We start from the raw sequence: 144,179 nt of genomic DNA, 5'->3' as shown, positions 1-144,179 counted from the left end.
GTGGTTGATCATTTTTGCTCCACAATTTTCATTTTCACGGAAAACAAATGATTAAAATCACTTGAACTTAACTGACCTAAACTCTCCACCTCACTTCATTCATTGTATTCATGTCCACATCTTTTTTATCTCCGCTGACTTGAACTGGGCATCGATCAAACTGCTCCAGCAATTTCATATCATCATGTTTTTGATAAGCATGTGAGCTGCTGTTTATCACTGCTGCCAGTGATAGTGGCTGAGTGGTGTCGAAGACATTAAAGAGCTGATACAGATCAAAATATCTCTGTCTGTAGTTTGGTTGGTGCATTAAAGCTGTGCTTATAAATAGACGAGAGGCTCATAAAGGGAATTTGTCTGTCTGCACTGGATGGACTGAGACTGTGTTCCTGGCTTTAGGCCCAGATTATCAGACAAATTGCGTTGCTTCCACGAAGAAAGGTCAGTGCCTCTTTTAACTCCACCTGAGACGCACTGGGCTTCACCTTCTCAGTCTCTTTTCATGTCTGTGCTCATATTCAGGTTGAGATATTCTCCATTACAAGATCATATCTTGCTTGTGAATATCCCATTGTTAAAACAGCAGCCTGTGAGTTATTGATACTTCATCATCACTAAATGAGTGATCCAAGGACAATAAAGACATTTTTTAGCTCCTGCTCTGGCTGCTGGACATTGACCAGTATGCTGTCTTTGCAAAGTAGATCTATAGCTGTTGTCAAGCAAAGGTTGTAAGGTCAAAGGTAATAAAGATTATAGCATTATCTAACACATCGTCAATAAACTACAGGAGAAACAAGTATTAGCTGTGATCACGTGATGGTACACATGTATGGGTGTAAGTGAACAATTAGTTGTTTGTATAGGGGCATCTGAAACAACATGCATGTATGGAGCAGACTTTTTAAAAAATCTATTTAGAGCGTTTACTCATTTTATGTGGTTTTTCCCAGCTGAGACAACCGTCATTGTTTACTCACAGATATCCCTGGAAATGTGAGTCTCAGTATGACTCCGGGTTTATTCTGAGGGGGAAGTGACCCCGAAACGTCATAATTTATGGAGACTGTGAAGGGATGATGCGTGACATTTGAGAGCCAGTAAATCCACATACGTAGGAAGCCAGGCATTTAAACACAAACCGCAGTCTGGACTTCAGCTGACACAGATTCTGTGCAATAAACACGCTTCTTCTGAGTCCAGGTCACATTTGTTTCCAAGTGTTCACTGTGGGGCTAAACAGATATAAGACAGGTAGAAGGCGTAGGTGCATGTATTTGGCAGCGGGTTTGGGGAAGAACGTATTTTTCTGACATCCGACAACATACATGCCAATATCAGTATATCTGCAATAGACCAATAGTGGGGTTCCTCTCCAAGAAAATGTTTACCTTTTCCAATTAAAACAAAATGCAAATTCACATCATTTTAGACCATTTTTATTAACATATCTTTGTATGAAATGTTAGAAAAGCTAGATCAGATTATAAGTAATAAACACCCAAAAAGCTAAATGATAAAACTGGATAAAGTTCGATCTGTTATACAGATTTGCGGAAAATGTAGGTGCACATGCTTGGCAGGAAAATATAATGTTTTTCAATAAAAATATGCAATTTTACGTCATTTTAGACCATGAGTATGTCTGTGTATAAACAATTGGAAAAGCTAGAGCAATACACAAAAAGCTTAATGATGAACCTTTCTATAGAAGTCCTGTGGGGACTAACTCGACCATTAGTCTAGGAAAAGTCTTTCAGTTAGTTAAGTTAGCTTAGGCGGTGCCCAAAACAGCGTGGGTGCTGTGCTTAAGCCATAAGAATGTAATTTGAAATAAAGTAAACATTCTCACAATGGACCTGGGTTCAGACTTGTACACAGCTCTCACTTTTGATAAAACAATGCACATTTTACATCAGATCCAATATATTGTTAGATGTTAACATAATAACTTCAAGACAACTGTAGCTGAGGACACAAGTCACAAATAATCTGTCCTCACTCAACCTCGTTAGCTGCAAAGAAGTGGCTCCAGGCCTGTTTGCTGATACTCCGCTCACACTCCCACAGTGAATGAGGAAGTGTTATTAGACTGCCGGTTTAGCACTTCACAGTCAGACAGCTGCAGGCTGTGGGTCACACATGAGTTGGCTGTTGCACGTGAAAGCTTGATGACCTAGTCGTGACCTTCCAGGGCCAGACCTAGTTTAGTTTGAGGTCAAGACCAAACCTAGGCAATAAACACAGTCACACAGACCTATTACTTTACACATGCGACAGTAATGCTTCAGAAATGAACATGTTTCTGTGGAGGCCCCATGTTGTAGTCAGGAGGTCCATGCTTCATAAGATACAAGAGATTTCTTGTTTTAACTAATGCTAATTATTAACTTGGTATTCTTTCCCACATTCATGAAAACACAAACAAACCCCTCAGAGCTATAATCACAACATTTGTCCGTCAACACTGATCTGGTTTGGATCAACATGTTAGCGATGCAGCATTTGATTTACGTTCTCAGGATGATATATCCTAAAAAGTTTATCCTAACTGAGGTTAAGTCAACGTACTTGGTGCCATATTTCTGTGGTAAGTCGACAGAATCGGTGCATTTACTGGAATCATTTTGAGTTTGACTCTTGTTTGAATGAGGTTTTGTGTGTGAGTCATGATCTCCTCTGTATTCTGCAGCTTTGTGCCAACACAGCAAGTAATGACCACATTGTCAGGGAAACAGAAAATGTAACTGTGTAAGAAATGAAATCTCCTCTGTACATGTATCTGAAGCATCTAGGAATAGATACTGGGCATGATATGCTGAACAGATTGTGAAGCCCTGAGGGGCAAATTTGTGATTTTGAGCTTCATAAATAAAACTGACTTGATTAGAAAATTCACTCAGGGTTTAGTACAAGACATAGGTCATTTTAGTGTCCATCTGTAAACACAACATGTTATAGAAACATCATGCGAGGACTAGTGTTTTCAAGAATATCAAGCAAGGTGACGTGTGTAAATTATCTTGGATGCTGTTGCTGTTCTTTGTACTTTGTTGAATTAATCTTTAAATAAAAATCCCAAATTTTATGTTGTGATAGTTTTTCCCCATGGTATCGAATACTATCAATAAATCTGCTGATTACTTCCACAATTAGCCGATTAATCTCTGTGAAATGTAAAAAACAGTATAAAAAAATGCTCATCAGAGTTTCCCTGATCACAAAGTGACGTCTTCAAACAGTCCAAAACCTAAAAACTCATACGAGAAGAAGAAGAAGCTGAAGCTGAAACCAGCAAATGTTTGGCATTTTTTGCTTGAAAAATAACATCACAGCTTTAATCTACATTATGATAAAGAAATACTTGTATCCACCATTATGTTATTTGAAGATAAGCATGTTGTAACATACTAATTTCCCCTCAGGGATCATAAAAATGTTTCTGATTCTGATTTCTGACAAGAAAGTGAACAAATGCATTAAATACATTATCCATGTGTTAATAAATATAAGCGGTACAACGAGAATGTCATATTTATCTATGTTGGGGCGTGAATGTGAAACCAAAATTGTAAAAACCCCGGGGAAATAAAACCACAGAGGAAACCCAGCAGCAGCAGAGTGTATCTGCATGTTCAGCCCAGGTGAATGGTGGAGGGTGAGGTTAGATTATCTACTGCATTTCCAGGGTTTTCTGTCTGTGCTACAGTTGCTGGCTGTTGAGCCACAAAGGTGACACCGTTCCAGTAAACTCTGCGTCCTCTCCTGGCCGCCCGCCACAGCCCGTCATGTTCAACCAGGCCTTACTGGATTCACTCCAGCCGGCCATGTGAGAGCCAGAGGAAGGGCGGGGCTAGGCCATGTGCTGCGACGTGATTGGTTTAAAGTGTCTCACCACTCCGCCCCCTCTCTCTGCATGTACATAGCACATCACAGTGGCACAGGGCCTCTGGGGGTTTGGGAGCCCCTCTGTGGGCCTCACGGAGGGTGTGAATATCCCGACCTTCAAGATACTACCAGAAGAATAATGCACCTCATGTGTTTGGCAGAGATCTTCACAGATAACACACACTACGAAATATATTAAAAGATGTTTAAGACGGTCTCTGAAATGAGTTGTAGACTACAAGAGAGAATAACTCGATCTAAAGGACATTTTGGATAACAGAATTCATGCTATCTTCATCCAGGCCTGATTAAAGCCTGATAAAACAGTGAAAAGCCCTCTCCAAGATTGCAGAATACTTTCGTAATAGACGTCATGTTATATCATTATATTACATAATCAGTTAAAAGCCCCTGTGTTTCTGCCGGTGTCACTGCCGGGTCAGTGAATTCAGAAATACTGCATGAGACTCGCCGGAGCCTACAGATTGCTGCGGATGTGTGATGGTCATGAGTATCCTCTGTGTGTCCCTCTCTGTCTAATGGCTCATTATCAGAACAGCTGCTCATGTTTTTTTTTTTTCTTCTTCCTTTCAGGGAAACTACAAGATGGTGCCTGTTTCAACTGCACAGCGCTCAGACTCTCCAGTCAGAAGTAAGCCAGTTAAATGTGTCTGCCGTTTCCTGAAAACATCAGACAAGAGCTTAAATAATATGAAAAAACTGGTTTCTTGGTTTTTAGGAGCTCTGTGCCTCACATTTTGTCTTTAACCTGTAACATTTGAGCCATTTTTTATGGATACAGATACCTTATACTTGGTCATTTGCCAGTTATAACTGGGATGTGACTTGCGTGTAGCGGCTGATGCGTGCTAACACAACACCAGGCACACCTTTATTTATCCGAGCGCTAACATCATATCAAAAGATTAAGTCTCGAAAGCTTTCTTGGATGCTGTTTCTATGTTAGAAACCACCCACTTTTCTGAAAAGGTTTTGTATTTCATTCCAGTGAAAGTCTTTTTCCACCCAATGAAACCAGATATTTCCTCTTTGTAAGCAAGTATTTGCAAGAATTTTGTTAATGAATATCCTGACAGTCAAATAGCTTTCATTTAGTGAACCAGTGATTTTAAATCCGGTTGCTTTCTGGAAAAAACGTACCAGTAAGAGTTTATTTCTGAGTAGTGTTTCCCCTGGGATCGTACAGTTCAATCATCAGTTCAGAGACACAGAAAACAGTCCATGGTGTTCGGCATCTTTCAATTGTCCTTATTGAATTTCCACCATTCTCAGAGGAAAATACCCTGAAAATAAAGATAGTGAGAGTCGTCCACAGACACAGAGAAAACCAATAAGTGTACATTATAAAATATATGAAAAATGAATAAATAATTACTCTTAAATTCTCTTAAATCACATCAGTGATAAAGTATGAAGTAATTTAGTCAGAAATACATCTGTTTTTAATTGTAGTCTTGCAGTTTTTCATATAGAAAAACATCGTTCCTTTTCATGGGAACCAATTTTCTGTTTACATTCAGTGTCACTTACCAAAACACAACATGCTTTTCCTTTTAGAGTGTATTCCCCCTCCTCATAAAACACTTGCAAAGCCTGTTTTGTTGTTTGGAAAACTTTGAATGTTCGGGTATTGATGCGTTTGTTAAGCAGTTTTCTAACTGTCAGTGATTTGTGGCAATAACTGCCACAAGTAGGTCAATGACATTGAGTGAAACCATAGCAAGGAAGGTGTATTGTGTCAGTCATGCACAGGAGCAAACCAAACTCATAGCTTCATCAGTGGTCAGAAACTCCACAGGGTACCTTTAAATTTTAAAACAGTACTTTTCAGTCTGAGGATTTTATTCTGAAGTTCTTCATCCTGTTGTCTCCTCAGACTCGATGGGCTCCGACTCGGCAGCTTGTCCCAGGTCTCTTCCTCCAGTCCTTCCCTCCCCCTGTCAGATGTCAACGTGGGCCCCTGCCAGAGCCCGGACTCACAGCGGCTCTACTGCGCCTTTGTATTGGGGGGCTCCTCTTCACCGTACCCTGCAATCACAACGGGGCCCCAGTGGACGATAGCACGACCGCAGGACATCTCCCGTGTTCGGTGGATACACACCTCCAGGAGGAGATGGGACGACTCGAAGGTGGAGAAGTCGCTGCGTTCGTTAAAGGACAAGAAGAAGAAGCTGGAGGAGGGAGGGCCGGTGTACAGCCCCGCGCTGGACGCAGAACCTATGAGAAGGACGATCCGACAGCGGGTTTTAGATGAAATCAAACACTACTATCACGGCTTCAGGCTGCTGTGGATTGATACCACCATCGCGGGCAGAATGCTGTGGAGGGTGCTGAACGGACACCCCCTGTCCCGCCGCGAGAGGAGACAGGTGAGGTCTGCAGGGAAGGATATAGAGGGTTTTTATTCTTTGGAGAGCAAATCTGTTTAAAAAAGGAGATCCCTCAACCGTCAGTCAGTGTTTCCAGAGAAGGAAAGCTTTCCTGAGCAGATAATCAGCATGAGTTTAGAGATCAGAGATGACTGAGCATGGTTTAAGTCTGACAGCACAGACATCTTGTTCTGTAATGTTTAATCCACAGCTTCCCACACCTAATGGGATCAATTATAGAAATTGGCTGCACGCTGAGTGTTTACTCACCAGGCGCTCTGCAGATTGTGCCGCCTGATTAAAGCTCTTTAGGAAGAAGCTTTACATGTTGCTTCTTTGATACTGAAACTCCTTGTTTAACTTCAGCTTCACTCATTGTTCTCATTATTCTTTCTTGGTTTCCACAGAATATTTCAATGCAGTAGAAAAAAAGAAAAACTGCAAAAGAATCTTAACTTTAGTGACTAAAAGTCAGTTTTCTAAAAGATCTGCTGCAACTGATGATGATTTAACCGCTACATGATGGATTATATGTTGTTAAAATGAACTTTAAAACAAAAAAAAGTTAGATGTCGCTCGGCTGAAACATGTAGGCCTGTCACAACAATTATCATACATGCATCTTGACTTTTTGATGTATGTACATGACCTCGATCATACTGCCCATTGTGTTTACAAGCGTTTTTTTTTTACATAAATTTGTCAACAGCATTTTAGCCAGCACAAGGCCATAAAAACTTAGCACCTCAGCTTTTTCTTTCACCTTTTATTTATACTCACTAATTCAAAGTGGATGCAGTAAAAAACGTTTTTTCTTCAAATTAACAGTGAAGTACTGTGGAAACAGATGTTAAAATTCATTATTTTGCAGGTAGTGAAGCAGTGAAAATAATTTGAAAGGTCAGATTCATCTGTTTCTTTTTGTGACATGATTCTGAATCCACCTGCAGTCTGGATTGAAGCCACAGCACTGCAGTTATCTGCTGCAGTTGCTGGTGCACAGTTGCCATTTCAGGGAAGATGAGCAGGTCACCTCAGGTCTCTTACTCTTACATGTCCCTCAACAGTCCAGGATGGTACAGACTTAGTGGCCTGGTTTGGCAACTGGCAAGTCGTGAATGCTCCTCTGCTGCTCTTGTGCTGAGATAAGAGCCACAGATTCAAAATTCACCTACTACTTTTAGACTGAGTTAAAACAAAACCATTACCATTTAAATTCTGCTTGTTTATCTGCCAGAGTGTCCGGCGGAAACAATTCTTGAAAGTCCACATTCAAGAAGTTACCATGACGCATTTCAAGCAAGGTAGATGAGTAGATCCTGACATAATCATCATGCTCAAAATCTTCTGCACAGTATCTGGCATTGGTGAGAGCATTATTCATCCAGCTTTACATCTTCTGCAACATTTAAATATCCAAGATGATGATGATGAAATACCTGCTCAAATGTATTTCGAGTGCAGGATCTTCAGAGGAATGTACAGGTGTTACTCTTCCAGACGTAAGGCATGTTTACAATGTAGTTTCACGAGTCACACTGACACATGACAATGGGACCAGTCATTGGTTTGCAAAGGGATGTTGCACAGTACAGTGTAGAGCTGAAATGTGCCCGGTTCACCATTGACCTCCTTTTGACTTTCAAGAAGATCGTTATAAAAATCCACTTGGCTGCAAGAAGAGTTACAGCATTCATGTTTATTACTCATTTATAACATGTGCCGTGCTCAGTGTGGAAATACAGGCTCACTGCTGGTCAGTGCTGACGATGACCACAGCCCCCCGCCACATTAAACCCGCTTCCACCAGCACATCTGCACCTTTTCAAATGCAGCTGACTCCCTCGGAGCGCATGTCCCGAGCCCATCTACACCCCATTCATCTAACCTGCACTGGTTTTGCCTCCTTAATCTCCCCTTTTCATATTCACTTACAATACTCAGGCCTCCGTTTAAGGCTTCTTCTATTTTAATCTGTCACCCCCTCCTCCCTCCTTTGATGTGAAGCTCTGGGAGATGATATACATGTCAATGGGCCTGCGGACAAAGGCCCTTTCACTCAGGCTGGCCTAATTCCTTCACCCTACTTTTCCACTGACATGCAGGTGGAAAGGCCGTAGAAAAGAGGGACTCGTGTTTTGGCCTTCTCTCCTCAGGGCCATTTTTCTGTAGATGGATGCTTGGGATTGTGTTCCTGGGGCCGGTCAGTAAGCCACAGTCGGACAGCTGTACAATAAAGCAGACCAGTGTTGGCCTGGTGCTTCTATACTCTGAGGATTGTTCAGGTCGGTGCTGAACAAATGTGCTTCCTGTTGGCTCAAGTGGGCAGTTTCTGAGGCAGAATGTTCACTTTGGTCCGCGGCTCCATGCAAATGTCGCACCGATGAATTAGGAGGTTTCTGTTGCTCTGGGGATGTATGGGCTCAGGGTGAGAAGTGCTGACTGTTGAAACTGTTATAAGAGGGATTGAGCAGGGTGATTGTACCAAGGGACAAAGGAAGATGAGGTAAACATTTTCACATTGGTCCCTGTTGGCTTTCCCGCTCGCTGCTGCTCTCTGCTGGAGGCTCGCACGAACTTCAGCCTGGTGGAAATGAATGGTACTGTGGGGCCCATGGTCCACATGTTAGGGAAAGCCATGTTCATTGTTGACAATCCAAACACAAGCAGAGACCAGGACAATAAAAAGCATAAAAAGAGTCGGATCTAATTCCAGTTTTTCCAAATCTTCTCCGCAGTTTCTCAGAACATGTGCCGACGTCTTCAGACTTCTTCCCTTCCTGGTGTTCATCATCGTCCCCTTCATGGAGTTCCTGCTTCCTGTGGCTTTGAAACTCTTCCCCAACATGCTGCCGTCCACCTTCGAGACACAGTCAAAGAAGGTAATCGCAGGTGCCTGAGATGGAGAAAATGCTGGTGTGCTTCTAGACACATAAGCTCAACTAAGACTGCAACTAAAAATGATTTTTCCATTTTATTGGTTGACTCAAGTTGACAAAAGATATGGCCTTTGTTTAATTTAGTCTGAATAAACCCAAAAATATTCAGTTTGCAGTCATATATGACAGAAAAGCATGTAATCCTTTTATGTGAGAAGCAGGAACCAGAGAATATTTGGCTTTTTTAGTGATTAACTGATTATAATTGACGAAACAATGAATCAGTTATTTGCTGTGGCTTCGAGCTCATCACCAGTCATATAATCTAATTATCTGCAAATTGATGTTTCTGAACAAGTCAAGTAAAATCAATATTGCAGTCTCCATTCAGATTTGAATAAACTAATAAAATCTGAATGGTCACCAATGACGTGAACTTTCACGCAGGATCCTGCTGAGGTGATCAGGCTGTTGTCTCATCCTGACAAGGGTTAATCCTGCTTAGAGTCTGAACCACAGCGTAACACGATCCCTGACCTGTTGTTCTATACTGTTTATCCTGGCAGTGATTTAATTATGCAAATGTCCTTGATTTAAAACAAAAATCACTTTCTTTTTATTGTCACGTTATATTCTTTTTTCTTTCTGTTATCACTTTCACCACAGTTTCATCCTATTTCACCACATAGTCTATCAAATTTAACGGCACACTCAACAAATTGTCGTTTATTATATTAATAATGAAATTGGGGATTTATTTTCACATCACATTAAATTAAATTAGGATTTTCTGTTTTTTTAGGAGGAGAGGTTAAAAACGGAGCTGAGAGTCAAACTGGAGATGGCCAAGTTCTTGCAGGACACCATCGAGGAGATCGCTCTGAGGAACAAGGCTGCCCAGGGAAATGTGACGGAGGAGTTCTCCACCTTCTTCCAGAAGGTTGGTGTCCGTGTTCAATGAGTCAGGGAGTCATTAAATGATCGCTCAGTACTGCCCTCTGGTGGTGGAAACAATGAAATGTCTGTGCTTGGTGTAATGTGCAGCTGAAGTAAGTAAAATGGTTGAAAAATAAGGTCATCACAAGAGGTCACTATCTCGTCAACTTAAATACTTTGTGTAAGAAGTTTTAAGTTATAATTTTTTCATCTTCACAGATTCGGGACTCTGGTGAGCGTCCCAGTAATGAGCAGATCCTGAAGTTCTCCAAACTGTTCGAGGACGAGCTGACTCTGGACAACCTGACCCGACCTCAGCTGGTGGCTCTCTGCCGTCTCCTGGAGCTGCAGTCCATCGGGACCAACAACTTCCTCCGCTTCCAGCTCATCATGAAGCTGAGGGCCATCCGTGCAGATGACAAGGTAAAATCAGAAAATGGTCAGAGGTAATAGATACAATACTCTTGTAGTTGCTTTCAAATCTTTCTTTCTTCTTCCTTTCTTGACACTATTCAGACGGAAGGTCATTATATGCTTTGTGTGAACTGTGTTTATCCAGCTTATAGCGGAGGAAGGGGTGGCGAGTCTGAACGTGAACGAGGTGCAGGCGGCCTGTCGTGTCAGAGGGATGAGATCACTCGGAGTCACTGAGGAACGACTGAGAGAGCAACTCGTCCAGGTAACGACAGCAAACAGAGATGGAGGATATTTTCAGAATCAGTGACGGGAAGGCTACTTTCAAAATGTCACACTGAAATTAAAACATATTGAATATATTCAGGTGCTTTGACTTATCAGAAGTTTAATGAGATTTGAAGTTGTCTTTCTGTTGGTATAACCTCTGTCGTGTTATATTCGGCTCTTGTAGTGGCTGGAGCTGCACCTGAAACAGCAGATCCCCACGTCTCTGCTGCTGCTGTCCCGAGCCATGTACCTCCCCGACACACTTTCCCCAGCCGACCAGCTGAAGACGACCCTGCAGACGCTGCCTGAGATGGTGGTACGTTAAGAGGCCTGAGCTGGGATGTGTAACTCTTAGTAGAGTAGTAGAAGTAGAAACACCTCTGGGCTCAGCTATTGAAATGTATGAATTACTTTGTGGTTTATACAAGTAAAAATGTTTTAATCTGCTCTCTCGTCTCCAGACAAAGGAGGCCCAGTTGATGGTGGCAGAGATGGAGCTCTCCAAAGTCGACAATAAGACCAAGGTGGAGGCTACACTACAGGAGGAGTGGGCGATACGCCAGGACAACAAGGACAGGGAGATGGAGAGGTTGGCGGATGCTGCGGAGAAGGCTGCCAGGGTAACAACTCGGATCATGCGTTTTTATTGTTCAGAAACATATTTGACTACCTTCTGGTACCGATACATAAGTCTATGTTAACCTACAGATAATGAAGAGGACTTCTTTGACTTCATCACTTTATTAATCCATGTTGTTCATTGTGTTTTTGCCCCGTCACTGTCGTCTACAGGAGGGAGAGTTGGAGCTCGAAGCAGAGCCAACTAAAGCTGACACAGCTGCTCACTCAGAGACACTGAGGGATACAGCACCTGTCATCGAGGGAATCAAGGTAACGTCTCTGAAAATACAATCTGTGTCACATGTTTTTTTACATTTAGTCGCTAAATTAGACAATAAAGTCTTAAAAAAAACTTCAGAGAATTCGACATGCTTCTAGAGAGGTTTTTAAATACTTCTAAACATACGATTTCCTCAACATCTTTCTACTGCTGTTGGTATTAAAGTAATGACCTTGACTACAGATACGTAAAACAATCCTTTTCTTTTAACTTTTATAACAACTTTACTATGAAGAAATAGAGTTAAAATAGATTTTCTTTTTGTGGTTATATAAATCTAAATAATAAAAGGTGCTTAACTCTCTTCTCTTCACAACACCCTCGAGTTAGTGGAAATATTATATCTTAATATTGATTAAGGATTTAAATGTAACATTATTAACTATTCAGAGCAGCACTAGCTGCAATGTGTACATTAAAGTTGAACTAGAAATCAGAAACTTCCAAGAACTCTACATTCATTTTTTATCTACCAGTAATCAAACTAAATATAATATAAATAAAAACAACAAATAATATCCTCTTTAAAGCTGTTGGTATCCAAGATACATATATATTTGACACTTTGCATATCAATTAATGTATGTACGATACAATATGTCCTCATATCTTTGAAATATGCTGTTATTTCTTTTCCTAATCACGGAGGATTTTATTATAACTCTTATAACCTCCATGGCACAACTTACCTTTGACGAGCACAACACATGAATGTGTGATATTACTTTATAACTGTAATTTATGTGTCATTCACTTGTTGCCACCTTCTGTCACACAGTTTGGACAGTGGCAGACATTCCTGCGCTTCCAGGTTAGGTTTATAACGATGTCTCCTCCCAGTCAACCCTCACATCCACACCAGTTTATCCCTGCACGCACAGTTTCTGGTCTTTTCCTCTGAGCGAACCCAGATGAGGGTTAAAACAGTACTTGCATGTAATTCTGGCATTTCTTTGAGCTATTTCAGGCTGCGCCATTTGATCTCAGATTCGGTAGCAGTAATAACATAATGACAGGAAATAACCCTCAAATGCAAGGCTTTATGGGTATGATAAGATGAATGCTGACATGCTTTCTTATTTTTACTAGAATCTGATATTTGAAACCATTTAAGCGTAAAATCCTGGCAGCCAAGGTCAACATATACCAGCATTGCCTTACTTATTATAGAAAATCCGACTTATGGTGCTAAGTTGCAAGTTCTGTTTGGCCCACATCTATACAGACTTCTCCTTCTCTTCTCCTTGTTGATCCTTCCAGGTTGACCGAGTTGAACCTTTCCTTCCCTCACTAACAGCCTTTGTAGTTTCCACAGAGTTTCTCTTCATCATGTGTTTTTAGGGTTTTGGGGAGTATCCCAGCATCCTCCACAGCTTCCCTCTTTTACCCATTTTCTGTGTTTGGGTCGGTCTCTTATGTGGGTTTATATTAAATGAACATGCGGTGCTTGTTAAGCGGTGCACTTTTTGGAGTGCAAAGCAGTTTTTAGAGGGAAAATATGACCTTAAGTGGCTGTTTTTATCATTCAGTATCTAAAAAGTAGTCCTTAAAGCAGTTTTAATGTAGTCTGCTTCACAGGACGCATTGTCTCAATATGTAGGAGCAAATTTCTTCAATCGTGTGTTTGTGTTCCAGGGTGAGGAGATCACCAAAGAGGAGATCGACATGTTGAGTGATGCGTGCTCAAAGCTGAAGGAGCAGAAGAGGCTGTTGACTCTGGAGAAAGAAGAGCTGGAAGAACTGAAGGATGATGTTCAGGAATACAACGAGGTGCCTGTTTTAGACTTGTAATCATTGCAGAATATCAAAAGTTTTAGAGGTTTTAAGAGTATTTTGTTCAATTGTGTATTCATGTGTGTTTTCAAAGGATCTGGAGGAGATAAAGAAGGAGCTTTCCAAGACCGGCCAAGAAAAGGCGATAGAGGAGTCGAAGGCGAGCCAGCGTCTGTCGAAGAGGGTGAATCGCATGATCGGTCGCATCGACAAGATCATCCTGGAGCTGGAGAAGGACAAGGTGATCCTGGACGGACAGATGGACAGTGGTACCACCCCACCTGTCGGGTAAGAGCTGAATATATTACTTTAACCGCTATGCTTCTGTATGTAGAGCTTCAGAATAGTTAATGCTGCTGCTGGTCAAACATTTTCTAATTGATGTTTAAAATATAGGGCTGACAATGTTTTATATTTAAGATATTGTCAACTTTTGCTTCCTTTAAAAGACCAAAAGAGATTTTTAGTCCGTCTTGGACACAGATATATGGTAAAAAAGACTGTAGTTGCCGAAAATTAACCTCATGTCTGCGAGTTAAGTTTAGAGTCGTAGTCAGGAGGTGTTTAGCCTGGCAGGGAGAAAATGGCTAACCTGGCTCTGTTCAGCAGTTAAAAAACCTGCCTACCAATGATTGTTATTAATCCTCTCATCTCACTCTCAGAAATCAAAGAAATAATCCTAATGCATCATCAAAATGGTAACTATTACGTCAAGACAAAAGCTCTGTCGTGGCTGCGCACCATCTCACAGGCTGTAGTTTGTGTGTCTGTCGTGAAGGATGCAAAGCTTTTGAAAGTTATTAATGCAAAGACAACTTTATCTTTATTTTGCATCATTTTCTTTAACTCTCATGGCATACAGTATATTATGATGGTGTCTTTATTACATTTTAGATTTGAAATAGGGCTGCTACTGCAACTATTTCTTGATTAACCAATTTGTCATTTGGTCTTTAAAATGTCAGAATTAGTTTTGTAGTTGACAACTAATTGACTTATTGTTGCAGCTCTGTTTTAAAGCAGTGATCAGTGTTTATGCTATATTTTTGTTGTTGTCATCATCATCCTCATCATCTTCATGGTCATCTTCATCATCATTACTCTCATCTGTAAAATGGTGGTGGAGATAAAAAAAAAAAACAGGGAACAAAAGGTTTTCCCAGAAAAAAAGACAACAAAATGTTATTTAACTATGCCAGTTATTACTTTACAATTATAAGACCACATCCTAATTGATTCAAAATTTTACAGATTATTCTTTACTAAACATAGTGATGCCACAAGGTAAGCTGAAACTGTGGTAAACCGCCATTTGCTTGCTTGCCAAACGCTAACATTGCATCGTTGTTGTCAACCGTCATCTGCTGTAGAGGATCACCAGTGTGCTGCCCACCGGTTGCTGTGGATCCATTTTTAATAAACAGTTTATGCTCCTGAATTAATTGAATCACATTTAATACGAAGATCTAACTCAAACTGCTTGATTTGGAAGATTCAAGACTGCCCAAACTTTTATTTGTTTAGTTTTTTGTCAGAGATGTTTGACCTCTACTGAGGCTGATTAGAAATTGTTTACAAATTTCCAAATTCTTTGTGCTTTTAAAACAAATCAGTGGAAAAAAAACACCTATTAATTTTAAAGCTGCATTTTCAGCATGAAAATAACAAAAATTGAAAAAAGTTGGAAATCCATTTTGATTGGTGTGATCTGGGAACCTTGAATGCAGCATGTTGAGCTCAGACTTTTCTCCACCACTTCTCCATGACATCTGGTTACAAACCGTTCCCTGTATGCAGTCTGTTCTACACCTTCAGGGAGAACCTCATCAGCATCGACGAGCTGATCAACGTCATGCGGCAGATCCAGAACATTCCAGAGCACAAGCTGCAGAGCATCGCCGACGCTCTCGACGACAACAAGGACGGGAAGATCGACATCGACGACGTCATCAAAGTACGTTGGACAGTACGATACAAAATGAGGAACACTTGATTCCTCAAGTACCGTTTGTCTTAAAATGAGGTGTGGTCAGGTGCATCTTAAGGCAACAAAAAGTGTACACAGTATTTTTTCAGCTAATTAAAGGGTGCATTATTGAAAAATTAAGATTCACAGAGTCCGTACACTCTGCTTTAATGATTATAGAGGCTGTGTTCAGTGAAATTTAAACATTTCATGCAGCAAAACGTAAAGCTTTAGTTATAAACATGACAGGACAGAGGAAACTCTGCAGAGCAAACAGGATTTATCTTCTGTAAATATTTTTTGAGCAGCTCTGATGGAGCTCGGGATTTATCAGGAGGACGACTTTCTTTACCGTTTCACTTTTGTCTTGCGTCATCTCAGGTGGTGGAACTGATCGACAAGGAGGACTTGGACATCTCCACCTCTCAGGTGGCTGACATCATGGTGATGCTGCAGAAGGAGGAGAAGCTGATGGAGAAGGAAAAGGCCAAAGAGAAGGCGGAGAAGGAAAAGGCAGCCACACTCAACAGCTAACTCCTTTTCCACAAAGACACAAAAAAAAATGACCGCTGAGAAGTTTGTGACTGGTACCCGGTCACAGAATATTCTGGACTCGGACCGAGGGAGAGTCACAAGGTAACAGCTGCCTTCTCAGAAAGTCGCAACAAATTTAGCTCTTAAAAAGATAGTTAAAATAATGTAAAAAAAAAAAAAAAGGGGCATATTGCCTTTAAAACGCACAAAATTAGAAAGAAACTTAAATTGTAATTATGTTAAACTCTTCTGGACTGATCATGTATTATATGTTAATATTTGGTTTTGTGTAATTTTACTCAATAATTTATTAACAGAGGGAACACAATGGCATGAGACAATGAGTTGAGAGTTGGCAAAGGAGGAAATTGATCAAGAATTATGTTTGGAAAATCTATTTATCAGGAGATTTATTGTTTAAAGTTTGAGGTGAACCGTCTTTGCCTTTTCATTTCATTCATGTCATCATCTCGAGAAATGAGAGATCATTTCTGGACTTTGCACAGTAAAAAAAAAAAAATCATTTCATCACCATCATTTCTTTTCCTCTTACATTTTGTTTATCCATCATGCTCCCATATTGTAAAGTTATTTTCTTGAATTGTACTTGGGCAGGGTAGCTTATTGCCGGCTTTAGGATGTTAAATGGTGGCTGCAACCAAATATAAAATTACTCACAACTTAAAAATGAATTAAAAACCATCGAATTATGTGTACAAGTTGTATTAAAGATCATAGCTTTTCAATCATTCCCACTAAAACAAGTAAACAGAGGATTCATGCTGAAGAAGTGTTGGATATTTGTCCAAAAAGCCAAGAACTGAAGCTAGCAACATTTACATCAATATTAAAACTGACTGTACTGTCATTTCTTTTTATTTTGTACTTACTACATAATAATTTCTTGTCTGGTTTTAGCACAGCTCTTCATATCTGTTCCTGTCGTGTTCATTAGATTTCTGTAAAAATGCCAAAGTTGCACTGTGGCACATTTAATAAAGCAACAAGATTCTGATTTTTCCTGAAAATGACAAATCAGAAAAGACTCCAGTGAGGATCATAATCAGTATAATGAATATCTGTCAGCTGACAGCTGGTAGCGTAATAAGTCGTCATTAGTTTGGAGGTCGTCTAATGAATGTTATGTAGTTTATCTTGTAGACATGAGTAGTTTAATGACCGTGGTAATCTTGAGCTCCATAGTTGGAGATGCAAAGTGGCCTTCTCTTGACGCAGATGTTATGGATCATAAACTGTTGTGTATTTATTTTGGAGTGTTTTCAGAAGGTGGTAGAGTTTTGATATTCTTCTCACTGTGGATTAACTTGATGTAATTTAGTGTTTGGGCTGAAGACGTCTGACGGATGAATTCTAGTTTTTTGTGCTGTAGCAACGAATGTGTGTGGACGAGGTGATGATTTCTGTTAATATTTGAGTCGACTACTGACGATACATTCATCTCACTGCCTGGTGGCCTCCTCTACTGTGTTCACGTTGCAAGCAGCTCGGTGTTCTCTGACAACTAGAGCCGACATGATATCGATATATTGGCTGATATTCTTTTACATATATTGATATTTGCCTACGTACGTAATGGTTGTTTTGTAAGTAAGTTTAACAATATCTTCATTTTTTAAAATGATTTTACAGTTTAACTAACCTCAGAAATCGCTTCCTGCTCCATGCTTTGGTTTTTAGGACATTTACTTCCATAGTCAATCAAATAAAAGGCTGAGTCGGGAAATTTGGGAAGCTCTGAGTGTTTGTAATCAGTTTCTCATTAATTCTGCTCTGCAAGGCACAGCAATTGATCATATTGAAATCTGAATTTCTCAGCTGACAGGACTCTCAAACGTCCATTATTTTCAGCTCTGAATGAATGAACAAACTTCTGCTGAGCTGTTTGTCATGTCGCTTGCAGTGTGAATTCAGTCGAAGGCTGATTCTTCTTTACTGTCCGATTAAATTGAATACCTGGTAGTTTGTGGTCATAGAAGAGCTCGGGTGTGACCGTAGAAGACAAAGTGGTACTTGAGATAACGCTGAGTGGATGACGCTCCGTTTAATCCGTTCCCGGAATCTGCTGTCAGACGTGTGGATGATTAGGAGCTCGTTGGTCCTCCGTCAGACACTTACCCAGTTCAGACCCAGCTCTGCCTGACAGGCCGAGGGCTCTGCTTCGCCTGGGACCAGTCAGACTGATGGGTGCAGGGTAAACACTCGGCCCATACATGGGCCACAGCCAGCTCCGCTGGAGGGTTGTGTTTAGGTTAGAGACGATCTGGTGGGACATGGCACGCTCTCTGCAGCATTAATCATCAGTCAGTGTAAACACGTCACGGGAACGTTGTGACAACATCTCGATTACACTTGGCAGGAACGAGAGGTGTTTGTGTCCCCGCGCCTGACAGGTCGGGGTCCGGGGAGCGCTGTGTACATTAGCAGCACTGCCACTGTTTGTAGGCATGGAGGGGTCAAAGGTCAGATCGGGGGGGGATTCATGACAGGGACGTATACCAGGAAGGCATGTGAGGCTGAAGAGATCAATACTTAAAGTTCAGAGTTTGAATGTAAAGGCCACCATGTTGAGATAGACGACGTCGGCCAATCAAATCAGTGAAGTCGCTCAATTCCGGTAGATTAATTTGTAAAATCTACTTTTTACCGGATGATTTTGGCAGCTGAGGATAAAAAATGATTGTTTCTGTGATCACAAAAATAAAAATGGCAACTGTATGATAATTGATTAGTTGTTGAGATGATCATTAATGACAGGCCCTCATTTACAGTGATGTCAAGTAACAGTTTAAAATATGATAAAAGTTACGAAATATTAAAAAGATTTAGAAAGAGAACCGTTAATCAAAGCAAGTATATAAATACAGTTCATGAAAGATGCACGATTCACAAACAATCACGTTAAAACCGGCTCAAACTGAAGCTGAATGGTTTATGATTATGGATTTAAAGTCACCAAATGGTATCAGTGTTCAACACTTACTCCGGGGGCTCAAGGGAGATTAATCAATTAATGGAAATATTGGATTTCATTGTCTCAGCGGCCTGAAACAGCACGAGAGTGCTGTGTTTGTTCTGAACGCCTGAAAGAAATCTGGAAAATATAAAAAAGCTGATTAGGCCTGCAGTTGTTTTCACTTCTGATTATTTTTTACATGAATCTGTTAATAATTTTAGAAAATTGTTAAAAATGCCCTTTAAAACCTCTCGGGCGCACAAGACGACGTCATTAAAATGTTTGGTTTTGGGTCATAAAACCCCTAAAATTTAGTTTACAGTGATATAAAACAAGTAAAACAGCATTTTAAAATAGCGAATGTTGCTTATTTTGTCCGACAAAGCCCAAAATCTAAAAGATATTCATTATACAAACAAACTTCTTCATAAGTTACTTTAATAATTTACCAATTATAAGAATATTTCTATCCTCACGCAGTTTATGCTCCTGCAGGCCTTTACTTTCATTAAGAGAGATGTATTTCAGCCGTACAGTCGGTGATCTGACATGACAGTCATATTTCCCCACATGCTACCAAGACGTGATTATGATTTATGAAAACCTGTCAAACCATCAAGAAATCCTGGAAAAAATAATTAGATTTTGAAATGGAGAAAATGTTTAAACTCTCATGTGAAGATCAGTCGAAATACCACACGCCAGTCACTGAACACAGACAAAGACAAAGAATATGTTTGCTTTTTACTTCCACAAACCGCAGACGTCTTATTTACAAGAACTTCTGCAGCCGTGAATGTTTAGTTTGTGTGTTTGTGCGTCCTCGTCGTCTTTGGCTGCGGCGTGAGGAGCCGAGCTGCGTTCACGGCTCACCGCTGGCAGCAGTGTTGCACTGTGTTGTTGAAGCTGCTTCTTTAAACAGAGCCTACCTAAGGGAGGGGAGGAGGAGGGTGAGAGGAGAGATGCAGTTGGCAGCAGAAGCATTTTGACAGCGAGCTTAAATCAGTCGTTTGTCACTGTCGAGTCGAGCCAGGAGTCGTTCTCCGCCTCGCTTTTTTCCTTAAGCGACTTTAATTTGATATTTTCGAAGAGGAAACGTCTGATTGTAGCTCGCTGTTGTGATTCTCTGCCCGCTCTCTGTCGAGTGTTGCCACTGTGTAAATGCACTATTCATGTTTGATGCAGTCGGTGTGAGTTAATGTTCGGACTCAGGGTGTGAATGTGGTGCGAGCAGCTTCGGTGTTGCGATATACAAAACCGTCCTATAAAGATTCCTGTTTGAGTTTGAGGAGACGAGTCGTAGCTCTCGTGATACTAGAAGAACAAATATTTAAAGCAATAAGTCATTTATGCATCATGTAACTTTTTGAATTTCTCTCATTTTTGAGGTGTGTATAAATTGTTAAAACTATATTGTAACACATAATTTAGTAAAAAAGGATGCTATGATTTAAAAAAAAAAACAAAGAAAGTGATGTTTGGATTCTGCTTCTCTTCTTGATATCAGGCTGATTATTTGGGAGTTGATGCACTTGTAGTTGACTGTTTGAACACAGATGTACCCACGTGTTTTTCCTTTTTTTAAAAAGTATTTTGCACTAGCCCTTTTTATCACTAGAGGAATGCTATTTTTTGTAGAATATATACGAATATATGATTTTTCTCTTGAGGTGGAGGTGAGGAGACTGAAAGTAGGACCAGCAGTGTTGTTAAAGTCTGCTTGTACAGATACAGAGCAGCTCAGACCTCTCAGGTTCAAACTGAAAATTAAACTAAACTTTAACTGCATTTTAAATAATAGTGCAGCCACCATCTTTTTACACAAGAAACTTGTTCAGACAGAAAACAAAGCCAATTTCTACCATTAAATTCTGGTTCTATTTGTTATTTCCAGCCTGTCCTCATCAGAGAAACAACCAAGAAGATCGCCTGTGAAAGCAGCTTATTACGACCCATATTTATGGTTCTTGTAAGGTGGCGTCCTCTAGTGGCCGTAGTTGTTATTACTGCAGCAAAGGAGGAAGTCAGCTGAAGTAGTTTCTAGAGTAGGCTTGAGCTAATAATGCAGTTTTGGCCATCATATGCAATATTTTTCACAATATTGAATATTGAACAGCTGTCATGGCAGCTTCAGGCTTTTATTTTGAAAAGAAAATGCAGGCTGAGCTGTAGTGGCGGAGGCAACATGCATCGATACTTGGGCGGTTACTTCAGGTTAATTGGCCTGATGTAGCTGCATGCATGTAGAGCTTTAATATACAGACATGAGGACTTAGTTTATAAGAAGAACGCCAGCTCACCAATTTTGGCAATATTTTGGGTTTAAAGAGGGAGAAAAAGGCGAGCCGAGGGATTTGAATGAGGCTCCATGTCGTCTGTGCCGTAAGACGATAATATCGTCAATCGCGATATTTGACCAGGACAAAAACTTTGGATATTGCTGTAGTTATTTCACTCAACTGGAAATGAAAAGACATGACTTGACACAAATTCTCCAGGCTGGTGGCAAATCAAATGTGCTTTCCTTTTCTGTCTGAACACACATAAAGATTCAAAAATGTTTAAAAGCCTTGTGTTTTGCAGCCACAAGCAGTAAAAATGATATTAATTCCCAAACAAAGTTCTCAAATCTACTCGAGGTTTTAAAAGAAAGAAAACAACAGAAACAGAAATCAGGAAAAATCGACTGGTTACATCATCTGGATCATATTGGAATGAAAATAATCTTAATAAAAGTGTATTTATTTATTTATTTAATCAAGTTTTCCAAAGTTTTTTTTTTTTATATTCATCCAAACGTGGAGACGTTCTTCAGGAAACGACCAGAACTGGATTTCAGTTGAACTTGAATCTCAAATGTATAAAAAAGCTTCAGGTTTTTTTTTGTTTTTTGTTTTTTTTAACACAAATCAAGTGTTCATGTAAAGAAACATAATTCACTAAATGAATCAGAAGTGTTGAATAAATCATGGATGATCCTGGATCCTTCTTTGTTTTTTCTGTTTTGCATCGCTTCATACGTCACTCATCACTTCCACACAGCCATTTACGGTTGTGTGTGTGTGTGTGTGTCATCTCTAAATCCTTCCTCCTTCCATGCAGCCATTTTTTTTTTTGGTATTATTTCTCATCCCAAGCCCTCATTCCTGAGTCCTTACCAGGCTCACCACAGAGCCTCCGTCCCCTGCCGCTGGAATGCACCCAGACTTATTTATCCAGCGACAGTTTTACCGTCTGTGTGTAAGTGGTTCTTTTAACAGACTGAAGCAGGATACAAAACACATAAAAGACATAAAAGAGGCTGGTGTTTAACCCTTTATGTGCACTGAGGTTAACTGGCAGAGAGCTTGTAACCAGGAGATCTGATCTGGTTGTCAAATGTGATGGTATGAAGGCTGAAAGGTTTACAAGATTGTTTTGGTTGTTAACGGCGGGGATGTGATGTTCAGGGTTGGAGTATTTAAGATTTAACCACAAGTTCTTCTGTAGGTCTTTACTGGAATATGACCTTTAAGGCTGCACTAAAAATACAGTTCATCTATGTCATTGTTCAAGTAGGAAGCAGACTTCACCTGACCTCTAAAATCTCTGACATTTCAGTAAATGGAGCTAAGAGTCCCTAAAACAGTAGCTTGCATCTTGCTGATGATCTCCAGGATGTTTGGCCTCTACCATGAAATATAAATGTTTCCAGAGTGAGGCAAACCACATGGTCAACCTAGACCATCAATCAGCAGATAATTTGGTTGAACAGGGTCTCAAATCTATTGGACAATGAATCCAAGAGTGGGAGTTGCCGAAGTCTTTGTCCAAGTGCCACACCCCGAAAACATCGACTTTTCTTTAGGCCACAAAGACAAAAGCACCAAAAGTTAAAGGAACAAATGTGACATGTTAGAGGAAACGTGATACATTCAGCAATTCATTTATGCCGTAGAGACAACACTACTTTAAAAATAAGTACAAGTACTACAAGTACAAACATCCATTGGGTCTAATTTAGAGGAAACATGACAAATACAGCAATTCATCCATCCCAGAGGGCCAACACCACGACAGAAACACATACTCTTGTGCTGCTACTCATTTCCTTCTGTACTGCTGTGTTACCTGCAAATTTTTTCCCAAGAGGGATCAATAAAGGCACATCTTATCTTATCTTACAAGAAAAACTCCAGAGGAACACCTCTTTTAAAGTTACAAAGTACAAACATCCATCACGTTTACAAAAACCCTGTGTATGGGTTCATTTCAAAATGTTCATTTCACACAAACATCCTGCAGACGTTGCGTCCTCTATTTAGGTTAGTTATGCACGTTATTATTTGTTCAGGACTGTTATAGTTATGCATCAAATGTAGTGTGAAATATCCCAAAATTTAGGGTTAGGGTTAAATATTGCAGAGATTTGAGGTCTTGTAGATTCTGCATGTTTGTGAGATGTCATTTTGGTCATTTAAGAGTAAAATCCAAACTCTTGGATTTCTGAAAGTCACAAAACTAGCTGTTAAAATGTCAAAATGAACCTCTCACCGCCATTTTGAGGTCACAAATCTCCATATGTTTCTTAGTGCAGCCTTAAAACAGTACAAACCTTGAAAATGTGCTGATTTCTCTCAGTCACGGAGAGTTTTTGTGGCTGAATTTCAGCGTGCAGCTCCAGATGTCTGAACACATGTAGAGCTGAACCCTGAACAGACAGCTAAATGTTTCCCCGCTTGTTTTCCATCCTTCATCACGCCTCTGCAGAGCATCAAAGATATTTACCCGTCAGTCAGTTCAGTAGTCGGCTGCCGGGGAGTTTGTCTGGGCTGCCTGTCAAGGACGCTGAAGTGTGTCTGTAACCCGCTCACAGTGACGGCGTTTTGAGGCCCGCAGCCTCTAAACCAAAGAGGCACATTGATCTCAGGAAGTGTGAGACGAGTCTGCTGCAGGGAGTTTCTGAGGTGACGCTGGCCTGATGAGGAGGTGTTGATTACAGAGACTTGCACAAGTCTCGGAGGCTTCAGAAACACGAAGCAGTGATGCTTTTGTATGTGCAGGTTGTAATTGGGTTCATGTAAACAGAGGTATTTAGAGGTAATTGATATTTAAAAGGAATTCAGGGTCAAAAGGTTCAGAACTCCATAGGAAAAATGACCTATTTAAGAGCAGCACGTCACTGTAGGACTCTAAAAGGCACCGGTGTCTAAAAATGGTTCTCAGAAATGTTCAATGTTTGCACATGACATGTTCTGTACATAGGTAGCATACAGATATGACTGTATATAAGATGAAAAATGGGATATTTTTTGAAGTAAGTGTAACCCATGAGGAGTTCAGGGTTTTTCCCCGGTTTGGAAAATGTGCACAACTTTTGAAAATCTGGGCTGTCGGATCACTGAGGTCATGAAGTCCGGAGGTCCTTTTGTCCCAGAGTTTCCCTTCACGACTTCATTTTCAATATTAAATCAAAAGCCCACAATCTTTCTCTAATCTTAACTCAGTTTTGTGAGCAGCTAAACATAACCACAAAAAGTTAAATAATGCGTTGGTTGCTACGAGCGGATATTGTTGGGAAAACAAATGAAATGCTGTGTGTAGTCGAGTTTAGCGCCAATATTTTGCGACTTGGCGGGTACTTTAATGATTGTTTCCTCGTTATGTAACAGAAAACATGGTCCAGATGCGTATTGGTGATGCAAATGATATGCATATAAATGTAAATTTGAGGGAACAGATGTGGTTGTAAATAAAACATGTGAAACTTTGAATTGTTTAAAGTAAACGCAGGACACATGACCTCAGTGAGAGCGTTTACATGCACACTAGTATTCTGGTTTGGACTGTTTACCTGGTGTTGTGTCCAGGTTTGATTCAGCGGTCTGCTGGATTTGGCTCCTATGTCTGATCACCAGTGAATGAAAACAACAGTGACAGTAAAGTTTATCTTCTGCATCACTGCTATGAGCCGTTATATTCTGTTTTACTGATAGTTGTGAAGTTGACAACTTACACATGTCAGAGGATGATCAGAAACCTATAAAATCAAGTCCTTCAGTTCACTTTGTCATTGAAAACGGCTATTTTTCACATTTTTACTGACCTAAAAATGCTCTTTTACAGTTTATTATTGTAGGAAATCTGAAACAAAAGGTCCAGTTTGAAGAATTTAGGAGGATCTATTGGCAGAAAATGATGTTTTCATTAGTGAAAAATCACCCGAAACAAGGAATCGCTGTGTTTTCGTTCCTTTAGAACGAGACTTGTTTCTACAGAAGCCCCGAACGGACAAACTGAACACTAGTTCTGTTATTTTATTGTGTTTTTGTTGTTCTGTGTCTTTAGTGGCCACCGTAGATGAGGGTGAAATGAGGGGTATTCTCCGATAGATGCCTTTAAAGATTAACTTCTTCTAAAGATGTAAACGATAAATCTCCTCTTTGGAGCATTTTTCAGTGCAGCTCGTTGAAGCTGGCCTGGATGAGATGTTTACATGAGCAACACATAACAGAGGTACTCCAAAAAACTATAGCTGGAGATACTTGTGTGCACGTAAACACACTCTGCAGTGGGTACAGCCGAAACTTTCCAACTCATTCTGTCTGTTGAAGAGATTTTCCACCCAGATGATTAGACGTTTTAAAAAACAAGTGGCTGAAGAAGCTGAGTTTCACCCTTGGACTCCATGAAGTGGACACTTGAAGCAGCAGATGGATCTGACTTCTGTATTTTCTTTTAAAGTTTTAATGTAAATACGTCAAGCGGCTCACTTGAAGTCTTGTGCAGCAGTAGGTACGATGCATGCCGGTTTACAGATCCAGATGTTCTGTCAGTGTAACTTTGACTGTGATAACTGAAGCTGTAACGTCAGATGTTGGAGGATTTCTTCCTGCCCTGATGGATCTTCACAGACTGTCATCCTGTATATCTCAGCGTGGAGACTCTGCTCACAGCTCAGATATGTAAACTGACTGGACGATTCACACGCAGAGACTCTGAGGACGAAACAGTCGGGCATGTGTTGCACGCACTGCCTCTTCACGTACTGTTAAAACCGAAGACGAAGAGGAAGAGTGACTTGTTTCTCCATCTCATCACAGGTGCTCATGTACAAGAACGTTTCCTTTAAGTTTTCTTCTGTAACATCAGTGCCTGAGGATCGTTTTTAATTCTGGCTCCACATCCGCCCCCGTTTTTTTGGTTCCCAGTTACGGTCACTGTGCTTTAAAACAAGTTTGGAGCTTTTATTGTTGTAAACACATTAATTGTTAACATCTTGTTTGGGTCCCCAAAAGGAAATTGTGGTTTTCAGTGAACTTTTTATGTTAATTTCTCATTTCCTACAGAGCAGCAGTGATGTTTTTGTGTGTCTCTGAGGGCCAAATGTCATTTAAGAGGTCAGGATTTCACCACAAAATAGGATTTCCTACTCAGTCATGTATCAAAGTTTTGTTTGTCAGGCCTGGAGACAAACTTTGAAGTTTCTTTATGAGGTTTAAACTGAAAAAAGAAAAAAGTGGGTTAGAATACAGAATTATGATTTCTTGAAATAATTGGGACACTTTGTAGTTCTCGCTCAACGTTCTTGGGAACAAAGCGTTTAAACAAACAACATTTTTGAAAAGAAAAATGCTGGGCAACTTTATTTATATAACACATTTCAAACACAGTGCCAGTTCAAAGTGCTTTTTATAAAGGCAAAGAAATCCATTAGAACAACACTATCGAATAAAATGACACTTTAAATAAAGATTAATAATCCAAACGTCACAATCAAACAATAGGAGTCGCCATCCGTCTGACCTTTGACCTTCAGCTATACAACTGACTGACTGACTTACTTTGTTTTTGCTGAACTTTGTGTTGAAGTCCTGCAGCGTGGAGCCAAACAAACAGCCTTACAAGTGGAAACTGTCACTCTGCTTTAAATGTCCTGAGGTCTCGTTATAAACACGCGGTTCTGTGGAGATTTTCTGACTTCCTAATCAAAAATATCTGTTTGTCGTCGCCACAAACATGTCTGAAACTTCCTGTCAAAAATATCAAAAAATAGCCGGCAATGTCCTCACCTCAAGATAAAAATAAAAAAACACCCGCTTTTGTTGCCCCAACACGGCCGGAGATGTTTAACTTCCTGTCAAAAATATCCAGCTTCTGTCTCCACAAAAACAGCTATAAATGTCCTGTCTTCAAGATAAAAATATCTGTTTTTTGATGCCACAGGAATGGCTTGAGATGTCCCGACTTCCCGTCAAAAATATCTGTATTTAGTCGTCCGAACATGTCTGGCAATTGTCCCATGGTGTTGTTTAAAACACCTGGTTTTGTCTCCCCAACGTGGCAGAAGATGTCCCAACGTCCTGCAAAATTATCCAGCTTTTGTCGCCACAGACATGTCTGGAAATGGTCTCAAGGTCTTGTTATAAACATCTGGTCTTATTGTCCCAAAATGGCTCGAGATGCCCTGACTTCCCATAAAAAATCTCTTTTCTGTCGCCACAAACATGTCTGGCAATAATCCCAAAGTCTTTGTCGCCCCAACACGGCTGTAGATGTCCCAACTTCCTGTCAGAAATATCCTGCTTTTGTCACGACTAAACTGGCTGGAGATTTCCTTCCAGTTAAAGAGTACGTGCCGATACTTTTATACCGATGCATCCTTTTGTTTTATTACATTTTCAAGGTGCTACATTATCCCGCGGGTGTCATGTCGCTTCGGGCTTCATCAGTTTAAGTTCTCTGTGATTGTCGTTCAAAGCCATATCAGAGATTAATGTTCTTCCATCGGTCACGACAGCTGAATGTTTTGTCACGTTACAGGCCTCATGCACCACGTTACGTAAGAAAAGACCTCCTGAAAGACATCGTGTTCGTATCGGATGTAGAAAAAGTCTCGAACATCAATGTAAATCTTCACAACGACGTTTATGAAACTGATCCTGTTTACCACTGATAGTGTAACTACACACACACACACGCTCGCACACACACACTGTTGTCTGCTGCTGTATAAACCACACAATGCTGTCTGTCTGCTCGGCTATAAACTGATGTAAATCTGCTCCTAAACGAAGGAGAACTGAACACATCTGAGACATCTGGATGGTTCAGAAGCTGCTGTGATCACGCTGTTGTTCATACCGCTTGAAACAAACTGCAATAAATCTCTGAACACAGCTTCCCTCTGCGCTTCTGTCTGTTCTGCTCTCTGTCTGTTTATCTGTTATTCAACGTAACCCCTTTTAAAAACTGACGCTGGTGGGCTTCTGTTGCTCTTTATTAAAATATGAGGCTGTTCTCCTCCCTGTAATCCCTGCTAATTGTATTTTCCCGTGTTTAATGTATTCATTAAGTCCCTTTAATAATGCTGTTATGTAAATTCACTCCACAAATGAAAAGCAGAATTAATTCTAGAAATTCCCTCGTCTGCTGAAAACATGGAGTTGGTTTATGTCTGGTGTTTCACTGGAGAGTTTTTTTTAACACCATAAACAGAATTTAAAAAAAAAGGATGGAAACAAGTTTAAGTGGCAGTTTAGTGGTGCAGAGCCAGAACCTTCTGGAGGAATCAACACCTGGAGTCACATCAGATTCATTTACGGACGTGTGGAAGTGGATTTATCTTCACTCCTATTAATCAACCTGACTGCAGCAGCAAATAACAAACAATAAACAATTTCATAAGCGACTGTTTATTGCAAAATCACGACAGATGTTTCTAACACTTTGCAATTAATGATTATAGATGAACTACACAGTATTTATTAACATTTACAAAGCAATCATAGCTGCAACTGATGTTTATAATCCTTTACAGTCGTTTAATAGAGGGTTTATAAAGGATATTGTTGTTTGTTAACAGTCAAATAACTATAAACTAACATTTATTAATGACAGCTATCATAAAGTCTTCTAATTTGTTGTCGTTTTTTCCTTTTCTTTGCTTTTTAACTGGCTTAATGTCATTGAGATGAGTATAAACAAAGGTTGATGAATGAGAATTGATTTTACCATCATTAATTGGTGTTTTTGCTGCTGAAGAAGCAGAATAATCATTCAGTTTTGTAGGTCTTTGCAGTCCGACCACTAGATGGCAGTGTGTGACAGTGTTTCGATGCTCTGGATGAATAAACGCTCTCTCTCTCTGCCAGACTGTGACTTCTTGTTCATGTCAGTGATGAATGAGCAGACTGAGGTCGTCACACAGCCGCTGAGAGAGGCAGAAAATGAAGGAAACAGTTTGTCCTCACACATTTTGGAGCTGCAGCTCAGCTGGGCAGGGTTTCACCGTGCCACTCAGGTACGTCTGTAGACTAATTGGCGTTCAAACACTTCCCTGTGATTGTGTAACAATCTTTTCTGGTCTCATTATTGTAGAGAAAACTCCACCTCGCTGGCATCCGAGCAGGGAAAACAAACCATAAAAAGTGTTTTCAAAGGCTTCGTGAAACTGAGCTGAAGTCAAACTGGATCTCCTAATGAGCGGTTCGCTTGTCATTTATGGGTAAACTGGCAACATTCACATTGTTTTGCTTGTTTAAAAATGTCACAATGACTCAGTATAAACTGTATTACTGGGCAGACTGGGGTTTTTACAAAGAGAGAGAGGACTATAGATGTTTTACTTGAAGTCGCCCTCCTGTCAGAAATGTGTTCTTCCATGTTTGCAGCAGTTTGTGTTTCCCCTGTTTCAACATGACAAAGCCTCCGTGCACAAAGCCAACACCATGAAGAAATGGTTTTCCCAATTTGGTGATGAAAAACTTGGACCTGTCACGCTGGAGAAGATAAGTTGGACCCAAATGCAGGAGATGGCTGGCAGGAAGTGTGACGGATGAAGTTTCATTTAGGGGAACACAAAGGAAAGTCAAGGAAACACAACAAATGACTCAACAAAGACTGAACTAAAGACTGAACTTAAATACAAACCAAACTAACGAGGGGATGAGGTGCAGGTAGAGAAACACTAGGAACATGGAAGGAGCTGAGAAGAACAATGGGAACAGGACTCGGCTAATGAAGGTGAAGCAGCGTAAACCTCAACCCTATCCAAAACCATCGGGATAAACTTGAATGCCGACTTCAAGCCGGACTTTAATGCCCAACTTTAGTGTTGCCAGCCCGTCCTCACCACAAATAATGACTATATAGGTCATCTGTGCAAGCAGCTGAGTGCGTAACATATTTACATGTATTGTTAGGTGCTGACCTCTAGTGGCCATGGAAATTATGATGAGAGCAAAGGAGGAAGTCCAAGTTTAAATCTAATATAAAGAGCGACAAAGTCTGCAGGTTGAGGCGGCAGATTTGAGGATTGGAGGTTGTTAAATCAGCTGATTAATGCCTATAGATTTGAGGTGACATGTACAACAATCACATATGGGTGTCCACATACTTTTGGCCATGTAGTGTCTTGCTGAAACAACATATGTGACAAGCTGAAGGTCTCAGAGTTTTAGAAATATCACTCACTAAAGAACCAGCATTGCAACATAATGTTAAAGTACCGTCCGTGAGTAACTGGTGAGTTTACAGCTCTGGTCTTTGTGAACTGCTCACTGAGTTTCTGTGTGAGAGTCAGTGGGCGAGCCGAGCCGCACTGAGGCCTCTCTGTAGGAGAGAGAGCGACTCCAGGCCTGTCTCCCTTCCAGACCAAACACACATCCATCTCCGTCTCCCGGGCTGCCGGTGACCTCTGCTATCTGGCGTCGACTTAACCTTCACTCTGGCGTCCGTAAACAGCCTGGCTCGTCGCAGAAGGCCACCCAGCCTCTGTGGTCACTCGCAGGAATCAGTATTAGTGGGAGATGATGATTAAACGTCTTGGAGAGCTTCAGAAACGCAGCCTCACAGTCACCGAGAGTACATACAGAAGTTTTTAAGGGGGTAATAAAACTTGCTCTGCTTGAGCTGCATGGACAGAGAGACAGAGGAGATACTCAGTGGGAACTTCTCAAACTACTGCAGCCAAAGAGACGGCTGTGCTCTCCGTTCATGTCCTTTTTCACATGTGAAAATATCACATTTACTATTTATTTTCACATGTGAAAATGTGCAAAAATGTGCAGTTCATATGTAAAGACATACGTTTCATATGTTTTCATGTATTCTCTGTTTTGTTTCCACATGTGGAAACTTTGATACACATGTGAAAATGTGCGCAAATGTGCAATTCACATGTGAAGGAGCAAATTTTCACATGATTTCATGTATTCTCTGTAAAATTTACTTCTTCACATGTGAATTGCACATTTGCGCACATTTTCACATGTGAAGAAGCAAATTTCACATGATCTTATGTGTTTTCTGTTTTGTTTCCATGTGTGGAAATTTTGGTCCACATGTGAAAATGTGCGCAAATGTGCAGTTTGCATGTAAATAAGTAAACTTCACATGTTTTCAATGTGTTCCATGTTTTGTTTCCACATGTGAAATGTATGTCTTCACTTGTGAATTGCACATTTTCGCATGTGGATCAAAATTCCCACATGTAAAAACTAAACAGAGAACGCATGAAATCATGTGAAATTTATATCCACATGTGAAAATGTGCAATTCACATGTGAAGACACTGATTTCGCATGATTTCAAGTGTTCTCTGTTCTGTTCCACATGCAAAATGTATGTCTTCACATGTGAATTGCACATTTGGGCACATTTTCACATGTGGATATAAATTTCCACATGCTTTTGAGTGTTCTCTGTTTTGTTTTTCCACATGTGGGAATTTTGGTACACGTGTTTCCAGAAATGTACCTAGCTTACATTTATTTTGGTGCCTGGACTGGAAAAGTAAGAGAGAAGTAGAAGAAGAAGAAACAACAACAACAACTGGAAACAGAAAATATAAAAAAGGACTAAAAGATTTAAGATTTTCAACATGAAAATGGTTATTTTCTAGATGATTTTCAGACTTACACTGCACAGCTCACCATGAATGCAACAAGTCAGCTAACAAAAAACTATTCACGTCCTCCTAAGACTATTTTTTATACTGAATGAGAGAACAACGGAGTGATTTCAGACACATTTGGCTGATTTAACGTTGTTGTAATGCGTCCTTAATCCGCAAGAGGATCCGAAAACATTAGTTTCTGATGACACTTGAATAAGTGTTTGGAGATATTTGCAGAGAGTTTAAGTGGGACAAGTGTCTGACACGAGTGTGACAGACTGAGACAGCTGTCAATCAGTGCAAACTTGTTTTAAAAAGCCAAACATGTCACCCCGACACACGTAAGAAATTCAACCACTAACTTCAGAAATCAGGGGAGTGTCTTGAGCTTATGTAACTGAATATTTCTGCATTTTATGTCTGCATCAACTCACGTCTCCCAGACAGAGCTGCTGCCTCTGAGACACACACATATATAAGAGGAATATAAATGTGGCTCACCGCTGCCTGTTCTGCCTTTAATCCTCATCAATACCCACACACACAAAAAAAAACCCTCCCTCTGTTTATCATGAGTCACGGCGACTGCAACATGTTTACGTCGACTCTCCTGCCGTGCAAATCCTCTTAATGAAACGTCCCGAACCTCTGGAGTAATAATGAGTCACCAAAGCCAGTTTTCAATTTAAATGCAGATGATGTTTTCAGGTGACTGGAGGCCAGGCGTTTGGCCGGCTGTTCAGGTTCACAGTTTAGTGCTGTGGAGATGGAGGGGAGGGTAGGGGAGGGGAGGGAGACTGCAGCATTGTGTGGCAGGTGGTCAGGCCTGACGCAGGTTGCAGTGCTGGCATGTCTGGAAGGGGAAGTGGGCGAGTGGAGGGGACGAAATGATAGTTTTTAAGCGGGGTTTCCTGGCCACCGCACAGCTGGCCGCTCCTCAGAGACTCATTAAGAGCTCCAGTGGGTCCTGGTGTCTGGTGGCATCACCGAGTTTAACTGACAAACTCCAGAGAAACAAAAGCAAAACCCCCCCCGACTGCTGCCGCTGCTGCTGCTTCGCTGGCAGACGAACGGCTGTGTGTCTATGTGAGGTATTGTACCGGGCACTGAGGATGATGTTTGTGCATGAATTGGCTTAAAAGGTGCATGTGGTTCCTGTTTGTGTGCTCCGTCACGTCGGTCTTTGAGAGGACCAATTTGAGCTTTTTGCCCTTGTAATTTTTGGAAAGTGAGGACATTTTTATCAAACTGGAAATTCTCCCCACGGGAATAATTCATCCGTCTATTATTTCAGATCCTTTATTACGGGATAGGGAGCAGCACTGAGGTCTAATCTCACTATAGATAATGTTATTTTTACAGTATGCTACCGATTCTGTGACTGTATATGGATGTAGCTTCCAGGTCTGACGTGAAGCCTTAAACCGGCATCCTTTCCACTGGTTTCAAGAAGAGATCTGCTTGTATGTAAGCTTATGGAAAAGGACCCTACTTCTCACTTGATTTATCACCTCAGTAAACAGTCTCCTGATGTGTTTATGGGCTCAATCAATAGTTTCAAGTCGTCTTTAACACAGCATGATGTTCATTTAGTAAATTATGGTCCCATTTAGAGTAAAATAGACCAGGTATCCTTTAGGGCGTGGCCACCTTGTGATTGATAAGTTGCTCCCACGATGTGTCCTCGGCTTCTGAGTCAGATTTAATCAGGGGCTGCATCCTATGAAGGAGGTGGTCTACGAGGGCGTGTCCTTTAAATACCGCAAACGCAAAACTTGTATACGTCACCAGCTCCAGCAAACCTCACCACTGCGTCATGAAGCTCCACTCCTGATGCCCGGCCACCTACTATACTGGGGTCCCTTGTTTTCTCAACATTTGTATCTTTAGTTGTGCCCTTCACTGTTAAATCAGCTGCTGACTTTCCATTCAAACACCTGTTCACGGCAGGTATTTTTCCAAGCAAATGCACTGGGATGCTTTAAGACTGTAAGTCGGAAATGCCACCTTGGAAATATCGACTTCCAACTTGCAATGGGGTGCAGCACAAGTTGACAAAGATGTCTGATATAAGGAAACGTCTCGCACCAATCAGAGTGAAATTTGGAAACGTAATTCTTCTTCTCGGGACCTACTTCATCCATTTTCAGTGGCAAACAGCAGTTTGAGCAGCGTGGAGGTCTCATGCAAGCGCAGAGACGAGTTACGCACAACACACAAGGTCGTTTGATCACACTCACCTTTGCCCCTGGATTGGATTGACAGGTATTACGACACACATCCCCCACAGAAACTGAGACACAACTGATCAGTATGAAATCGGGAGATCGGGAGAAATTACCAACTGCGAGCACAGCGAGAGAAATTGTTAAAAAAAGTGAAGACTCCTGCAAAAATCCAGATGGTTGGCAGGTATGATGGTTGTTGAGATATTTTAATCTGGACCACTTTGGTGGACCGACTGACACTGCGCTCCTCACATGGCTTAAACAGTGAGGACATCTATGACAGTGACGGCATTTCAGATTTATTAACAGAGGGTGTTTGAAGGCGAGGAAATCTTTGGAAAAAGTTAGTTTGTGCAGCCATAAAGTAAAAAGTTAAGGTAAGAATACAGCAGATATTTAAGTACGGGCCCTCACAAGAGTAGAAGTACAAACCTACGTGTGTGTGTGTGTGTGTGTGTGCGCGAGGCAGAGCAGATAAAGCTTTATTGTTCCCATTTAATCACCATCCTCCCTCTAATTGGCAGCTCTCTCACTGAGGGCTTTTTAAGGGCCATCATCAGCATTTTATCACCATTATGGTTAATTCACACCGCCGCGCACAACGAGACGTTTTTTCTGCCCCGGCGCAGTCGTACATCCTGAATAAAAAGAGGAAACAGAAAAGACGTCTGGGTTTATAAATAACCTCGCAGACAGCCGGCTGCAGGTGAAGTGAGAGAACTCAGGTCCTGTTCTGAAACCAACACAAACACTAATTTGAGTTTGGTCTGCAGAGCCACAAGCAAAACCGAAAACTCAACTTTTTAATTGCTTTCTGTCCCTGATGCAGACAACATTTACAGTATTTGTTATGATCCCTACATTTTTAATGGCAACCAACAAATTATCAGACTTATAGCAGTTTTCCCACATTTTGCTCACACACATGAACAGGGACGGAATAATCAAAACATTTTATATTTGCATCAGCCTGCGAATGATGAGTTAAAAATTAAGGGAAATTAAATGTTTATGTTCCTCTGGAGACTTTGAAGCCACAGCCAGTTGATTTTCCTAGCGGACTGAAATAAAAATGAAGTCGAGTGAACGGCTCAGCATCAAAAAAACTATTTGAAGTCAACTGAAGGAATATTTGCTTCTGAGTGTTTGCTTTTTCCTGAGACTCCAGTCCAATCTAGTTGAGTCTTAGGGCAGCCAAATGTGAAGAAAATCAAATCCTGCAGCAGCAGACCAGTCGCCAGAGTAAATTGTTGGCGTTTTTATGTGATGGCAAACCAAGGACTCATTCATATTTGTGTGTGTCATGAGTATCACATCAACCTATCTTTGAATGTGAGGTGATTTTCTTGCCAGGGTGCATTTTTGAGACGTTGATTCAACATTTATATGTGCGAAAAAATGTGACATTTTAGCCAGATGTTGGGAGAATTTCTAGCCGTGTTTGTGGCGCCAGAGCCAACACAAGATCTTAACCTCACCTTAACCAAACCATAAGCACAGCGTTGTTATAACATAACATAAAAATTTAACTTAAAGAAACATAAACATGCGACAAAAAGAAATGCAAAGTTTGGTTTGGCAGAAATGTACATTTGCAGGTTTATTCTGGTAAGCAGCAGCAGACACGTCAAGGTTGAGCTTCAAAAGTGCATTTTTGTGACTTAAATCAGACTTAAAAGGTGCATTACACAACTTTTTTTTTGCTTTAACTTGTCATTCTGAGGTAAACAGTAGAATGGCTGTAGAAAAATGACACCATCTGCGTATAGATTGGTTTCCTATAAGTCTCGCTTTTACTATGCTGCAGTCTGCAAAAATGAGGGTCAGATTATGGCGCAAAGGAAGAACTAAAACAGGAAGTGGCACCGTTTTTCCTCCGAGTATCCCCAAGTAACGGCGGAACAACTGGAATAACCGTAAAAGAAAAATAACCCCTCTGATGGTGATAAAACGGACGAGCGTAGACTCAATGGAGAGGGCTGCTGTGTTGTATAAGCGTCTGTTCCTCTGTTGATATGTTGCCTCTTGCCACTGGGACTTGAGTAGGTTCAACATCGCCATTCTCTCTACGAGATCAGTACGTAACAAAACCTTTTCATAGCACTGAGATCAGGGTTTTTGGGTCAAATTGGGATTGTTACGGTTGTTTTTTGCTTTGGCCAGTAGCGCTGTCCTTGTGACAGCTGCAATACCAAAGGAAAATGCTAGGAGGGGGGAAATTTGAAAAGTTGTCTCTTTCAGCGTCAGGTTCATTTCTTAAGTCTCCTACTGGCTGGAAATAAATGTAAAAATTCTTAGTAGTTCACCTGAGATTTGTAGATATTGAGTAAAAACATACAAAACCCTCAGCAAGTGGCATCCAGCAGGCCCGGAGACCCTAAAGACCAGATTCAGGCCCCCTGCAGCAGCTTCCAGGTGTGAACAAATGCTCCATATTTTCCTCGATGCTAATGAAGTTTCATCATCTTTGACAGAGCTAGCTCAGCTCTCACCTGGCGTGCATCTTGAAGCTCACTCTCGAGGTAATTAGAGGAGATGTGGTGGAGTCATAGCTGCTTTAAAAAAAAAGTTTAACTTTCTCTCCCACCACACACACTTCCACCCTCCCTCCTGAAGCCACACTACAGATGTGGCGGGAGCTCTGCTGTGGGAGGAGGAGGAGGGAGGAGGAATAAAAGTAGCTAAATAACACTGGGTTGAGAGAGGAAGAGCGCACCGATGTGCTGCCAAGATAGGATATTTCCATCTTTCTTAAAAGTGTCTCTGTTAGATGGAAAACAAATGTGCGATTGATGTGTTCGACTTTGGGCGATGACGAAAGAGTAAGCGAGGCCGTCCCCATCGCTGAGCGCTCGCTTTGAAATCAGAGACCGGGCGAGAGGACGGCGAGAGAGAGAGAAGTTATATGCAGTAACAGTTGGGATGTGGAGGAATGCGAGGTTCTGCTTTGATGGTGAAATGGGCCGATCAAAAATGCATCAGACACAAATAAAGGTGAGACAAAGACGATGCGATTAGTGCAGAAGAAGCACGTTGACCTTGATTAAATGGCTGCTTGTGACAGACGGCTTAAAATCCAACGAAAACAGAGACGCTGGAGTCTGAATCCTGCAGAAATAACTCCAGAACCCAAAACTACTAACCTTAAACAAATCATAACCTCCTGTCACAGCCAGAGGCTCCTCTGCCGTCACTCACAACCGACTTCCCTGTCATGAAAACCTCCCTCTGGATTTTTGAAATCAAGCCTTTATTTTCATTAGTTGCTTAGTTATGGCTGAGAAACGATAATCATCCCACGCTGCTAAATTCCTGATCAGCAGCCCAAACTCTTCTTTGACCCGAGTCTGTCCATCACACGTCACGGTGATGGTGCCGATCGAGTATCGAGACGTCCTGCTGGCCGGCAGACAAACGCACTAATGAGGGTGAAAAACGAGCCCTTTCTGGCAGAGCGAACCATAAATCACACACTTTTGCAAAAAGGATGAAAGGATTATCTTTTGTACAATGAATCCTTTCACTGTTCTCAAAGATGCATGAACAAGTCAGACAACTGAGTCATTTTTTCAGGAAGCGTTGTCACTTATTCAAATAGAAAGGATCTAGTTTCAAAATAAAACCCGACAAAAAAATGTGGACAGACGACCTGTGTGCACAATAGCTTGATTTAACTTCTTCTTCATCAGTGGCTCTTTGTTTTTCCTTTTTCTATCTGTACATGACATCGTTTTCTTCAGCCGTGTCCGTTTTATCATGATGATGGTGCCTGTCTCCCATATCATGTCCAACTCACACAACAGCAGTGATTGTTTGCTTGTGTCAACGGCTCCATGAGGGTTTTCTGACGAGGCCGGGACCAAGAAAGTTTTAAGAGTACTTACACTATCCCAGTTTGTCCAACAGTGTCTCTTTTAGTCGCTTGTCAATGGCTCTATGAAGTATCGTATGTGTTGCTCAGAGATTTTCACACAGATTGTCATCAATCCTTCGTTAGCAGTACTAAAAGTAGTATAACGTTCAGTACTTGAGTAAATGTACTTAGTTACATCCCATCACTGGTCAGAGTAACGTGCTTTAACATCAGGATCATTTATAATTACATTAAATTAAAATAAAACAAAATTAGCCACAGAAATCCTGATTAAATTTGGTTCCTAGTTGCTCTGACAGGCTTGTGTATTAAAGTGTGTGTTTGTGTGTGTGTGTGTGTTAAACTCCACCCGCTCCAACTGTCACCACACACACACACACACACACACACACACACACACACACACCTCCTCCTGAAGCTGCTCAGCGCCGCCCTCTGCAGGCAGGTGACCAAAGCACACAGTATTTAATATTTCACGGTGTGTTGGACGTCTGAGGGCCTGGCAGAGCTTCGGGCTGGACGGCCTGTCGCCACCTTGGCACTCAAACAGACGGGAGCTTCTGAGTGCTGAGTTTAAGGGAGGGGGAGGGGGGAGACAGAGGTGGAAACTCACCCCTTGACTCACCCCCTCTCTCCCCCACGCATAGTCTGGCAAGGTGAGGTGGAGCTGCACCGTTCCTACCCCCTCTTGAGTCGACCACCTTAACCCGACTGAAGACTCCAGGAGGCGAGGAGGGAGAGGGGAAGCAGATTGGAGGAGGAGGTGGAGGAGGCGGGGCTCACCTTGTTTTCGAAGGAGACTCCCCCCCCCCTCCATCCCTCACCCAGCACACCCACAGATGCATTCTGGGCAGGGGGGTGGGTGAGGAAGACAGGTGGAGCTCCCTCCTTCTCCCTCACCCTCCATCTCTCTCTGTGTGTGTTACTGCATTTTCATGCACGCGGCCAAGTCGAGTGTGTTTGAAGGGCGTCCACACACACACACACACACACACACACACACACACACACACACACACACACACACACACACACACACACACACACACACACACACACGCACACACGCAGAGTGGATGTGTGCCAGGTCGCTGCTGCTGCTGTTGATGAGGGGGAGAGAAGGCTTTACAGTGACTGAGCCAGCTCTCATCTCCACCCACCAACACACCAACAGCAGCGCCGCTCTTTGTTTACTTTGCCTTTAACTCAAAAGAGGCAAAACAAAATAATTCACTTTTTCAGTTTAATATTCAGATTTGAAGATTAGATTAGGTTTAATTGAAACTGTGCACAGTGACGACAGAAAACAAAGAGGCTCAGAAATACAGCTTTATTTTTATATTCCTGCTTTTTGCCTCCGTCGACTTTGAAGCACATAGTTCTGCATTTATTGTATGAATAAAATTTTAATGTTATATTTAGAAAATGTCAGTATAAAACAAACAGTGACAATAAGAGTGAAAGAAATGATAGAAATGTACGCTGATAATTTGTCCTGATGATCTTTAACAGCACAAAATATCCAATTAAAAGACATCGGTCGTTAGTCTGGTGTCGGTTTTGATTAATTAAACAAGTCAAAATGATCAGGAGGAAATTATCACTTGTTGCAAACAAGACAGAGCCAGAAGTCTGACGTCTGTAAACTTCAGCACAGCATGTTTGTGTTTACCAATTACACCCAAAAGTTGCAGCCATCATCCATCACGACACCTGAAAAAGTTCACTAATGAAGTTCAATCGCTCCACCTGGATCTGATATTACAGAAGCACGAGGTCCCTCCTGCACACATATTGTTCATCTGACTCCATTTACAGCCCGAGGAGAGCTATAAATTGCTTCATTTGCTGCTTATACTCAGGACTTTTGCCTGCTGGGGCCTTAAAATTACCAATCAACTGACTGACGGGGCTCGTCCGTGCAAAACTGAACAAAACATCGAGAAAAACAAAAAAAGATTGACTGCAGAGAGGAAGAGGAAGTTATTAGAGATTCTGGACACGGTTTCACTCGAGGTGACGCCTGAATCACAAGTTATATAAAATAACTGCATTACTATTACTTTGTTTATTCTTCCCCCTTCTTCCTCCTTCGTTCTCCTTCTTCCTTGTCTTCCTCCTTCTTCCTCGTCTTCCTCCTTGTTCCTCATCTTCCTCCTTCATTCTCCTTCTTCCTCATCTTCCTCCTTCTTCCCCCTCTTCCTCCTTCATTCTCCTTCTTCCTTGTCTTCCTCCTTCATTCTTCCTCATCTTCCTCCTTCATTCTCCTTTGTCCTCCACTTCCTCCTTCTTCCTCCTTCAACCTCCTTCTTCCTCTTCGCCCTCCTTCATCCCCCTTCTTCCCCCTTCTTCTTCCTCCTTCTTCCTCCTTCTTCTTCCTCCTTCTTCCTCGTCTTCCTCCTTCATCCTCCTTCTTCCCCCTTCTTCCTCCCCCTTCTTCTTCCTCGTCTTCCTCCTTCATTCATTCCTTCATTACTATGTTGTGTGTATGAGTGTATGATGCCACATTTACATTAAAATCCTGGTTTTACTGCTGCATTATAATATAAAATGTGTTTTAAGCATTTGAACTCTCCCTGACTGAACCCGACTCATCCTGCATCTTAAAATAAGTCATCCGGGTCGGTTCGGTGCCACTACGAGGACGAAGGTTTGGTACAAAGTTCTCATGTCAGTCGATTTAAACACATTTAGCAGGTCTGCAGGTGTAACTTGCAGCGATGGGAGCTGTGGGAGCTCTGCGTCCTCCACCTGTGAAGGCGAATAGATCTCATTCAGATGGGGATGGATGAGGCCCGCGCGTGGAGTCGCTGCAGCTGCGGCTACATCACCATTTGTTTTCATTACGCAGCCAAAACTACGACAGAGGAAGAGCAGAGTATGGATTTTTTGCGGAGTGACTCATCGTTCACGTGTGAAGAATGCAGCAAAAAGACAAGAAGACTTTGCTGACCTTCTCCCTCGACCTCTCTTTCCTGATTCATTTGAGCGTAATATTTTGAAAAGATGCAGTCGGGTTGAACTGAGGAGGACGGCCGGCTGCACACCTCACATGCAGACAGCTCGGAGTCCATTTTAACCCACCTGTCTGCGATTTTCCTCGTCTCAGGGGTCGAAGTTAGCGACAGCCCATTCTCCTCGCTGTAATGTGTTTTGTTGTCTGCGGACGGGCTTTGTGATAGAGTTATTCTCTCCGGGAATAAATCTTGTTTTCTTATCCAGGAGGCAGACAGACACTTAAATACAAGAGAAAAAAAATCATGGACCACAAACGACAATTGTTTTTTTTTTCTATTTTGGAGCACGACAACATTTCTGAAGCCTTCAGGCTGCACGTCGAGAAAAAAATCCTCCCCGAGGTGCTTCAGTGTCACGCCTATCAAAAAAACACTGAAATGGATTATATTGAAACCTCCTGTTTTTCTCTCTCGTGATAGTCAATGTGACATTGTGCAAATTGGAGGGACAGACAGTGAGAGTTCGGTGGAGTTAATATGACAACCGGCTTGAAAAAGGAGAAAGCGTGGAGTCATTCTTCACGTGGCGGGACGTGGTATGTGTCGCAGCTTCGAGCACGTGCAGAAGAAAAAGGTCTCTCGAGTGCCTCAGATGCATGAAGAAAGTTTTATTATGTAGCTAACAAGCTTACAGACACCTGAGGTAAACAAGAACATGATTTATGATTTAATACCTTGAAGTGACCCCTGAAAATCTCTCGTGTTGCACCTTAAAGACAAGAAACCTCCAGAGATGAAGACTGGGGTGGTGTGAGACGTCACATGTGACAGTTATGGGGAGTTTTTAACGACTAACCCCTCAGCTGCATCAGTGCTGCCGCTCTGTAGCCTTGGATGGAAACTCCCTCCTGAACATTTAACTCACATGACTGATCAGCTGTTTCCTCTCCCAGCATCTTCCTGTATACTCCCATAATGTGTAAAAACATGGCCGGTAGTTACAGTTGGTTTAGTTTATTGTTCTCTTCTTCCTCCATCATTCTCCTTCTTCCTCTTTTTCCTCCTTCATCCTCGTCCTTCCTCTTTCTTCCTTCTCCTTCTTCCCTTTTCTTCTTCCGTCTTCCTGAGGTTTATTGGCAAACAACTGGGTTCGTTACGGTTCACAACCTCTACATCTTCTCTTCTATATATTACAGCCATGTGAAACACATCATACCCCACCACTGCTGACATCACACTGTTTGTATCCCACAGTTTATTTGCTCCAAACCAGATGGTGGAAATGCAGCTAATCTTTTTTTGACAGTTAGATGGAAACATCTTGTGGTCACTGCCCAGTCAACACTGATGTGGTCATTTTCAAGACAAAGACGTCTTGGCATCATGTTGAAAACCTAAACCTGGTTTTAAGATAATTTAGTTTCAACACAATATTTAACACCTACAGCAGGTGAATGCAACACAAATGCCTGAAAATGCACTCAGGTTTTTTATTCCATACGTTTCAGCCGCTGTGTGACCTGCACATCAACAACTCGATGCTCACTGAGCAGCAGAGGTTAGTTTGCGGACTACCTGTGGGACGGTGTGACATGAATCTGATCATCTGGGCTCTGATTGGCAGCGACAAACTCACCTGATTGGAATCGAACAAAACCTGCCGAGTGAAGCCAAACGACGTGTTAATCCAAAAAGGCAGCAAACCTGCAGAGAGCTGCCGGTCCGCTGGTGCTGGTTTGAAACCAAGTGGAAATTTGGCGTCAGGTAGAGAAAAGAAACGGCATTTCAGACCAACAAATGAGGACAGTGGGATTTTGTTCCTTGTGTGAACATAATGCAAACACTTCTGCTGCTTTCTGACTTTTTCTTTAGGGATGCAGTTAAAAAAAAAAGCTGCAAATAAAGGGAAAGAAACATATAAAATCAAAAATTAAATAAAAAAAAGGGGTTGGGTGTGTCGTGACTTGCAGTAGCATTTTAAAAAACAAAGTCAGCTTTGTCTTAGTGCTGTTCATACACATGGTTACATGTAATCCTGCAGCTAACAGATTTGTTTTCTCTGTCGTACATATTTTGTTGAGTTTAAGTTATAAAGATTTCCTTGTATTGTTACGCCCCTAATAAGTCAACAGTAAGATCTGGCTCAGGAGATAAAGTTGAGTTGTTCTGCTGCCTACAGAGCTGCGTCTCTCTCCAGGCTGCGAGACATCCTCAGCTCTCTGCCATGAAAAAGAAGTTTTCATTTTCATAATCCAACCTGGTGGCAGTCATTAAGAAATATAACATCCGTGTAGAAATGGCGAATCCTCTCACTGATGGTCTCATTTGCGTATGTAGGTCATGCAGAGGCATCAACATTAAACTGAGACTGTTTCATAACCAGTTAAAGCTCCTTGTGGTACGTTTAAGACTCCTAAGTACTTCCTCCACCACTGTGAGCGTTTAAACCATCTCACACAGTGAATTGCCAACTACAGTAGATTAATTCTCCTGGTACACTCGACTGAAAACACTCACAAGGGCGCATGAGACTCAAAAGATTTCAGCTGAAATAAGAATTAAAGCCAGAGGCTTAACTTATTTGCCATGACATTATGCAGAACTACTGGGATAGATATGATTGATTGACTCGGGCTTACGCTTTCAAGTGCGTGGGCACTTATGAATCTCAAATATTGGTCGATTTCACGGATAACCCCCCCCCCCCTCCCGACGCTCCGGCTTCACGTCACCCTCGGCTTTATCTCCCTCTGTGGATTTGTGCTACTACAGGTCAAAAAAAACCTCAAGGAGCAGTTGATGAAATTTCATGAAAGAAGGACGAGGAGTTAGTCACACTGCTATACTGGGACACGTGGGAAAAAAGTTGATGTGGTGCCCCCCCCTCCGGTTAGCTCATACTGTCTCAGTGTGAGAGAGAGACCCCCCAGATGTCTCATTAGGTATATCATTAGGGAGACAGCTGGAAGGGGGTGCAGACAGCTGACACGGGGCTGCAGGGGCAGGATTAGCTGTGACTTTTTGGAGGGGTGTGGGGGGGTTTATGTTCAGATCTCATGTCCAGTGTTTCAGGGTCTCATATGATATCCCACAGAGAGAGTGGAGGCAGAGGAAGTGCTCAGAGCTCTTACTTCAAAACGAGCCTATCAGTGTGTCGACTACAAATCGTATATAGAGGATGTGTAGAAGATAGATCGAGGGTGGAACATCAGATATCCAAGCATCAGATACACATCTCAAAAAGCTCTCCTGCAGCGCAATCCACTTCGAAGCCTTTGATCCATCTCTCCGCAACACAACAAAACTCAGCAGTGTCATTGAAAGTAGTGATTTCTGTGTTTCCACTGTGCAAACCTTTCATATTATCATGGAAAAGGATAAAAACTCACTGTGACGTCAAACATTGGTTTGTGGACTACCGATCTGAAGCCCTCTCGGAGCCAGACGTGACCATATTTGGATGAGATGGTGGAATGGGGGGGGGGCGTGGTAGCGACTTGTCAATCATAAGATGGCCACACCTTAACCCTGCTTCATCACCTGTTTTAGTCTAAATAGCACCATTATTTACAAACTGCACATCATCTGTGTTGAAGAAGACTTGCACATAAGCTCATCAGGAAACTTACTGAGGTCATTTTCTCATAAGCTTACATACAATCTTTTTGCAACCAGTTGAGTCACCCCCTGCTGGCCATCAGAAAAAAAAACACATCCAACTTCACTTTTCAAACCCAGAAGCTCTGTTCATATCAATAATGAACACCTGGATGCCTCAACTGTCGGCCATACACACGTCTTAAAATGCTCATCGGTTAGCTGTGATGCTAAGTGATTAAGATTAAGACCAAAGTAGTGATTACAGAGGAGTAAAAAGTAAAAATACTAAATTAATAATAAGTTAAAGGTGCCCAGGGAAGAAGACTACAAGCTAGTAAACAAAAATGTGAACAATTCTGGTTTTAGAATATGTAAAAGATATAATATTTCTACATTAAAATGTCTAAAAACAGCTGGACTTGTTCGATATTTTGTTGAAATGTGTGCCGACATTATCCCAAACGTTCGTTTCCGGTCTATAACTTGAAACATCACCTCGTCCATTGAGATTTTTGCCAAAATCAAGTCAGATTTTCTTTCTTATCTGCAATCATAGTTATTCAACAACGACGACAACAACTCCTATAATCCCTTGATATCACTAAACTACATCTTTCGGTTTCATTCGGTGACATTCTGCGTGTTTAACATGTCAACTTGTCCATGTTTTGTGTGTAATGATGTCATATAAAAGGACAGCAGGAGGATATTAAAGGGGGGCTTCCACTTATTGGAGACAGGATAAACAAAAGAGTGAATATGGCTCGTAGAGGAGGATGTATGAGGTGGTCTGAAGTACGGTGTGATGAATGAAGAGGCAGCGTAAACATCTGATGTCGAGCGGCTCTCGCTCTGACAGACGCTTCAATACTTCAGCCATTAATGTGCTCTGCGCTGACTCACGGATCACTCAGGGCTAAATTATAGGTTTGCCTTTGCTTACACAGTCGATGGAGAAGTTAATGACGTAGCAAGCCGCAGTTAAGACGCTTTTTTCTTTTTTTTTTTTTACTGATGATTCGTTTACAGTGTAATATGCTTTTTACATTACGACATGAAAAGTCGCTCCATTGCATCTTTGGCTTGCAGACCACAGGGATAAAAGCCTCGCTGTGTGTATGTTATAGAGTGATGTATGCAATCTAGTGCTCAGATTTGTGTAAAAACGTCCATATTTCTCGTCATTAATCTCACCGAGACTGTACACTTGCATGAATTTACTCCACCCTAGACGCAGGAAAGGCCAGAAAAGTCGTGGAATATCAAATAATATGGAAGTGTACAGTATGAATAGACGACTTCACAGTTATATTTAAGGACAGTTAAGAAAAACCTACTTTCTTAACATACATATGCAGCCTCAGTGGCTATTATGATGCCCTGGGATGCATATGACTAAAACAAGTACACATGTACAGCTTCTTCTCTGACAGTGTGCCCTGCTTCTGAGATGCTAAAAGTAGAGAAAGAAAGAAAATGTCCAAGGTTGTACACTTAAAAAACTGAGCAACATATATTCTGAAGAATACAAATAAGTACACAGACAGTTTATTTCCAGTTTGTAGCAAAAGTTGTGGAATAAACAAATAGATTTAAAAAGGAAAAGTACGGTAGAAGTATGCAAGGACCGCTGACAGTCTGTACTTTTCTGCATCACTTCTCCGAGATGCAAGAGAAGAGTTGTACCTGATAAAAAGTAGAAGCACCTAAATGAGCCACTTCATTCAGGATCCACCCAAAGAAGATAAAGAAAGACGATTACACACCTGAATATTAACATATCATGCAAACTTTTTAGTAATTAGGACTCAACATTTCCAGAAAAGGTCGTCTTTATCTCACCGGACATGTGATGAACTTGTGAGTGTGATAATTGTAAGAACAGCACTCAGTTGGGGGGGAGGAGGAGGTCGGTGAGGGTTGTGGGGGTTTACATTCTTGGGGTATTGCATTTTGCTGCACTTATGCTCCCCTCAACAATGTCGTGCCTCATCGGGGCCACAATCCTCAGCGACCACGGGGCCGAGCGGGGGCGACAGCTGCCAAAGCCAGAAAAACAACGGACGCCATTTTACTCCATGTGAACCCCTGAGAAATTCCTGGAATGGCCGTGATTGTAATGTGGTGCTATAAGGTTACATAATGAGCGCGCTTCATAAACATAATCTCCGCTTCCTTTTTTCCCTTCCTCTTCCCCTCGATGTCACCTTCTCATCTCCTGCTCGTCCACAGGCTCGCGCTCTCATCCCACTTCCCCCCACGCTGTCTTTTACGGGTTGCACATTGTGAATTTGGATTTGCACCACCCTGCTTACACAGCTGTTGTTTGATTGCAGTTGTGATTTTTGCCGATGCACATTTTGTTTTTTTGCTCACTGTGAGCCACGAAATGGTAAATATCTGTAATCCCCGACATGTTGGTCTTGGTCAACCATATATCCGTTCATCTTGTTCCACCATAAAGGCCAAAGATGAAACAATCTTGGATATTCCTGCATTCGTTTTCTATCTGTGCTCCTCTGATGGTCGGGTCGGACAGCAGAATCAATTCATTAGGACATTTCTGCCCTGACCGGGCACACATTCCCCTTTTTCCACCACTTTAGCTCTGGTTCTTGTACCGGTTCTGTTCAAGAGTCTTGAAACCGGAGCCGATGTAAGCAAAGATTTGTCATCAACGACCTGAAGTGCTGTAAGGACAAACCTGTTTCTTTAGGTTCTGGCTGTGAAACCAACTTTTTTGGCTCCAAACCAAATTATTTTTGGTGTTATTGTTGGTGGAAAAGCCCTCACAGTGGTTTTGAAGTACGGTGGTTCTGTTGGACCAAAGCTGACATCACATATGCCACATGAGAATCCGACTGGTGTTGCCAGAACAATGCCACTGCCAACTTTCACATTCCTGAAGAGGAACTAAATTATTGTTTCCAGTTTCAGCTGAGATTGTTGCTTAATAAGTTTCAAACATTTCACGTACAAGTGAAAACAGACAACTTTCTTCCTCCTCTAGCGTCACCAAAGACAGCCAGATCACCTTCCTTCTTCTTTTACCACCAACACAGGACAAAATATGAGTTAATTTATTCCTTCAGTCTATAGTGGAGACGTAAAATCAGACAGAATATCATTATAACAACTGTGCAGTCGACATTTACTTCATGGTGATACGTTAAAGCAAAAAACTTGCCTTTTGCGAGATTCTTAAGTTTTGAAAGATGCTAAAAAAGTTCCTACTTCCCCAATAATTTGATGCCAAGTTTGGCACGACTCACTGTGTTTCTTCAACTCCTCAAACCTGAGGTCAGATTTTACAATTTCTTCTCCTCTTCGTGTGTAAACTTTTCCATCTGAGATGTAACAAACATGAAAGCCCGTTGAGGTCATTGAGCCTTAAAAAGGTCTCTGGTTTAAATTTTCTAAGAAAAACATACAAGTCATCGTGTTTTTATATCAAATCTTTGGTCTGAACTTTAACAAAAGAGTATTTAACCCAAACATCCTGTTGAGTGTAACACTGTCTGTTCCCATCCGACGTCGTATATCGTGGAGAAACCACTTGACCGACGGCGTTGACAGCATGAAATAACAATCACGAAACAGAAGAAGACCGATGGCGCAATCTTTTCCACAACAGAGCGGAGGACAGTTTACGTCTGTGTGCGCTTCATAAACAAGCGAGATCGGCCTTCGATAGTGAGATTTGTTTACGGCGCACTCGTCCTGCTCTTGGCCGAGCTCCTCTCCCTCCTCTTTGTTTCCTGGAGTACTTGGAGTGGGTGTTGTATGAAAAGGCCTATTTAAAAAGGACCTGAGGGAGCCTTGGCTCTCCCCAACAGCTGCCCAGCTGTGCCCCTTGTCGGCCACCACCACCACCACCTCCCCTCGACCCCCAGCCACTCACCAAAGCCTTGACATCACAGCAGAAATGCGCACAACAGCGCCAGCAGCTACTGTACAGCTGTAATGAAAGGAGCCTTCTTCTGGGGTTCTCAGGGTGATGTGAGGGTCAGTTTTCAAAATCTGTGTGAGGTTACCGGCTCGCTCTCATGAAAAATATAAACGCTGACACTTTCTGTCTGCAGAGAAAATGTGCAAAAAAAAAAACCCAACAACCCAAGAATGTGATGTGAAATGAATGTTAATCCGCAGATCAAAAAAAGCAGGACGATTAACATTGATTTAATACCATCCTGCATGCATTGTGTCACTCCTCCAGCCTCACCCTGGAGATCCTACCCTCCTCTTCCACCTCCTCCTCCTCCTCCTCCTCCTCCTCACCCCTCACTCCTCCATCCTCTTCCTCCTCGGGCAGGAGCGGCAGATGAAAGGGAGAGCGAGCGAGCATGAAAGGCGGTGTCTTGGCAGTCAAGTTGACCTCCAGGCTTTTCTCCTCTCCTGCGTTTCTTTTTTTTTAAATCCGTACCCTCCCCACCCATTCACCTGTAAAGCCTTCCACCTCTCCTTCCTAATGCTCCTCCAACAAACCCCCCCAAAAACATCTCCTCCCGTGTCCGTGGGTGGGATTGGAGAAGTTTCGAAGGAGGGTGATTAAGACTCCCAACATCCCCCATTATTCCCTGTTTTTACACCGGAGGGAGAGCCTTAAAATCTGCACAGAGTGGCTAATGGGCAGGTTTTGTTTTTGTTAATCACAGAGGGGATGTTAAAGTGTGATGGCTACTTTGGTCGCCTTATTTTAGCACTTATCCTTTTCTTGCTGATAAGGAAAGAGGATCAGGGTATGGAGGGGGTGGGGTGGAGGATTAGTGTTTATAAGAGGTTGGAGGGAAAAGTTGCTGATCTGAGGCGGCCGCCTTTGGACACGCCTCAGTGTGCAGTGTAAGCATGAACTGATGTACGCAGGTGTGACTGTTATCAAAAGGTGAACGATGGAAAATTGAGTTACGGATACAAGATGGGGCTTGGCAGTAGATCCGTTTCACACTATCACCGCTCATTCGTACAGAGAGGGTTTTTCAGGATATGCTGCCGACATCAAAAGCCTGTCAGATAACTAAATTCTCACCTGTTAGTCTATTAATGCAAGTGTGCACCTGCAGTAATTATATTAATTGAGTTTCTTTTACAAGAGTCACAAGATCTGAGCGCTTCTTCTCTGAGTCAGTACATCAAAAACAGCGAGGCGGAGAATAAAAGTAATATTTAAAAAAAAACAATGTTAAGAAGTAATTTTCTTTCATGTTCAGGCTTAAAAAAAAGTAATGGAAAAATACAACACTAACACAAACAGAGCTTCCTTAATTTCTATCTTGAATAGTGCAAATTAGTCAAACCCACGGGAATTTGATGTTGAAAATCCCTTTTTTATTTCATTTCATCAACGGAGGGGTCGGTGGAGGCGTGATCTGGTGTGCAAGAGACCACAGTTCAAAAGGGCATTTCAACATTTGTAAGCGTGTAACCACTAGATATTGTTCAAGAGACGTTTGGACGTTTTCCAGACGTGTTTTCCAGGTATTTTAAGCAAACACACGATCTTTTCTAAACCCTGACCGAGTGGGTTTTGTTCCTAAACCCAACCAGAGCGCAGAGTCACAACATAAGATTGAAAAATTGAGGATAAAGAAAAGTTAAAAGTTGAACATGTTTGTGGTTTGCAGAAAACAAAATTGCCAACGTTTGACGATGGCGATTGAGTTGGACAACACCAGAGAATTGACCTCAGAACATTTTGGGTCTTTCAGAGCATTGTTCTGGTTTTACAGCCCGTAACTTTATGGTTTGGGTTCGCTTTAACAGTCAGGCAGCTTTTTTTTTTGCTTAAAAGGATTTAAAGGCTCTAAAAAATCTGACTATAGGACTAAATATCAGAGTTTAACAGAGCAAACCTTAGGCTGTGAAAAAGATTTGCATTTTTCTGGGGGTATCGAGTCCACCCTCATGCAACCCTGAGTAAAATGACGTATTTGTTCTTAATTTCATACATACATAAAAATAACACACAAAATGTACAAAAAAAGGTAAAAAGCCAAAAACAAATCAAGCATGTTGGAGCATTTAGCAGCTAAAGACCCAGATATTTTCATTTGAGTTGTGGAGACTGAAACAGAAGTACAAAAGGACAAAGTAGACTTTCTATCTAACTATTATTAATAAGGTGATGTCTGTGTTTTTCCCCATGAGGGAAATTAAAAGCCGTTATATTTCATATCATCTGAAAATAAAAAAAAAAGTCGTCGCAGTCCTTGACTTTGAGACAAAGACGTTGCTGGATGTCTCAGAGCACCAAAAGGAAGTAAAGTGGGTAAAAAACAAACAAACAAACAAACAAACAACTGGATGAACTCAACATCCCATCACTACAAAGCACCTGTCAGGCTGGACGGTTGCTAGGCAACAGCTCCCCTTCGTCTCTCTCTCTCTCCTCCACTTCGCTTTTATTCAGATTTTTCTCCCCCCTCCTCCTCCTCCTCTTCTTCTTCCACACACACCCTGAAAACTAACCCGGTGTTCTGCTTAGCGAGGAGGTTTTTATTACCTCGGGGGATGGGGATCATTTTACCGCACTGAAGACAGAGAGCTGTGTTAGCGGGCTGCGGCGTGGACAGGTTTAGCGCTGGGGCTAACTGGGTTTGCGACCAGAGTGTTTCACCCTCCCCTCCCCTCCCTCCCTCGTCTCTCCTCTTTTTCTTTCCCTTTCATAGAGATGAACAGCAAGGCGCTAACAGCCATAAGAAATCAGGCATGGAATTATTCAAAAAGCAATTCAGTCCAAACAGTGGGGAAGATATGGAGCGGGCCTTTCACTGGAGCAGGCACCTACTGAAAAACACCCACAAACCCCTTCTGCATTTCACCCTCGGAGTGATTAAATGTTGGAGCAACAAGCTCGAACGCTCAGGCTGTGACTTTCAGCACATTATTCATCCCATTAACAAGCCGTCATAACTCTGTGCAGCAAACATGCAGGATTTATAAGGTTTGGACCAGTCGTATTTTTACTGTTTTTAATCTAAACTTGGAGGCATTTTTTGTCTCTTCACTTTGTGTTTTATTTATGACTTTATTTTGTCTGCTGAGCGTTGATTGCTTTGGCTTCCTGCGCTGCTTGTTTTGGACGTCACATGTCAAGTTAATCTAGATTTGTCTTTATTCTGGGTTTTGTTGATGTACGTTGTTGTTTTTTTTCCACCATGTTAACTATTATATGTGAGTACACAGCAGCCACAGACATCGAGCACTTTCACTGTTAAAACAGCAGGCTCGCAAGTCAGATAACAGATGAAGTAACTAAAGATGTCGAAGGCAATCTTGACGAGGCTCGGTGAAGAGGAGCTGCCTTTATGCCCTCTGATGAGCCAACGAGGAGCAGCTGAGCAGGCAGCCGGTCAAAGACACGATCAGCTGATGAGAGGCAGGTGTGCAGCGGCAGCAGAATCTGCTCCGACGTTTGCAAATCTGCTTTGTGCGTTTTTTAATACAGCTGCCTTTTTTCAAATTTGCCTGTTGACGCGCATAACTCAGCATGGCAGATGAAGCTTAAGCTAAATCTGGTATGATGCACAAGGGATTTACTAAATTGAGTTACAGATATGATGTTTTTTCATCTGCAGAAAGTTGCAGTTTGTCATAAAACTAATGAAATACATGAAAATATGTAATTAATGAACAATCGCGTTAGTGACGTCGTCTCGTTGAACGCTCACCAACACCGGTAACTTAAACATTGTAGAGCTGCTCCTGTAAACTGGCTTCCCTTTCACATGTTGTCAATATGATCAGATTTATTGTGATTTTCATCTTTTTTAGTACCTTTTCTGTGAGTTGGCGGCCATGACACCGAAATTAACATTAAATGTGCACGAGAAACAGGCATCCACACGACAATATGTGTGATTGTTGGCGTGGCGTGACTTCGGCACGTTATATAACCTTCAAAAACTGAAATTTAGCTGCAAATCCTTTATAAATGTGGGTATTTCTGTTTTATTTATGCATGCATTCATATCTAAATGAACTAACCTTACATTATTTGGTCATTTCAATTTAAATTCCTCTCAGTTTGCATCATTATCAGACGCTCCTGTTGACCCAGAGTCTGGATATTTCGAACAGGACATCGGGATCTTTTCTGGACCCTAACCAAGTGTTTTTTGTGCTTTAAACCTGAACCAGACCAGAATCACAAACTGAAAGTCGATCGTGGACGTGATGAAACATAAGGGTCCAACACACCCGAGGTTTGTTGAAAGGTGCGCTGCCAACATTTATTCTGTCGGTCGGGTTGACAAAGCAAACCTTTTTAGTCCAAAACAACATCACACGGAATAGTTTGTGTTGCAGTTATCAGCCTAAAGCAACTGTTAAAGATTTTCCTTTCCAATCATCATCGAACACGTCTCGTACCTTGTATTTTACACTTGTAGGTGTGTTTCTTACAAATGGCTGTGTTTCGCAGGGAGCATGAAAACTGCAGATACACTCAAATTGCTGTTTCTTTTTGCTGAAAACGTGTCCTTGTCCTTGCTTGTTTCGTGCCAAGACTCTTGTCCTCCAGAAATGTTTTTGTCTGACTTGACTGACTGTCGTCTGTAGCCTTTACTTTGTCCCAGCTGCCAGTTTTGTAATCCTTCCCACATGATTTGAAACAAGTTCAAGTGTTTGTATAGCCAGGGATAGAAAAACAATCCAGAAGTATATTATTCTCTTCCCAGACATGAATTTCAAATAAAACACAAATTGCCAAGGGAAACACATTTTGTAAGAGAAACAAATTACAGAATGATGCAACAGAGAAAAACAACATTTGGTGCGTTCACTCTTCTGTTAGAGCAGCCGCCGATAAACAAGACCAGGGAAAACAAACTCCGACTTGTTTGTACGTCTTGCACACAGATTTTCTCCATCAGTTAAGCGAAAAAAGGAGTTTAAAGTTCCAGATGCCGACGTTAATGGCGACCCCGTCGTCTCTGGTCAGATGAAAAGGTTGAGCAGGTGGTGCATGTTTGTTGATACAGGAGCGAGGACGTCAGGGAGATCGGTCCAGATGTGATAATTGTTCACAGTCGAAAGAAGAAGAAGAAGAAGAAGAAGAAGTAGAAGTGTGTGTGTGTGTGTCTGCACTGAATTTCTCAAACCCTCCAACGTCTCGTCACTTCATTTTATTCCTTTTCTCCTTCTCATCTCTTTTCCTTCTGTCTGCTTTCATCTCCTCCTCGTCCAACTTTACCTCTTTTTCCAACCAATACTTCTTCTGTCATCTTCTTCTCTTCATGCTTTTCTTCTTCTTCTTTTTCTCATTTCTGCTCCTCCTGTGTGATCCAGCACTTTGGTTCAGAGTGAAATATATCTCAACGACATGGTGTACAGATCGACTTTCAATTTGAATCCTTCTTTCCGGCCTGCACTATCATCAAAATGTCCGACACTGTGGTTTACGACTTGACTGACGTTCCCGTCAGCGTCTGTACTTTGTGTTTGGTGCTAATTTGCTGATGTTAGCATGCTAATGTGCTAAACTAATCAAGTGAACATTGCCTGCAGCATAATGTTTCTTCCTTCTTCATTTCTTCTTCCATCATTCTCGTCCTCCTTCTCTTCTCTCTCTCTTTCCTTTTTGTGTCCTCACCTAGAAATTCCTCCTTCTGTCTTGTCGTCTTTTATCTCGTCCTACCTCTTATCTTACCTCTTCTCCTCTCTTCTCCATGTCCTCCTCATCCTTCTCGCCTTAGCTCTGATCTCCTTCTTCTCCTCTTCTCCTCCAGCTTCTCCCTCTTTGTCTGCTTTGACATCCCTCTCCTCTCCCCATTCTCCACGTTCTTCCCGTCCTCTTCCTCTCCTCTCCTCCCGTCATCTTCTTCTTCTCTACTTATGTCTCTGTGCACTGCTGCCTCCAGGAAGTGCCTTGTCAATGGGAACTATTGAGCGTGCCCGGCCCCGGCCCAGTTGGGCCCCTCTGCCCCCGTCAACAGTTGTCTTGGAGAGGGACAGCGGCGGCCAGAGCTGGCGGTCCTCCCGTCGAGCTCCTTTGACTCGTCCCCGGCCCGAAGCTGCCGGGCTGCCCCGCTTCCAGCCCCAAACAAGCCGGTCCGGAGCCAGCGGTGGTGCTGCTGGTGGAGGATGTGTATGTGTGTGTGTGGGCTGCTTAGTTGGCTGGCTGAGCTCGGTGTCACAGCACAATAAACCCTCTGGCTGACGGTCGCTGTGGAGTGGAAGCTACATTTCTGTGATTTCTGTGTTTGGCTTCTTCTCTGACACGATGTGGGGGAGAAAAAAAATCACATTTTTCTTTTCTTTAGACTCAGATTCTGATACAATGTGCAGAGAAAATGTTCCACCCACATCTGACTCAGATAATATATGTAGTGAAGACTTTAATGTCAAGGTCTCGAGCGTAGTTCTTACAATAACTGAAATCGTAACTAAATAACGATTACTTGAATTGCAAAAGGAACAAGTGTCGTTACTCGTTACAACCAAAAAAGTAATCTGAGTACTCTGAGTTACCTGCCAGACTGCTCATGTGACATCCCGTCTCAGGAGAAAGGGACAGAAGGATGGAGGGTTGGGCGACGGATTCCCTGAAAGAAGTACTACTTGATATAAAACAAATATCAAGGGGCAAACATCGTTTATAAAACAATCAGTTACACATGACAAATATAAAACTCCCTGTGCTGTACAGCATGTGTTGTATAGCAAAAGAAAACAAAGCAATCGTATCACTGTCTTTCTTCTTTGTGACTCCACTGAACCATAATTACACATTAAATATACGTTCTGGCTGCAGCCTTCAGTGACCTTGAAGCGGATAAACAGATGGATGGATGCATGGATCTACTATATAATTATCCTAATCAGATGCAGCCTCTGTTTCTGAGAGAAAAAGGTCAGAAACATGAGACTCGTGTCTATCAAACAGACACAATGCATCTGTATATATATGTGTGTAACACTGCAGTTACACCATATAGAAACTGTGCTGGGAGCCACAGATGTGGCGACTCGTCTGAAAAGAAGAGAGCAGGAAGACTTCTTCTGATTTTGTTTGGCTCTTCTTTGGCGCGATGTAGGAAAACACACAGCGACTGTACAGTACGGGCTGCATGTGATACTATAATTACACAATGTACATACTACAGTGTGTAATTATACTGAAAAACCACAGCCTGCGGCTTCTTTCAACAGGGGAGGCTGCTGCTGAATAAAAAATGGGCAATGTAGGAGACGTCTGCGACGCTCGAGTGCTCGTCTTTACCACCCAGCTGTGAACTGTGTCGAAATATTGCTCCTAGGTATATGAATTTAAAAGAGGGGTCAGAGGTCACTGTGGCTTGCTCAAGGACACCCAGACCTTTACTGGTGGCAGTGCAGACGTTACTGGCCTCCCACCAGTTTCCATCTCGAACTGGAACACAGTTACTGCCTCGATTCAGCTGTATATATTACTGTACTGTATTTATGGTGTACTCTGTGTGGGTCGGGCTATAAACTACACACAGCCTTTGTTGTTAAGACACAAAGAAAACAGCAAGATTTTATTTTTCTCTGCTCTAAATACACGTAGAAAACCACGCTGTAAATGTACACATGACTGTGAGCTTATAATAACTCTGTATATACTGTGTGCTGCTGTGTAATTATATACACCGCAGTTGTTGCCGGCTCTTGTTTACAGAAAAAGAAGTATGACATTTATATGCTTTTCTTTGGGGGGGGGGGGGCTCTGATCGTACTCATGTTGTAGGAAAACAGCGAGTGCATGTAACACTAGACAGTATTTACACGATATGTAGGACGGGGGAATAAACCACAAGGTGAGTGTTGTTTTTAAGAAAAAGAAGCGAGGATTTTGGGTGCTTTTATTTTGCCGTGCGAGGATGACAGGAAGTGTGATAAACATTCCCAAAATGCAGACTATAAATGTACATATGAGAGGGTGTAATAATATGTTTACAGCGGCTGCGGCCTGCGATACTGAAGAGAAGACGTAACAAAAGAAAAACTTCTTCTTTGGTTTTGTTTGCTTTGTCACGTTGCAAGGACGAAGACGAGGACACTCGAGAATACGTCCTCACCACTTCAAACTAAGATGAGACTCCTGCAGACTGATGTCTTGATATGATATATATATAGACGACACGTTGAGTTTATTTCGCTCTTCTTTCACATGCAATGAAGGAGGTAAAGTATGTAAAACCTCCCTAAACACTCCCGATATATAATCACAATAACACTGCAGGTCTTTGAATCTACAAAACCAAGGAATGAGAGGGGCAGATTATGTGATTTATGTAATCTTTTGTATACAACGGAGCAAAAACGAGAATCAAGAGCGTACACAATATGGTCAGAAGTATGTGGACGCTCCTGTCTTAAGAGCTCTGTGAACTTTTGGTCTGGGTTTCTTATAACCGGGCCGCTTAGCTCCAATTAAGGTAGATTACTTACTGCTAAAGCAAACAATGATATTTCAGACAACATTGTGCTTCCAACTCTGTGGCAACAGTTCCCGTTTCAACATGGCAGCGCCCCATTTCACAGAACCATAACGTCCATGAACACAACCCAATCGCCAGAGTAAATATTGGCAATGTACATTTTTTTGCAAAGCCGCGGATATGTTGAAACGTTTTGTTTCCTTGTGCTGATTCTTCTCTGCTAATGGTCTGGTTAGGTTTCAACACAAAAACCACTCGGTTAGGGTTCGGAAAAAACATAATGTTTTGGCCATAATGGTTCTCTTGTACAAACACGGTTGGAAATTGTCCCGATGTCTCGTAATCCAGTGGTCTCACCGTACAAATATTTAAAACGGCAGCTCGAGCAGCAGTCTGTAGTCTGGCAGGCAGACGAGGAGCTGAATTTATTTCCAGGTTCGACCGTTGAATCATCCAGATTCTTGGTTTTCCTGGTTACGTCAGCCGTAACCAAGAGATGTTTGAAATTAGGCCGATCACTGAACTCAGCACTCACCGGAGACTCCTGTCATCTCTTCTTCTTCTTCCCCTCTCCTCTCTGCAACGTTCATGAAGTAAACACCTGACAGTGGAGGTCACCTCCGCGGATCACTGCTGCAGTCAGGTTGATAAACAGGAGTGAAGATAAATCCATTTTTAATCCCAGAAAGTAAAAAGTCATCTCTGAGCTCCGGATCAGAGCAGAATCTGATGCGACTTCCTCCAGAAGATCCAACTCTGCACCCGACTCCCTCCTCCAGAGCTGACTGGACCCTTAGTGGCAGACATTACATATTGTGCATTTAAATGCTCATATGTTGTGACACCTGTATAGGTTTACACATGATTTCACTGCCTCCTCATGTCTTCATGGCGGTATTGCATTATTTATAATATGATCACTCTACCGCGATACACTCCATCTTACCATCATTTTAATTGAGCTCCCCGAACGCTGCTTGCGGTGCTTTCTAACACTGTATCTCCGTATTGATTCCAGAGAACAATGGAGACCTGAAGGGGCTTTGTAGTGCCGGGCTCTTGACAGAGGGGCCTCGTGCCGTTTGGAGATAGAAATGCAACGTGGAGTACAGAGCCTGCCGGACTCACCTGTCACTGCACACTGAGGAGCGTTTAATCTCCCTCGCAGCTCATCCATCACACGCTGACAGCACAGGAGACAGCAGCTATGCTTACATGCACACAGTGTTCAGTCTTTAACCCGGTTACTCGAGCGTTATCAATTTTTAGTGTCGGGGACAAACAAAGGACCTTTTCTCGGTAAATAATTCTTCAGATAGACGGTAAACAAAACATCTAAACGCCGAGACGCATCCTCCGAGGGATATTTCATTCACATGCACGGAAGCAGCCCGGTTCTGATCAATGCATATAAATGTCATAACTCTGAATAACCTTGCTAAGCTCGTAATTTAATCATGGGTCGTCGGTAGATTTGGATGTCAATAAAACGGCATGGCAAAGCGAGCAGCAGCTACAATCAGCGCTGCCATGGGAATCCTCATTTATTTTCCCTGTAGGCCATTAAAGGAAGCCTCAGTCACTGAGGGGAGCAGAGCCCAACCCTTTCATATATTTTATGGAGCAGACTCGCGGAGCAGACAGGAATATTCTATTAACTTTTTTTGACAAGAGGGGAAACTCAATCCCACAGTATCAAAGGTTCATGTGAAGGTCTGGCAGCTTAACCTGAATAATACTTTAAGTATGACCAGTAGCAGGTCGGATCTGGACTTGTTTTTTTTCGCCGCCGTACGGGTCGACTGTACCAGGTCTGGGAGTGATTTCTGTTATTGTGTTTTGTTTGGTTCCTGTGCTGTTAAAATATGTGTTATGTATTCTGGTCCTGGCCACTTTTAATAATAAGCCTGCTACATTAACATGACATAATCTTGCTCTTTAGTGCTCCCTGGATGGGCGACCGCTGTGCTGCAGGAGCTGGAAATGTTTTAAATGGCTTCATTACTTAACCTGAATTCAAAGTATAAAAATCATCTCATCAGGTGGAGTATATTAGGCCTCGTTATATCGCTTTAGGAGCGAAACCTTGTGACCATTTTGCACATTAAAGTGAACAGTAAGCGCGCTGCTTTCATAACCAGTCAGGCAAGAAAAAGTGGCAAGCGACAGGCCAGTAGCACCGGAGCAGGAAACAAAGTGACACCAGAACTTCTGACTTCTGTCCAGTTCTCATTCAGACTCCCAGGGACATTTTTAACAACGCTAATAACTGAAAATGCAATTATTTTTTAGGCTATCGAACATATTTCTTCTTCTTCTTCTTCTTCTTCTTCCTTAAATGTCATAACGACCACAGCAAGCTAAGGGCATTTTTGAAGCTTATCAGGCTAAATATTGTAGCTTAGCTTCATTAATTAGGTGAATACCATAAAACCTGGCTCATATGTTTTTTGGTTAGTTTGCCCAGGGGAAGTGTCTTCCCTCAGTCTCAAGAAAGGTTATCAGTAGTTTAAGCACAATAACAACAAATTAGCATCCTAACTAGCCAGAGAGCTAATTTTAGCAACATGCAAACAGTGCTAACATTAGCAAGCTAATACTGGCCTCTACTTGTGCTTGTTAATATTGAGTAGATATATTATTTTAAGATCAGCAAACAACTTTACAAACATGAACATCAACAACAACAAAAATCTCATTTTAAGTCCCTTTGGATAAAGTATTTTTTGACATTTATCAAACTGTTAACAAATGACTTTCAGTCTTTTGAGTTTATACTCCAGTATCACCACAACAAAGCGTTTATGGAGTCATTCAGTATTGAACTGATGCAATGGAAACACTGAAAGCTCAAAGAGAGCTACTCTCAATGGCTTTGTGAAAGTCAAAGAGATAAGCTTCATGTTCTGCTCTCTGTATTAACCTAACTAACCTCAACTAGAGAAAGGACAGGGCAAGGTAAACCCCACAAAACCCTTTGAGCTCCTCTGTCTATAACTGAGCTTTTACGTTTTGTCTTTGTTTTTTTTGTTTCTTGGTATTCATGTGCACAAGGACACCCGTGATATGAATGTTATGGCTCCGACTGGAACTATGTGGGAATCTTTCTCTACTACTGTGATGGTGCTCAAACCTAATACTTTAAAGCATTTTCTTATCTTAAAATACCAAAAAGTAAATGTACTTGTGGCACAAAATGACCCACCTGAACAACATATCACTGGATATACTGCAGCTGGTAAAGGTGGAGCTGGTTTCGACTACTTTAAACTGCTCGGTTGCCTAATCGTTGTAACATAAATAATGTTTTTTACACAAAGTGTATGTGTGTAACATATGCCGAATTCACAAGAAGGCCCAAATAATTAAGAATTTTGTCTTTGACAGCGTTTCACAAAGTTTATAAAGCTTCTCTTACTCCACAACTCTCAAAGTTGAGTGATTTTATGAGGGAGTCTGGTTTTTTTCTGCCTCGTCATCTCCTTGCTGTTGTTGAGCGTACCTGCTTTAGTGCAAAACATTCTCAAATTGTTGTCAATTGTGAATAACTATTATATATGTTATCCTTGCCATTCAAATTAATATAAAAACATGACATTTGTATGCCATTTACATCATTATAAAGACTGACCTCTCAGCATCTCCAGCCGTGACCGACTTTTCTCTGGTTATATAAACTAACGGTACTCAAGTGAAGTACAGTACTGGATGAAAGCAGAATCCGATCCATTGAATGTGCATGAAAAGCAGCGACCTGGTCGGTCAAGGCTTCTGCTGCATGCTCAGCACACGACAGTAAAGTTTATAAAGTCACGAACTAGAAGGAAGAGATGCTGATTTGCAAACTTGCAAAAAAAAAGCTGGACAAATTGAGCCGAAGTGTTGAAAAATACATGAGCTGTGCTGTTATTCTGCAGCATAAATAAGTGTGTTTCATCATCCTTACAGGATACAGGCTGATGGCAGCAATGTGGGAACTGCAGGGGGTGATGTTTTCATCCGGTTCTTGTTATTGATCTGTTTGCAGGATGATATTTGATTTGGCTGAACAGATGCCCTCCGTCGAATAATCAGTCAGTTTTAATTTGGATGCGTGCGGCTCAGTATGGAGGCCGCCACCAGGAGAAGTTAAGCGTATTAAAAAATAGAAAATACTTAACAGTAAGTCACATTTTGACAGTCAAAACTTCCTCAGGAAGGAAGTTGTGAAATAGTTTTTCCTCATTTTGACTTATATGTTCTGCTCAGAGAGTCGATATCGTTGTTGGGTCGCAATTTTAGGACAGTAGGACATCTCGCCTCGAGCAGCGCCGATCCTGAGACTGTCCGTGACTTAAACTCTGACTTGCTGACATTTAACTTGCGTAATCATCTGTTTCTGCTCTGATTGATCGGTTTCTTTTACTTCATCTTCTGCCTCTTGCTTTTCTTCTATGTCTGCCTCTTGGTTTGCTTACTCTGGTAATGTCTTTCACCTACTCTGTCACAAAGAAAAGGAAACTGTGATGTCTGTCTCCTTTTCCAGTTTTCACCTTTTCATTTTGTGTCAAAAATGTATCCCACATGACAGCCAACAACGCCAAGGTCCTGCGATTTTAACCCGATGACGTCGTCGTGCGTCAGCCTTCTGCTAAAATATCTTCCGTTCCGTCCGCTGCAGCCGTGAACTTCCTGTTCACACCTTTTTGTCCGGCGCGGCGTGCCCCGACTCCTCTGTGCATGAGCACTGTCTTGACGGCAGCAGCTAAGTTTCACAGGCCCGCTTTACATTCCACATCGGTAGCATTGTGTTACCTCGGTGTCATCAGTCATGTTCATTTCTGGCTGACAAAAAAGGAGGAGGAAGTGTGTTTGAGTGTGTGTGTGTGTGTGTGCGATCAGTACACTCTGCAAGGTCAAACAAAAATGTGAAAGTGAGGGTGTGAAAGAGAGATGTATTGTCGGTGGTGTGTGTTGTTAAGTTTGTCATTGATGCGACTTTCCAGCTCAGACGTCTGGTGAAAGGGAGATTTGTACTCTCGGTGGGGCGAATGCCTCCAGGTTATAAAAATAAAAGAGCCGGGGCACGACAGAGAAAGTGAGAGGGCTGTCTTTCTGTGTTGTTTACCTTGAACGTGAGACGGACGACAGTTTTCTCGCATGTGGAACCATTTTCCCTCCCTCCTCCTTAATGACTCCTAATTTCATGGCTAATAAACTAAACAATGATGCCTTTGAGTCTCGCTCCATTTATGAAGCATTGCAACGAGACAAAATCACATTCTTTTCCAGTCAAAGTGCAGCTTAAATGTTCCTTACTTATCTCCCCATCGACCTGCCGGTGCACTCGGCTTGTTGTTTTTGTTTTGCAGATTGTCTGTTTGAAGTCCGATGCCTCATGTTGGGACATTAATACAGCCAACACTGCTTTCAGGAGGGATTTATCTGATCACTGGCACACATGTCAGTGCTGAAAGCTATTTTACCATTAACTGAATAACAAATCTTTTTCTTTAATTCACAGAAATACATCACTATAGCCGGGATGTTGTGTTTCAGGAGCAAGGAGTGATTCATTCACCGAGGCCCCTGGAGGTGAAATTAGCCCTCATTATTCTCCTTTTTGTAGTAACTACTTTAAACACCTTTTCTTTTATTGAAGCCATGGTTCCCAGAAAACAGTGGAAAATTGAGTGCTTGGCTTGGTGCAGTGTCAGCAGTAATGTAGGTTGATACAGCGGACTGTCGTGGTTAATAGGGAGCTGAGCCGGAGGGCAAAGCTTAAACAGTTGCTCTACATTACAGCCCTCATCTATGGTTACGAGCTCTGGGTGGTGACCGGTAGATTGCAGATACAAGCAGCCGAAATCAGTTTCCTCGGTCGGGTGTTGTTACGTCCTCCAAGCGTCTTCGAAACGTCCTGCAATCTTTTGTCTGACTTCCTCGTTCACCAACGAGTATCCTCTGATGAACTACTGGCAGCTACTGGTTTTTATGTGACGACCAAGAAGAAGAATAAGCAGCCACTGTTCAAATGTGTTGAATACAACAATGGCGGCTCCTTGAGGGATTAGAGTAGCTGCTCCTGCAGCATCAGTTATATCAGAACTGAAGAGTATATTTCATTGAAAGAAGGGCAAAGAAATGTCACTGAAGGCTTTTTCTTTATGGAAAATATTCTTCACCCTCCTCACGACTGGCTTTCTCCAAATCAACCAATCTTCTGCCGAGTATTTTTTGAAGTGCCTGTCCTTTTTCAAACAAGGACGACTTTTCCGACGGTTCTGTGTAAAAAACATCTGTTACCTGAAAACTCTGAAAGTCCTATTTCTTTCTGTAAACTTACATAAACGTGAATACAACAAACATTTTATGCCTTAATTAGAGACGAGGGTGTATCTACGTGAGATTGCGTCTGAGCTGAAAAGAACAAGATTCTCATTATCCAGTAATTTCCCATGGAGCTACGGTGTAGCTGCTGCACCGAGGGAAAACAAAGGGAAAAGAATACAAGATTTTATCTATTGATCTATTGTTTTGTAACAGCCCACGCTGTGTTTTGTATTAATATTAATGTATTCATATAATTGGACAGCTGATGGTTTGTTTTCTCTCGCCTCCAGTGTTTGTGTTCTATCTCGCTTCCATATCTTAAACAGCAATTTTAAATATTTGGTTATTAACAGCAACTGTATAATTCATAATTATCCCACAATTATATGAATATTCATTGTATCTGTTGCAGGGTGCTGTGCTCCAATACTGTAAGCTGTAACCAAAACATAAAGCCTCAAAACCAGTCGTCTTAACTGCAAACATGTAATTTAATGCATGAAAATAGTACATGTTGAAGCAATACTATAGATGGAAATGTCATGCACTCGTAGGAGCACAGCAGGAGTTATGATTGGTTTGCATGACCTTTTCTCTCTGTAAATCACTAAGTTAAAACGACCAGAGGGAATCGTAAACACGCCCTGCCCTCCTCTGCCTTGAATCTTCCTGCAAAATGCTATTGAACGCTGAGATACAGCACCATGACCTACACCAACATTTTTCCCTCATGATCGCACATCATGGGTGAACATGTCAAAACAGCTCAGAGACGACTCTCAACAACCAGGGCCCTCCCGTCACCCTCTAATCCAGCAATTAGAGACAAGGCCAGGGAGATGGAACAGATGTTCCATAAATGGGAATGGCAGAGGGAGTCCTGGCCGCCGATGGTATTCCTAATCTCTCCAAGGAGGACGACCAAGGAGAAAAAGGGAGCAGCCACCCTGCTGCAGCACACACTGAGGTCAAACAGGACTCTTCTAATAACTCATGGGGCTTGTTTTAGGCAACACCGGTTACGAGATGGGTGGGGTTTGCCACTCGAGGGGGGTCACGATGCTTCGAGTAAAGTGATCTGACAATCACCCAAATACCTTGGGGGGATGTGTACGTCAGTCCTTGTCATTTTCCGAAACCACACATTTGACAAGAACGACCACTTAACACCCTACACTGTAGCCTACAGTCTAGCCTGACGTGCACCTCCCCAGAAATGTAACTGCACGTCGCAGTAACGCAGGCCACAATGATCTGTAGTTGCCCCAGTAAACACATCAACCCCTTCAGCTGTTGCAGTTCCTCTTGACTGGCCGACTGCTGCTCTTCTTGGTTTTTACTGCTCCTCCGAAGCCCGTCTTTGCTACCAGAGCGTGTCTTGGCTAGAGATAGTGGACAGGCTGGATGTCCAAAGGGTGGGCTGCCCCTCCACGCCGGCTGCGACAAAGCTCGGTGTATATGAAGTGTGGACGCTTGACCTGTCCACTCTGCCTAGCCCAGAGACACAGATGTGAGCTGAAGAGGTCAGTGTGTTTACTGGGGAAATTACAGCCAGCAATCTGCTGTGTCAACACCGCCAGCGACGCAGACGCGCCAGGACATGTGTATAAATGTTCACAACGGTGTAGGCCACTTGTGTAGGTTTGGGCGTAGTCAACTGTAATTTTTTGATTTTTGGAGTTTTTATGCCCTCTAGTGGTCATAAATCACTTCATGCAGCTTTAAATAATAGATTATAATGAGTCACTTGTGATTTTATAAATGTAATTATATATTTCATAGCCTAGTGTAGTCCATACCTGCTCCACCATTGATGACTATAGATGTTGTAGGTGTCCTTGGGCTGAAATCTTATGAATATTTAATATATGTAAATATTCAAGTGTAAATGTCATATTTGCCTGTTGAATCCTCGTCCACCTGTTTTCCAAGAATAGTATTGTTGGATCCTGGTTTAAAACAGGAAACAGCCTGCACAGTACTGTTGCAGATGGTGTGAAACTGATTTTTACAGTCAGGGTTAGGTCCAAACGCTGATGTTTTGAAGATGTGTCCAGCAGTTACACAGTGTGCTGCCTTTGGCTGCAGCGTCAAACAGTTTTATGTGCTACTTGTGGTGTCCAGAAACACAAACGCTGTGAAATCAGTTGCGGTGGTAAACCGCTGTGAACACAAAGCAAGACGGGAACTCTGCCTTGAAATATGATTGCGCATTTATGTCCCTGTTATTCTGTTTTACTCGCTGGAAGTGACAGCTCAGCCCAAAATCAAAAATACAGCCTTTTCTCCTACCTGTCGTGCTTTTCATCCATCTAGAAAGTTTTTGTCTGAGCTGCTGAGTTTTGGAGATATCAGCTGTAGAGATGTCTGCCTTCTCTTTAATAAAGTGGAATTAGATGGGACTCGGCTTGTGAAGCTCAAAGCACCAAGATAATTTGAAAAACTCAACAGCAAAGTCGCTTTCCAAGGATTCAACCGCCCACCTCATCATCCCGGAGAAGGAAGCGTGCATCTGCTGGTGGAGGAGAGGCTCATGCTCAGGACATCCAACACTCATGGTGTCCTCCTCAGCTGAGCGTTAACGTTAGCTAGTTCAGGTAGTTCAGTTAGCTAGCCTTCCCTCCATTTTTGAGCTTTGGGCTGCATTTTAAGAGTAGCATTTTATTTTAAACAGTCTCAGGTCTTTTACTTCAACTTGGAATAAAACAAAAACTGTTGCGTACAATAATAACGGATGAAAGGCTTCCTTAGTTTCCTTAGTGTGGGTGGGACTGTACCGTCTTTTCTCCATAAATCAATTTCTCTTATTTCTTTTTCTTATTGTCCTCAGAAATATACAGCAGCTAAACTAAACTTATTTGCAGAACAGTACCCTGTGTTTTCCCAGTTTGTCTGCTTTGTTTTGAGTAATAGCAGTGATTAAGAATAAAAATATTGGAAACCGATTGTTGCCTCTCTGACCGACACCTGAGAAGAGACCCTGCTGTCAGAGAGGCATCCACAACCTAAGCAGCAAACAAACCTATGTTGGTCCCTAAACCATCATCGGGTCTATTCCTGCAGCTCAGTGGGACCCGAGTTCTCCAAGGAGCGCTGAAAACCGGATTGTTTTACACACACCTGTTCCTGGACGTCACTCGGCTACACGCCTGTCTCACAGGGAGCGCAGTTAATCGCTGATTTGGCACACTTACAGTGACAACATACCAAGGTCCAGTTTCAGGAACCCAACACACACACACACACACACACACACACACACACACACACACTCTCACGCGTATACACATTCTCACACACAAATAGATGCACAGTACTGACCGACACACATTAAAACACACACTTTCACTCTCACACACACACACACAGTGTTACGACCACATTAGCACAATGGCGCTGTAACTAAAGACACCGAAACCTCCTGATGAGACAAACAGTCCGGCCGCTCAGCAGCCATCTTTGATTTTTCCCCTCCGACTGTTGACTCACCAAAATAACTTCAAACTGTGCAGAACACACAAGGCTGCGCTTTTAAAAGCTGGAGCTTGCAATTATTTTCAGTTGTGTGCAGAAAAAAGGGTGATAGTTTGTGTATACTGGAACGCTTGACGCTTTGTGGCTTTCGACTGAATGGGAAACAATTAAAGTGCTTCTTGGCAGCACATGAAGCCAGACGGGGATAAAAATGGCTTTTCAGCTCGGGTGAGGCCTCTCAGCTCGGTTTGTCTGGAGTCATGAGAATCTTCAAGAGAAAACTCCTGGACTCCTGGGTCACTTTCAGCTTTGTGTTTCTTCTTTTCCTCTCCGGTTCATGAGCGCAGGATGCTCGTGCCCACAGATAACTTTCTTTTCATTGGAAGGACAGTTAATTAATACTTGTCCTGCCCACTTTCCTGTTTTACTTTCTGAAATCTATGTTGAATTTAGCTGAACTTTTAGAGTTCACTGACAAATGTTCCTGGCTAACTTATGTACCATTAGCATCTGTAATTGTGTGATTTCTTACAGGGTCTTTATGTCAGTACACAGTAGGGGTACTTAAAGAAAGTACTGGCTCCCAGAGGGCCCCTCCAACCTCAGAGGCAAAGCTCATGTAACCGGCAGCCAGGGCTCGCAGGACAACTAGCAAGCTACTCTGCGTGAATTTGTTGTCTTATTACTACAGTAAAATCCGTGAACCCACATCCTGAACAGAGTGGGTGGAGGTCTTTTGGTGGGCAACTGTCCATACTTAGCCCAGTGTCCTGTGCTGTTGTTGCATTTGTTTGATAATTGGTAGCCAGACACAAAAGGAGCGTCGTAAAGGATAATTAATGCAAGTTTTAATCGTGTTTGCATGTTCTTGAAGGGTACAATGTCATTTTGGAGGGAGGTGGCCTTAATTCAGCCATTAATTTAGTTTGTTTCTCATCATTTTACATTTAAATATCTGGCATTTTTTACATTTGTGAAAGGATAAAGAAATGCAGCAAGTTGATGATTCAGCGTCACTGTGTTTTGTCCTTTTCTACGAAGAGTTTTACAAAGTTTGCCGTCTGCGTCGTCATCACTTTTTCATAAATGCGTAGCTACACCTTCTCCAGCTCCTCCTGCTCCGGTAGGCCGGGTGAGAGGTGGTTTAAAGGTCGCACAGCAGCCTGAAGAGGCAGCGAGGGCTTGATGACCGACAGCCAATGGTTAGCAGAGAGAAGGGGAGTGGGGAGCAGGAATTGGGGGGAAGCAGAAAAAGTGGGACTGGGAAGGAGCGAGGAGGAGGAGGAGGAGGACGAGGAGGAGGGGGAGGAATGGAAAGCGTCCACCAGCGCAAACACCTCTGAAACAGAAACATCCATTTAGCAGCGAAAACAAGCCCCCCTCACAAGACCTCCGTGAATGGGCCACTTCAGCCGGCCGAGGAAGTTCCAACGAGGGGCAGGATGTTCCCCTCAGGACGCACTTGAGACGGGCTGAGGGCCAAAAGCCTGAATACATAGACCCCTCTCTCTCCCTCTGTCACTGTCCAGCTTTGCCCTCCCACCCGGGCCGAGTGGCTTCAGTACCCCCCTTCTCCAAAAAACACCCCGTTCTCCTCTGCCTGCCTGCCTGCCCGCTCCTTCCCCTCCTACCAGCCGTTTTACTGAGCCGCAGCCAGCGAGGCGGCGAGGGAGGGCGTGGAACTGTACTCAGCAAACAAAGACGGAGGGGCAAAGACTTTCCGTGATTAAAGAGCAGTTAAGATGCTATGAGAGGCTAATTTGTTCACTGTGTGACAGAATCAACAGGAACTGGGGGCAGAAATCTGTGCCGCCTGCATTTCCTGCTGCAATTTAAAGGAGAATACGGCTTTGATTTAGATTTATAGCTCGTTTGCTGACGCCTACGTTCAGTTTACTTTTCCGTCAGTGCATCCTTTATGCATGTCTTTATGTAATTGGAGTTTCAATACTCTCTCAAAAACAATCCTTAAAATGCTCACATGCACACAAGTAATCGGTTTGGATTAAGAAATCAGATTATAGTAATAAATCTGATAATGTGATTACATTTGATGCAATAACCAGTTTGCATGCAGACGGCCTGTAATGCTGCTTCTCTGTGTGCATATGCAGAGACAAATTTAATGCAGGTTGCAGGGACGTCAGCTGGCCTGGCTCCCTCCGAGTTTTACCTCCCAACACCTTGAAAGCTCATTAATTAACACGTTATATCTCGTTTATTTTGTCCGTAAATGACAAGTTGGTGGTTTTATGGAGGTGAATAGAGAATTGAGTCTCTCCTTGTTGCCAGGTAGACTCATGGTGACTTCATGACTCCGTTCACAATAAATAGTTGCAGGTTTCAACTGCACCTCAAAGACTTTATTCAGGATTTAGATCAACTTCTTAGCTAGTGTCTTTGATAGAGGGCAAACTGCAGCCACATTTTGATTTTCGTGTTATTAAATGAAGGCATCGAACATGCATTTTAGGTGAATGAGATGTAAACACTTTGAAATAACATCATGAAAAAGACAATTAAATTGTACGTAACAGCTACGTGATGCAGGGGTTTAATTCCTTCTATGACCACCTCTTATTGAGGAGGACACCTGAAACAACTCTGTTTGTTAAAGACAGTGAAATGCAGGTGAAAGCTCTGAAAGCATGTAAGTAAACCTTTGAGGTGAGGTTATTTTTAGCCATGCTCGTGTAGCGTTTGAGTGACAGTCCGTCCGACACTTTGCTCCAGACTTAAATGTCTCAACAACTATTGGATGGATTGCCGTGAAATGTTGTACAGACATTAATGGTCCCAAGAGGATGAACCGGGGGACTCGACTTCATGTCAAGTCTGAATTGTAAACGGTCTGATCCTTTAGTCCACGTCCAGAGCTTGTTTGCGCTCAGTGTAACCGAGTTTGTGCCGAAAGGAAAACAAGCCCCTGATATCTGCGACTGCACCAACAAAGAGCTCAGACAAAACAAACCGAGACACTCTGCAAACAAAGTCGCTGACGTGTGTGTGTGTGTTCCTGCCGTGTTTTGGTTTCATTTCATTTACATAAACATCTAAACTTTCTGATTTGTTCGCCATGAATCACAAAGTCCGTCTGGGTTTCTGTTTGACTTGTTTTGTAGCCACGGGACCCGTTTTTGTTTTTTTTCCTCCCCAAATATACGCTCTCGGTGACAGACACAGCGATGACAGCAGAACGCTATTATAACATGTTTATTGAAAACCTTTTTTGACAGCATAGTTTGTCAGGCACAGAGAGAGAGAGAGAGAGACAGAGAGACATAGAGAGAGAGTTGTGAAATTGTGTTTTTTTTCCCTCCCCAGTGGGAGATGTTTGCCCAGAGGGGATGTTGTGGTGGAATGTTACAGAGGATTCATCATGATCAAAACAGGTACATCGCAACAAACAAGCTATGAATTAAAAATAAAATAAAAAATCACATAATGCCAAATGGTTAGTTCCACCTTTCTATGTTAGAAACATGAGTACAGAGGGAGGAAAAATAAATTATGTGGGGGTTGAAAAACAAAAACAAACGACAAACATGATTTTGTCTCTATTGTTGTAGAAAACCTGATGTGGAATGCAAAAAACGTAACGGAAAAGAGAATAAACTGTATATGAACGTCGTTTCCTCTCCTAATATTCAGTACAAAATAGCTCACACAGCTACATAAAACTCTACTCATGTACATCAGCAAAAAAAAAAAAAGCAAACTATAAATTAATCTGGACTAACGTGGTCGGAGGTTAGAGCTGCAGGAGGAAAATGGAAAAAACAGAGGAGAAGCTGTGTGAAAAACTAAAACCATTCCAACCTGGGAAATAAAAAATGAAATAAAACAAAAAGTGAGTGGGTTGTTTTTTTGATATGTCTGGAAGGAAAGGTGAGACAACAGGCCTCTCCTCCCAGCTTCATCTTCAATCCTGATTTTTCTTTCTTTATGTCGAACATAAAAGAGAATAAATAAGTCAGTCAGAGTGGAGACGACAGGTGGTTAAAGGCCGATGTGTGACTGTACATACAGTAAGAGTCCCTCCCTGCTGAGGCCGCGGCTGTTTATCATTCATAGCAAAGAAAAACACACTGTGAGGAATTTGTTGTTTTTTTAACATCTGTCTGTTGAGCAACACACATCTGTCTCAGGCTTTTTCAAGGCCAATACTGATACTTTTTTGCATTAGAGCTGATGATATACTGCAGACACAAATACTGTTTCACATTATTATTCAGTGTTTGCCCAAAGATTTGATGGAAAAGCATTTTAAACTGATTATTTTGGGACACTGAAACTCAAGATTTACTATCTTTTGTATTGGTTTAAGCAGCGTCATAATTCAAAAGGAACATCATCATGAATACCACATTTTATCTGTGGTGTCAAATTAAATGTATTAATCTCCAGTTTTAGTGGGAATCTTGTGAATGCTAGGTAGCTAGGCTAATTAGCTTCCTCTCTCTGAGTGGGAGGTAGTTAGCCTTAAATGGACTCAAATGGGCTAAGCTAAGCAGAGTAAGCTAATTGATAGCTTGTCTGTTAGCGATGCTCGCCTCGAAGAAAACAGTTGCAACGTGAAAATGGTAGCATTAGTGCAATTAAAACCATGCCGAATCAGCTATTATTAGCTCCTGTTTGCATTGTACCCATGTATGTCCAAAAAAATATTTTGGTTTTTCTTTGATTCTGAAAAAACCTAAAATCGTGAGAATTCTAAGGCAAGTTTTGAATTGATTTTTCTCTGATTTCTTAGGTGATTTATTTTTAAAAACATATGTTTATTACATCTTTGTGCTCAGATTTGACTTTGCTATGACTCAGAGATGGAGTCCTACTTTCATGCAAATTGCAGCAATCTGGCATTAAAAGTTTTTTAAGCATCTTAATTGTTTCCATGAGCTGTGTGCCACTTCACTACTTGCTGACTGCGCTTACCAGCGGGACATTTTTTTGGTCCTATCACAGATATCGTTTCACTTTCGTTGCCATAAACAAGACAGATGTTAAAAACAACGCACACTCTTTAAAAGTGATCGAACAGACAGAGGCCGTCAGTATGAAACAGGCCAGGGAGGGCATCCGAATAAAATAAAATAAAGGATAAATTAAGCCAGGAGCAAAGCCTGATGGGGGCCATCAGTATCTAGTAAAATGACTACTCTACATCATCATCATCATCATCATCATCTTCTGGCTCTTTAATGAAAAACAACACTGAAAAGCAGATAGCTATGAATAAAAATACTCTCACCATAGGGAAAGCTTTTACCCAGCATGGAAGAATAAATAAAACAAAACACCATCCGTTTCATTAGATCCATCCAACTCTACACACAAGTGCCTTTTTGTCTGTCTTGTTCACTTGAAAAACAAAAAAAAAAAGTAATCTGGCTAATATGTACATAGCCTGCTTTTAGTGAGAACTGCTCTTCTTTATTTTTATGTATTTTTTTTTTTTGTTGCAATCATACATTCAAAACATGATCATTCAATTAATCTCCTTTTTGTTGTTTCGCTAAATTACTCCAGGCACTTCATAGATTCGGGGGCCAAAAAACTGCAAAAACTGCACTAAAAAACAGAAATAACAACAAGTGTGTGTAACCTTTCACTTTACAAAGACCTTGTTTCTGTGCATAAACCGATGACAGTAAATAATTTGGTGCTGAAAAAACACAAAAATCTCCCAGTGTAGCAACACAATTAAATACAAATTATCACTCTTTTTTAAGTACTTTAAATATTGGGGAGATTTCAGTAAGTACTGACAGTCGTGTTGGGTAAATACATCACATTTCTCTACATAAACTCCGCTCACACACTGGAATAAGGCCATTGCACAGTGAAGTGTTACCACCGTTTTCCATTTAGCAGCGAGTGAATCGTGTTTCTGAACCCTTCAATGCCACTTGAACGTCTCTTTCCCTTTTTGTGACTTTGCTAAAAACAGACTCTGTAAACATTTCAACCCTTGCCTTTTTTATTTGGGGGGGGTCGGCTGGAGGGGACGACTGCGTGAAAGGAAAATGGAGATATCCGTTTTGGCGATCCCCGTGATCCTTCGCTGCACGCGTGACCTCCCGCCCGCCTACATTCGACAGTGCAGTATTTGGTTCAGAGATCTGGTGAACTCGGTGAAATAGACTTTTAAGACTAATTTGGCACTTTTTCTTTTTTAAGCTTGCAGAAGGATCCACCACAGACTTCAGAGTCTCCTTTAACAAACCGACATATATACTGTATATATATATATATTGCTGCGTGATCCGTCAGTCTCACAGCATGCCTTCATTTCAGTATTAATACTATAGAGCAGCGATGAAATCTCAAACGACTGGGCAGGTTTTTTTAGTAACACTCGAGCACAAAAGGACATTGACAGCTTTACGTTTGTGCCTTCAAGCTGTGTCGATACACGAGTGTCTTGCGCAAGGGCACTTAGACACCGCACACAGCTTGTTAGCATCGACCCTGTGACCTTTATGTTACAATATAAGGGTTTGAAGCCTTCAGAGAGACCTTTAAAAGACAAAATCCGCTTAGAAATGCTGTAACACTGTTCAGATAATCGTCATATACTTTGTGTTTCTGTTACTTTTCTATAATTTGAGCTAGAACTAGACTAGCGCCATTGACGCTCAACAAATGTATGAAGAAACAGCCGGTCCTCATCAAAAACAACCGAGAGGTCGACTGAGAAGCAGGTTATTACGATACATATTTACGTATATTGTTCGTTGGCGACCCCTAGTGGCAGCAGTAATTATTACAGCAGCAAAGGAGGAAGTCAGGTGAGAAAACTAAGGGGAGCTCTGTTTGTCTTCAACTAAGGTTTGGTACGCCGGTCATGTTGTTTTGGGAACGGGATCCAGTGTTAAAGAGGAATATAAACGTTTTGCACTGTTACTGGACTCAAAATCCCAAAATGCAATGCAGCTAAAATGCAGAACAACCTCAGGTAAAGCAATGCAACGTCAACTTTTCTTTTTTTGTTTGTTAATTTGCTCTGCATGTTTTCACATTTTTCTCAATGCCACAAGTTCACGCACGCTACCTGATAGCTTTCATTGCATTCTGGGAAATGTAGTATCACTGCTGTTGTGTCTGAAATGGCTCTTGAAATGGATTCTAAGCTAATTTATCATTAACATCTCCGCTGACAGTTGCCGTTTTGCATGAACGCTAATTTGTAAATCTCAGGAGTAAAAGGGGAAGCACTGCATTGTGGGATTTGGGGTACAGTAGCACTATATTGGATGTAATTGAACATTGAGTTAATTGAACATGACAGACTGAACAGTGAAACCTCATCAGTCAGAGGATTCTTCCTTTAACGAGCTTTTCTGAAGGCTTCTTATGATTCACAGCTATTTTTCGTTGTTGATGTTCAATATGTCTTTAAGTACTTCAGTTCTACTAAAAAAGGCCTCTCTGATACATTTTTTCCAAGCGCTGCCTTTTTCTTGCCCAGCAAGAGTTAAATCGTTGCTTTGATATTGCAAAAACGTCAACTTTTCAAACCAGGTTTTGAACTCAGCAGTAAAAACATCCGGCTTCCTTTTTGCAGGAGCCTTCAGTTCGCATGAGTCCTCGTCTGGATGTCGAATCGGACTCGCTCTCAAAAAAAATCATCTTCCCGTCTGTCATACATTCTTAATTTTTAAAAACTGTAAACAAACAAAAAAAATAAAATAAAACGATGGATCATAAACCAGAGGAGTCTGCCAGTTGTGAAAAATAACGTCGCAGTTCTGTTTGTAAAATAAGTTACAAAAACAAAAAGAAATAAAAATCTTTGCGTACAGTACTAAAATCCTAAACTAGACCTTTCAAACTTAAGAACCACATGTTAAGTCTATAAATATCTTTACAAATATACACGTTAATTATTCAAATAAACCTTTTCTGTATCACTTTAAATGATTAAATGATTTACACTTTCATGACAGTGTCTTCTAGATTGCTTCCATCCTAAAAACAATACTTTAACAAAACGTAATTTTTTGTCTTTTAAGTACATGGCTGTGGACAGCAATATGATACATATTTGCATTTATATATTTACAATAAATCATTTTTCTAGATACATAAAAAAAAAAAAAAAGCCTCCAAACTTTAAGTGTATTAATTGCTGAATGGCCCTGAAACTTCGCCTCACATTTTCAATGAGGAATTTGTGCCATGATTATCACAAAACTTGGTTTTTCCGGGATGCTAAAACGTGTCGATGGGCGTACAAATTCATGAGAAACACTTTTTTTATGTTTGTGTAGTCCTCTCTGCGAGCTGCAACGAGTTATTGAAAGTCTACGGAAGAACAAGTCCCATCATCGAAGTTGATTCTGGCTTTGCTGGTATGTTGACGGATTTGATCGCGAAAGTTTCGTCGCGATCGACGGGCTCCGTGCAGACAAGAGGATAAAAATCTGAGGTCCTCGCCTACTGGATCGCCAACCAGTCACTGACCAATGCCCTTCATTCCCTCCTCTTATATCCTTTTTTTAGTCTTTTTCTTTCAGTCTCAGGAGGGTTTTTTTTTTTTATCCCAGTAGGCACGGAATGGTTTCACCTCCACAGATTGTCCGTAACAAAAGACTGGCCCGAGTACAAAAATATAATTTCATTTCTGAAAAGACGAACACAAACATGGTTCAACGGCAAAAAATAATCCTTCAATGTTTTCGAGAGTCTCTTGGGTAGCAGGAGGAGGAGGAGGAGGAGGAGGAGGAGGAAAACTCGGTCGAAGAGGATTTCGAGTTTTAAGACGAATCGAAGAGCTGAAGCACTGTGGAAGTATTGCATGCAGAGTTTTCATTTCCATATCTTGAGGAGCTTAAAGTCACTGAGTAGGTTGTTCGTGTTCAGTCACAAACTTGCGAGAGGAGGTTAAAGTCCAACCCCCCTCTCCTCAGCTCAGATTTTATGTCCTAATCACCCCGTTACTGGGGAGCTGTTTGGGAAGACAGGGCTCGTCAGGCAGCGGGTCGTGGGCGAAGACCGAGTCGTCTCCTGAGGAGCAGGTGCTGTTGGAGTCCTGACAGGTGGGCGAGTACTGCTCGAAGGGCACCGCCAGGTCCAGGTACTCCTGTCAGAGGAGAGGTCGGAGGTCATCGACACGTTTATCAGAGGTTAGACAGTGAAGACTGTATTTTTAGTATGTTAATTTCTGCAGAACAGGTTTAAAAAGACTGTTTTATAATCAGATTTTAAGGTTTCCTGTAAAATCATTGTGTTTTATAGTTAAATGTGATATGAGACTATATATCGCCTTAGATTTTGGATGTTGTTGTGTCTTTTCCTGGTTATAAGACTGCATTACAGTAAAGCAATGTCCTTTTCTGAATTGTTCTCCTTGTTCTGATACCTCGACAAAAGAAATGGAAATATAACTTTCCACGTTATCAGTAAGAAGCGACAGATATCCAAGGTGAAACTAAAGGTAACGTTTTGCGTTCTTCGTTGTGTTTCCGTGTTATCGGCGAGCAGCAGCTGTGCGTGGAGACTTACGTCGGTGGAGGTCATTGATAAAACCCGGTCGTGATCTTCTACCAGCTGTCTGAAGGTCGGTCTCTGCGACGGCACCGCGTGCCAGCACTCCCTCATGATCATGTACCTGAAAACAGCCACGACACGATTCAGTCACTCAGCCATCAAAACCCACGTATACATTTAGAAACACATCCTCAGATGTTAGACTGTTTCTAGTAAATCCTACTGGTCTGCTTGATCTGCAGCTGCGTGCTGACGGTCTGTAATTAAGGTTAAAGAAAAGTAAAAGGCGCAGACCAGTTTTCACTTTCTTTTTTTTTTGTGTTTCCAGCTGCAAGAAGACGCCACAGCGAACAGTAACGGAGGTCCTCGACAACCACAGACATGAGGAGAAAGTGCATAAACCTCCGGCTGTGGTGTCGTGTCCGTCTTTCCTACTCCGATACTGATCAGGTTTATCTGCACTGAGCTGCTCAAACTGAACAACGACTCATAAAAACACCTACAGTTCGTGTGTGCAGTTGGCGGGTTTGTCCATCCGATGTCCCTCCTTCAGCAGCTTAAACAGTTCCTCGACTGGGATCCCCGGGTACGGCGAGCCGCCCAGGGTGAAGATCTCCCACAACAACACCCCATAGGACCACCTGAACACACACAAACACACAGTGAATACAGATTAGAGGTCAAACAGCACTTATAGCCTGAAGGTTCAGAGAGATGCTTGTGTTCCCCAATGAATCTGGTGGGGGGAGGATATTGATCTTCAGTAATGTTTTCTGCACCCAATTTAAGAATCAATTTGACTTTCTTATTGTTCGGACAGTCGGTCAATAATTGTAAAAATCAACAACTTGGCCCTCGAGGCAAGAGAGGAGATGAGTGAAGACTCAGTGGAGATTGAGAAACGGAGGACATGTTTTTGCTTTGTTAATGGATACAGAGGTGAATAAAGATGTTTAACAGGCCGTGTGATCGGATCGAGCCTTTATAACCACATAATAGAGATTGAAAACGAGGTGATGATGTCGATCATCATGTGGGAAACGTAACAAAAAACTGCTTTGTGATATTAGCTGCTTTTACAGGATCTGGATTTGCATCTACGTGAAGAAATAACTGGATTTTTATGCATTTTATTCACCAGAACAGTAAAAAAAACATCTGATTTCTTAATTGTGTTTCAAGAAAATGAAATATATCACAAAATTACGTGAGCTGTACAAGGTTTTAATCATGTTGATCTACCCTGTGTGATAGTAAATCTTTCCTTCACGCCTGAAGGTCTTTTGTTCTGCTGGACGCTGTTCAAATAATTAATTTACTGTTGAGGTTTTCGATCCTTTAAATCATTTCTGTGAACGAATCGACGCCAGAAGCTCTCGTTTTTTGGCGAGCACCTTATCCACTTGTGCAGCTTTTAGCACGTCAGTGTGTCGCTCTCAAGGTGCACTGAGCTTTTTCCCCCTGCTGATTTTATAGAGTGACACATCTGAAGCTTTTCAAAATAAAATCCTCACCTCCACGATTATTGGCAGTGGGGGTTAAAACTCACTGGCTGGAGAATTAAGGGGGTTTGTTTCTGCACTGAATAGCCTAAGATTTTATTGTTTTTTACTGGTAGAAGCTGTCACTTTGAATCACAACGCGATGATGCAAATTCCTGTTTGTCTGTGTGAAACAACCCTGTAAAAATCCTGCAAAAAAACATGGCTCCTGGACCGTTCTCGCTGCCAGCTCTGCTTTCAGAGGCTGTAACCGTTTGGAAAGCTGCGAGAACTGTGACGCCAAATGTGCCGTGCGAGCTGCTGCACGCTAAAGTTTCCTTAAATTTGCTCCCTTTTTCTTGTTGTCTGACCGTGAAAGTGTGTGACAGATTAGTCTGAGTGTGTTTTAATTGTTCGCCGTCTGTTCCAGCGTAACATATTTCAGCAAAAAAAAAAACCATCAAGGGGTCAAAAGTCAGAGTCCCCCCGGGGTGTGTGAGAGTAAACTGGCTGCAGAGCGACTACTGTATGAAGGGAGGAGGAGGCGGAGGAGGCGGAGGAGGAGGAGGAGGTTTGGCGGGAGGATTGACTCTGTAATCCAGACCTGCTGAAATAACAGAACAGGCTGATTCTCCTCTCTGCCCGTTCCCAGTCTGGTGTAATCACACGGCGAGCCAGTGTTGACAGGGGCCCGTGTTTGGCTTGGATGGCTGTGCTGGGGACACAGCGTCTGGCTGAAGCCGACAGAAGGGGGAGGCAGTTTAGTTGGAGGGGTTCAGCAACTACAAAACAGATTGACTCTGTGACCCCCCCCCCTTCTCGCCTAAACTCGCCTTTCTTCTCCCTGATCGCAGCCAACGCGGGAGCATTTAGAGGTCGTAAAAGGCGGCGTTGGTCTGATTCCTTTGAGTTGTTGTGGAAAAGCTCCCCGACGGGAAACACCTTGTGATAAATCCACTGACCCTCTTTATCTCCTTCTGTTGGATTTACGCTGATAAAACAACAGTAAGATCTCCGTCGTGTCTCTCTCTCGCTCTGTATCTGATGGAGATTAAAGAACAAACGCGGCGAGGAATGCGGAGCCGCTGATACACAAGAAGCTCGGGATTATCGAGCCGGCGCAGATGACGGCGAGCGGGAGAGGGAACGCCATGATTCCATATTCACACGCACAAACTCCAGCTTTTGATGCTAACGCGCTCAGTCACGATATTTCAACACCCGGATTCCTCCGGTGTACAGCGGCTCCACATGAGTGGACGGTTGGCATGCGACGGTCGGTTTGTGCAAACTCACACATCGCTCTGGTGCGTGTAGACCCGGTCGAACAGAGCCTCCGGAGCCATCCATTTCACGGGCAGACGACCCTGCAACAATAGAAGACACAACAGAACCGCAGCGGTCAGCAGAACCATTCTGTACAGAGCAGACGGCGAAAACATGAACCCAAACACACAGAGATCGTCCTCGTCCCGCCATCACTGTCCTCACACCGTGAACTTCGGACTCTCACAGTACAAATTTGTATTATAATCTAATAGATATCAACATTAAACTTCCCCAGTTGATTACTTACATTAAGACATTGCATAAATCCGAAATTACTGTTCAAAAACCAGTAAAAAAAAGTTTTTATGCATAAAATGTTCTTTTAATCTGAATGTGGATGACATATGAACAACTCCCTCTGTAAAACCATTCAGAATAAAGAAGTATGGTGTGTGTAGGTGCTACTGAAGTGGAGATTTCTGGCTTTTGGTATGAGAAAAAACTAAATTCCATACATATTTATCCCAAAAATAGTGAATATGGTAATATTTTTAAAAAAATATCCCCACAAATGTACCTTTAACATTTGTCTTTGTAAGAAATTTGAACTAAAATAAAAACATTAATGTGTTTTTTGGACATTTCCTGTCCAAGTTATGGAAGTAAAACGGCCTAAAATTTCAAAATTGACCAGAGCATGAAGGATTTTATCCTGTAGTGTCTCCCCTTAATTGTTACATCTATAATATTAACTCCAAACTCCATAAATAAACCCTCTAAAGGTTTGACTACAGCCACAAACACATGTTATTATTCAAAGGGGGATTAATCATACAGGATGTTGGATATTGATCTTCCTAACTGTTGATGAAGGTTCTCAGTCATCCAGCTCATTGTTATTCTACGTGCTGTATCGTAGACAACTGGACGTGTTTCAGTTTATTGAAAACGTCTTCAAGAAACTGAAACACGTCCAGTTGTCTACGATACAGCGCTTTGTTCTCTTTGTTCTTGGCAGACTGAACTCTGCCTGCTGCAGCATCAAATCCATACGACTGAAGTTTGATTCTTTAAGTCTTTAAGCATTGTTATAAAATCTGTATCACAGTGTTCTTTCACATAGTTTCATTTTATTGCCGAGAGCAGTGTTTTTGAGTCCTGGTCTGCATGTTTTAAAGGTTTCTCTCTTCCAGCACACCTGATTCTAATGACTGGGTCGTTATCAGGCTTCAGCAGAGCTGCAGATGACGAGCTGATCATTTGAATCAGGTGTGCTGGAGCAGGGAAACATCGTAAACTGGCCTAGAAGAATCTTTTAACACACTTATCAAGAGTTTCTACTTCAAAAACAGGTAAAAAGAAGCCGTTTCTGGCTTGTAATGGAAACTGAAATTCACTAAAATCCAACTTCTTAGGTGATCGTGTCTCAAATTAAGAGTGTTTTCCTTTTAAGAGCTGTAAAATATTCAACACAAGGTGAAACGATCCTGCTAAAAAACCTAAAATGATTCACCGATACTATTCATCACGATGTAGTGAGACTCACGTTCGTGGTCTTTTTGTAGTAGTCTATATTGTGCACGTCTCTGGCGAGACCGAAGTCGGCGATCTTCATAACGTTGTCCTCCGTCACAAGGACGTTTCTGGCTGCCAGGTCTCTGTGGATGCACTGAGGGAAGAAGAACAAATGCATCAAACACACGTCGCAGAGACACGCACACGCTCTCAGTCATGCAACACAGACGCACTGTAGGCTGACAACTTTCATTTACCGCTGTCAGACTTAATTACCTGCACTAACATGGTGGATTCTCACCTTTATTTCAACCCCAGAACCTCATTTTATCATCAGCTAACCTTAAAACTGATTTAAAGTGTAGTAAGTCGAAGCTGAAGGCAACTAAATTCCTCCACAACATGCACACAGCTCAATCAAACGACACACATAATTAGTGACACGGCGTCATGGCGGCTGACCTTCTGCGAGGCGAGGTACTCCATGCCTCGGGCGACCTGGTAGGCGCAGGACACCAGGTCTTTGAAGGTGAGCTGCTCGTCTGGGATTTTACAGGTGTCGAAGGAGTAGTCCATGCCGGGCGGCCGACGTGCCCGCAGGTACTCCCTCAGGTTGCCTTTGGAGGCGTACTCCACCAGGACGTACAGAGGACCTGCGTGCAGCACACAGCTCAGAGTCACTTTCAGAACATAGTTAATTATCATGTTAATCATCGTCTCCGTAACGAGCTGCGGCCTCACCGTCCTGCGTGCACGCTCCCAGCAGGTTGATAATGTTTTTGTGTTTTCCGATCATCTTCATCATCTCCATCTCCGACACCAGGTCTGACAGATCCTTATCTGTGGCGTCGTCTGGGACGAACACAAGAGGAAGGAGCAAGATCAGAGGAAATAATGGAGGATGTTTTTGTTGCAAAGGACAAAAATATTTTCATTATTCATTAATCTGCCAATTATTTTATAAGATTCACTGATTTCAGTACAACAAGGAGCTTTTAACGGATCTCACTTTCATACTCTGGTCTCTGCATTTACTGTCATTAATGACAAAGAAAAAGCAGCAAATCTTCACATTTAAGAAGCTGGAACCAGCACGTGTGACATTTTTGCTTGTAAATTGAATTTTCTTTCAATTGGTTAATCAATTAAAGGATCCGTTCCCTCCAAAGAGTCGGGTTATTTACACTTTTGACCAATTTTACCACTTCAGACAGCTAACGCTTGTAGCTTAACGGCTACAGTGAAGATTTCAGCTTAGAAAAACGTCTTTTCAAATTAATTTGGGATCTCGTGGCTTCTCCAGAAGCTGGATGAGCTGAATGAAGTCATTTATGATAAACAAGTCTCCAGCTACGATGATGTTTTACTGTAAAACCCTAGAAATGTTTTGTGGACAACGAAACTTCACCCCACCATCGGCACGGGTGTGAGGAGATAATGGATGAGTTCCTGAAGTGGAAATACAACTATCACTCACCTTTCAGCATTTTCACAGCAACAGTGAGCGGCTTGTTGGGCTTCTCCTTGTCGATGCCGACGGCCTCGGCCATCACCACCTGCCCGAAGCAGCCCTCGCCCAAAGGTTTACCCAGAGTGAGCCTGAAACAAAAGCAACATGATCTCAGACCTTCGATTTCAAGCACTGCTGAGCGGTGCGTTTAATTTCTCTCTGCAGTGTTGAACGAGACTCATTTGACTGCCAAGCAGAATAAGCATGGAGGAAGGTGTCATGGTGGCCTTGATGTATTGACGGCTCGCATGTTTTCACAGCACGTAACGCCACAAGGACAACAACACAGTGTCTGTCAATCCTGAAATATGTTGCCTGGCAGCGTGAAAAAGGCCGCCATGTTTCCCTCCTGACAGGCGTTCAAACAGCAGTGATGAATGTGGAGCTGGAGAAGGGTTTTTTTTTCTCACCGTGTTCGAGGAAACTCCCATTTGGGGTCGGAGGGCAGCTCCAGCTCCGAGACGTTGGCGAGCATCGGTCCGTCGCTGGAGGACAGCCGGGCGATCCGGACCAGCGGGGTGTTGGAGTTCATGGAGGAGTTGGAATCCAAGGACACCTGCTTGGGTGCAAAAAACAGACTGTTATAGTCTCTGAAGACGGGGACATGAAGTGTGTTAAGACAGGAAGACAGAGGGAAGAGACAGAGAATGTCTTACTCGTGATATAGTCTATCTTTGACTGGAGTTCACCCAAAAATGAAACGCTGTTTTGCTGCGAAGCTCCAGAAACGTTTTGTGGAAACTTCACCTGACTCAAATGTGTGTTCAGCTGCTGGAGTTGCTTTAAAGAAACTAAATTAATTTCATGTCATAGCTGAAATTTAAAAGTCTATTTGATATTAAATGTAAATAACATTAAGGTCAGCAAATGAAACAGGTAAACATAATTAAAACAAATGTTTCCTGCTAAGATGCTGAGAAATCCGTATCCTGTTTGGACCGACGAGCTCTTTTCAGCAGCTCCGACTTTCTCTGAAAAACATCCTGACTTCTGACTTTTACAAACAGCCGGCCTGTGGCTGTGCACAGGAGGAAGCAGGAGGTAACAAAGACAAATGAAGGAGGACGCAGAGGTGGGCGAGCGCGTGGCGAGGCGAGATGGACGTCTCGATCCATCAGCGAGCTCCATTCCCAAGACCGGCGGACCTGCCACCGAGCCGGCGGGCTCCGACGTCCTCCCACCATTTATCTGACTGCTGGGGGGGAGCTGATGGCTCCGGCCCTGCTTTTTGATGAATCTGTTTGTGTCGGAGTCTGCCAGCTCGGCCTCCTTCAGGTGGGGTCCTCAAACAAACATGTCCACTTACCAGACTTCCCTCCTCAACTTCGTGACTGGAGGAAAATGAGAAAAACGCTGTGAAGCTTAAAAAAAAAAAGCCCCGAACACAATTTCAGAGGCATGAAAAGTAATATCTGATAGAACATGCCAGGGGTTTATGGGAGATTTACTCAGAGTTATGAAAAAGAAAGGAGAGAACCGGGAGATTAGCTTTACAGAAACTAAGCAAAGATTATAGAAAAATGCAATAAGATCTTTCCCTGCACTACCTTATAAGAGCATTTATATGAAGGTAGCCGAACAGAGAAGATTTAGAGGCTACAATTAGAGCGTCCATACCTGAAACAACCGAACAAGACCGCTTTTATGTAACAAGCACAAACAAACACATCAAAATTGGTTTTAAAAGTGTTTGCTTTCCAAGAACTTGCAAGTCAGAGTTTTCTTTTCTAAAAAAAAAAGCATCTTTTTGCATTTTGAGGAGCTCAACCCTTCAATTATGAAGCTGGAAAGCTGGAGCTCGCACAGAAACGGCACACAGCTGCTGCGTCCTGCACACAGTGGCCGTCCAGCAGAGTGAGGCGGGGCAGGATGATGACAAACTCATCTGCATTCAGATCATCCTTACATCCACAATCACAAGATCACAAGCTGGGTCACCAATACTGCAAGAAAACCTAAAGACGGAGAGCCAAACTGCACCGGCTGATGTTTTTCTTAAGATTATATGAGACAGAGAAGTAATAAGAAACGAAATAGAAGCTCAGGAGCTCAGATAGAGGATTTTTTCGTGAGGGTAAAGCAGAATAGAGCAGAAGACGAGGCTGAGGGCAAACTAATTAGCGCAGAGAGGGAAAGCCTGTACTCTGGCTGGTCTTCAGAAAGCCTTTTTCCCTTCTTGGACACGTCTGATTCTCGGCCCTGTTTTGACTCAGACTCGTCCTGGTTGTGGTTCTGATGGATGTTGACTCAACTGTATTTTCCCCCTGATGGTCTAAGAGAGCAACCCCCTCAGAAAGCTTTCCCAAAAACATGCTTACTACCACGTAAATGATCTCTTCTATGTGACAGACTTATGTTTAAGTCTATAAATGATAATCTAAGCAAATCAAGATATTTTGTTGTGTCAAACCACTCCTGTAATCCTTCAGACTCTGTAGAGTATTACCTGTTTTCAGGGCTTAACACTGAGGATTTGTCGCTTGCCCAGGGCAGGAAAATGCCACCTGATGAGCCTTTATGAGCCTCAGAGCAGGCAAACTTTTTAATTATCCTGATAACAGGACTTTAGTCGGGTGGTGGTTTTACAGGATGAGGGTGAAACTCCAACTATGCATTGCACAGTTTGCAGGACTCATCTCTTTCCGTCCGTATCCTGTTTGAACTTTACTCTTGGATTTGACTTCGGACTCGACCGAGGCATCGTCTCGAGACAGGATGACGTGAGGAGCTCTGCAGACTGCAGGCGGCGACGATGCAGCTGCTCCACTTTATGTTTCTCTCCAAACAGTTGAGGGGCGAGTGTGCGTTACACCGAGAGTGAAATCTAAAACTAACACTGACAGTCACAGGAGGGCATAAATATCCCCGAGCTGAATCGCCTCCAAGATAAATGTGAACACATGTCACCAGTGTGATGCCTTCCAGCGTCCGCAGAGCGTCATCAAAACAGCAGGACGGAAAGAGATCCGCGACAGATAGACGTACAATAACCGCCTCTATTTATTTATACTCTTAGCGTGCAGGAGTCCTGTTCGTCTTTGAGAGTAACAGTCAGATATTGCAAGAAGTAGAAGTCCTTCTGCAGGTTTCTCATCGTGGCACCGACGCTGACAAAATTACACTATTTTTCCACGTCTCTCCGTAACTACTTCAGGGTGCTTCCTTCACTTATTATTTGACTCCTTCCTTGAGGTCGTTTTTTAAAAGAGTCTGAAATTTCTGCTGGAAAAAAACGGCAAAAAAAAAAAAAATGATGCAATAAATGTGTCAAACAAGTTCCTGATATATCTTGATTTTTTTAAGATAATTTATGATTTGTCCCGTCTCTTTCTGTGTCTGGAATACAGGCTGGAAATTAAAAGGTGTTCCAGGAATACCAGGACTCACAACAACCTGTAATGTCTCTAAACGTCCTGATGAAGCCAACTTTGTGGGAAAAAAGGCCCTCATGGTGCATCACGTTGGACCAAAGTTATTATACAAATGCTACAAGCTAAGCTAAGAAGACAGGGAGAGAGAAGAAGAGGGGAAAGTGTTTATACGAATCTTGTATCTACTTTCTGTTACCTGTCTCTTGAGGGGGAACTTTGACAGCTTTTGCACGGGCGGCGTCGGCAGCGTCTTCTGCGTCGTCATCCTCATGCGGCAAAGCACGACGATGATCACGGCGAGGATGAAGAGCACGCAGCCCGTCACGTAGATGAGGATGTCGGCGTAGTAGTCCTCCTTCTCCGGGCTCACTGCTTTGGGAGGAGGACCGTCAGAAACATGTAAAGTCAGTCACTAAGACTCACCAAAAGTATATTTTCTTAACAATCAAGAAGAAATATAGCTTTGCTCAGTAGCACGTCCCATCCCAGCAGATTCTTGGAAGCAGTTTTCGATGTAATAACATCTATAAATCAAAACAGGAACAGATCAGAACATGGTTTTATCCTGCAGCAGGTAATTGCACCTGTGATCTGCTTCTCCGCAGGGAGGTAATTATTGTGTTCAACGCCTAACACGAGTGTCTTTAAATTGCCTCGTAGCCTTGAGACATTTAAACAGACGATCTGCTCTGATTAAAAAAAGCGTCTTTCAATGGAGGCGGGTCGGCACGTTCTGTTTGTTCAATTAAAGGGGCAATGACACACTTACTGCTCGTGTTAACAAGAAACGATCTGCGATAATGTACGATAATTAGGTTTGAAGATGAGCGTCGAGGATTGTGCTACAGAGCAAAACATGGAAGCGGCAATCATAGTTTATAACATTTGAAGTGGGAGAAAATCAGGACAAGAGTCCAAAGACCCAGAGAGAGAGAAGAGGAATATACCTGGAAGCACCGTCAGCCAGGCAGAGTGGTAAGCATAGCCGATAGAGTTCCCTGCCAGACAAGTGTACTCGCCCGCATCCTCAAAAGACACATTGGTCAAGAAGAGAACCTCTAGCTCCTTATCTGTAGTGTTAATACCAGCCGTCTGTGGAGGATGAGAGGGGGATAAGATGGAAAGAAAGAGAGAGAGAGAAGAGATATCGTGAGCCCAAAGCTTCTTAGAGGAAAACACCAAAAAAAACACCCTGGAGGAGAGGACAGGAGCGAGAGGATCTGAAGGAGTCAGCAGTGCTGTTTTTCTGCTGCTGACAGCACCGCCACCAACACCTGAAATCACCCAAGCAGCAGCTTCACCTTCACCACGCTGCGACTAAAGCTCGGCTGGTTTAATCTAAAAACACATAACAACCCTGAAACTTCTCACACTGCAGAATATATCCTTCTTATCAAGGATTTTTAGCCTCTTACCAAGTCTGAAAACAAGCGATAGAGTCTGAACACTTTCCTTTGAATTGTATCAAAAGCTGGTTAAAATATTCTTAGTGCAATGTCAGATTTTGTTAGATTTTTGAGAATCCAGAATTTTGGGGTTCAGTAAAACACAGAAATTACTTGATAATGTCAATTTTTGCAGTGCAGGGTTGTTTCTCTCGGTTCCTGTCGCAACGGGAGTTTAAATTAAACCAGCGTAAAGTTTACCTGACGCCAAAGCAAAGCAAATCCCTTCACCGCTGCAGGAATGATGGTGCCTCGGTGGAGTATTTCCACCAAAACATCAATGTGGACTCTTAAAACATTCTTATCAGGTGTATATTTGACAGAAAGACACTTGCATCTTTTGATCTTTTTGACGTTTTTCTTTCAGGTGTGCCTCAGGGATCTATTCTCGGTCCCTTGCTTTTTGCAAATAAATTTTAATTCATGATTTGTAAAGATGTTTTACTGTTGTTTTCTGATGACACACAAGATATAATAAGAAGATCTCCACATTTCTGACCGTCTCAGCTGAGAAAACCTACTTTGCAGTACCATTAAGATTCATAGTTACCTATAAATAACCTTGAAATCACTCATAAAAGTGAATTACCGCAGTTGTGGCTTTTCCCCCCTTTGACTAATGATTGGTGTGATGACCTGTGGAGGAGTCCGTTTCAAACCCACTGTCTGATGTGGCTTGGCAGGGGGGTTGGGGGTGTGGGATTCTCGTTCCCGAGGCCTCGGTAATGAACAGTGACATCCAGACCGAGTCATGAATCAGAGTCCTGCTGCATGCTTTCATATAAAAGCACATTAATACAGCTGGAGAGTGCACTCCGAGGGAAATCAATACCGGTGTGTGTGTGTGTGTGTGTGAGGCATGGTTTGGTCGGCGGGGGGCTTTACATGGGCTTTCATATATATGTATGTGTGTTTACGTGTTTGTGTGTAAAGGGGGTTTGTGGGGAAGCGAGGGCGAGGCGTTTGAAGTCACTGCAGTAATTAAAGGTGTGTTATTGTGTTTGTTATTGATCGGTGTAGGAAGACAAAAAAAGCACCGGGCGTTAAAATGGATGATTGCAAGTCGCTAACAGAATGTGAGCTTTCCCAGCAGACAAATGTGTTTGTGTTTGTGTGTGTGTTTTTTATGTGTTTGTCCTATTAGGAAGCCAGAGTGAACCAATCACCAAGAGGAGCCCCGCAGAAAGGAGGAGACAGCAGAGGAATCGGAGGTGGTGAATGGCGGTCCGTCGCTCAGGATTTACCTGGATCGTGCACCTTAAGCCAGAAAGCGTTTTCCGACTTGCCTACAAAGTTCGAGGCGCGACACCAATACTTCCCGGCATCTTTGTCTGTCACGTTGGACACTTTCAACTTACTGTGGGCCTCAGTGTGGTTACTGACAACACTCTGTGAAGGGAGAGTTGAGAGGCACAGTGAGGCCTGAACACATATACAGAACATACACACAGACTCAAATTTATTACAAGCAGGTGAGATACTTTCTTATTTTTATACTTTTATTAGTTTTTATGGCGTTTTGTTGTGGTGACACTTTGAAGTCGAAGCAAATTGAAGTTGAAACATTTCAGACTAGCGCTTTCTTTTGCTTTAGTCAAGCATTTCATCCAACCTGAATAAGGGCATGTCCACGGTTCGGTTCATTGGGTGTTTCCTTTGTTTTGTTTTTTGAAATTTTCGGGGGGGAAACAGGGATAAAATGTTTGTGTTTCAACAAATCAACTACTCTTCTATTTGGTCTGCCATTTGGCTGGAAAAAAATGGCAGACCGAAAGGTTAAGAGGGAGATTGATAGAAACCGAGGTAAATCAGGAGTGAACGGGCTTTCACTCAATGGAGAGTGGGCGCTTGAGTGAAAGCCAAAATCAAATTGGGGTTCTTACGGTTGTTTTTTTGCTTTGGATGGTAGCTTAACTGCTAGCTGTATGGTTTGACGTACTGTAGACGTTCAAGTACTGCTAATTTACATGGAAACCTTCACACACACACACACACACACACACACACTGCACATACGTAGTGAAGCAGGCTGTCTGTTTTGTGAGATTAAAAGCATTACGACGTCAAACCTGTAAAAACCACAATCACACACATACACTGCGTAGTGACACAAGCTGTTTATTAGTAGATTAAAGGCATTACTGTATGTCAATCTCCTCAAAGTGTGTGTGCTGCATACATAAACACGCTAACACACCCTCACACACACACACACACACACAAACACACACATTGCTTGTGACGGGCTCCCCCAGCAGAGAAAACTGCTGATGAATAATTAAACGGGCAAAGCACATAAAGAAGAAAACGTATCGTGTTTTATGGTTGCTTAATGAACATCCAGGGCTCGGCTCCAGACGCCTCCCTCCCTCCCTACATCCCTCCCCCCACGCCGGGGTGAGTCGCTCATCGTTAACTCTTTTTCCAGGCATCAAAAGAGCGATTCAGGCATTTCTCAAAAAAAAAAAAAAATGTTGCATGACCCCCTCCTCCCACCACCGCAGCTGTATTTAAGTCCTACAGTATATACGCCACACATGAGATGTCGCAGAGTCTGAATGAACTGTGGTGGGCCGGAGAGACACACACACACACACACACACACACACACACGAACACACACATCTCGGTAAATACTGTTTCAATTATGTGGTAGTCGAAAATAGAGCGTGGAGCCGCGGTCTGGGCTGACAGGCTTCTCTCCCGCCTCCCTCTTTCTTTCTGTTGGCCTCTGTCTTTCTCCTCCTCTCTCCCCTCCCTCCTCCACGTCTCTCCCTCCTTCATCTCTCTATCTTCCTCCCTCTTCCACCTCCTTCTCATACGTTACTTAAATGTGTGAAGTTTGACATAAACTCTCACGTTTGAGTCACGTTCTCTCACGTCAAAATAAACAAAGATATCGAATGAACGTCTTTAATACGTCTGTATTAATTTGTCTTTAATTATCACTTGGTGTGCACAAAGAAAAAAAACTTAATGGCTGTTTCAGGCAGTTAATTCAATCATGAATTACTCTGAATGAGCCAATTTTAAAGGAATAGTTCCACATTTTATTAGTGAGCTGATATTTTGTTACCTTTAGACACAACCAGGCTAGCTGTTTCCTCCTGTTTCCCTTTTATGCTAACACCATAGGTGTCATTTAAACTGGGGACACTGGGGACACGTCCCACCACTTTTTCATGTAGGTCAACCAACCTATTTAACATAATCTCCCGTTTTGTCCTGCAAAAAAAAGACCTGATGAAGGTCTGCGTACCGAATTGTTATTAAATTAAATGTGCTGCAGTTTTTTGTTCTGATTTTTGTCGACCCTAGCACCTGTCGACCTACAGGTGTGCAAAGGTTTTGCCATAATTTTATAAAATCATAATTATTAGTAAAAGATTTAACTAGGAGATTAGATTAAATGAATTTTGATGCACCATTATTATTTTTTTCCTGCTTTAATCTTCAATATTTCCTGCCTCAGATCATTTTGGAAATTATGTCAGCACCACTTCTCGACAATAATACCAAGTTTTAGACAAATATAAAAAGTATATTTGACTCATCTTTCTTTCAGTTTCCCCTTCATTCTAACTTTCATGCCAGCAAAGTATAAAAATATTATTTTTCTGATCTAATGATGATAATAAAACTTCAGGATTACAGGATCCACTGGTGAGAGGCCGGGCTGATGAGCGTCCCTCACGAAGGATATTAATTAAGACTTCAGCTGCAAAATAATCCATCATTGATGCAGCGAGCTGCAGAGGTGAGAGCCTGAGGACGCTCTCCTGCCTTCAGATCATTATTTTTAAACTTACTGCTCGACCTAAGAGGAAGAGATGAATCCTGAAGTGTTACACATTTTTCCTGTCTCCTTCTCTTCCTCGTAATTTCTGTCTCTCTTCTCCTGTTTCAGTTTCACCACTTTTCTTTCTTGCCTTCCCCTCCCACTCATTCTCCGAGTCTCTCGCCCTCCATCTTTACCCACCGCTCTGTCACACATTCTCTCTCTCCCTGCTGACTTTGCCCTTCCTTGTGTTCCTCCACTCATTTTTTCCATGGCTTTTTTGGGTGCCTCTTCCCTCTTTTCCTCTCTCCTCCTCCTCCTCAAACCACGCGACGCAGCACATCTGACGGCAGCGGCGGTTAACAGAGCCCGTCTCTCTCCCTGCGTTGCCGCCACCACGGCAGTTAACTTAGTCCAAACCAGATGTTTGTTTTATTCCCTCGCTCTCTCTAGAGGCAGAAAAAAAGAAGAGGGAGAGGCCAAATAAGAAAGCAAAAAGGCCTTCTTGGGTTTTTGCGATGGGAGTCTTCCTTTCTTTACTCCAAATAAAAAAAAAAAACACGCCTCACAGCGGGATCAGGGTGTTGTCCTCGTCGGTGAGGAATGCTTTCTACTCTATTCTTTGACACCAGCACTGTCTGGGGAGGAGACGACACCTCCAGCAAACAGTCTTAAGACTATCTGACACTGTTTATTTAACATTTATCTCTCTACCTGGAGATACGAGTCGGGTACATCAGCGACAAGATGCATCATCGATGTAGGTTTTTATCAAAGTTGGACCTCAAGTGTAGCAAATAAAAGTCTAAAATCTGACCTTGAAGGAGGATTTGTACTTTTGTTGTGTTATTTAGTTTCTGTTTTGTCTTTCTCTTATCTCGCAGAGTCAGAATGAAGAACAAGATGTTCCATGTTGACTGTTATTTATCTGAAAATCCAAAGAGTAAAAGTTCATGGGAAAAAAAACGTCCACATCAGATGTATGGACATACCATAACTGATGGGATCAGCTTGTGTTTTCTCCTTCATGTAGAGATTTTTGATGGAGAACACAGCGTGCAACGAGAACGAGAGTGAGAAGAAGCTCAGTAATCTTCTTGTTTTTCAGTGACGCTCCACAAATATTGATTTCATCCAGCGAGGAATCTCTTCGACTGCGACTGTCGATCCGTCACATAACGACCCCACCAATGTAATCATAGTGGAATCTCGTCATTTAAGCTCGAACAATCGTGCTGATGGTCAGCGGTAAAAGTTCAGGATGACTGAGATGCGTGGAAGCAGACATACGTGGGTTTTTATACATTTGGCCCCAGGTGTCACATATTAGAGCAGAAACCTACAATGTGATCCACTGTTTGGTTAATGAGAGCACATTTCTATATGCTGCAGACTGAAAAAGTGCAGGTGAAGCTTTTCTTCTCCGTAATGAAGGTGTAGCGTTCGAGGAAGGGGCTCGTCAATTATACGCTGCAGTGAAAAGAGCCCGTGGGCCGTGCAGACCCACCTACTGTAGAAACTCATTAAGCAAGACATTTAGGAGAGATTCATTATGAGTGAAATTATCATACGCTGAATCGACTCCAGGCAGGCGAGACTCATTAGAGCGTCGGGCTGCAGACCCACCTTCAGGATGTTGACGTAGGGAACGCCGTCGGGACCGTAGCGGCTGCCGTTGACCTCGATGTGCTTCAGCCACTGGATGTGCGGCTGGGCGTCGCTGTAGACCTTACAGTGGAACTCCACGTCGCTGCCGAGCACCACCGTCTGATTGGCTGGCAGGCCCGCCTGGAGGATGGGCCTGTGAGGGGAGCGCTCTGCGAGGGGAAAGTCATTAGAGGAGTCATGCACGGAGAAAGGATGCGCTGCAGGAGATGCAGATGTAGGTACACTTAAACATCTCTCGTGGGTTTTTAAACCACTTGTGCATGATAATTTATTCGTTGTTTACACAGAAGCAGTGTGAGTGAGAGTAAATGTTTCCGGCTTGTTTACCTAGCACATCCAGCTGGTAGGTGTGGGTGATGGCGCCGTACTTGTTCTGCACCACGCAGGTGTAGTTCCCCCGGTCGGATGGCACGGCGCTCTCCATCACCAGACTCCACTGCTGGTGTCTCAGCTGAAGGGAGGAGAAGGAGAGAGCAGAGCAGAGTCAAGATTCTGCTTTTAAGAAATCTCAGAGGGAGTTTGGTGTCACATTTCTACTCATGATAACAAACAGAATCAGGTCCAGTTGATGAGTACGTATCAGGACTTTATACATCATCCTGTACAGGACATTTTGGAAGCAAAACACGACACAAATCCTCAAACGGGCGCTCTGTCCGGAGCGAACCATCCTCCCCCAGCGTCAGATCTCTTCCCTCACTCCCTCCTTTGATATCCTTTGGTACAAAACATCACAGAGCGGCCATGCGGGTCGGTAAACAGCGGTGTGCTGTGTGCGGCGCGTGTTTACTGAGGTGAAAACCCCTTTGAACCAACATTTCAAATGGTAATACAGCTTTGACCACCTTTCATTTAATTGCACACTCGTTTGATGCGGAACAGAAGTGATTAGCAGAAAATCTGGATTCGGTGTCCGGTGCAGGCTTTGGCTTATGTTTAATAGAAATGTTTGGATGCAGAAGAAATGTGACAGGACATGCTTAATGATTCTCAAGATGCATGACCGCTTAATAAATGAAACAATGTTAAACAAAGCCCAGAAGGTTTGAGCAATCGGTTCATACGGGAGATCTCTCTTAAACGAATCCTGCAGCAGTGTGAGAAGACAGACATTTTTTTTTGCACCTCCTGAAATTGGTTCCACTGTGCCAGTCAAGAGCAATCCATCCCCGGAGAGTCGAAGGCTAAATTTTGCGTAGTAATTCAAACCAGGTGCGTGTGATGATGGCAGCGGCAGACAGATACTAACTCGACAGATTTCGGGAGCTGCTCAGCGGCACAGCGAGGCAAGAACAGAGAACCTGCTACGCATCGACGGGCAGAGTCTCCACGGGCCAACGGGGATGACCTCCGCAGCTTAAGTGGAAACATGCGCCGCTGTGCGACAAGCGTGGAGCGAAACACCTCCGAGAGAGGGGTCACAATTTGCTAAAGACGGGAGTGAGCGATGTCAACAAAGAGGCTTTTCAGGGTGGAACACTTCACATCACCTGCGTAGGAAAATGTGCCGACCCGGAGAGGGGCTTCGTGTTTTCACAAACGTTTCACCCCACGCGTTTAGGTGAGCGGCCAGCCATTCACAGAACGTATATATTTGGAGATACCCTCCTCCTCCTCCTCCTCCTCCTCCTCTGTCTTACAGTACACACTCCTCAACTCACTCTCTCTCTTGGAGGCGCACGCGGAAAATAATGTAACAGTGTAAATATTATGCCTGTGTGTGCTTTTTGCAGTTGCATGGTAACATAGACCAGGCTCGACGCTGGCAAATGGTTTTTCAGGGCTGGCTGGCTCCACCCCGTCTACCCCCCCTCTCAGAGCCGAGGAGTCAAACTGGAGTCAATGGCTGCTCTCATGAGCAGATGAGTGACGCCTTCTGCTGCGGTCGCCGAGGCCCAGAGAGGAGGAGGGGAGACGGGGGAGAAAAAAAAAAAAGTCAGCGACGCATGAGGAGGGAAGCTAAAAGGTGGTAAAATACGAGCTGGAGTCGACGCTCAGAAGAGGCCAAGACCACCAACAGAAACAGAGCGAGGCTGTGATCGGAGTTATGGTCTTCATTTCAAGAGAAGATCTGATTTCATCTCAGAAGTAGCTTTTAAGTACTAGTGTGTACTTTTATACTACAGGGTTCATACTCCTTCTTAAACATCAAGGACCTTTCCAGGCCCAATCCCCAGACCCAGCACAGTTTGAGACATGGATCAAGGTTAATTACTTTTACAATGCTGATTCTGTTGTTGCAAAAAACCTAAAGTTACAGAAATAATCACGATGTTTGAGGATTCACAAAGTAAGTTAAAGTGTGAATGGTTTCTAAGGACACGGAGAAGCACGGTGCATGGATCGTACCGAGTGATCGCACCATCAGAAGATCAACACGTCGGGCTCGGTTACCCACTCCAACATCAGGTTCTGTCCATGCCAGCTCGGGTGCACACTATCATCATCAAACCAAATATGAAGACATTGGAAGATACGGTCTCCGCTGTACGATGTCAAGCCTTTTCAATGACCCGTGTCTATTTACGTCCATTGTCACAAACTTTTAAGGCCATGATTTTATCCCCTCAACCTTTCAAGGATTCAAAGACCCGTGGGAACCCTCGTCCTCTGTACTTTTGACCCCACTACATTTACCTGACAGCTTTACTTACTGTACAGATTCTGATTTTACATTCAACTTCAAACAATTATGATCTCAGCTTAGTTTCAGCTCAATAAAACACAAATCCTTTAACTTCATCTGACGGCATGTTTTGTTTCAACACATTTGATTATTTCACAAATCACAAATTGTTTTGGAAGTTTCAAGAGAGCAAACCTTCAAAATAAAGGCTTAGGTCTTGATGCTTTGAGCCTAATACTTGCTGACTTTTATTTATTTTAAGTAACTTTTAAGTTTTGACTTACAAATTAAAACTCGAAACACTTTAATTCTAATTCTGCTGCTGTTACACTATGTTACAACATTATCGACTAACCAATATCCCATAAATAAAGTCACAGTCTTGCTTTACTGCCACCTCAGCTGCAGCTCCTTAAAGTGTGGATATCTTTACGAGAGCAGCAACACTCAGACTGAACCTCCCAAAGTTAATAATTGTGTGGTAATTAACAACTCTGAGTGACATTTACACTTTAATTCTCCCCTTTCTTTCCCCTTGGCTATTTAATTACTCCCTCCCATACATGCCACTTGCTTTTATTACCATGTTACACTGGCTAACCCCCGTTGAACCTGCAGCATTAGTCTCCAAACGTGATAATCCCATCCATTCCAATCACGCCAGATTCCAAACAGAATTAAATTATTAAGGAGCTTACGCTCGAGTCATACGAGGCTTTAAAGGTTTTAGGGCTCTTGGCTGTGGACCTACAGAAGGGCACAAGCCATGGGAATGGACGGGGAGCTTACACACTGCAAAAAGTGAGACTACTGAAATCGTACACAGTCTTTGCATTGAGGCGAAAGAAAGGAGGTTGAATTGCGTAAAAATATCTTGAAACGAATAAAGTTATCTGCCTTATTTGCAGATATTTGCTCTTCTTTCAGACCCCGCCATGAGAAAACAGTGAAGTCGCCTCAAACTTCTTCACTTATTTGAATCAAAAACAAGAGTTCACGCTCCGCCTAAATGCCTCATAAAGATACAGACATTTTTTGCAGCGGAGCAGTTGTCTGAGAAAACACAGGAAGCTCTGCTCCCTTTATAGTCCAAAACCCTCCGTCCTCACCTCGCAAAATAGCCCTGTCAGAACCAGCGGGGCCAGTTACCAGAATTTATGACTGTGTCAGAGCGGACCAGTGGCCCGGATCTGTGCTACCGTCTAATTTGACCCACAGAGAAAGCGGAAACAGATAGAAGCGGCCCTCAGGGCTCGCTATTAAAAGCTGGGCGAAGTTTGTGGGTCTGTTGACTGAGTTTGGCTCTACACGTCGCTGCATCAACATCGAAGGAGAGGACTGTAAAATTGAAAGTACGAGGGTTCAAAGTCGAGAAGAAATGGGTTAGAAAACCATAAATAGGATAATCCGTCTTTTGATATCAGTGGTGTGTTTGGGTAAAGCGACAGGGGAGAAAAGGCGAACGACCGTGGCGGGTCTAAAATTAAAAGGAGTCCAAAAATAATCTTGCAAAGTGTAGGAATTCCTACGCGGCCTACAGAGACTCACAATCCAGGCTGTGTTAAAAATCTGGATCGGAAAAACACGGATTTAAAGTGCTTAAGGTCTTAAAAGTAACAGTGTGGAGGCAGTTTAAGAGCGCGGCCTTTGGAAACCTGTCAAAACAGGGATTGAAAAATCAGTTAAGCGCCGAGCGACCTGGACGGAATGAAACACAATAATTACTTTGTCAACTTTTGTCTCGCTTGTGCCGCCGCAGTTTAGCATGAACACAATAAAATCCCTCTCCGCCATATGTGGCACCATACAACAGCATTGGCTTTGGCTGTCGGAGGCTCAGGCCGGCTCAATAGGCTGCCGACACGCCCATCTCTCCCCACCTCCATGTGATGGCTCAATAGAGGGGTGACCTTTGACCTTCGGGCCCTGCTCCCTCCATAATGGGAGCCGGCTCTGAGCGCCACAGTTGTCTGGGAAGGCTCGACAATGCTCCGGCACGTCGCCCTGCTGGAATTTTTACTTTCCATTTTACAAATGAGCCACACATCCTATTTACCGTTTCATTTGGTTTCAACAAACGTAGCGTTTAGTTCTCCGTGTCGCGTCTCAATAGACTTACAAAGTGCTTGTAAGGTAGAAGTGAATGTCTGAGCAGCCTCCAGAGCGGATATACTGAGGAGATGTTCAGCTATTTTAGGTCTGCACGGCTTTGATTTGTCTGATTTGAGCTTTTGATCGCACTGCTAATATCAAGACTCTTGGACTGAAGTTGTTGATGGATCATTTATTTTGTGGAGACTCTGCTGTAAATCAGAGTTAAGTGTTACTCTCTACACTTCAGCTTCGTGTTACCCTGAAAACCAAAAATAGTCAGCATGTGCTCCCAGAAACACGCTCCTGCCATGAGAGGCATGTGAGAAATGAAGCAGCGTATGTAATTATGTGTATTTTCATATATGTACCCGCCTGCATGTGTATATTTATGTTCCTTTATGTATATACATATTAGCTTTTATCACTTTCTTTTGATCATTTTCTCTTAAAAATAAAATAACATACAAATGAAGTACTAATATCTGATATTAGGGGTGTCACAAATCCCTTAATTTACATTCAATGTGACTTACGTGTTTGAGGTCACGATTCGATTTGAAATTTGAATTTTTTTATATTTATTTCAGCACTGACACCATCGCTTTTAGTCTATTACATCTGGATTTATAAAGACAAACAGATTGTTGGTTTTGTGGCCTGACAACTGACATTTACATGTTCAAATTATTTAAAAAGATTGGTTGTTATTTTCACAAAAGCAGCTCGACTTTATCCCATTTTGACTTGCTCTTCTGTATAGTTTCAGTAACTCTGTAATGGTGTGCTCTCTTGGCCAAATCTCCCTCGATCTCCTTCCTTCCTGGTTAAATAAAAAAATCCTGGTAAGGTGAGTTTAACATTCATCTATAATCGAGAAATAAAACCTCACCTCAACAATTCAACAATAAGCAAAAAAAAAGATAGAAATTGAGTGAGTTACAAAGTTCAGTTTCTCAAATCTGTCCCGAGTGAACCCTCTTCCCAAACAAATCAATAAAGGATCTCTGGAAAAGAAAATAAACCCAACAGTATCGTCAATACTGCCTTTGAAATACAGTTACACCTCTATCTGTGTATGTATTTCATCTAGTCTTTGAATCTCTTCACAATAAAAGCAGCGTTCCTTCCAGAATGACATCAAACCACCACAACTTTATTAAGAAAAGGTTGATAAATGTAATTAATCCTTGATTATACTGACAGTTTAGTGTCCATCTAATCCAGCGTCATCAAACGTTTCTCACTACACAAACTCGGCTGATGTCCAGTATGTTGGGAACATGAGAGCCGATGTGCCTGACAGCTGTCGTCACACCCACGTGAACATGATGAGACTATATATGTCTTCATATTTAACATTAATAAATGTAATCTCAGGCTTGTGTAGAAGATGAGACTACTTGTTAAAATGGCTGTCTTTAAAGGAACAAAGGAGAACACGGTGCATCCTCCAGGAAAAGCCACTTTCAGCCGCTCCTGAGTGAAGACAGGAGGTATTTTCGTAGGCGGGTAATGGACCTTAATGGTCCGTTCAGTCGGTAACTTCTCTGTCACACGCTGCAGATCTGAAGGCACTCAGACTAAATGACAAACTCACTGGTAGGTACCGCTGAGTGGAGACTACTCCATTGTGCTCATCAGCACGGATCGGTTAGCAGTCAGTCACAGCCTCGGGAGGCGTGCGACAAAATCATCCCATCACCCGTCCAAACCTTAAAAATCAGACGCGGGCTCGATTCATTCAGCGTGAATTAACCACGGCTGTCAAATCAAAAATGATGGTGTCATTTCAATACGGAGGCAGGAGGAAGACGGCTTCACCTTGGAGGGAATAGAGACTTTAGGAGGCCATTGTCAGGCTGTCAGGACTCAGGCTGCCCCCCCCCACACAGCACACCACCCGTCTACCCCTGACCCTGCTGGATGAACTCATCACAGGCAGATGTGAGGTGGGGTGATGAGGTCTGTGACACGGTGAGACTCAATGCACTGCAAAAAATGCCTCCCCTGACAGCAGAGCGTTTCTTTGTGTCTATTAGGTGTCCGTCCAAACAAAGACGATTCAATCTTCAACCGGTTTATAAAAAGTTTTTCTTAACAGACTAAAATAATGAAAATACTCCTTTTCAAGCTGTTTTTTGTCAGTGTGGAACAACTGGACACGGTCAATGGTGGCCAGAAGGTGTTTTCCCCCACTGACTGATCGATATGATCAATATTGATGACTGAATCTTTACTAATGAAGGTTAAAGTGAGTACAAGTGACCAGAACGCATGGATTTCTGGCTTCTTTTCGGTTTTGCTTGACACTAAACGTCATCTACTGAACAACACATAGGTTAACTTTCTGTATTTTCCCATGTTTTTGTCTTTAAGAGACTAATGTAGACTAAAAAGGGCCCAGACTGAAAAGACAGATACAAGAGAAACGGTGTGTTTCTCGTAGAGTTTGACTGACAGGCGATCGCTGGGAAATGCAAACAGAAATGAACAAGTGGCAGGAGGGAAAATGAGCATCTGAAGGATAACCATGTTAAAAATTAGGTGACAATATAAAGGAATCAGACACATCACTCAACCTAATTGCAGATAATGTGACTTGATCTGCAGTGCAAATATCTTCCAGAGCATTGTGGACGCTTTAACTGTCAAACTGTGAGTGATCTTTTGCAGTGTGCACGCTGGTGGTGGCATCACCAGAGGCTTTGAATTTAGGACGGGGTGAAGCTGTTACCTCTGACCCCTCTGAAGCCGGGCCATGTCACAGGCTTGTCTGTCACCCAGCACCCTGATTATATTGAGGGCTGACCTCTCTGCTCGCCTTCCCTCAAGGCCAACAGCGGCCACATGGTGATCGGCTAACTGGATTTTAAAACAGGACGGAGGGAGGGACGTGTGATAAAGACACACGAGAGTGAACGACTCGATAACTGCCACCTTGATTTCTACAGCTCCGTCAGACTAAACAACTCAAATTTAAAGACACTGGAGTTGTGTTTAACTACCTTTTCTCTTTTATGTGATTAAACCAGCTGTAGAGCTGCGCTTGTTCCAGATAAAGAGATAATATCAGTCAAATTATGCACTGAAATCCTAATACGGACAGAAGTTACACGCAATTTGGCTGGCGGGAATTCACAGAGCTCGACTTGAGGGAGGGAGGATGGTTAGAGGAACGAGAGAAATGTCTTAATGAGGCCTCAATCACCTCTTAACGTCTCTATTAGAGCCTAATCACCGAGAAATACATAAAGTCTTCATGTTGTCTAAAGCCAAGTTAAATGGACGTGTATTAAAAGGGTCAGCCCTGCATGGCAACATGAGGTACGTCGTAAAAAATGTGACTTTTTTGTGATTTAGGTGATTCACTTTGACCCTCGCTCGATTAAAAACCAAAATAAAGACCGCTGAAGTTGTAGAAGTCACTGAAATATAAAAATATAACATGCAGGTTGGACACTTATCCTAAAGACTTTTACAGCACCCTGAGTGCCTGTACTTGGGTGGCCACGGTGTGAACTACACCCACAGCATAAAGGTTGGTGCCAAGCTCGACCCGTCTGAGCTACACGGAGCGGGAAATGTCCAGGAATTAGTCTTGGTGGCTTGTTGACAACTTAAAGTGTCACAGCTCACACTTACACAATGCAGTACAAGGCCGAGTGGACCTCACATACACTGTAAAAGCTTACTATGGATAGTCAGCTATACATCTCTGTAATTATACATTTAACGTCCCACAGGAGCGTGTGTTAGAGAAGTGGAGTGCACAAAATGGCTGCAGAGGGAGATAAACTAAGCGGTAAGCACCGCAGGTCCAGTCTACCGTGAGACATTACACTGATTGGACTGACATTAAGATCTTGAGTCGCCGTAAAAACATGTCTATTGTGCTCTTTAACTCGCCGTCGGTGAGTCGTTTTACAGAAATAAAGGACACGAGGGGATTCAGGGGAGAACTCAGAGATCCGGTGAACTGACGGATTAAATATAAAGTGCTCCAACCGGTCAGTTTGGGATTAAAACTGCTTAAAAAAACGCTCGCCACAAACTTTATCATGCACGCCGAAGACGCTGAGAGTTGCTGTCGGGGAGCCTGAGGCCTGGTGACAGGTGTGTGTGTGTGTGTGAGAGTGGGGACAGAGGGAGGGAGACAACTGCTGTTGGTCTGCTGGGAGCAGATGTTGGAGATCTTTGTAAACTGTTAATAGCTGCAGGATCTCATTACATTTAACTCTTTAAATGCCAGAGCCTCCACTGGGGAGAGAGCGTCTCTCACTGCCTCTACGGCAGCCCGACACATGTTTACGCTGCTCCGGTCAGAAGATGCCACGGAAAACAAAACAACTGCCTCCTTTTCTGCTAATTGTCTTCATTACAGATCGCAATTTCTGCTATATTTATCCAGCATGACGAGATTATGTAGCCTGATGTTTGACAGAAGAAATAACGTTTAATTCATGAGCGATACAGCTGTTAAATACACTTTGTTAGCAAACTTAAGGTTTGAAAACGTCAGTTTTGAAGCAACAAAGCGCCTCGTCAACTGTCCACTATCACAAAGCCTGAATGTCACCCAGGTTTTGCAGTGAAACTGAACTTTCTGAAGACAGGCTGAGGACAGAAAGGGGTGGAGAGGAGGAGGAATTTACATCTCGGGGGCAAAAATCTTCATATTTAGACGTCATGAAGTTTTGAGTTTATTTTGAACCAAAACACACGTTTCGACTGTTTGAATTCCGATGTCCTTAACACACCGACTTTGTCTTTTAATCCTACAGCTCCGGGGCCGTTAAAGGAAACACAAAAGTAAACCAAAGCCCTGTTACTTTAAGCAGTGCCATTCCACATGAGCGCTCAGTGTTTAGAGTGAATCCGATGACAAAACTGAGCACAACAGCTGTTTGCTGCACCGCATTACTGTCAACGCTGAGCTATCACGCGAGCACGTACTGTATCTGTGGACCGTTCGGTTTTCAGCACAGCAGCACGACCCTCTAAATTTATTTCCGATGGGCTTAGAGCGGCCCCCGAGTCCTGCTGGGGGGCGTCCGACCCTGAGGTGACTTTCCCCGACCTTTATTTACCGTGAGAAGATTCACCGAGCATGAGCGCACTTTCAACACTCTTCTTCACACTCTTCCAGTTATAGAAATTCACACCAGGGAGCATCGCAACGCTCACACCGATCTACTGACGGACACACAGCAGCTCCAGTGGGATTAAAATGCCTTGCTAAAAGGCACTTTGATGGAGAGCTGAAGGAGGAGCAGAGCATCGCCTCCTCCAGGCGGGATTTGAATCTTTAATCTTTATTTGATAGCACGTTTGAAAGGCTCTCACCTTGATGCCTCCCATCCTCTGCTCTCCCTTGAACTCTTTGCCGTTCTTCAGCCAGTGGATGGTCGGCGTCGGGTTCCCGGCCGCCGCACAGCGGAACTTGACGGTGTTGGCGGCGGGAACGGCCAAGAGCTTCTTGTCCATCCGGTCGGGTCTGGTCCAATATGGAGCTTCTGTTGGTGAGACACAAAACAGGATGCTGCGTCAGTCGTGGGAAACAAAACATACACTTTGTTAAGATATGACATTTAATGGATAGTTATGTGCAGAGCTGAAGGGTTTCTAGTATAACTCTCAAGTATCGAGTTATTCGAGACGTCCAAGACAAGTCTCAAGTCTCCATTTCTTTAAAATCAGTGCAAGTAAACTATATGTATTGAAGTCCTCATGTTTGTGACTTGAATCTGACCTCTTCTGCAGTGATGTACCACTTTTCTTTATCTTTCTGATCTCTCATTTGTCCATTTTTCTGCTGTGTTCATAGATCATAGAAGATTTTTGGGAAGACCCTGCAGGATTTCATTGTACCATGTTTTTGTAATTGCAGGAATATTGCACAGATGGGGAGATCTGCTCTTCTGCCCCGTCTTCAAATTGGTCCATCTTGTACGAGTTATGTACTGTGCCAGAGCAGATGTGTGGTTGTGGTTTCCCTGGAGGTCTTCCCTCACCGCTCTGGTAAACAACACACAGTACCTGCACACATCTCTCTCCAGTGTCAAGCCCAAACCGCTCCGTCCAAGATACAGTTAACGGTGTAAAACACTGTTTGACGGATGTTGAAAGGACATAAAATGGGTGCGTGAAGCGTCACGAGGGCCAAACAACGCTCATCATCTTCTTCCCTCCCTCGATAACAATGCCGGAGTTCATTTGAATCGTCCGATCCTGAGAGTTTGGAAACCTGTCAGGGCGATTTATTGAGTTGTATTGAGAAGACGGCGGACAAAGACAGTGGAGCGAGTCAGAGAGACCTATTGTTCAGGCTGTGTGGGTGTGGAGGGGGAGAGCACTGAGGCATGGCTCACTCACTTTCTTTATACCTCAGTGTGTGTGTGTGTGTGAGGACAAAGGCAGGGGAGGTGGCTGACCGGTCATCAGATGTCTCTTTTACTTTCTAAATGCAGGAGGAGACAGAGGAGCTAATTACCATCTCAATGTCTGCGCTTGTGTGTGTGTTAGTGTGAGTGCCATCGGACTCAGGCTTCACCCTCGAGCAACACAACACGTGGGCTTGTTGCAACGATCAGTCGATCAGTCGATTGAAAGAAAAATAAATAAATGTCAAACATTTGCTGCTTTTCTTTGCAGTTTATGGTATTGCATGGAGAGCTTTTGGGGTTTTGGACTGTTGGTTGGACAAAAGAAGCATTTTGAAGAGGCCACTGCGCTCCAAAAATTCTGATTTCTTTTGTCATTTTTGGACTTTTTATAGACTTAATCATCGAGTGAAAATAATCGATAGACAACAGACTGCTGAGGTGAAATCAGAGAGGTGTCGCTGTTTGTTCCTCTGAGTCTAAATGCTAAAAGTCTCTCAGGTCTTCAGGCCAACACACAAGAAAAACGACATCAAAGAACTTCTTTTTTTAATAGATAGATCTTTTATCTATTATTTACTTGTACTTGTACTGTTGATACTTAAGCACATTTAATATCACATACTATTTCTATGGGTGACTTTTACTTTAACCAAAATAGTAATTTACCACTATTTCTTCACTTTGCTCACCTACTTTTGGCTACTTTTCACAACACTGGCTGCCACTGTTGCACCGCCTTCACGACGCCTTTGCTTGGCCGTACAGTCGCACTTGAACGCACCACAAAGACTCAAGCTGACGGCCAACTAGCTGCCTACATTCTGTAATAACTTTCCAAACCACGAGGCGGCCCATGGTCTGTAATCGTCATTCAAGAAGGGGAAACCGGAGGACTCAGGACTGCAAATACACAAACTGTTTTTAAAGCTATTTCTGACACAAGAAAGGGTGAAATCATCAAAACTACAGCGACAGGCTCAAGAGGCTTTCCCCTTTCTTTTTCCATTTCTCTTTGCACTTATTCGCAAATGAGTGATCTGTCTCGCCAACGGGCTCCACCAAAGACTCGACTTGCTGAAAGCCGCCGAAAAAGGGCCGACTAGTGCTAATGATGTGGGACGCTCTGCTAAAAATAGAGCCACGGACGCTAACCGACAGCCCCGACATTGACCTTCGGCCTGGTGCGTCATGACACAAACAGCTTTTCATGTCATCGGGACAACTTAGAGATGTGATCAGTCAATCAGAGAGGTGTCGCCATTAAAGCATCACCTGTCTGTGATTGTCTCTAATCCACCTCATGTGTTTGTGAGTCTGTTTATAATCACGTCTGGCTCTTCTGATACATTTCTGACACACATCTTCTTTGGCTGCCGCCATCAAACTCTGGCTCCGGCTTCACAGAGTAATTACAACCAGACTGAGCGAGAGAAGTTCAGTGATTAAAGACGCTTCTTCTTATAAAGCAAACAAACAGAGCGTTACTTCACTGTAGTGAACAGGCTTTAGACCTCGGTGTGTGTTTGTGTGTGTTTACGGACTCTAATGGAGCGGCTGAACAGCTCCCTGCTCGAGTTAGAGACTCCCCAGCTCGCTGAGACAAACGCTCTCCACGTGCAAACGGCGCACACAAACCGCCTCCACCTTAAAAGGGAAATATCTGTTAGATTTCATTACTTCTCTCCACTCCGTGCCTCCTCCGTCTCGGCGTATTTGGAGCGACAGTCGGCGCAGCGCGGGACAACCCTCCGAGGAGTCTGAACACATTGTTTTCTTGGCATCGTAATCAGCCACACACACACTCGGTCAAAGAGAAACACACACTGAGTTTTTAAACAGTCTCTTTCCTGATGTGTGGTCCTCCCTCCCTCCTCCCTCCCTCCTCCTCCTCCTCCTCCTGCTGCTGCTGCTCCTGAACTCATCTGGGCCTGAAAACACCTTCCTCCTCCTCCTCCTCCTCCTCCTCCTCCTCCTCCTCCTGCTGCTGATCCTTCAGCCACAATGACGTTTTTTAAACCCAAAATAGACGCATGTGTGGATTCTGTAGAGCCGGGGTTCCCGTCTCGTCTCCATGGTGTTGTCCCAAAAGCACACCGGGTTTACTCGCCGACCTGTGCTATCTGCTATGTTTCTGCATGAGATCGCCTGTCAATCGCACTGAGTGGGCGGTGCTACAACGTCTTCTTTATCTGGTTTTTCTGGTGAAGACGGTTTATTGTGTCCAGAAATACACAATTTATTGGGTTTTTTTTTTTGGAAGTTAAAGGAAAATTACAGCCAAAAGTAATAATTCAGTCATTATCTACTCAGCAACATGCTGATGTTGATTTGAAAAGACTTATTTATGTTATTTATTTACATTATGGAGGACAAAACTCCACTGCTAGTTGCCGAACATGTCCGTTGAGTCTTTTTCTTAGTTTTTTTTCTGTTGTTTCCATTTTAAAACAGGTCCCCGGCTAGTTCGAGTAGATAAAGTAACAGTAACCAACATCCTGTCGTGGAAGCTCATAATACGCTTCAGGTAATCAAAGATGACAATCAAAACTTTGATATAATGTAAATTCCTCTATCTTCTTTGATTTCTTTAAGATTTAGAAAATTCGAAGTAAACAAGACGTTTATACCAAATGAAAATAGGTAATTATTATTTAATGAAGTGGGGATTTCCTTTATTTTAGTCAGTATTGTAGTAAAAAAGCACACAGCCAAGATTTTTCTTTCTTATTCTCTAAAAATGAGACAAACAAACTGATACAGACACTAAAAGCTAAAAAATTCAGCCTCTTTCAAATCAGGAAACAGAAGTCGATATTTGTATTTCAGCCTGTGTTTGATTTACAGTGGCGTCTCTGCTCTGTATGCTCAGCAACACGCAGGAATCCCATCCCGTGTCTAATTGGCTGGATGGTATTTCCTCAGCAGAGGGGAGCGGGAGTTGGAGGGTGGAGGGTGGAGGGTGGAGGGGAGCCCGTGGCAGATACCCCTCAAACCCCCACAGGGACTGGGGGAGCCTGCAGATAACCCAGCCCTGCACGGATATGCAGGCACTGTAGTGGAAAGTGGTTTACCATAACATCTTCTCTCGGTTACACCTGTCAGCTGCGGAGGTTAAGTGAGGAGCGGAGCCTAAAAATACTCTCCTGTTGTTGCTGTTTGTTTGGCTTACATTCGATAACAGAAAATCTGCTGAACGCCAGCAGGGAGAGGTCGGTCAGCAGGAGGAGTCTGTGCAGAAACTCACACATTCATACGATGCATTTACTGAGGATTACAGCCAGGATTGGATTCACCGAGTTGCACAAATGGGTTGACAGCGAACACACAAATCAGGTTATATATTTTAGGTTTTCAAGCAGACGTTCTTCACACTTTACAACATCTGCTGCTGCTTAAATATCGCTTAGATTTTCCTTTTTTTCCCTTTCAAAGTTTGGACATGATCACATCAGTATCTGCTTCAGAGTTTGATACTTTCACTCACTTTAGGCTTAAAATTGTGACAAATTTCAATGAGATTTGGTGGAAAGTTCGGCCGCGGGCCGAGAGAAGACGTGATTACGTTTTGGTGGCGATCCAGGAGTTTCCCTAATGATTTATTTTCTTGTTGCTTTCTGTTATTTTAAAAGGTTTTCGATATTTTCTCATGAACTACTCACTGCTCCTACTTAAAGGAAGGAAAACTGGCCCATGAATCCAATGATTGTCTGCCACTGTGTGTATTTTGATGCAGATCCAGATGCAGATTAAAATGCTCTAAATACTTTCTATCACTAAAATAACACGTTTAGACGACTGTGCAGCCCTGGCAGGGGTACGCACCGTCTGAGTGCCGAGTGTGATTACACTTTTCTTTGTATTTGGACTGAGCATCGCCGTCACACTCCTACACACAACCCCCGCAGCTCTCTGTTCACTTCTCCCTCTGACTCCCGGCTCCGTGTTGCGGGTCGGAGGAGCGTGACTGTGGCTGTGTGTCGGCCCGACTTCGGCGCAACAGCAATTAGCCGGCGCAGGACACACTGCGGTGCCGATCGCCACGGCACAAGGCCCTTCAGCGCTCAGACACCGATCTGGGGAAAAGGAGGAGGAGGAGGAGGAGGAGGAGGAGGAGGGGAGGTCTAATTGTGTAATTGTATAATTTGCCCTCGCTGACGCCTGCGAGCACACAGGCAGATTTCATCACAGATTACACTGGGGCTCTTTGAAGGCACGCTGCCCCGGAGGGCCTGCAGGGACTCAAGGCAAACAGAGTCGGAGGAATGGCGGCCGCGGAGCAGCGTAGCGTGGCCCGGCGTCCGGCTCTCTGCTCTCCTGCCAGGGTAAACAAGGAGGCTGCATAGCTCAGGAGCACAGCACAGCACAGATTAGGCTCTGTTAACATTCCTCCCCCCCCCCCCTTGACACACACACACACACACACACACACACACTGGCCTTTCACTACACTGAGTGTGTACAACGCTTTCCACACTGCAAAAAGTAGCCACTTTAATAACTCATCGTGTGAGGGCGGGCACGGCTCTATCTCTGACCTTTTATTTACTCCGTCAGATCTGCACGGTGTTGAAAGTCGTTGCATCTTTTAAGAGTGAGGTTTTCTCATTTTGAAACATATTCTGAGTGGTCAAGGGGGAGGAAGTGCCGGACATTTGGTCCAAACCAGTGAAATATTTTCCATTACGACCGCATCTCTCATACCTGATGATGTTACTCGCTCAGTGTGCAACACTTTCACCGCTGTTTCTTTCCAAAATTTCAAGATGATGCAACCTTGATTCAAGGAATTTTGTGTTAATATTTCTGTTTACAATTATTTGCAATGAAAAGATGATTTTCTTTAGATAATATGATATTTCTGCATTTAACACACACGGATATTTCTAAAAACCTATTGTTTCTATGCGTTTAGGCCTTTTGTACACACGCCAAACTGCATTTTAGGTCACTGAAAATGGACCTTTTTGCATGGATGAAGATACTCAGAGACTCTTTTTGTGTCTGTACGGGCAGAAACAGGTTTTTGAGATATCTCACATCTCTCATATGATAAAAACAGCTGTTGTTGTTTTAATAATCCAATACCTGTTGCTTGGGAAGCAGCCCTGGTACCCTGAACATGTATAACAGAGACTAAAAGTAAAAGTAAGCAAAAGTTAAGATTGTTCATAGTGTTCATGTGTTTTCAGGTGTGTTGGATGGATATTATTTCTGAAACGGTTTTCATGTTCAAACCCAGGTTTCAGAGTGTTAAACTGGAAAGACAGTGAGGTGACAGACACAAAGCTGGTGTCACTCGCACAAACTGGTCGATGATAATAAAAGTTTGTGTGCAGCGTTGGTCGCCACAGGAATAACTGTGGCTGCTGGGCAGGCGCCTATCTTCTCTGCCTTTTCCCAGAAGGCCTTGGGAGACAGCTGAGAGAGTCCTGGAGGCTGGTGGAGAATGAGCTCATGACTGCAGCAGCCTGTCTGTCTGACTGCCTGTCTGTCTGCCTGCCTGTCTGTCTGTCTGTCTGTCTGACCAGCAGCATCTCTTCAGCTGGCTGCTACAGCAGCTCGGAGTGACTCAACTCCTCACATCTTCTCCTCTCTGCCATCTTCTCCGTCCCCTCGTCAATCAGCAAGTGTTTCCCCTCCCCTCTCCCTCATTAACGGCCCCGACTCTTTCACCATCTCCACGTCTCTCTGATATCGTCCTCTCTGCGTGTGGACGTGGACGCTCTTTCCGCTCACCGACGGGGACTCTCCGTCTGGCTGTGTGGCTCGTCACATGGCTTCCTTCCTGCTACAGCCCGGCTAATTAGCGGTGGCTTAGCGGACATTAAGCAGCGATAGGGGTTTAACGTTTCTGGGCTAATCCCTCTCCTTTTGGCCAGGAAATCGGAGCCTCGTATGTCATGAGGTAGACTTACATCCAGAGATTAAGTCTGGCAGTCTGAGGCTATTTACCGGCATTCAGGATGTCTCCTGTAAGCCGCCGCCGCCGCCGCCACTTCGGCCCGTTTAGAAAACACTCGAGGCTTTTCAGCGCCGCATTCAAACACATTCAGGTTTTTTACAGTGCAGGTGTTAAGCTTATCCACAGCACAAAGACAGCAACAGGAAGCTTTCTGCAGAGTTACTCTCCGGCTTATTCTGCTGCTTTTCTTCTGTAATCTCTCTCTCAGATAAGAGCATCAGCTAAATGCCTTAAGGAAAAAAAAGGGAGTGCTGTATGAATATAAAGCTAGATTACAGTTTTAATCCTGCAATATACAAATGAGCAGAATGCAGGGATTAAATGCTGAAAGTCATACAGACATTCCTGTGTTACAATAATAATGATTATTGTTCGTTTTGAAGCCATAAAATAAGAGTTATCAGATAAATGATGAGGTGATTATTGATCCGCAGCTGGACTGTGCTCTTGTGTTTCACAGTTGTTCCTTGTTTTTGACAGTCTGTCGCTCTCGACGCTCCGTCTGCATGCTGTCATCAGCAACAACATCAGCTTTTTTTATGTATTTTTTGGGCTCTTTTGGTTTATTTTGATGGTAAAAAGAGGTATCAGGATATGAATACAGTCAGTTGCCAGTTCATTAGGTGCATCTAGCTAAAAACCAATGCACCAAGGTACTTGGCTTGGTGCACTCTTTGAACAGTATGTATCCCTTGGTACCTGTAATCTCTCCATCCAACTCCCTTTCTGTAGGAACCTCAGCTCCTGACTCTCTACTGTCTCCCTCGCTTCACGTCTATCCCATCATCTCTTCCTCCTTCTGTCGTCTCTCTCCGACTGTTTGCGCCTCACCTTCTCCCGTCGTACGCTCACAACAAAAGCGGCACAGCGTGGCGTCAGGCTGGTCGAGAGCTCGCCGAGGGGGCGGAGACGCTTTCCGTCTCCCCGGAGTGATGCTAGCTGACAGAACAGAGCGCGTTAAGCGCACGCAGCTGGCAGAAGCCATCCCTCATCGCTCTTTGTTCACCTGCACCTGAACTCCTCTGCGAATGCCAAAACAGCTCACATCGCCACAGAGCGCTGGGAGAGGAGGATGTTACCCGCCGGAGAAGCAGCGGCTTTTGATCTGTGCGATAGTGGCGTTGAGTTTGGTGCTCTGGGGAGAAGCTTTTAATGTGAGCACAGCGAGACAGTGAGCGCTTATGAGAGCCGTACAACTCCAATTGCAGATAGAAAACTGCTAATCAGTCGCATAAATCCAATAAAAGTCACGTAATTGCCAATAAAAAGCTCCTTTCTAAGCAATTCTGCTGCTCCTGCAGACAGGATCTTTCATCACAGCGACGAGCGAAATGAGTCCAAACTCTGAAACGCAGATTAACTGTTGACATCAACAAATTGAAGAGAACATTTCTGTTCCACAAACGGGCCGAAGTAAAGACTTTGCTCTCGCTTGTCATCATGTCATTAAGTTTGCTAATAATTCAGGGTTACAGCAGCAACACCAGAGGCAGCCGGGGTGACACTCTGCACAGGAAGTCAGTCAATCTTGACAACACAATATAAATAAGTGCCTGTTTTTGCCGTGGCCCATCAAGTTTCATTTTTGGCCCACAAAGGGAGAAAGTTTGGGCGCTCCTGCCTTTGTCATCATAACCCAGGCTAATGAAACGGTTGTGATCAGTTTAGTGAATCGATCCACTTGCAGCTTGCATCGTTTTATTGCCTTAGCTGTGAATCTTTCTGCAATCAAAGGGGAAACAAAGCTGTAGCAGAAGTTTTATCTTCGTTACTATAAACACATTCACAGCAGCTTCACTCCCAGCTTCACTCAGCAGCGCGTGAGGCAGGTGCTGCACATTAAGCTTAACGACGCAGTTCACGCCGCCTTAATGGAAGTCAGGTTGTATTTTTGACGTGAGAACACATGAATGCTTCATGTTTAAGTGGTGAGACTCCCGACAGCTGGAGGACGCGTTGATCTCTGCTCAGAAGTGTTGAATTTTGAAAGAATAGTCAACAAAAAGCTGAAATTAAGGCTTTGAAAGGATGCTAGTCTCATACAAGGTTGTTCATCATACGCTCTTTAAGCAGAAAAGGCTCTAAGATATTGAGTTATTGACACCAAACAAAAAAATAATGGTAGTCAAAAAGTAGTAATTGAGAATTCACCATTTCCATTACCTGCATCTTCTGGATCTTCGTCATAATCTTCATCATCACCAGACGACAGAGAATCTAAGAAAGGAAACACAAACATGGTGGAGTTAGTAAATCTGCAGCCATTCATCTGGACGACTTCTTCATTTGAATACAATGTCTATATTGTTTAAACTACTTGAACTGTTGACCATCAGATAAACACTGAAATCACATTCGGAGAGCTTGTCGAGTTAATTATTTCGTGCATGACAAATAAAAACAACACAAAGCTGGAATTCTGTGCATGTTAAATGCCCGGTGCAGCTTAAATGGTGTGTGTTCGCAAACACGACTAGACAAATGTACACACACACACACACACACACACACACACACACGCTGGCATGTGCATGAATGCATATTGAAACCGACTCTGCTCATTGAAGAAACTCATGAATGAGTCCACAGTTCTCTGTAGCGTGGCGGCTCGCTCGCATATTGCAACCAAAACATTTCCACAGATGTTAAAAATGAGAGGGTCATTAGTGCTGCCACGTGCACACACACACACACACACACACACACACACACACACACACACACACACACACACACACACACACACACACACAGCCTACAACAACAACTCTATCTGTGTAACACACACTAACTCTTGCTAACAGTTAGCGTGTCAGGCGACGTCTAGGCCCTAATTATTCTCCAGCAGCAGATAGGACTGTTTAGATTCGCCGTATCACACATTTCCACGGCGGCGTTGTTGTAATTATTTTTCGATGTGACCTTGACGCATTCTGGTTCAGCTCCGCAGGTCTGGTTAACGAGAGCCAGCTGTTACCTCAACAACCGCGCTGAGCTCAAACTGCTCCCGAAACTCCTGACTAGCAGGTTTTAGCTGCTATTATTCGACTCGGCTCTACTAACGTGGTGCAGCAGCTCAGCGGAGAGGAGCTCATTTTACTCACATTACAGTCTGGACTGAGGCGACTGTCAGTGAGTGATTACTGAAGCTAATGACACCAGAGAGAAGTAGCTAGCGTCACACAGACTGGGCTGGACGACGTGCAGTCCTAGCTAAATGTAGGCTAGCAACTGTTGCAGTTAGTATTGATAGCGTGTCTCATTATCTCTTACATTGTCATCGTTGTCGTTCTCGACCAGCTCTTGCACAAAAGGCACTATGTTTTGTATTATATCGATAGGAAAGTTTATCTTCCCGCCATTTTTTTGACAGCGCACGCTACTACTACTTTGACCAGCCTCGCCCTCATGCACCCTGGGAGTCTACAGCAACGCCAGCAACTCTGTATGGCTGCACCCGAGCTAAATGCTAAGCATGCTGACGACTGTTGAGGCAGGCGGGAATGGTTTTCGGTCATAAAATAAGTTTAAGTTGTTGAGATATTTTAGTCCAAGAACCAAAAATCCACCATCCATCTGATTTCCAGGTGCCACAGCACAACGAACATGGCAAAAGTGAAGAAGATCTGATTTAGGTAAGATTACAACTTTTACAGTTCAGCTTGTTACCGTCTGTTTCTGCGAATAACTTCATTCATAAATATGAAACATCACTATCTAGAGTCCATCAGTCAATCAAGACGATCAGATACGTTTCCAACAACTCCAGACTTATCGCATTAGCCTAACAAAACATTTCTTGGATATGCAAACAGACAAATGCAATAAAAATGTCCTGATTGCAAGAGGGTACAGTTGAAGTCTTAAATCATCACAATCTTTACTTTATTTCATTTTTTGCAGTCTGCTGCTCCAACAAAAGTAAGGATGGTAGAAAACAAGACTCGACTTGAAACAATGGATCCTCTGATCAAGTGTCGACTGATGCCGAAGACAGTTTAATGAGTCTCAGTAAATTTGGAGACAATTATCATTCTGTTTGTTTTTATTAAAACTGATCTGTAACATACATAACATAACATATTTCACTAGTTCTGGTCTACAAGAAGTCCTCTGATCAGCCTCCAGATATTCATGTTGCATTTACAAAACCTTTAAACACAATTTTCATACATTTCATGTTGCTAATAACTTCTTTCATCCCCCTCACATTACAGCCGCTCGGTTCTGACATGTGTAGCGGGTGTGTGTGTACAATACGAGCCGTCTGGACGCCGTCCAGGTGCTAAATCTGATACCGCTGCTAAATATCTGACACCTTACTCAAATATTTGAGGAAAAACACAATAGTCCATGTGTGTTTTAGATGGAGCTGAGAGTCTGTGTTTAGAGTGGAGGGAGGAGAACAGGATATTGCCGCCACATACTGTCAAAAAGTCTGATTCACAGAGTAATTCAAACATGTACTGAGCTTTAAAATGATTTGAAATGTCTTGACAACGGGCCGCGATGAATGTTTTCTCTCCCGAGATGGAAGCAAATGCAGTTATTCCACCTCAATGGGCGAGTTTTAAAGCAGAACATGACTTGGAAAAGATGGATGTTTTCTTCATTTTGAATCAGTGATGTGGGGAGAGTGTTTGCATGTGTCCCCCGGCAGTCTGGAGATGATCTGTGAGTCCAGGAGGAGAAGCTGTCCACCTCTGATCAGCTCTGAAAAAAGGCCATTTTCTCGCCCGGCTCGCAGCCAAACACATGCATCAATGTCTGTGTGTGTGTGTGTGTGTGTGTGTGTGTGTGTGTGTGTGTGTGTTTGAGGAGGTGGGGGGTGAGTTGAGAGGGAGCGAACTCTCTCATTTCTTGCCACCCCATCTGTTTTCAATGATGAAATGTTTCGAGCTAATTGCTTTCTAATTAGTTGTCAATAACAGGCTCAGCTGGTGTCCATGAGTTTTACGGGGGAAAAAAAGCCGCCAGTCTTTAAAGCTACTGCTCGCTGCCTCCTGACCCCCCCCCCACCCCGACACACACACACACACACACACACACACACACACACACACACACCCTCCTGAACTCCTATCAGAGCTCTGTTTGCATCACACACTTGTTTAAGACTTTACTCATCCCCCTCATACGATAATGAATCCACCTTTGACTGCATCAGGAGGGAAATCTGTGTGAAACTTGGCCGGTGGAAGTCTGGGCCGGTGCGGTTCTGTGTGTAAGTGTGTGTGTGTGTGTGTGTGTGTGTGCAGCTTTGGCAGGCAGCTATCCAGGAGCTGAAACTGAACAGGAGGAGAAAAATAATAGAAGTTTTTGCTCCTGAGCTTTAAGTTTTCACTGCTTTTTTCCCCCCTTCCAGCCGTTATGAGAAGCTGTCATGTCGAGACGTCGCGGCTGTAAGTGCTCCGCTGTGTTTATTCACAGAAAATACTTCTGATTCTCGGTTGTCTGTCAAACGGAAAGACAGAAAAAAAGACGAAGCAGGTTGATTTTTTTCGGAGAGCTCCACACGGTGCAGCCAGAGTGTCTGTTTGCGTTGGAGCTCTGCTGCTGACTCAAGTATCTTTAACAATTAGCGTGTCCTTGGTTTTATATTTTATTTAAATACCACTGAAAATGTGATTTCTTTAGTGAGCTCTTATTCAAGATTCGTCTATAGATAATATAGATAAATATTCATGTGAAGACTTGTTCATGAGAAATGATCTTGTAAGGGAGAAGAAGAAGAAGAAGAAGAAGTTAATTTTTTGTTGGAAATCTTTAAAGTTGACCAACTTTATTGGCTAGCGACCACTTAAAACCAAAGTTATGGCATTAGTGTAGATTGTTAAGTAAACAGTTCAAGTTTGTGCCTGTTTTCTCTCACAGATTATTTCATTTGAAGGACTTTTAGTGGTAAAAGTAACCAGATATCCATAATTATAAAGCAAAAATAATGGATCTGCAACGATGAATCAATTATGTGTCAACAAGTTATGCAACGTCGCCACTGGAGGCAATTAGATTAGATTATTAGATTTCATGCAGCTTCCTCTGGAGCCACAAAAGGCTTTATCCGACTTTTTACCCTTTTAATATGAATATTTTCTGGTTTCTTTGACAGTAAGCTGAATATCTTTGTGTTGTGGACAAAACAAGACATCTGAGGACATCGTCTCGGAGCTTTGGGAAACACCGATCGTCTTCGTCAGGGTTTGCTCTCACCTGTCACCCGGATGGTGTAGTTGCTGAGCAGCGTGTTGCTGTGGGCGAGCCGGCACGAGTAGACGCCCGAGTCCTCGTACGACACGTTGATTATTCGCAGCATCCTCTGGCCCAGCCGCGTCCGGTTGCCAGGCACCAGCCCGGCGCCGTCTTTGAACCAGACGACGGGCTCCGAGTGGTCTTCCAGGTCACAAGACATTTCCAGGGTGTCCCCCATGCCCAGAACATAGTCCTCCAGGAAGGCTGTCTCGCTGGACACAGAGTCTGCAGAAGAGAGGACACAGAAGATCGTTTTTAATACAACATTACTGTAAATTGAGTACTTAATGCAAGTTGTTGGAAATATGAGGACGACAAGATGACACTTGAACTCAAAGATAGCTGATAGCAGCTCGCTAACATCAGGACACAAAGCTGAGGGAACACGAAGCAGGTTTTCTACCTGTAAGAGTAACTTTTCTCCTCCCTGCTAATAATAAAGGGTTTAAATTTTTGTGTAAACACCTTCATCCTTATTCCACAACGTAATTAAGAGCCAGACTCAGTCATAGAGTTTTCTTAGTCTAAGAAAAGATCCCCCCATCCTTTTTAAACAAAGAGGCAGTGATGCTGAATTAACCGCTGGCGAGCTATCAGCTAATCTGCCTCTGGAAGTCAGAAAAGTGCAACTGTTTATTCCAGCATGAAGACGGAGACAGATCATGGCTGTGTGGAAATGAACCTCCCCCCTCCTCTCCTCCTCCTCCTCTTCAACCTTCCCTGTCAAACACCAGCTCATTTACTCCAGGAGCTCCGTGTGCCAGCCCGGTCCGAGCCAGGGAAAAATCAACATGTTTACAAGCTTCACTAAGGATGCCGGCCTCAGCTGAAGATGGAGGGACACGTCTGGATAAATAAACAGTGGGAGCCCTTGTGCATCCATCTCGTCCTCCCATCGGAGGTGTCGTCTCATCCAAACCTCAATTACACATCATCGCCGTCAGGGAAGAGACAAAAAAGACGACCTCATGCACACTGTGAGGGAACGCCGCGATGTGCACAAACAGACACGCATGCATATTTCACATAACAAACAAGCGCTGTGAAAGTCTTTCAATGAGCAGCTCGGGGCAACAGAGTACACAACACACACTTGTTTGCGCACGCAAACGCACACCCACCCACCCCATGGGAACGAACTGAATGAGGTGTGTTAAGAGCGAGATTTATGACGGCAAACACACCCGCTGTTGACCCGCGGAAAAGGGCAGCGGCCTCTGGACTTGAACGCAGACAGCCTCGAACCGGGATTAGGAAATTGGAGTTGAGAGGCAAGGTTGAAATCAGGAGCGGGCCCAGACGAGACAATCTTCACGGGGAATACATAATAGGTGCTCTAAATTATAGATGGGGCTCTTTCAAAGTGAGGCAAGCTGCTCGTGCGGACAAGCGCGAGCCAAGGAGACGAACGCAGACAGACAGGGGTGCTGTTTATGTGGGAGAAGCAGCAGGTAACGCCGCCAGAGCTCCTTTGAAACACGTGCGTCTGTCGGCAGATCGACAGTAATCCAAAGTCAAACTACAGAGGCAGAGGGAGCGCTCGACGCTTTTAAGTGAAGGTAGTAAAACCACAACAGAGACGTACTCCTTCTTTACAAGTAGGTAGTGTGACCAAGAGTCCAACCAATACTTCTAAAACATTAAAGATCTGTCTCTTTACTGTCCACTGAAGACGACAGAGTGCAAACAAAACCAAGAACTAAGATCATTTTTGCAAATCAGATATTCTTAAAATATCTTAAGAGCTTATCTCATCTTGGATATAAAACCTGAGCATGCAAAGTAAAGTTAACAGCAATTAGATAAACGTAGCAGTAAAAATCACACCATCTTCCTCAGAAATATACTGTAGTATAGACCAGTAGCTCAAATTTGTATTCAAGTGCAGCACTTGAGTGCGTGTGCAGTGAAAAACACATATGAACCAGTCAAAATGTCTTTCTCTTCTGCCTGTTTCATCTCAGCCTCGAACACTTCAGACATGCTAAAAGATTTTCTCCTCTCTGTACCGCAGGTCTTAAAAAGAAGTGAACTGAATGGATGAGTTGTGAATTGTTTTCTCTGTTTTATTACGCCCATTAAAAACTACTGGAGATGTTAAGTCAAGTAATACGCTGTGCAGCGCTCTGCGCAGCCTCTGGCTCTGACAACAGTATTTACAGCACTTTTTTTTTTCTTCTAAAGCAAAAAGGCCCATTCAGGAGAAGAAAAACAGCGAGGCGACGGTGCACGGAGCATAAATCCAGCCCCGGCATGAATGGGGGCTCGCTACTTTCGCGTATTACTCATGACCTCTGTGAAAGAAAAGGAGAAAATCAGTCTTAGAATATCTTCAGGTCTTAAACATGAGGAATTGGGCTTTATGGGGTAGATATAATAATCTCCAGAGACTCATAGCTCACTTCAGCTTTATGGAGCCTCGGCGCTCGAGCACAAACCTCCTCTGGCAGCTGTGAATGAGCAGCAGCAGCACCGTCGACTGACTGACTGTTTCTTTGTATTAGGCGCATATTTCTGGCTTAAAGGGTTAGTTCCCCTCCATTACAAAAACATATTTTCTCACTTACACTTAATGGTGTCTAACCAGGCAGGTAGTTTCTGTTTTATGTGCTAAAGTTTCGAGGTATTTCTATTATCCTTTTTGCAGTAAGTTTGGGCAAGATGACTCTTTAAAGCTAGGAGTTAAAAGTTATTCTGAACATCCTAACAGTAATCAAAAAATCAAATTAACTGACAGATCACTGTGCATGACTGAAATCTTCCACAAAGTGAGGGAGATATATTGCTAAAGCTATGAAAAAGCTAGTCGCACAAGAATGAAATGCAGCCAAAATTTCCAAATACTTACATACTAGCTTGATAGTGGTGAGTGCTAACAATAGCCCAGCTAATGTTAGCACAAAGCACACGGCCCCTGAGCCAAAGATCGGAGCCACGGTGGCAACAACACGCACCTTTAGCGGCTAACATTAGCACAAAGCACACAGCCCCTGAGCCAGGCTAAGCCAGCAAGCACAAAGCACACATCCACAGCAATAAGGAGCAACTGTTGCGCCGGGTAGCCTTTTTGGACAGATGTACGTTTGTGACGACTATTTTGCTTCTGCTTTTGAGTTTATTTATGTATTTATTCGACTAAAAATGCTAAGACTAGCCACTAACACATCTCCCAGCTGTCCAGCAAAGACCTACGGGGCAGTCGGTGTCGATTTTTCAATTGGATACTTTCAAAATGTATGTTGCACCGAAAATAAAGCAATTTCAGTTTAATTAAGGACACACTTACTTTATTCCTTCAAAGTGCAGTTATTATTCTTTACATTATACATGTATTTAAAGCACACTGCGGCCTGTGTGTGGGGGGGGAATATGGATTAGACATTACAGTTTATTTAATTAGGGTTTGTTAATAGCGGTGCAAAGCAATGCGTTTGTATGATCCTGTTATAAAAGGAATACTTTGGCTTTGATCCTGAGGAAAATAGATAGGAGGAGCTGTTCGTGCACCGCCTGGATGTTTACGCTGCCAGAGGCTCAACAAATGCTATTTACTGAGAGAACAAAACAAAACAAAAGATATACCCCTCATGCATTTAAAAAAAACTCAATTTCTCAGGTGTCACACAAAAGAGCATAGCCTCTTTCTGTGGTCACCGTCAATGACAAAATATCTGCTCCTGCTTCAGATCCTACACTTTGAAATGCAGATTTGGACGTGGAGAAAGACGGGGGGGGGGGGGGAAAAGCTGCTTTGAATAAAAGTGGATTTGGTTTGAAAGGCTTCACTTTGTGCCGCTGCACAACCTTTCAGGACAGATCGAGCAAACCACTGAGCTTCAGCAGAGAGCGAAGCTGCCGTGGTGGAGCTTTTCAAGCGAACGTCCTGTAATGTACAGTCACGGGTTTGATCACGCTGACAGGAGGACAGTTCTTTGAAATCTGGTCATGTAAATGTGTCACGGAGAAATATGCAAAGAGAGGGATCGTAATTAGTAGGTGAGCATTTTTAAATTCCTGAAAAGAAAATTCTAGCCGCTGTGTGTCCAGCTGCTGGAGGACTGTGAGACTGGGCGTTACTCGGTCACCTTCCTCTGCATGTGAGCAAAGGTTAAAAAAACCCAAAGCTGCAACCGAGAGGAGGGCTGGACTCAAACTGGGCCAGTCCGTCTCTTGTGGTTCTGAGCATCTGACAGTGAGGGATAATGAACGTCAGTCCTGGAGAACCTGGAATTAGGTCCATATTTTGACCACAGAAATCCTTTAAAGCAACCCAGAATCTTTAGCTGCACTTTGTCGCCAACTATTTTGATAATTGATTAATTGTTTTGAGTAATTCCAGCATGCAACGACACGTGTACGGCATCAGTACGGTGCATGTAGACAAACCTCATGATCAGGAACTGGCATCTGGACTTCTTTCAATATTTCTGACGCTCGAGCTACAGTCGAAGCGCCCAAACGAGTCAAACAACAGCTTTGCATATCAAAACAAGAACTAGAAATGGTTTCCTAAAAGATGGCACCAAGTTGTCAGCCTCTAACATTTTCTACTGATGTCCAATATCTATAAATTTGAGCATTTACATGTCAGGAATGAACATTTAGACCATCACAGGAGAAAGTCTGTCCTACATTCTGAGAGCAGTGATGTCGCCAAAAGCAGCTATTGAACAAACAAACAAATAAAAAGATGTTGTTGACATTGTTGATGTGGCTGCGGTCAGAGGAGAATCTGCACGATGACAAAAATGACAAACGGCCTCATTTGTTGTCGCAGCGGTCCAGCAAATATAGCATCGCGCCGGAGACGACTGTGTCCCACTTCAACTGCACTGATGTCACAAAGAGAAATTCCTGCACATACTCTGTTGTGTGTGTGTGTGTGTGTGTGTGTGTGTGTGATTAAAAGCACTAATTCAAAGGCTTGGCTGGTTTAAATCTCTTTGTTCTCTGACGAACCTGTTTGATATAAAAGCAGCTCATGAATAAATCAGACCCGAAGCGATTCTGACGAAGCAGATAAATGAGAGAGCTCAGCTGCGGCGTTCTGGTTGCCGTCCGGCCCTCATATCAACATCTAGACGTTCCCGCTGTTCTCTCGTCCGGTGCCGGCATGTGTGAGCTATCGGCTGCCTGGAGTGTGTGTGTGATGGTGTGTGTGATGTTGTGTGTGTGTGTGTGTGTGTGAGGGGGTGGGAGCGCTGTAGCCGGAACCTGCAGCCAGCTGGAAGCAATGTGTGATATGTACTCTTTGAGTGTGTGTAAATGTGGGTTCTGATATGTGTGTGTGTGTGTGTGATTGTAAGCGAGGAGCTGTGTGTGTGTGTGTGTGTGTGTGTGTGTGTGTGTGTGAGTGCAGTACAGGCTGGACGGTCACTCCATAAATCAGGAGGCCCCTGCCCTCCTGGCCCTTCCTACCCTCTCGGCTCAATATCATAACAAATAGCCCTTCAGAATAATATAAAGTCTCTCTTTGAGATACTGCGTCCGTTAAAACGCGCCGCGCACAGACTCCATCTTTTTCTTTCTGCGTCTGAAGAGGTTTATTTATCCTCTACAAACTTCTCCAGGGGCCGGCGGGCAGGCTGTGGCCCTGGGGATAAAAAGGCCTCTTTATGTGGGCAGCCTTTCTAACACACACACACACTCCGACACACACCGACGGACCGAGTGGGGGATCAGCGGAGGAGCGAGGACCCGGCGCCACGGCTGCTGTCGTATCAGGTCACAGGAGGGAACATGGATGACGTTTTTTAGTGGCACATGTATCTTAAAGGGGCATTAAGAAGACTTTTACTCCTTTACAACACCGTCTGGACGTCTGTAGGCGACTGATGGAGCTGTTACATTCATATCAGTGACATGTTTGCTTTCTTAAGTAGGATTCTTGAGAAGGGCTTTTTTAAACGTTGCTAACTGATTTAACTTCAATTTAGCGGCGAAAAAATGCCGAGGAGAGAGTGAAAGTGATAGGCTTTTAAGGATTTCTCAATATTGCAACAGTTTTATTATTTTCTAATGAACTCTTGCAGTTATTTATGTGAAATAATCTGTCAAATGTATCAGCGGAGGATGGCACATTGGCAAAACTCACTCACTAACATCAGGTAATATCGAGCTACTTTCAGCTAATGGTCGTACGAGACCGATCATGACTGTAGCAGGAAAACACGCGACAACGGTGTTCAACCTGGACATTTGGATAAAATTGTTATCATTTCACTTTGTTGTAATTATTTAATACATTTGTCTAATCTGGGAGTTTGTGTAAAACCTGTCAGACTTCAGATCTCAGGCCTTTTATCACCAACAGGAATGACTGCCAAAGCTAACAAAAACAAGAGCCAAGTTGTAATAAATTATCATTTACAGATACTTCCTGAAGAGCAAGAGACACACAGACAGACACACAGACAGACAGACAGACAGACAGACGGACGGACTGGTTGGCAGTCAGATGAAGAGACAATTATGGTTTCTTCTTCTTCTTCAAGAGTAATTTTCCCAAGAGAAATTGACATCACTGCCTGAGCGTTTGACACGAAGGTTTTGAGTTCACAGCAGGTGAAAATGGAAAAATCAACTCCGCGTTAAAGTTACAACGAGTCGACTGTGAATCCAGACTCCATCCTTACGTTTCCTGACGCGTTTCCCTCTTTACAATTCAGCGAGGAGAGGATTTTCTGGGCGTCAGTAAACAACCTAATCACGACATCGCTGTGTCTGTGCAGTTTGATGAATTCATTTTCTGCTCTGGAGGAGTTTCATCTCTGCTGTGCTGAAACCTGTGGGTCTACAATTACACTAGATGTCCTCACAAAGAACTTTTTGCCAATTTGGTATCCTCTAAACTTCCCACAGGCTCTCCAGACTGATTTACGACGCTGTTTCACAATGACGTCTTCTTCTCTTTTTTCGGCCGGGGCTGCTTTGCATAAAGACATTTCCCCGCAGGTTCGAACAGGCCGGCAGAGAAGAAGGATCATAAACAGTAAGAAAGATTACAAGACTCTCTTTCTTCAGGGGAGCTTAACCGGTACTTTTACTGAGTCTGGTAGAAACAGCAGCGACACATACCTTTTTAAAACCATATCTGCACTTAAACTTGCTTTTGAAAGTGATGGATTCCAGATGGAGACAGGCAGACATTCATCTTTATCAAGCTTCCCTTTTGTCCTCCTCCCTCCTCGCTGACGCTGAGCTAATAATACAACAGGACCATGTTTCCAACATGTGCTGCTGCCTCACCAGCGGCAATCAATCCGCCGATAAATGGCCTTTTTTATTGCAGGTAATTAGCTGTTTGCTTCCACTACTGAAACCGACTGGACTCTTTCAGAGCAAATACGTTCCACATTTCTGTGATCACTTACAGTACGTCTGCACACATGTTGGGTTTAAGTTCATCTGTGTGTATTTCTGCAGTGAAAAGCATGCTGACCTTAGAGATTAGTCCAGTTTATCACAGCCTATTTTCTCCGTTATGGCCATGATTGCTAATTGCAATTAGTCGGCTAATTGCTGAGATCTGGAAGCACGGCGACGGCGCAACTACAAAACCGACGTGGTGCAACAAGTACGAGCGGTGAGACAATCCCGACTGGGTTTAAAAATGAGGTTTCGCAACTTTTGCAGAGCAACAAGTGCCAATAACAGAATGACGGTTGATTTTAAAATGAAGCCTATTGGTAGCATGAATAGTTCTCTAGCTACGTAGCAGCATTTCCTAAACCAAAATGGAAAAAGCCCCAAAAAATAAATAAATAAAAGCTAAGTTGCATTAATAAGAGATGATATCTGAAGGCTGGTTCAGAGCGTGATGTCCTCCACAGCAGCCCGTCTGCTCGCTGCGTCCCGCCAACAGACTCTTTTTTACTTCTGCTTCCTATGCTAGAAAAACCGGACCGGCTGCCAACCGTTTGGCACACTCAACACCCCCTCAGACAAGCCAGCATCACATGACCTTCAAACAGGATCTACCAGCACCAGCACCACCTCCACCACATCACCCAACTCCCCTCCTCTCTCCATAAAGAGCACATTTCTCTTCCTCCATTTCACAGCTATGTCACTTGTAAATCCTGCTCGTCCGGGGAAAAAAAAGCTCCCTCTTCTTTTTCAAACCCCCCCTTTCGTTTTTTTTCTTCTTTTTTTCACCCCCTAATCTCTGTTTAATATGGTTTGGCCGGATGTAAATACCTTCGGACAATGCCCTTAATCTGGGCCAGCCTGACAACCTCACACCGTTGCGGAGAAGCCTGCCAGGAGGAGATGGAGAGAAAAGAGGGATGGCTCGGCGGAGATCAAGGTGGAGAGGAGAAAAGAGGGGAGAGGGCGGGAGTGGAGGGGAGGGTTTCCCCCAGCTTGTTGCCTCTATTCTTCTCCGAGCTGAGCCGCGCTTTATCAAAAGAGCCTCTAAAATCAAGTTAAGGATAGACGTTGCCTCTAAACATCCCGCCCCGGCCTGTGCCAGCCTCACCCTCCCCTCCTCTGCCTCCTCCTCCTCCTCATCCCCCCTCGGTGCATCGCCCTCCGCTCGGCTGCGCTAATGAGCATCGGAAGCTACTGTACGTCCAGAGCATCTTGGCAGCGTCCAATCGTCTTTGCTCCTTTTCACACCCAGCATCATCACCCCCACCCGCCCCATCCCCCCCCACCTGCCCTCCATCCCTCCAGCCTCAGAATAGAGGCCTGGGTTTGGTCCATGGTAATTGTCATTCCAAAGACGAACTGGCCTAGTTTCAATTCAACAGACAAGTGTAAGAAGCTCGGCCCCACAAAAGCCAGGATGTCTGCGAAGTGTGTGTGGGGCTACTATACAACATAATTACACTTCCCTCACAAACATGGAGGAACCAATCCGATTACAAGGCGGCTTTTCGGATCTGCAGAATCCGAACGTCAAAGCTTCTTTTGACTTAATTTTGCCCCGAACAAAAGACAGCAGAGGAGATATTTTAGGAGTCAGCTGTGCAGCGTATTGATTCAAGGCCGCATGGCTTCACACGCAGACTGATGCTCGGTCAGCACTACTGTATCCTGAGAGCCCTGCTGAATCAGGGAGGTGATCAGAAAAAGACAAAAAGAAAAGCACAAACGGGGGCAGGAGAGGAAGAAAGTTTGTCCTAGATGTGAAGAAGTACAGAACCAAAGAACAAAACGAGGCGACTGACTTCCTAAACGGGTGTTTTCTGATGGATTGATCTATGATGGTGTGGCAGCAGCAGGTTCAGGTGAAAAAAGAGAGGTAGAGGTATAAATTTAGTACCTCAGATTGATTGATTTTCATGTTTTTGGTCCTCTGTAGGCTGAGATTTTACATATATTGTTATATATAGTTAATTTCCTATAAATCCGATTAGGGAACAAAATGGGAATGTGTGTTTTTGGCTAATCTGCTAAACGATGGCATAATAAAACCAGAACAATAAAGAACATTTACACAAATTCATAGTTAAACATCTGAATATTTTTAGGGGAACAACCAGGATATAAATGATCGAGTGTTTCTAAAAGTTCAAAGTCTGAATGACAAGAAACAGCTGATGGGAACCATCCCTGAACGCAGCATGCTGGAGACGCCTGATTGAAACGTTAAACTTTGACCTCTGCTGACCCCGACCCCTGCCCCGACCTCTCAGCGTGGCAAGTGTACCCCCACCCACACACACTGACACACACAGTGACACACAACTTTTGATACTCTCCAGCTGGGATGACTTGCCCCCACAAAAAAACGTGGTGAGATGGTGAAAGTGACAAAGACATCAGTGTCATGGAGTGTATCGATGTAAAGGCACGCTGGTCTCTTTCAGGCTTGAACACACACAAACACCTACACACACTTATATACAAAAAAAGACTAAAGCTGGGCCGGCTCTGCAAACCTAGAGAGCAGTGTTGTTCATTCATTTGTTAAATAATCAGTCCAGCAACACAAAGGAAAAGCTTTTCTGCAGGTTTTCCCAAACTTCCAGCATGAATTTACAAACTGTTTGATCCGATGAGGGTCTGACGGTGGAGGGGGGGGGTTGTGTGTGCGTCCAGGTTGGGATCAGCAGGACATAAAAGCGTTTACTGCTCTGTTTACGATGCTGTTTATTAGTGCGGTGGGACCGCGTGGGTCCGTCTCTCTCCGCCCGGTTGTTTCCTCTCTACGTGAAACCTGCTGTTGGTCTCGAGCTGCCATGTGCTTCTGATCACCGGCAGCACCCTCAAACACTTCCTGAGCTGCTTCCTGTCGCGTAGCGGCCCTACCGGCTACTGAACAACCAACCACCGCACTCATTTTCTTTCATGGACTCTGTCTTGAAGAAGAGAGAGCAGAAATGATATTGTTGTCAGCAGTAATAGACTCCCCTGGGTCTGAACACAGCGAACGCACGACTGGTGTGTTAAGTGTGTTTGCTTACGAGAGCAGGACGCGAGCAGGAAAGCCTCTAATCCCATCATCCCTCCCTCCTCCTGCTTTCCCTCCAGGATCTGCCTTCGCTTACAGCACAAACAGGCCACAGACAGGAGCCTCTGTCGGGGGAGAAAGGAGGAACAACTGGAGCACAGTTGTCCGGAGACATCTATAGCAGACATCTACACTAACACGGCCTGAGCGCTGCAGCGTCGACCAGAGAAGAAGAAGCAGAGTCAACGTGAAATAACTCCAATTAACTTCAAATTTCATATTCCACCGTCAGTGGCTAAAGACATTTGCAATGCTAATGTATCTCAGGAGACAGCGTTAGCATTGCTAACTAGTTAGCCGTGCCCCGCAGGTACCCGGACAGCCCGACGTATCCATGGTAACCACTTCAGTAACCAGGGTGACTGCGCCTACAGTCCCGCTCTGCCATTCATTACAGAGTCAATGGAGTTTCCCTAAAGCAGCACAATGCAACGGTATAGAGCCTCGCACATGAAAATGTCCAATCGCTCTGTTATTCAGCCGGCGCCAACGTGCCACTGAGCAAAACGCTCGTACTTGACTCCCAACTGCTGCGGAGAAAGCAGCTCGCTGGCTGACGGTTCGAATCCAATTATCAATCGATCGCCTGATCAAAATAGATGTTTTTAATGTTTTTTTATGGTTTTTTGGTTTATGGAGCTGCTGCAACTCACCTGAGGACACTTCAGTTATATGCAGTGATGAAATCACTAAATTTACTCAAGTACTGTACTGATGTAAACCTCTGAGGTTACAAGAGTATTTCCATTTTCTGCTACTGTATACTTCTACTCCACCACACTTTGCAGATTAAATTGCAATAAGCACATTTTAAATGTATTTTATCGGTAATCAGATTAAAAATAACACTGATTTTGGATCATTTCTATTCCTGGATTGATCCTTCGGTCAATAAAATGGCGGAAATTTGTGAAAAATCACGGCTTGTTTTGTCAAACAACAACCGCAAACTCAAAAGTATTTAATTTACAATTATATAAATGAGAGAAAATCAGTAAACGCTCACATTTAACAAGGAATCACAGATATTTTAACATTTCTGGTCATTGTATAACTGATACTGTTCTTATATTGTATAAATGCTCCATACAAATGAGCAGCGAGCCCTGCAAACATCTCAGCCAACAAAAACTCTATTTTTTCCAGCTCTTAGCTCTTGTTGTGTTACATCTTCATCATATGTCTGGTTTGATTTCTGTCAGTTAGAGGCCGGCGCATCAGCAGGGTGAAGCTACTGAAAGAGGAGTTCAACCATTTCATCAGTGTCACTGCAGCTTCTTCTCGTCAGTAATGGAGCTCGATGAGAGGTTAACAGACGACCATGACCCCTTTAGGAAGTCTACTACGGAGTGATGCTTTGAAAAGGAAAGTAAAGCTCTTTCCTGGATGAGCTGAGAGCATTACGAGGTTAAAAGTAATCAAATGTTTTCCGATTCTGACGTTCGCAGTGATTCACAGAAGATACATCGCCGCGCGCTGAGCCAGCGACGAGGAGAAAGTTGTCACACGAGGAAAAAATGCAGCAAATTACCAGATAGACCGCACTAAAAATAACATTTCATGTGAATTGTGAAAAAAAAGAAAAAGAAAATCAGTCCTGGGTTGTTCTCAAGAACCAAACCTCGACTCGGCTCGACTGTCACTGCACAACACCGAGGTCTCTCGCTCGCTCTTTCTCTTCTTTCCAGGGGGGAGAGAGGGAGAGAGAGGGAACTTCCATTACGCTCTGCAGACGGTACAAGGGTTTATTATTTTAGCTCTCCTGGCAAAATAACACGAAGGGGAGCGAGGAGGTGAGGAGAGGGGGGAGACGTGGGAGGGATGGAAGCCGAGTTTTGGTTTCAATATTGGATGTGTCAGCTGCCCTGGATGTGGGGGGGCTTTAAACAGAAGCGCATGTTGAGGTGAGGGTGCAAGTGGAGAGACCCTCTTTTTAACGAAGGAGGTTAGTGCAGACGATGGATCAACCGGCTGAGGGAGGAGGAAGGGAGTTATTCTACAGACGCTCTGGCAATACCGTGCTTAATTATGGTCAAGCTAATAAAGCTCATTTGAATTTGTCCTGGCAGACACAAAGAAGACGAGGAGGGACGGACGGACGGATGGATGGATGGATGAGGTGGAGGAAGAGTCGGAGCGAGCAGATGTGCGACCACAAGGGAGGCAGGAGGAGGAAGACAGAGGGAGGAAGAAGATGAAAGAGACACACTCACGAGCAAAGGAGGGAAACACACACTCCCACACACTCCCTGCCTCTCTCTCTCCCCCACACACACACACATCGAACGCTGCCTGTTGGCTCCCTGTTTCCATTCACAGAAATGTAAATGGGGTGCAGCAGAGCCAGGCAGGACAGCCCTGCTTCTGGTTAGTGGTCAGAGAGGGAGAGAGAGTGTCAGAGATTAGTTTAAATATTAAATATTTAATGTCCGACATGTGATTTTAATACAGTTTACTAAAGAAGGGTAGAAGGAGCTGGCCAGGAGATGAAGGAAAGGCATGTTAGGATGAAGAGAAATAAAGGAAGACAGAATAAGTGTGTATGCTCGTAAATGTGAGGAGGTATGCATGTGCATGAGCGTGAAAGATAATTGATAATTACAGGAAATTTGATAATATTAATTGGACCGTTCATGCAAAGAATGTAGCTGCACAATAAGTGGGAATTCAGAGTGAAGATTGCATTAGTGGAGGGTCCATGAAGTCCGGCTTCATGAACAGATCCATGAGTTTAAAAGCTAATAAAAATGCCTAAACACTGCGCAGAGGGATCGAGACAGAGCGCTGCGTTGTTTGTTGGTTTGTAAGCAGGATTACACAAAAATCAATGAACTGATTTCCACGACACTTGGATGGAGGATGGGTCTCGGCCCAGAATAGACCCCATTAACTTTTGGTGCAGATCGGGAAAAAGGGAATCTTTGCTCACTTTCTTTCACATTGGGAGCGTTTTTCAACATTTTTGTTAATTTCTCAGGGAGTAACGACGGATCTTTATGCGTATTTAGGTAGCTGGCATCTATAAGTGAGTACAACTTGATATGGATCTCATTATTCTGAATTTTGACACTAAGACTTCCACATTTTTACTGCAAACGTATCTTGTTTTCGTAACCACATCGGTCGATTCCTCGCTTGTGACACTGTGAGACAGCATTTCACAACTCTAGAAAGTTCTCACATCGATCATTTTTTACTTTTGTCTCACTAATCGGCAGGTAAACAGTTGAAATCAGCCATCACAGCACTTTGCCAGATGGCGCTGCCTTGCATTGAGGTGAAAGTTGACTTTTATTATTACTGCCAGACAACCCTGTGTTTTATTACTGGAGCCCTCTGTGTTCACACCCTCTCTGCATCAAGGCTCTGTGGTCTCATTTAAATAAACCGGGCTGTGTGTTTTTTTGTTTTTTTCATGCGGTGTGAAAGTGTTCGTCTGAGGAGAAAAAACAGGAAAACAGTAGAGAAAACACACGAGCGACATCGAATACGGACTGTTTGTGTGCCTGTGAGGAGACAGTTGGGGTGTAGAGGGGCTGAGTGATGGGTGGGACACATCAAGCCTGGATCGTCTCTCTCTCTCTCTCTGCCTTTGTGTGTGTGCATGTGAGTGTGTGTGTGTGTTGGACTCCTTACAGCTCGGCAACACAACCTGCCATCTGTTTGCCTCTGCCAGCAACAAAATACACTCGTCCAATGGGGTTGGCTCAAGACACACACACACACACACACACACACACACACACTCATGCAGACATGTTTACACATGCATGAGGACAAGTGAACATTGGCTCTGTTTTCGCAATCACCATCCATCACAATGATTCAGTTAAAATTATGCAATTATACCAATGGAGGCCATAAATCCAGGTGTCAGCCGGAGAGAGAGAGGAAAGAGAGAGAGAGAGAGACATTGGGAAATAATGAGAAAGAGGCACAGAGAGAGAGAGTGACGGATGAAGGGAGACATGTAACTTTCAATAAAACACCATCAACCAGTCACTTCACAGCACAATAATATTTTGTCAGATTGACTGCAGCTCCAGCTGACTAACCCTCTCCCCCTCCCCTTCCTGCGCGCCCTCCAAAAACAGTCCCTCCTGATACGACACAACGAGCCTCTTTGTTCCCCTCCATGTCTAGCTTATCTGTTAAGTATCTCAACAATTTCCTTAAGGGGAGCTTTGTAATTAAAAACCTGCCGTATGTCAACGCCGCTGTCAGCCGGCGGGATAAGAACCGCCCTGAACCGCAGCCAGAGGTACAGCAGAGGACGTGTACAGGTGTGTGTATACGTGCCGCCAAAGACATCACGGGCGGCTCAAAGGGGGCTCTGAAGATACATTAAGATTTGAAAAAGAGATAAAGTATAAATAGTTAGATATCTGTAAAGATATCAGGCTTAAAATAAGTATGTGTGACTGTCACATGATGTCAGAGAAAGACTTTAAAGAAATTCCCAGTGCGGAGAAGGTGGCCGAGGTTAGACGTGAGCAGAACTCACAGACAGGTCTGTATCTTCATCCATAATTCATCGAGTGACATGCAGGGAGGGTTTCAAAGGGCATTAATGAGGTGTATTAATACATACATAGCTGTGGCCTGCAGACAAGGTTCGTACGAAGGCCGCCGGCTGACAATGACCTACTGATCTACAGCTGTCTGCTAATTTTTTCCATACACGCTAAAGGCTCGCCCTGCTGTACGTTTAACCTAAACCTGTGAACGTCTGAGGACTTCTGGGAGGATTTTTTTACACTCTGTGACTACTGAGGAGGAGGATGACAGAGAATATATCAAACTTTCTCAAACTACTTTCAGATTCAATCAATAAATGAAGCCATGAATACCCGAGAGGTCTCACAAATACAGCACCTGGGTTGCAGCAGCAGCACCTGACTGCTGCTGAAGCTGCTACGATCCTTAAGTGTGGTAACGCTTCATATCAAGGTTAATTCCTTAATAAGTTGCTTATTCACATTATAAAGACTACATACATTTTTGTTAAGATAAATATCACCTAATTTTGCAGTTCCCATTAGCTTTATGGAGCATTTTAGCATCTTTCTGCTCATGGATTTGGTTTAACGACCTGCAACTTCCCTGTTTGCTTCACTCAACACACTTTTATCTCAAGCTCTAGGCAGATAAGCAAAGTTAGCAACCAGCTAGCACTACAGAGCATTAACAGCTAAAGAGACATATTGTCCTCAGGAGTCGGTGGAGAAGAAAACTGAGCAAAAAGCAGAGATTTTATTGGACTACAAGTTTTCCACATCAACTACAATCTGCACAAAAATCCGTATATGGTACTGAAAGAAAGTTACATGTTCTCAAATGTTATTTTTTTCTAAATACAAGCAGTTTTGCAAATACTGTGACGAAATGAAATAGTTTAAAATGAATGACATTACAAATCTAACCTGACATTTAATCCCAGTTTTTGGTTCTTTCGGTTCAGGTTGTAATAATCAGTCCGACAGACATATTGAATTTTAGTCCGTCCCAAGAAAGAATTGAGGTTTAATTCTCAGCCGTGGTTCCTGAAAGACGAGACACATTTTGTTTCACAATTGAGTCTGATTAAAGCCGACCATTTTCACTTCAGTCTGCGCTCTGATATGAAAACCTTTTAATAATATTTGGCTTTTTGAACTCGCGCTCGGCTGCGTGTTATCCTTGGAAAAGTACTGCGTCTAGGCAGCAACACTCCGCTTAATGAAAATCTGCCTAATGCATAATGTTTCTTAGAAAGGTGAGACAACACGACGTAGAATTTCCTCACAGATTTCTGAATGTGCATAATTTACTTCACATTATTTTGTTGTGAATCCGGTGGGATCGTCTTACAGGAGTCCAGGAGGAGCGTCCCACTCTGATCCTTTGCTAAACGGGACTCTGAGCTGTGTTCAGTGTTTAATTCCCGTCCAACTAAGTGTCTAAAGTGTCTGCTGGATTAAGTGCCTGATGGACTGAGGATAGAACAGCCATTGTTAAAACGAATCGTCATTCTCCAAAGCTCGCACTATTTTGGCCCGCGCGCTTCCCAAACTTGCCAAAAAGATTTCCTGATAACGTTTCCAGGGAAATGAACGTTCGCACAGAGACTCAGGGAGCTGAAAGTGTTGCTGTGGAAAAAAAAAAACAGCTCGGAGTGACTTTTCTGCAATAAACGGCCCAATTTTCAGGGTGTCGTGTAAAAAGCCCACACACGGAGCACTGCTCATTTACATAATAGGATGATTTAAGGGTAGTGATGTTGGAGTGCCCCGCACAAAATTACACCACCATCATACTCGAGAAAATAACCTTTCTGTAAATGCACGCTGGAGAGGCGCAGCTGCGGTATCGCTTCAGGAGTGAAAACACACTGAACTTTAGGAGAGCAGAACTGTGTGCAGGTGGGAAAGTGCCCACTGGTGTTTATGACCAACATACTGTTCTTTATCTCCTGACGTTAATGCTCGCAAAGGCGTAGAAGTGGTTTGAGCGACCTACACTGTCTTTGTCATATCGCAGTCTCGGGCTTCATCCGTACTATTTTGTTTTACAACACTTTCAGCGTCCACACGTCTCTAGTCTGCCGACGCAGACTCAATCCATCCTGCAGCTCAGGTGATGCCGTCTGCTTCCCTTAAAGGAGCAATAAGCGACTATTGCATTCCTCTCTGCTCGTTGCATAACTGAATTAAGACGAGGAACACGGTGCAGTTTTGTTCCGTCTCAGCATCCATCTGGTTACAAAACTCTTGATCTGATTTGGCTGCACACAGAAACTCCTGCTTTCCAAAAAAGTGTCCGGGGTATCATCGGACAGATGTTGAGCGTTCTCAACTAAAACACAAATTGAGGGAGATATGAGCTGAAATAGGTCCTTAAATTAGTTTCCACACTTGTGCAAAGAAACTAGTTTGCTAGGAACTTGACAGTCGAGTTTCAGCTGACGTGGTCGGCCGTGGCTGACTATGAGGGCACTTGGATGGACTCGACAGACACTTGCGTCGACTAGAAGGCCCGAAGTGCACTTGGAGGGGACTCGTGTTGACCGGATTCAAAATGAATTCAAAGTGTTTCCATTCGAAGGAATGAGGCCGTCTTCTATACTCTGAAATCTTTTCTTGAGCCCACAGATGGCTGTAAAACGCAGCGTGTTTTCACTGAAGTTTTGAACTGAAGCTGCAGGCTGAACACACTATATTCTGGACTACAGTGTACACACACACACACACACACACACACACACACACACACACACACACACTGCCTTTAGGACAGCGCTGCCACTATCAAAGACTTCCAGAGCACAGGAGAGGTTTTCAAAAAGACAAGTGTGAGTGCTGGGGGAAGACAGAGAGGAGAGAGCGGTGGTGGAGACAGATGAAATATGGCAGAAGAAGAAGAAACAAGGAGGGAGAGAGTGAAGTGACACTGTGTGTGTGTTTGTGTGTGTGTGTTTGTGTGTGTGTGAATTGTCGAGCCTCGGCGTAAATCAGCGCATGGCGTGGTTTTAACGAGTCTGCTAACGACCCAAACAACCCCTGCTGACATTTACAGTCCTTGCCAGGGGGGGAGGCAGGGGGGTCAGAGACCTCACACACCACCCCTACAACCCACACACACACACACACACACACACACACACTCAAACACACACACAAACAGTGACACACACACACACACACACACACACACACAAACAGTGACACACACACTGTCGTTTTCTGTCTCTAAAAACAACAGACAGATTTTCTTTCTTCTCTGGTTGAAGGACACACTGACCACACACCCACACTGTCTCTCTCTCTCTCTCTCTCACACACACACACACACATACACATACATACACACACATACATACACACACTCTCTCTCTCTCTCTCTCACACACACACACACACATTCCCAGCTATCCTTTAATTTTAATGTTTCTGTCTTTTCATCTTCTTTTACTGCCTCCCTTTCATAATCCGCCTCTGCTCGTACAGACATAACATTCACTTAACTGCAGACTCCACGTAGGCTTGCTCTGTCACACACACACACACACACACACACACACACACACACACACACACACACACACACACACACAGTCGCACACACACAGACACACACTCTCTCAGAAGCAATGGCAAAACTGAATGTGTTGAGTTTATGTGTCTGCCTGTTTCACAGAAAACGTCAGAGCAGAGGAGCCACATATTTTAACTGAGCTCCACGGGGGCACCGGCGGGGAGTGTGTGTGGTCAGTAAATACAGAGGGGAGAAGAATAACACACACACACACACACACACACACACACACACACACACACACACGCACGCACACGCACAGCCTCTGCTCTTTGTCATCAGTCTCTCACGTCGTGTCAACTTGGAAACATTTGGAAATGCCACCAGGCTTTGGAGAAATAAACAACGCGGCGCTCTAAGACAACATTACACTGGATTTAATGGAAACAAGGATTTACACCTCACACACACACATTCACACACCAACACACACTCAGAATAGGGTGTCTCCTTATGTGACACATGCATAAATAAAGACCAGGGCGGTAAACGTCTTTTCTGATTAATAAATGTGGTTTTTCTTTGATAGAAAGCTCATTTTTCTTCCTGAAAACAAACCTACGCAGGCCTACGTGGTCACATTCATATTTTAAATCCGTGACAGCTCCACGAAAACAAGTAAACAAGTTTGAAATATTAACAAGGCGTTCCAAATTGCAGCACAATTACTGTAATTTATATTTATGGGCGTGCTGTAAACTTTCAAGGGCATATTTGTCCTCAGCGCCGGCTCATCCCTGACCCTCACACATTAATCCACACACACAATCACACAGAAAACACAAACCTATGTCACAACTTTGCAGCCCAGCGCTGCGGCGGAGGCGGCTGAGGGGAAATCGTGCCATCTGCCAGTAAACGACAGTCATTTTATCCCTACTGCTCGTCCATCTGTGGATGTGGGGAACGGAGCTGGAGGCCAGCGGGCCGCGGGGGAGACGGGACCGGAGATGCCTACCAGGCGCAAAGGCCGCCGCATGTGAGCTACGTCACCTCCTTCATGTATAGAAACAATGCAACAGGAGACTGTGGATCGTGGAGGTTTAAGCTTAAGAAGATAATTAACTGCCAAGGATCTTTTTTTCTGTTTTATCAGGAAAAAATCATGGAAACTTTTAGCTGGAGGGCAATCGATCTTGGATATTTATTAATGTGAAATCCTACAAGTGGCCTCAACACAAGAAAATCCTGAAAACTGAAGACATAAAAGCTTTTACTAGCTCCAATTGTTGTCATTTTCGTCTCATTTTGAGTATTTTTGCATCGTTAAGGGCAACAGGTAATGTGTTTATTTGACTTTTACCTCTTCGCTCTCTCCGGCTGCAACTACACTTATGTCATTGTCGATTAATCTGTCAATTATTTTCTTATTTTGTTCATAAAATGTGACAAAATGGTGAAAAATGTCGACCAGATGACGTCTTCAAATGTCCACAACACAAAGATATTCACTTTACTGTCACAGAGGAGGAAAGAAACCAGGAAATATTCACATTTAAGAAGAAATCAGAGAATTTTTCACTCAAACCGAGAAATGCTCTCCTTGGGCATAAGAAACATCTTTTTCAATAGAGTAAAGTGAAGCATACCAAGGACAAAAACCTTCGAAATGCAGGGTTAGGAACCTCTATCACATAAAAGGTGGACGACACAGACGATAAAGGACAATAAATGAGTCTAAACTGCTTTTGAAATAAGTTTTTCAGCATCAAACTGAGCAGAAACAACCTTCACCTCACCAGGAAACGTCTCCGACAGAGTTGCACGTTCTCACCTGGCCCGTCATCCACTTCACATCAGATGAATCATCACACCTGAACATGACAAACATTAGCAACTTGAAACACTATCCTCCTCAGGAGCTACGTGCCCCGGCTGTATCTGGCCGTTGTGTTTTCGCGGCGTGCAGGTTACGATGGAGATCACAGCCTGAACACCCGCCGCCCGGAGGGGGCTTAAAAAAAAAAAAACACACTCTGCCTTTTTGGATGATGCCAAGCCTGATCGTCTGTGATGGCTTCCAGCAGGGAAGGCAATCAGGCGGACAGAATCATAACACGTTCATTGTAACGTTGGTGTTTTACATGAGGGAGGGCAGAGGAGAGGGGTCTCTGCAGGGGAATCCACACCACAGGTAGAGGAGCTGTCGGACCAGAGCTGTTTTTAAATCTTTTGGGGAAAGTTCATGTCATCACTTCTGAACGTTTTCCCTCCACCGCTGAGCTAATCACACTTTTTTTTACATAGTTGAGCTGAAATTCTTTCAATGCAGAGGCCTAAAGCTGAAACATACAAGCTCTACTTCAGGTACATCAGTAAAACACTGTCTCCACGTCTCAATCCTCCGGTCTAACCTCAGCTGTTTGGGAGATATTAACTACGCACACGCACGAGTTCACTGTACTGTCCATGCTCTTGCAAACGCGCATGCAGGATATCTCGACTTGCATAAGACGCTGGATCGTCTCCAGACAGCACCCTCGTCTTTCTCAATCCACTGTAGCATGTAAAGTGTGTCAAAGACTCGTTTCTAAAAAAACTCTCACATGAAAAGAAAAAAAAAAAGGGCAGGGAGGGGGAGACAGGAGGAAAAAAACAACACTTGGCTCACGCCTCAGAAAAAGATTACTCTGCTGTGTTAGTTTTCTTTTTTGCGCAATATGGAGAGATTAAAGCAAACACAGTCGCCGTTTACTTTGGATTGATCTTTGGGTATTTCTCTGCCTCCAGAACAAAGAGGGAACAAAATCGCGCTAAGCTCAGCGGACCAAGAAGAGTCCAATTAAATCCTCCTCGTAAAAAAAAAAAAAAAAAAAAAAAAAAGTCTCCGCCACATTCATATAAACAATAAATGTTCCTTTTGAAAGGCCTCTATTTGAAGTGATGAACACACAGAAACGCTGAATATGCTTCTAAGCAGATGTCATGTTAGCGTGGAGAACGAAGCGAGAGACAATTGAAACATAAACACCGTCTGTCTTGCAGCCTTTCAGCCTTCTTTTTATCCCGGTTTATCCTCCGAGCTGTGTTTCTGTTGTTGTGCAGCGAGAAAAGTGTCGCTTTTTTCCTTTTCTCACCTCACGTGTGATCAAAGAAACGCCACTTCTGACCAAAACCAGAAGATATTCATCCACAGTGATATAAAACCGACAAAAACAACAACTCTAACTCAACATTTGTGCTCGATTGATGACAAATGACTAATGTTTTCACCACTAACAACAACAACCGACCAGAACATGCTGTCACTAAAAAAATATGCAACTCTGTAATCCTTCAAGTTTCTTTGTTTTATTCTTATCCCATAATAGCCATGCCAAACCAATTATGTGTATTTTTGCTTGATAAATGACACATGATTGACTGAAACTCGTGTTTTCACCGCCGACAACACCCTGCAAGAACATTCGGCCAATAAAAAAATTTGCAACTCTGTGAAACTTCAAGTTTCTTTGGTTGTTATTTTTCTTATCCTCGTAGTATAACAGCCACGATGCCTTCAAGAACACTTCTGACCTTTCAGAAGCAGCAACTAATCAATATTTGCCATTTTTGCTTGTTGAATGATAAATAATGATGCTTTCACCACGAGCAACAACCAACAACAACACTGTGCAACCTGCAAGTTTCTTTGTACGTGTTATTCTTATCCCATAACAGCCATGATGCCTTCATGGACACTTTCTACTCAGAAAAAGCAGCAAATCCAGTCCATATTTGGCATTTATGCTTGATAAATGACTAAAAATGTACGTCTTCCCCACTGACAACAACCTACACGAACATGTGGTCAATAAAACATTATGCAATCCTTTAGGTTTGTTTGTGTGTTTTATTCTTATCCGGAGTTTTCTCATGACTTCATCAGATTTCCCTGCAGACTGTTGGCCGTGTTGTGTCAGCAGTGGAGTCAGCAGCATGTACAAGCTTTAGTCATGTGTCCTACCTGTGGGCTGAGCGGTGGGCAGCCTGGCCGGAGCGACGCAGAGAGGCAGGAGGAAGGAAAGCCAGAGTGAGCACCACAGAGCCGTCATTCCTCTGGACGACGAGGTGAGACGCAGAGCAGCGAGGCCCGACTCCGACTCACGCGACATCCTCCGTTCGCATGCTGTCCAGCAGAAGGGCGGCCTCTGACGCCGCGAGAAAGTATCCAACAACTCCCCGACACTGACCTGAAAACAACAACAACAACAGCAGCACACGTGAGGACAACGGCAGACGCAGAACAACAATCAGGATAACAATCGACACACTCTGGGATATGAAAAATAAGTAGACAGGAGCGCCCTGGGGTCGGCACGCCGGCTCCCATATTCTGAACTGACATTCCGCACAGATTTCAAGGATTAGGGTGGAAATCCATCTTCGCAGTTTTTCTCAGAAACTTTCTCAAGAGCACCTGATGGCTAAGATGGGTGGATAGGAGCTCAAATATTGGTACAGCTGAGGAAACCTTTAGCAGCCCAGAATCTGAGTTCATTAACTAATCAATTAACTTTCCTGCAGCAGGATTAGTCAAAGAGGTGACCTGAGCAGCCCGTCATTCCTTCCACGAGACTCTTTTTCTGCTCGAGAAACTCTTCTGCATGCTTTAGCAACCGATTGACACGGATTCACTCGTCTTCCCGCAGGATGAGGAATGCCGACGTCTACAGTATCAGTTGCCCGACGTGCCCGACGGCTCGCAGGAGGAGTAGACTGAGGAGGAGGAGGAGGAGGAGGAGGGAGCGTGACGGCTACGGCGAGCGACGGCGGAGTGCTCTGCTCTCTGTTTGCTTAAGCAGGGAGAAGCTGGAATGCGGCGAGGTTTCGCGGAGAAAGCTCAGAGAGAGGTGCCCAGAAAAGCAAAGCACAGAGCCCCCCACACACACACACACACACACACACACACACACACACACACACACACACACACACACACGACTGTTAGTTTAAACTGTCCAGCTTCAGAATAGCCTTGGCGGCGAGACGTCCACCCCGACAAAAAAACACACGCACAGGTTGGGTCGAACACACACTCAAACACCTCCGAGTGGGCTCACAGAGGTGTATTGTACACACACACACACACACACACACACTCAGGAGAAAGGTTGTGTTGTCTCAAGTCTTAACAGTACTGTTTTTCTTTCTCTCCTGAGGACCTGCGACCCACTCCTTGCTCAGCACAAGCTGCAGCCCCGGCTCTGTTTGCACATTATCGCTCCTCGGCACAGAAAACACCAACTGGAGGGGGAGACTTCACAAGACACACATGGATAGATAGACACACACACACACACACACTGACGGAGAGAGTCTAATCTAAACACTGCCACTGCACCTTTCATGCTTCACCATACTGCAGCCTTTTATGTTCTCTATACGCTCTCCTCCTCCTCCTCCTCCTCCTCCTCCTCCTCTCCAGGCCCATCCTCACCTCCTTACAACACCAGACGCCTACATGCTGCTGCGGTTTGTTTACACAGCACGATAAGGCCTTGCGGAGGTAGCTGATTGCAGGCCTCTCTCTCCGATTTGGGAACTTTTTGTTTTCTCTGGCACCGCAGACGAATGCGTTTTACGGGGCGCTTCACGATTCGGTTTGTGCAGATCTGTTTGGACATGTGATACGTGAGGAGAAACTTGGAAAACTGATACAGGTTACAGACTAATGTGGTGACAGGAGCGTACAACGCGAGTCCTTGAGTGTTGCAACAGCGTGAAACTAAATCAATTTAAATGCTGTGTAAGAGCAGAAGGTAATAAATGCCCCTCCTCGACAAAATACTAACCTTACATAATCTCTCTTTGTTTTAAACATTAAGTGATGAAACTTTTTACCCCAAAGTGGACACGCTGAAAATGAACTCCTCACAGCCGACTAGAAACACTTTGATTTCTTTTAACAACCCTGAGAAGCAAGAGAAGAAGAGAAAGGAGGATCCCGAAGAGTTCAAAGCCTCAAAAGTGTTTTCATGCTAATATTTTCTTTAAGCATGAAAGGGAAACACAAGCACGGGCGCTGAATAATACATGAACATTAATCATGCAGAACTATCTTCACATTGTAACAGCTCGGAGGCAGAAAAAACGCTTTAACCGGGGTTCAAATCCCTGTCATCCCCGCTCCGCTCAGCGAGGATCAATGTGAGGCGGTCACATGCTCATCACACCTCTCCCGGAGTGTCAGTAATCTTTAATAATTAAGCCGCAGAATCAACAGCCGGGCCGGATCGACTTTGTCATTTTGGGAAGAGGGGGATTAGAGGGGGGTTTTTTTGGGGGGGGGAGGAAGAGCACAAGTGCAAACAGCAGCCGGGCGGAGGGCAGACGGGTGATCTTCTCCTCGCCTTGTCTGTCTCCTCACTGGCCTTCATCACACCACAGCACCCCCTCTTCAAAGCCTCAGGTGAGAGGAGATATTGATCAGCTGGGCCGGAGAGAGTGAGAGAGCTCTGCTTTTTTAAAGCTGTCAGTGTGACTCCAGGTGTGAAGCGCTGCAGGCTGTGGACTCAGACACTCACACTGGAGGACCGTCATGCGTCCTACACCGTCTGCATGTGTACGAGAACACAAAACCTGTCCTCATGCATGACACAGAGGATACAAAAGGGCACTTTAGGTTGATAGACTGGAGAAAAATAGGTGGATTAAGTGCTTAAGACGCAGATAACTCTCTTTGAGGCAGACACCAGGGGAAATTAAAATGTTATAAAGCTTCAAGAGGTCGATATAAACTCTGTTTTAACTGCCTCAGACACATTATAAGCACTTACAGGGATGTTATAGTGAAGCTATGGGAAAAAGGGAACGGCATTAAATACTGTAGTGCCACTTTAAACACTCTTTTGATTGATACAGGCGCAGTGTGAGTTCTGAAGGAAAAACCGTGCTGTAAAGCTGTAAAATACCAAGAATACAGCAGAATGAAGTCAATATAAGAGTGGCAGAGGCCACACAAGGTCACTGCTGCAGCCCCTCAGGTTTTTTATTACAGGAATAAGTGAGTGAATTGGTGTTTGCGCGTGAAATAGACACGCTTTTCTTCTCAAATTAGACAAGTTGGAGCCAATTAATGCACCATTATACCCTGTCTGAAAGAGTAAGAGAGAAAAAGGCACCCCAAACTCCGCGCAGAGGGATGGTCTCAGGCCAATTTCAGTAATGAAAAGAGGCAATCAGCGTCTCATTTGGAAGCGAGTGTGCGCTCTGATTGAAAAACGCAGCAAACTGGTGATTTCTCGGGTCAATAGATACAATTAATTTGCAGCATTAGCCCGACTATTATCGCGCGCACTTGTTTTATGGGCTCCGAAATTTAATACTCAGACCCCCTCCTCCTCTCAGAGGATGCTATAATCGGGAATTTTCTCCGCTTATGACTTGACGCGGCGGTGGGGGAGTCAGAGCCGAGCTGAGTGGCCAAAAAAACTCACCATCTGAATCCCATTGAAGCGCGCGTGTTTGAAGAGGGGAATGACTGATCTGCTGCTGAGGGGAGAGAGAGCCGCACAGCTAGTTCATTCAAAGGAGGAGAGAGAGACGCAGAGAGAGAGAGAAAATCTGCTGCTTTCTGGAGAAACTTCAGAGATGATGAGAGGCATTAGGGAGCGCGGCGCTGTCAGAGAGGCTGATGCGTAATTCATATTTCTGCTCCTAAGCAGAGAAGACGTCACTGTTGCAGCGAGGAGAAAAGGCGTGTTCGGCCTAACGAGGATGGGATGGCGATGAAAGTCAATATATTACTTTCTGGTGGTGGAATTATGCACGGCAACGTTTGAGTGATGAAAAATGGAAACCAAACTCAGATTAGAAAGCCAGAGATAACCGTGCGTAATTTCATTATTCATGCTTTTTCTTAAAAATTCCACCACTGGGTTTCCACATATTTCGACTCATTCCAGGAATTTTCTGGAAGCCAAAGTGTCAATATTTTAAAACTGGACGTGGAAGATTCTTAAGCAAGTTGATTTCAAGTGAATCCAATCGCCAGCTCCAGTGACAAATGCCATTTTCAGACCCCGCAGCGTGCGTAATTTCATGCGCCACACGCATGAAACAGCCAGCATTAATAAGCCGAGAAACAGAAACCTCTGCGCGCTTTCTCCAAAATACGCGCAGGGAGAGTCCGAGCTTCTCCTCCGCTGACAACCGGCCGGGACGCGCCGATTGCGCACAGACCGATGAGCCGTTCCCCTCTGCGGCACCTGTGCGCTGGCACGGCCGTGGGGCTGGTCCTGCTCTTCCACGCGTCACACACACACACACACACACACACACACACACACACACACACACACTACACGCACACACTCTTAAGCGCAACACGGATACTTAACGCCGAGAGACAGGAGAGAGAGAGAGAGCTCAACCTGTCTGACTACAAGGAAGTGAAGCGATTTATCTCACAGCACAGAGGCTGCAGTTGTTCGTCACTAATAATAATAATAATAATAATAATAATAATAATAATAATAATAGGATACTTACCTAATATGAAAGTATCCCGTTTTGATAGTAAATATCAGCCTTTCAGATTTCTCCAAGCATTCAGAAGAAGCAAAAACAGCCGTAATTCTCCTTTAAACTTCCCAAAAACCCACAAAACTACGTTAGAATCCGTGCGTCCTCGAGCCTCTGCGAGCAGTTTGGCGACAGTGGAAAGAAAAAAAAAAGTCAGAAATCCCCCTCACGACTTGACAGCGAGAGTCCTCGATCTCGGGCAGCACGAAAACCCAACTTCACTGCCACTAAATCCTGTTCTCCGCTGCGCGCTGCTGCGGTCCAAAGTGTCCAAACCTCCAGAATCCGTTCATCCTGTCGCGGTGTGGAGGAGGATGAGGAGGAGGCTGGACTGGACGCTGGTGACTCCTCGGTCCACTCCTCTGGATGCCAGTCGGTGCGTTTCGTCGCCTCGGATCAACCAACTCGGACTGGTGGCTCTCCTCCGCCGGCTGCCTGTGAAGTACGAGCTGCACGCTGCTGGAGTCAAGACGGAGAGGCTGCGGGGGCAGGAGCACTTCCTGTTTGGACCTTCAGAATAAAATGTCAGGGGACGGAGCAGTGACGCAATGCTTTCACTGAAGGCTTGAATCAAATGTTGGATATATATATTTGTATACTCGTTGTTCGATGTCCTTCATGTAGCTTTATTTTCGCTTACATTTGTTTTGTGTGTTTGTAAACTGATCTATTTTTCAATAAAGTGTTTAAATAATCTAAATGGAGTGTGCAGTAAATATAATTAACAATTTACAGAAACTTAACATCTTGTAAAAGTGTTATTCTAAAATTTCAAGAGGTTTTGTTGTTTTTAAATAATAAAGAATGAACAATATCTGTATTCTGCATGTTATTAAGTTAAATAAAACACATTTGTAGTAATATATTCTTTATTTTGACATGATTGCACTTATTCTAAAACCTCTATTTCATTTTCTTCCGTGTTTTTGTAGCTTGTCAGAAGGTATTTTATTAAAAATGTTTCATTCTTGTTTTTAAAATCTGCTCAGAAATAATGATTTAAAAGCCACATAAGAAACATGACAGCAATGACACGAGTATGTTATAACATGGTCGGTTGTGCTGCAAGTAATTCAGCTGGATCTTAATGAAGCCATCAATCTGCCACGCATCGACCCAAAAATGCTTTTATTTTGAAGGCTGAGCAGTCACACGTGTTCCACTCTGTATGTGTGTGTGTGTGTGTTGCAGACTTGACGCGCCTCTCCTCTCTCTCCAGTACCACCTCGGTCCGGGATGCCTCCTGGCTGCTTTGCCTCCGCCGGGCTGCGCGCCGCCGGGACAAACAGCAGCAGCGGGGGGAGGGAGATCAGATTTCGGCGCGCCGCCCCTCCGGGACCCGCTGGAGGCGGCGAGGGAGGCTCCGACCAAAGCGCCTCCCACCTCTCCTCCAACTTTCGTTCAGAAAAACTCAATCGGGCGATATCACAGAACCCAGAGCAGCTGTACGCGCCTAGAAGTGATTTCTGAATACTTGACGGACCAGCGGTGGCCAATGAGGTGGTTTGGGGACCACAAGGGGACCTGGAGGAGGTTCTTGGTGGACAGACTGTCTGGAGAAGTTATCTCCAGGAGCGCCAGGAGGGGATAAAATCCTGCAGTATCGGGGGGCCGGAGCTGCTCAGGGGCCCTGGAACATGTCAGGGATTAG

General features: G+C 43.4%; 2 protein-coding genes across 15 annotated transcripts in view; one reads left to right on the top strand and one right to left on the bottom strand.

Annotated features, from left to right (window-relative positions):
• Window positions 1-21,908, top strand: part of letm1 (leucine zipper-EF-hand containing transmembrane protein 1) — a 24,210-nt gene extending 2,302 nt beyond the window's left edge. The window contains exons 2-16 of one of the 9 annotated variants that reach the window (XM_084380444.1): window positions 4,483-4,540; window positions 5,786-6,278; window positions 9,017-9,160; window positions 9,960-10,097; window positions 10,313-10,516; window positions 10,653-10,772; window positions 10,962-11,093; window positions 11,239-11,397; window positions 11,570-11,668; window positions 12,457-12,489; window positions 13,314-13,448; window positions 13,546-13,739; window positions 14,703-14,735; window positions 15,249-15,405; window positions 15,799-21,908. In XM_084380444.1, coding sequence (XP_084236570.1) covers window positions 4,483-4,540; window positions 5,786-6,278; window positions 9,017-9,160; window positions 9,960-10,097; window positions 10,313-10,516; window positions 10,653-10,772; window positions 10,962-11,093; window positions 11,239-11,397; window positions 11,570-11,668; window positions 12,457-12,489; window positions 13,314-13,448; window positions 13,546-13,739; window positions 14,703-14,735; window positions 15,249-15,405; window positions 15,799-15,951 — 2,252 coding nt within the window. In that variant the 3' untranslated portion in view covers window positions 15,952-21,908. Of the gene's footprint in view, window positions 1-4,482; window positions 4,541-5,785; window positions 6,279-9,016; window positions 9,161-9,959; window positions 10,098-10,312; window positions 10,517-10,652; window positions 10,773-10,961; window positions 11,094-11,238; window positions 11,398-11,569; window positions 11,669-12,456; window positions 12,490-13,313; window positions 13,449-13,545; window positions 13,740-14,113; window positions 14,150-14,702; window positions 14,736-15,248; window positions 15,406-15,798 lie in introns of all 9 variants that reach the window. The other 8 variants (XM_084380445.1, XM_084380443.1, XM_084380449.1 and 5 more) reach the window with 8 other exon arrangements.
• Window positions 21,909-69,845: 47,937 nt separating this feature from the next.
• On the bottom strand, window positions 69,846-142,946 carry fgfr3 (fibroblast growth factor receptor 3). Of its 6 annotated transcripts, none has more exons than XM_084380838.1 (18): window positions 142,496-142,946; window positions 137,970-138,195; window positions 115,453-115,716; window positions 111,394-111,459; window positions 102,241-102,410; window positions 92,505-92,628; window positions 92,136-92,326; window positions 87,976-88,120; window positions 85,483-85,658; window positions 82,326-82,474; window positions 81,883-82,004; window positions 81,147-81,257; window positions 80,868-81,058; window positions 80,437-80,559; window positions 78,918-78,988; window positions 76,644-76,781; window positions 76,156-76,261; window positions 69,846-75,733 (listed from the first exon to the last, which is right to left on the bottom strand). In XM_084380838.1, the coding sequence occupies exons 2-18, from the start codon at window positions 138,115-138,117 to the stop codon at window positions 75,569-75,571; spliced, it is 2,460 nt and encodes an 819-aa protein (XP_084236964.1). In that variant the 5' UTR covers window positions 138,118-138,195; window positions 142,496-142,946; the 3' UTR covers window positions 69,846-75,568. The 6 variants fall into 6 exon arrangements, with proteins under 6 accessions (XP_084236964.1, XP_084236963.1, XP_084236965.1 ...); XM_084380837.1 differs by lacking the exon at window positions 87,976-88,120 and adding an exon at window positions 86,234-86,378; XM_084380839.1 differs by lacking the exon at window positions 87,976-88,120 and adding an exon at window positions 86,234-86,378 and having other exon boundaries at window positions 82,326-82,471.
• Window positions 142,947-144,179: the final 1,233 nt, after the last annotated feature.

This window comes from Pagrus pagrus (assembly GCF_965226575.1).
Source record: "Pagrus pagrus genome assembly, chromosome: 18".
Lineage (NCBI taxonomy): Eukaryota > Metazoa > Chordata > Actinopteri > Spariformes > Sparidae > Pagrus > Pagrus pagrus.
This window is presented reverse-complemented; position numbering and strand designations above follow the sequence as displayed.

What these genes read in the sequence shown, in the direction of transcription:
- fgfr3 (XM_084380838.1), bottom strand. Translation starts at nt 138,117, where the DNA reads ATGTCGCGTGAGTCGGAGTCGGGCCTCGCTGCTCTGCGTCTCACCTCG. An exon ending in GCCCACCGCTCAGCCCACAG is followed by an intron (nt 115,717 to 137,969) that starts GTAGGACACATG and finishes TCTCTTCTGCAG; the next exon opens with ACTCTGTGTCCAGCGAGACA. An exon ending in ACTACAAAAAGACCACGAAC is followed by an intron (nt 78,989 to 80,436) that starts GTGAGTCTCACT and finishes CTATTGTTGCAG; the next exon opens with GGTCGTCTGCCCGTGAAATG.